Below are 144,179 nucleotides of genomic sequence, written 5' to 3'. Positions count from 1 at the left end.
TTCTCCAGGCCAGAATACCGGGGTGGGTAGCCTTTCCCTTCTCCAGGGGATCTTCCCAACCCAAGGATCAAACCCAGGTCTCCTGCCTTGTAGGTGTGTTCTTTACCAGCTGAGCCACAAGGGAAGCCCAAAATTGTAGTAAAGATTTGATCAATTAAATATTCACTTACTCCTCTCTGTGCCAGGGACTGTACTAGGAATATGACACAATGCCTTCAAAAGACAGATATGTAAGCAAGTAACAGTACAATGCAGGATGCCACAAACTAGTATAGACTGCTACAAGCACAGAATGGGGAAAGATCCCTCACTCAGAGAGCTGGGGTGGAGGGAGGAATACAGAGGCAAAGTAGAGGAAGGCTTTGCAGAAGTGGTGAAAATATTAAAGAGAACAGAACACTGAAGAGAAGTTATTTACCAGTAAAACAACCAGGGAAGTAAAGGGCATTTACCCAGAGAGGATTCAATAATTATGAGAGCTTGGAACCTTCCCTATCAAGGGAAGTATGAGGAGGAACAAGTGATTAGTGTGGCTGGGGGACAGAACATCCTTATTCACAGCTACACATATCAAGACCCTTTGTTTCTACCTCAAAAATAACTCTGGAATGTGACTGATACCTCTAATTCCCTCTCCATTGCAAAATTCAAGTCAAGCCACTGTCATCTTTAATCTGAACGATGGCAATAGCTTCCTTAATGAGTGCTTCCTCTGCAATTTTTACTCTCACTAAGAATAATCTTTAAAAAAATAATCAGGGGACTTGCCTGGGGGTCCAGTGGTTAAGACTCCATGCTCTCAATGCAGACAGCATGGGTTTGATTACTGGTCAGGAAAATAAAATCCTGCATGCCTCACAGCCAAAAAAAAAAAAATAATAATAATAATAATCAGATGGAGTTATTCCCTAATATGACTCTGTTAAATGTGGCTTCTGTCTCCTGTTCACATTCTTCTTTGCATTTATCTTGACTCTATTAATTAATTGATTTGTTCACTTTTCATTTTCAGTTAGCCTCACTGGACTTTCTAAGGAGAAGCCATGTTTGTTTATATGCCTACTGTTTGGCACAGAGAAGAAAAAACAAACAAGGAAAGATGGAAAGGAAAGGCAAAAAAAAGGAAAGAGAGAAAAAGAAAGATATAGGATGACTAAATGTAATGTGAATGAGTTTCTGGGACAAAAAACAGGTTAACTAAGGAGATCTGAATAAAGAACGGACTTTAGTTAATAATGTACTAATATTGCTTTATTAACTGTGACAAATGTACCATACTCATGTCAACTAAAAAATGATGTGCAACTTGAGAGTTGTGAGTTAAGTTTTATTTGGGGCAAAATGAGGACTGCAGCCTTGGAGGCAGCAATTCAGATAACTCTGAGAGACTGCTCCAAAGTGGCAGTGGGGGAAAGTCAATATATAAAGTTTTGGTGAAGGGGGAGTTCAATACCATGAAGCACTCAATTTACAATTTTTTTTTGCTAGTCATGAGGGTCTGATGTTACCATGAAGGCATACTCTTGCCTGGAAAATCCCATGGACGGAGGAGCCTGGAGGGCTGCAGTCCATGGGGTCCCTGAGGGTCAGACACGACTGAGCAACTTCACTTTCACTTTTCACTTTCATGCCTTGGAGAAGGAAATGGCAACCCACTCCAGTGTTCTTGCCTGGAGAATCCCAGGGACGGCAGAGCCTGGTGGGCTGCCGTTTATGGGGTTGCACAGAGTCAGACACAACTGAAGTGACTTAGCAGTAGATATGAGGAGATACAAGAACTGAGATCTTAAAATCTTTTCTAAAAACATCCAACTATCTAAAGACCTGTCCCACCAGATTCCCTGGAGCACAGAGGGCCTCACTCCACCCTGAACTCCCTCAGGGGGTGTTGAAGGTCAACAGCTATAGCTGTTCAATCTCCATAGAGGCAGATGGCAAATGCCTATGTTGTTCAGTCATTGGCAATGCTCTTGGTAAGTGCCAATTTGTAGTTGACACTCACGTAAAATGTTAATAAGGGAAAACTGGGTTCAGAGTATATGAGAATCCTCTATATTATCTTGGCAATTGTTCTATAAACCTATATGTATTCTGTATGTTTTTGATGTGGACCATTTTTAAAGTCTTTATTGAATTTGTTACAGTATTTCTTCTGCTTCATGTTTTGTTTTTTTTGGCCGTGAGGCATGTGCGATCTTAGCTCCCTGACCAGGGATTGAGCCCACACCCCCTGCATTGAAAGGCGTAGTCTCAACCTCTGGATCACCAGGAAAGTCCCTAAATCTACATATATTCTAAATTAAAGGTTTATTAAAAAAAAGAAAGGAGGAGAAAATAAAGAGAAAAAGTGGGCAATATGAAGCTGGGAAAGTAGGTAGGGTTTAGTTAACAAGCTTCTCATAAACTGTGTATTTTAGAAAAGATAACTCTAAATGCAAGAATTGACAAAACTTATCTTAAAGTACTGGATAGTCAGTGTTAGAATTGTGAGGTGGGTTAATTTCCTAGGACTATTGTAAAAAAAAATCACCACAACCTGGTGGCTTAAAATATCAATAAATCTTTCTTTTTTTTTTTCACAGTTCTGGAGACCTGAAGTCCAAAATAAAGGAGTCAGCAGGACTGCACTCTTTCCAGTGACTCCTGGGGGCGGGGAGATTCTGTTCCTTGTGTCTACTGGTTCCTGGTGACTCTAGACATTCCTTGCCTTCCTTGGCCACATCATTCAATCTCATCCTCACATCACCTACTACTTTGTGTGTGCCTTCGAGGTGTGTCTCTAACAAGGATGCTTATCAGTGACTTTACTGCCCACTTGGATAATCTATGATGTTGTGATCCTTTCTTTAATTACATCTACAAAGATGCTTTCTCCCAAAAAGGTAATATTCACAGGTTCCAGAGATGTGGAAGTGAACACATCAGGTTCAATCCCTGGATTGGGAAGATCTCCTATAAATGAGTGCTCACTCCAGTATTCTTGCCAGGATAAGCCCATGGGCAGAGGACCCTGGAGGGCTACAGTCCACGGGGCCACAAAGAGTCGGATATGACCGAAGCAACTGAACATGCTCACATGCACATCTTTTGGAGGGCCATCATTCAACCCACTGCATGGCTACCTTGAAACTGTTCAGTTCTGCAGCTGTGACACCAAAGCAGCCATAGATAATATGTACATAAATGAAAGTGGCTGTGTCCTAATAAAATATTATGGACTGTCATTGTTTGGTCCATAAGCCATAGTTTGCTGACCCCTGATGGCAGTGCAAAAGAACTGAAAGGCAACACACAAAGGCAGTTAATTAAGTCAGGAGGGAATTCTAATGGTTGGCATTAAGGATGCTGCTGCTGCTGCTGCTGCTAAGTCGCTTCAGTCATGTCCGACTCTGTGAGACCCCATAGACGGCTTCCCCACCAGGCTTCCCCGTCCCTGGGATTCTCCAGGCAAGAACACTGGAGGGGGTTGCCATTTCCTTCTCCAGTGCATGAAAGTGAAAAGTGAAAGTGAAGTCGCTCAGTCGTGTCCGACTCTGCGACCCCATGGACTGCAGCCTATCAGACTCCTCCGTCCATGGGATTTTCTAGGCAAAAGTACTGGAGTGGGGTGCCATTGCCTTCTCCTCATTAAGGATGAGAAAAGTTTAAATAAGACAATGTCAGTAGAGGTTAAGGGGAGAGGAAATTAACTAGTAATTAGAATCAATAGGATTGGGTGATAAGACTACAGGGGAGGGATCATTAAAGTTCATTACTGGTTAATACTTTGGCTTTCTTTTTTTGTTAGTTTTTGGCCACTGCCATGAATAACGTGGCATCCTTAGTTCCCTGACCAGGGATTGATACCATGCCTTCTGCAGTGGAAGCACAGAGCCTTAACCAATGGACCACCAGGGACGTCCCCTTCTGGCTTTTCAAAAGAACAACTTGAGACTTTTCTACTTTTATTACTTGAAAATATTGCTTTTACCCTAGATTGACTGAATCCAAAGACTCTTAAAGGCAATTTTGTGTAACCCATACAGATAAGTAGTGAAAAATAGAAAGGATCAAAAGTATTAACAGTTTTACTCTGTAGCCAGAACCACAGTATATGGGAGGTTTTGAAGTCAGAGAAGACAACAGTTAGCCAGTTGGTTTATTTCTTACAAGGAACAAAGCAATGCTAAGAAGGATATCCTTTCCCATTAAACACACAGCGTGTAAACAGTCCGTCTCATCATGTAAAGAGTTGGATGGTTGAGATTATTAATTATAATTAATATTTATATATCTGTTCATAGTTTACAAAATTCTGACATGATGCATCATATCATTTGATCCTCATATTTCTAAGGTAGGGAAAGCAGGTATTATTATTACACCTGGAGTGAAGAGCAGTTAACTGACATTTTCAAGATCACACAGACAGCAAATTCTGGTTTCCTGGCTCAAAATTCCCTAACTCTTAGGCGAGTTCCTTTTCAGTGTCTCTGAAGCTGGATCAGAGAGCTGTGACAGTGTGTGACCCCTCTAGCCGGGTGGTCAGCCTGACCAGAAGGATAAAGATGAGATTAATGAGGTTCTTAACTAGGCAGTCAGGGTGGTCTTCCAGCTGTCCTTGGAGGGCAGATGGCTGAAGAAAAAAATGCAGCCTTGAGAGCAAAAGCAGAATATGACATGAGCAGGGATGATGAGAGAAACTGGACCCGGAGCTGTGTTATAAAAATTATGGCATGCAAGAGATAAAGCAGGAGTGTCATGAATGTAATCCAAGGAAGTGAGTGCCAAACTCACCACTGCAACAGTTACTGCAGAGTTTGTTAGCAACATACCATTCCATGTTCCAGTTCAGGAGTCTCCTGATTCAACCACTCTGGGTAGGGGTCCTGAAGGGTCCCCTTCCCACCCCAGGAATTCTGGTAGAGAATGTCCACCAAATAATCCAGGAGATAAAAGCAGCAGAATTATCTAGAGAGATTTGTGATGTTAGGATAGAAAAATGTTGGCAATAACTTCTGTTTTTAAGAAACAGTAGAAGGAGTCTAGGCTTCTTTTAGAGAAAATTTAATAATTTTTTTTATATCTGCCTTGTGCATGGTACCAGGCCAAATGCCAGGAGTATAACAGTGAGTAAGAAATGAATACAGACTTGGTTCTTATACTCACAGAGCTTACTTTCTGCATGGGAGACTAATGTTGACTATTATTACGTAATTGTATGTAGGTAAGTGCTAAAAAAAAAAAAAGTACAAGATGTCATAACAAGTGATAGGTAACAAAGGAGCCTTTCTCACTCTGGAGATCAGGCAAAGTTTCCCTGAGGAACTGGCAGATGATTTCAGATCTGAAGGATGAGGTGGGTTGACCAAGAAAAGGCAGAGAGGAGAACAAAAAAGGTATCTTAGTTAGACTGTTAATTAACTACTTCAAAACTATTTATTGAGAACATACAATGTGCCAGGTATTATTCTAGGCTCTGGAAGGGGCAATTAAAAAAAAAAAGAATAACGTTTCTGCTCTCATGGAACTTATATCCCAATTTATGAGACAAAAAAATGAAAAATAAACAGGAAACAATCTGATAATAGTAATAGTGCAAGATTTTCAGTTCTCTCGGATAAACCTATTGACAATGCAATGCTAACCAAAATGCCAGCATGATTTTTATTTTTTTAGAACTTGACAAACTAATTATAAAATTTATATGGAAACACATATAAAGAGAAAGTTTTAAAATATAAAGTTATAAAAACTTTTATTACCAAATACCAAGACTTAAAGCAACAATTAAGACAGTGTGGTATTGTCACAAGGGTAGACAAATAGACCAATGGAACAGGATAGAGTTCAGAGATAAATTCACACTTAATATATATAGCCAAAATGCCACTGCATCTTTGCTGATGTCGTGGGGAAAAGGATATTCTTGTAGTGCCAGGTCAATTGAATATCCATGTAGAAAATCAACACTCAAAAATTAGTTCTTGTGTAAAGCAGAGGAATAATACTCCTAGAAGATAACACAGGAGAATATCTTTATGAACTTGGAGTTGTCCAAGAGTTCTTAAACCAGTCACTAACCAAAAAAGGAAATATTGATAAATTGAACATCACTAAAATTAAGAACTTTTGTTATCAAGAGACACTGTTAAGAGGGTGAAAAGACAAGTTATGGAGTAGGAGAATATTTGTAAGATAAAAGAAAGATGCCCTGAAAGTGAAGTTGCTCAGTCGTGTCTGACTTTTTGCAACCCCATGGACACCAGGCTTCTCCGTCCATGGGATTTTCTAGGCAAGAGTACTGGAGTGGGTTGCCATTTCCTTCTCCAGGGAATCTTCTTGACCCAGGGATTGAACCCAGGTCTCCCACATTGTAGACAGATGCTTTACCATCTGAGCCACCAGGGAAGTCCATTTGCAACACATGTAGCTGACAAAAGACACGCCTGGATTATGTAAAGGATGCCTACAAATCAGTTTAAAAAAAGGGAGGGAGGACTGGCACAGGCATTTCACACACACCAAAAAATAAAAAATAAGATTATATAAAAGGACAATAAGCATAAGAAAAAATGCTCAGACTTCTTAGTAAGAAGAGAAATACAAATTAAAACCATAATAGGATTGTATTGCATACCTACCAGAATGGTTGAGATGTAAAATTTTTAACAATATCAAGAACTAGCTAGAATGTGGAACAATTAGAGGGGGATGTATACTGATACAATTATACTGGTTCAGTTTAGTTCAGTTCAGTTCAGTCGCTCAGTCATGTCTGACTCTTTGCGACCCCATGAATCGCAGCACACCAGGCTTCCCTGTCCATCACCAACTCCCGGAGTTCACTCAAACTCACGTCCATCGAGTCAGTGATGCCATCCAGCCATCTCATCCTCTGTCGTCCCCTTTTCCTCCTGCCCCCAATCCCTCCCAGCATCACAGTCTTTTCCAATGAGTCAACTCTTCACATGAGGTGGCCAAAGTACTGGAGTTTCAGCTTTAGCACCATTTCTTCCAAAGAACACCCAGGGCTGATCTCCTTCAGAATGGACTGGTTGGATCTCCTTGCGGTCCAAGGGACTCTCAAGAGTCTTCTCCAACACCACAGTTCAAAAGCACCAATTCTTAGGCGCTCATGCTGATACAATTATACTGGTAGTGTCTGTTAAAACTTAATGTGTGCATATTGTATATCCCAGAGAGTCTACTTCTTGTTATATCAATATACCAAACAGAAATACATTCTTAAGTGCACAGAGAGACATGTGTATAAATGTTATAGCAACACTACTTGTAACAGACCCCAAATGGAAACAGCCCAAATGTCTGTCTTAGTCTATCTGGGCTGCTATAACAAAATACCATTGACAGGTTGGCTTATAAACAACAAACGTTCACTTCTCACAATTCTGGAGACTAGGAAGTCCAAAGTCAAGGTCCTGGCACATTCAGTGTCCAGGGGTAAGGGTTGCTTCCTGGTTCAAGGTCCATCAACAGAAGAAAGCGTAAACGAATTTGTCATAGTCTTAGAATAAAACAGTAGACGGCAGTAAAAATCAACAAATCTACTGCATGGATGAATCTCATAAATATAATATTGAGCAAAAGAAGTCAGTCACATTAAAGTACATATTATATGATTCAGTTTATATGATGTTTGCATGCATGCATGCTCAGTCATTTCAGTCATGTATGAGTCTTTGCAACCTATGGACCAGAGACCACCAGGGTCCTCTGTCCATAGGATTCTCCAGGCAAGCATAATGCAGTGGATTGACATGCTCTCCTCCAGAGGATTTTCCCCACCCAGAGATCAAATCCGAGTCCCCTGCATTGCGGGCTGGTTCTTTGCCACTGATCCAGTGGGGAAGCCCATATGAAGTTTAAGTACAGGCAATACCAATCTATGGAATTTATATTTGGAGGAAGATTATTTTTTTCTTCATCAGAATGTTGATAAAACAGAGTATTCACTTTGTAAAACAAACAAACAAGCAAACATGAAGCTGTATATTTAGAATTTTTCTACTTTTCATATGTATGTATGTATGTTGTTCAGTCGCTCCGTCATGTCCAACTCTTTGCAACCCCATGGACTGCAGCACACCAGCCTCCCTGTACTTCACCATCTCCCAGAGCTTGCTCAAACTCCTGTCCATTGAGTAAGTGATGCCATCCAACCATCTCATCCTCTGTCATCCCCTTCTCCTCCTGCCTTCAATCTTCCCCAGCATCAGCATCTATAATGAGTCAGCTCTTCCCATCAAGTGGCCTCTTCATCAGGTGAAGTATTGGAGCTTCAGCTTCAGCATCAGTCCTTCCAATGAACATTCAGGATTGATTTCCTTTAGGATTGACTGGTTGGATCTCCTTGCAGTCCAAGGGACTCTCAAGAGTCTTCTCCAACACCACACTTCAAAAGCATCAGTTCTTCAGCACTCAGCCTTCTTAATGGTCCAACTCTCACATCCATACATGACTACTGGAAAAACCATAACTTTGACTATATGAACCTTTGTTGGCGAAGTACTGTCTCTGCTTTTTAATACACTGTCTAGGTTTGTCATAGATTTTCTTCCAAGGAGCAAGCATCTTTTATGTTTCAGTTCAATTAAAACATTTAGTATAAAAAAAGAACTGAAACCATCCTAAGTAGTTTCTCCTTAGTTAGAAGACTGGTGATTATAATCTGAATAGCAACCTACTAAAAAGAATTAGTAGTAGAAATTGGTAAAGTTAATTGTTTCATTGAAAGTGCTTAAAAGTTGTCTTTTATGTGATTGTTTTCACATAATTACTTTCATTTTAAAGTCTCAATTAGAGTATGTTTAGGTATAACTAAGGAAAAATTACTTGCATGTTAAGGTAGGCTAGGCTATGATGTAATAACATTTTTCTCTCTTCCTCCATTCCTCAAATCTCAGTGGCTTAAAATAACAAAAGTTTATTATTTCTTGTTCTCATCAGTCTAATTAGATGTTTGGCAAATGACCTTCCACACAAGGCTTCAGAGACCCAGGCTCCTCCTGTCTTCTGGCTCAGCTTTCCTGTGGATATTGAGTTCTTCCTGAACCCTCTGCATCTGGCCAGCCAAGAAGCAAAAGCAGAATATGGAGAAGGCATACTTTAAGCTGCCTTGATCCCAAGAGGACACATCTCTTCTAACTGTGTAATGAGATTTAGTCACTTGGTTCTAAAAGATACACTGGGGCTGGGAAAAGTAGTCAACTCTGTGCTGAGGAAGGGGAAACAAGTTTAGTCAGCCTGTAGTCAGCCCTGACATACCTGAAGTCCAAGACAGACTGTGTGGTCACTATGGTGCGCACAGAAAGGAGCTGCTGGGCAATAGAAATTCTAACAGGAAGAGTTACAAAATGGTATTTTAATCAAGAAATCTGTCACATTCAAGGGTATAAAAAAGAAATTGGAAAAAGGATAGTCCTTTCATAATTTGAGAGAAAGAGGTTGTTCTGAGGGAGAGAATGAGTAGAAGAAAAATTAAAATGGACACACTACAGCATTGGAGGAAGAAATGTATCAGGGTTAAATATTTGAAACAGACCACGAAAAGTTAGTCAATTCATGATATATTGTGCAGGTCAGTGAGACTTTAAGGAGAGATAAAACAGGGACAAAGCAGGTAGGCCTATGGACTATTTTGCATTTTTTCCTTTGGTTGTTTTCAAGAGCAAGTTAAGCTAAGAACTTGGTACCATTGTAATCAAGAAGAGGTAAATTCTCACAGGAAAAGCTGAAACTTACAGCTACTTCCTAACGTCCTTAACATTGGAATCCGTACTTAAATGGTAATAATATGTATTGAATGGTATTTTATTTTAAATTTTGCCTGCACTAGGTCTTTGTCGAAGCGTGCAGGTTTACTTGCCCTGGCATGTGGGATTTTAGTTCCCCAATCCGGGATTGAATTTGGCAATAATGAGTTCATGGTCTGTGCCACAGTCAGCTCCCAGTCTTGTTTTTGCTGACTGTATAGAACTTCTCCATCTTTGGCTGCAAAGAATACAATCAATCTGATTTCAGTATTGACCATCTGGTGATGTCCATGTGTATAGTTTCTCTTGTGTTTTTGGAAGAGGGTGTTTGCCAAGACCAGTGGGTTCTCTTGGCAAAACTCTATTAGCCTTTGCTCTGCTTTGTTCTGCACTCCAAGGCCAAATTTGCCTGTTACTCCAGGTATTTCTTGACTTTCTACTTTTGCGTTGCCAAATTCAGCCTTAAATTGAAGAAAGTAGGGAAAACCACTAGACCATTCAGGGATGATCTAAATCAAATCCCTTATGATTATACAGTGGAAGTGACAAATAGATTTAAGGGACTAGATCTGTTAGACAGAGTACCTGAAGAACTATGGACAGAGGTTCGTGACATTGTACAGGAGGCAGGGATCAAGACCATCCCCAAGGAAAAGAAATGCAAAAAGGCAAAATGGTTGTCTGAGGAGGCCTTACAAGTAGCTGTGAATAGATGAGAAGTGAAGGCAAAGGAGAAAAGGAAAGATAAACCTGAATAAAGATAAGATAAATAAAGATAAAGATAAATCTGAATGCAGAGTCCAAAGAATAGCAAGGAGAGACAAGAAAGCCTTCCTCAGTGATCAATGCAAAGAAATAGAGGAAAACAGCAGAATGGGAAAGACTAGAGATCTCTTCAAGAAAATTAGAGATTCCAAGGGAACATTTCTTGCAAAGATGGGCACAATAAAGAACATAAATGGTATGGGCCTAACAGAAGCAGAAGATATTAAGAAGAGGTGGCAAGAATACACAGAAGAACAATACAAAAAAGATCTTCATGACCCAGATAATCACAATGGTGTGATCACTCACCTAGAGGCAGACATTGTGGCATGTGAAGTCAAATGGGCCTTAGGAAGCATCACTACGAACAAAGCTAGTGGAGGTGATAGAACTCCAGTTGAGCTATTTCAAATCCTGAAAGATGATGCTGTGACAGTGCTGCACTCAATATCCCAGCAAATGTGGAAAACTGAACAGTGGCCACAGAACTGGAAAAGGTTAGTTTTCATTCCAATCCCAAAGAAATGCTCTGACAAAAAATGTTCAAACTCCTGCACAATTGCACTCATCTCACACACTAGCAAAGTAATGCTCAAAATTCTCCAAGCCAGGTTTCAATAGTACCTGAACCTTGGACTTCCAGATTTTCAAGCTGGATTTAGAAAAGGCAGAGCAACCAGCGATCAAATTGCCAACATCCATTGGATCATCGAAAAAACAAGAGAGTTCCAGAAAAATATCTACTTTTGCTTTATTGACTATGCCAAAGCCTTTGACTGTGTGGACCACAACAAACTCTGGAAAATTCTTAAAGAGATGGGAATATCAAACCACCTGACTTGTCTCTTGAGAAATCTGTGTGCAGGTCAGGAAGCAACAGTTAGAACTGGACATGGAACAACAGACTGGTTCCAAATCGGGAAAGGAGTACGTCAAAGCTGTATATTGTCACCCTGTTATTTAACTTCTATGCAGAGTACATCATGCAAAATGCTGGGCTGGGTGAAGCACAAGCTGGAATCAAGATTGCCAGGAAAAATATCAATAACCTCAGATAGGCAGATAACACCACCCTTATGGCAGAAAGTGAAGAAAAACTAAAGAGCCTCTTGATGAAAGTGAAAGAAGAGAGTGAAATAGCTGGCTTAAAACTCAACATTCAGAAAACGAAGATCATGGCATTTCGTCCCATCACTTCATGGCAAATAGATGGGGAAACAGTGGAAACAGTGACAGACTTTATTTTCTTGGGCTCAGAAATCAATACAGATGGTGACTATAGCCATGAAATTAAAAGATGCTTACTCTTTGGAGCCAAAGATGGAGAAGCTCTATACAGTCAGCAGAAAAAACACCAGGAGCTGACTGTGGCTCAGACCATGAACTCCTTATTGCCAAATTCAGACTTAAATTGAAGAAAGTAGGGAAAACCATTAGACCATTCAGGTATGACCTAAATCAAATCCCTTATGATTATACAGTGGAAGTGAGAAATAGATTTAAGGGACTAGATCTGATAGATAGAGTGCCTGATGAACCATGGAATGAGGTTCATGACATTGTATAGGAGACAGGGATCAAGACCATTCCCATGGAAAAGAAATGCAAAAAAGCAAAATGGCTGTCTGGGGAGGCCTTACAAACAGCTGTGAAAGAAGAGAAGTGAAAAGCAAAGGAGAAAAGGAAAGATATAAACATCTGAATGCAGAGTTCCAAAGAATAGCAAGAAGAGATAAGAAAGCCCTTTTCAGTGATCAATGCAAAGAAATAGAGGAAAACAACAGAATGGGAAAGACTAGAGATCTCTTCAAGAAAATCAGAGATACCAAAGGAACATTTCATGCAAAGATGGGCTCGATAAAGGACAGAAATGGTATGGACCTAACAGAAGCAGAAGATATTAAGAAGAGATGGCAAGAATACACAGAAGAACTGTACAAAAAAGATCTTCACGACCCAGATAATCACGATGGTGTGATCACTGACCTAGAGCCAGACATCCTGGAATGTGAAGTCAGGTGGGTCTTAGAAAGCATCACTACGAACAAAGCTAGTGGAGGTGATGGAAATCCAGTTGAGCTATTCCAAATCCTGAAAGATGATGCTGTGAAAGTGCTGCACTCAATATGCCAGCAAATTTGGAAAACTCAGCAGTGGCCACAGGACTGGAAAAGGTCAGTTTTCATTCCAATCACTATGAAAGGCAACGCCAAAAAATGCTCAAACTACTGCACAATTGCACTCATCTCACACGCTAGTAAAGTAATGCTCAAAATTCTCCAAGCCAGGCTTCAGCAACATGTGAACTGTGAATTTCCTGATGTTCAAGCTGGTTTTAGAAAAGACAGAGGAACCAGAGATCAAATTGCCAACATCTGCTGGATCATGGAAAAAGCAAGAGAGTTCCAGAAAAACATCTATTTCTGCTTTATTGACTATGCCAAAGCTTTTGACCATGTGGATCACAAAAAACTGTGGAAAATTCTGAAAGAGATGGGAATACCAGACCACCTGACCTGCCTCTTGAGAAACCTATATGCAGGTCAGGAAGCAACAGTTAGAACTGAACATGGAACAACAGACTGGTTCCAAATAGGAAAAGGAGTGTGTCAAGGCTGTATATTGTCACCCTGTTTATTTAACTTATATGCAGAGTACATCATGAGAAACGCTGGGCTGAAAGAAACACAAGCTGGAATCAAGATTGCCGGGAGAAATATCGATCACCTCAGATATGCAGATGACACCACTCTTATGGCAGAAAGTGAAGAGGAACTCAAAAGCCTCTTGATGAAAGTGAAAGTGGAGAGTTAAAAAGTTGGCTTAAAGCTCAACATTCAGAAAATGAAGATCATGGCATCTGGTCCCATCACTTCATGGGAAATAGATGGGGAAACAGTGGAAACAGTGTCAGACTTTATTTTTCTGGGTTCCAAAATCACTGCAGATGGTGACTGCAGCCATGAAATTAAAAGATGCTTACTCCTTGGAAGAAAAGTTATGACCAACCTAGATAGCATATTCAAAAGCAGAGACATTACTTTGCCAACAAACATTCGTCTAGTCAAGGCTATGGTTTTTCCTGTGGTCATGTATGGATGTGAGAGTTGGACTGTGAAGAAAGCTGAGCGCCAAAGCATTGATGCTTTTGAACTGTGGTGTTGGAGAAGACTTTTGAGAGTCCCTTGGACTGCAAGGAGATCCAACCAGTCCATTCTGAAGGAGATCAGCCCTGGGTGTTCTTTGGAAGGAATGATGCTAAAGCTGAAACTCCAGTACTTTGGCCACCTCTTGTGAAGAGTTGACTCATTGGAAAAGACTCTGATGCTGGGAGGGATTGGGGGAAAGAGGAGAAGGGGACGACAGAGGATGAGATGGCTGGATGGCATCACTGACTCGATGGATGTGTGTCTCAGTGAACTCCGGGAGTTGGTGATGGACAGGGAGGCCTGGCATGCTGCGATTCATGAGGTCGCAAAGAGTTGGACACGACTGAGTGACTGATCTGATCTGATCTGCTCTTTGGAAGAAAAGGTATGACCAACCTAGACAGCATATTAAAAAGCAGAGACATTACTTTGCCAACAAAGGTCCATCTAGTCAAAGCTATGGTTTTTCCAGGGATCCTGATGCAGGGATTGAACCCATGTCTTCTGCGTCTCCTACACTGCAGGTGGATTCTTTACTGCTGAGCCACCAGGAAAGTCTGCATGGGGCAGAACAATTGTAGAATCTGCTGCTTACTCTATTCTCCCTATTTGTACCATCACCTTGAAGAACTCAGACCAGAGGCAGGGTGTGTTAATCAGGGTAAGGCTATTCTGCTGAAAGAAACCCAATATTAATTCAGTTTCTTAAAGAAGGTAAAGTTTATTCATCTCTCATGTAATAGTCTACTGTGAGTGTTTCAGGTTGTTAGACAGCCTTTCTGGTTCTGATGGTTTAGGGACTTATGTTCCATCTATCATGCTGTGCTGTTTTCTGGGGCACTACTGCTATTTGCATGATCAAAGCTCATCACTGTTGATTCCAGCTGGGCCTCCTAGGTGGTGCTCGCGGTAAAGAACCCACCTGTGAATGCAAGAGACACGGATTCCATCCCTGGGTCAGCAAGATCCACTGGAGAAGGAAATGGCACCCCACTCTAGTATTTTTGCCTGGAGAGTCCCATGGACAGAGGAGCCTGCCAGGCTATAGTCCATGGGGGTCGCAAAGAGTCAGATATGACTAAAGCGACTTACCATCATGCACGTGAGTTCTAGCTAGTGGAAAAGAGTTTATCTTATGGTCTGTGTCAGAAGTGACACACTTCACATGAATCACATTTTATTGGCAGAAATAGAGTCATGTGGCTACACTAACCTGCTAGTGGGAGTCACAAATCTTGTCTCTTGCTGGAGAAGCTCAGTTATAACTTTGTTTGGAAGATAGAAAAAATGAATTTTGGTAATCATCTAGCAGTATCAATTTAGAAAGAATGAAGAGAGTAAAACAGAACAATTGAAATTCTTTTACATATACTATCAAAACAGCATACAGGTGAACTATGTTCCTATCAGAGTTATATATGTATACCTTTTGTCATGAAATTTTCTCAAATTCAGAAAATTATAATTTTTTAAACTACCAAATGTGTGCTAAAATTCCAGTGAACTTTTAGTCTCAATTCTGACTTTTTAAATTACTAAGATTTCTAAATCTATGTCTTTAAGATTTTCTGTTTCCTCCTTTCAAAGTCAAATCATTGAAGATAAAGAAGCAAACCCTTTAAATGTTAGGAGATATCCCTCGGTGCATAGCAGATTCAAGTTTCACTTTTTGGAAATTTCTGGAATTAAAACAAATATTTTTGATCTACTATTGGTTGAGTTGGTTAAATCTGAGGACATTGAACCATGGATAGGGAGGGCCAAATAACTATTTAAAACATGAAGGTAGAAATTTCTTTTTAAAGTAACTAATGCAGTCATCCTAAAAATTTTGCTTTGAAAGTTTATATTATCATATTGAAAGTGTAGGAGTGTTAGTGTAGAATGTGAGATTTTTGTGATTTAGAGCACACAGAGTAATTACTGAAAAATAATCTTGCTTTCTGGTTTGAGGTTGTTACTAACTATATCCTAATAAAATTTTATACAAATCTTAGTGTGTGCAAGGAAATCACATATTTTGGCCCAATATTTAGTAATATGCAGGGTTTAAAATGATAAGTCTTGTTTTTGGTATGGAGAAAAGAAGTTGAATATCTTATAAACCAATCCTCCCACAAACAGCAGTGTTATAACTCTAGACAGAATGCAGAAAAACACAACTACCTGAGGGTTCTGGAGACTGAACAGAGAGAGAGAGAGAGGTTTTTTTTGTTTTTTTTTTTTTAAGACAAATTTGGAAGGCAAAATGTGGACTATGTGATTAGAAAAAAACCATTTATTCCCAGCCTTAATTGACATACAGCATTGTATAATTTAAGGTTACATACATTCATATATTGCAAATGTTTACCACCATAGCATTAGCTAACAGCTCCATCCTGTCATATAATCGCCTTTCTTTTTTTGTGGTGAGGACATTTAAGATCTATTCTCTTTGCAACAAGTATATAATACACTATTATTAGCTATAATCACCACGCCGTACATTAGATCTCCAGAACTTGTTAATTTTATAACTGGACTAAACATCCCCATTTTTTAAATGTTTTGTTCAGAGGCCCATGTTACAATTCACCCTGTAGTCTCCACCAACAGTGTTTAGGGTATGTGCTCTCATTATTGTTGGCAGTGGTGAAAGTCCTGATTCTCCATTAAGCATATTCTGATATCTTTACAGAAGGGAGGAGGGGTCTTGGGGATGCTGGAAATGTTCACTATTTTTTATTAAGATGATGATTTCACAGATGTATACAACTGTCATAACTCATTCAATTGTATGTTTTAAATGGATGCAGTTTTGTACATAAATTATTTATCAATATATTTGATAAGAAAAAAATGAGAAAGCCTTTTTCATATCGTTCTCCACAGCTGAAATCTATTTCTCAGTCAGTAACAGCCCTTAACTAATTCTGTCCTGGTTCTGCCCTTTGAAACCATACCTATAAAAGCATAATCAAATTATTTATTCCACTGTAAGAATCTCTCAAATATTTGAAAAGAGGCACCTTACTTAGTCTTTTCTTCTCTATGTTAGATACCACCTCTCCCCAATTCCCCACTCTCTGACTCTAAAAAATTAAATTATTTAAGTCCTAAGCTATTTAGCCTTCCTGTTTCCCACCTTTGAATATACTTTAGTTTGTCAACATTAGCTGATAAAAAAGAATCATCCAAAACTAAACGCAATGTGCCATACATTATCTATTTAGATTTGTTCAAGGGAGATAGCATACTTTTAGAAAGATCAGGGAACAGGTATAGGGAAATTTGAGTTCTCTGGTTCTGCCAGTGTGTGACTGGCTTTTTGATCTTAAGCAAATCAATCCCTCAGTATAAAAAAGGAGCTAGAATTATTTATTTGATCCAAGATTCATTTTTAGCATCTGAAAATGAAAGCACAGGTAAGAAACCTCTGAGAAACTTTCTCAATTAGGAAATATAAATCAACAGATGCATTCTGCTTAAAAATGATGTAAGCAAAAAGAAACACCAACATTTTGTGACTTGAAAATAATTTTTTAGTTTTGTATCAGATGTGTGTTTGAAGGGATGTTCATTTTTCCATTTGTGTGGAGATTAATGATCCCTAACTTTGGTTGTTAGGAGATTTTCCAGTCATGTGGTTTGTGACTTGCTATGTAATCTCTATGGATTGGAAAAATTCAAAACATATGGCAGCTCAGACGTTAAGTTGGGTGAAATTAAAAATTAAAAAATTTCAGAGTCGTTTAGAAGATGCTTTGCTGTATATATTTTTTATGTCATTTTTATATATGAATATGTTGAGAAAATGCCACTTGGGAATGAAGTCTAAGGAAAAATATATCTTCTTTATACTTTAAGTCCACTCTAGGTAACAGTGTATGTTTCAAATGAAATAGGACTTTGTTCAAAGTCAGAGATTTTAAAAATAAACTTTTTCTAATTGAATATTTAAACAACAACTGCAACCAAATCAGTGACAACTGCTGTTCAAAGGAAATAGTATGGTATGTAGAAAGAGCCAGGCATAGAGAAATTCAGCCAAAATTACTATATTAAAAATCAAATTCTAATTTGTGGAATATTTCTTCATTTGAATACATTTTCAGGTAAGTTGTGTGAATGGTACTTTTTTCAATCCAGGAAAAAAATTCTAATTATCCAGTATTATAGATAATAGCCTACCAAATCATTTATTTCTCTAAAACTTCCCCAAATACCTGAAGCGGGAAATGGCAACCCACTCCAGTATTCTTGCTTGGAGAATTCCATGGGCAGAGGAGCCTGGCAGGCTACAGTCCATGGGGTCACCAAGAATCTGACAGGACTGACACTTGCACATACTTAAAAAAGATGCTGGATTCTTTCTCTTTTTTCTTGAATTAAGGAGATACTTTGTTACAGAAGACAAACACAGACTCCCAATTTTATCTGAACTTTTAGGTCTAATAATCTTAGTGGCCTTTTTTTTTTTTTTACTTCTAAATATGATTTAGCATATTGCTTAAGCTCTTTATAAGGACAAGTTAAAATCTTAGGGTTTTTTGTTTGTTTAAAACAGGAACATATTTTCAGCAAAATGAATGACTTCAAAACTCAAATTGTTATATTTCAACATTGTTAAGTAGAACATTTTTGTTATTTTTCAAAGATAAGTTTTTTAAGGGAAACTGTTTTGAACAGTTGTGGAAATATTTGTTCATTATGTGACATCACAGGTCCACTTACTGTTTTAACATAAAATTACAGAAATATAAAATACAATGAAATCATCTAGAAAAAACAAAACAAAACAAAGCTTCCCCAAATGATTTCTGATACAAAACATTCTACGAAGAATATTCCTACTGGTTGGTTACTTGCCCATTTCTACAAGTGAGGATGGGATATAAAGTGTGAACACAGCTGTGGGATTTGGTAGGAGTTCTTTTTTGGAGTTAATGGTGTGATTGTTTTCCTAAGATAGAATTGTTCAAGTGTTCTGTTAATTAAGGAACACATAAAATAGGCAAGTACAATTCCTAATGTTCAATAACACCTGAAAGTCTGACAGCTCTTTTTATTCCACAGTTATCTGAAAAAATTCTAACAATACACATTAACTTGCTTCACTTTCACATTAATCATTGTTTTATCTTGTTGTTTCCTGGGCATATAGGGTTTTTATTTCCCTCCCAATCTCCATGTATTTTCTTAAGTCAACACTTTTCACCTTTTGGAATGTGTTCTTGGCCAGAATGGTCTCACCTGGACTTGCTTTAACCCACCCCCCTCTAATTTCTAGTGGAAGGACAACATTCCTTCTACTTAAATACATATATTCTCCATCCATGCTGAATCCACTCTATCCACGCACACAGACAATGCATCTGCTGTCTCAGCCCCTCACTCACTATTTGTGTGAATTCTTAGACATTTTCCCCATGCACTGAATGAACAAATGCTTTAAGCTGTAGAGTGTTTTTTTTTTTTTTTTTTGTGACACTAGTGTTTCATACGTCACTAATTTGAGTTAGATAAAGCAAGGTAACATTGCAAGTGACTTTTTCCCCACCAAAGACAACAAAGCAAGTTATTGCTTTGAAACCATACCTCCTAATTGTCAGAATCCCAGCTCCACTGACACTCCCCACCCAAATGTCCCTCCTGTTTCCCAGCTGGCAACTGGAGGAAGGGCTTCATAAACTCTCCTGGCTTTAGCAATCAGTCCTATCAACTATCACAAATAGCATATACTTTTCATAAGATAGGCACACTTTCCTGGCTGATTCACAGCTCCTACTTACAGCTGCCATTGCAGCCATGGTAACAGTTCTGTTGCTTCATACTGTTGCCTGTGCTCAGGCTATGCACTGTTCCGAGGCCAGCAGAGCTCTATCAAGGCGGGACCTTCCACTCTGGAAGGCTTAGCAGGGCCAGGCCCTGGGAGTGGTCTGTGAGCATAATTTAGTAGCCTCTCCTCCACAGCCTGGTCCCTACACCTTCTTTTGCTGCTTCTTGATGAATCTGCTGCTCCCTGAATGCAAATGTCTTTCTCCTGGTGCCTAGAACCGGGGGGTAAGGCGGGACCTTAACCTCAGCATCCGTTGAGCTACTTTTATGCCTTATGCACTTCATTATACCCACTCTTCCTCCAGAAAGTTATCTCACGTTCCCAGGCCTGAGGGCAGGGCAACAGGGTTGGGGGCGTCAGGGCAGGGGGACGAACAGCTAGAATTTCCAGAGAACGTTTTCAGATTTAGCCCCTTCCTGTCTCTGGTGATTATTCATAGTGACAACCGTTGTGAGAAACAACAGTGGCTCAGACGGTAAAGCATCTGCCTACAATGCGGTAGACCAGGGTTTGATCCCTGGGTCGGGAAGATCCTCTGGAGAAGGAAAAGGTAACCCACTCCAATACTCTTGCCTGGAAAATCTCATGGATGGAGGAGCCTGGTAGGCTACAGCCCATTGAGGTCACAAAGAGTCGGACATGACTGAGCAACTTCACTTTCACTTCTCTGGTGATTATTCATAGTGACAACTGTTGTGAGAAAACAGACGTGTCTATTTTTCTTTGTGGTGGCTTCAGACTCCAGGCAGACATGGATACAGCACTCCCAGCTTTGTTCCCTGGAACAAAGTGCATGCTATTACATGCACTGTGCTTTCTCAGTGCTTTGGCATATTTAAACATGAGATAACCCATGCTTAAATACATCTTAACTCAATATATATCACACATGAATAATTACCTGCTAGTTTTAGTAGTATCTCTCACCACTCCCTCTTGCTTCCTGGAAAGGATTCTAGGCAGATGCATTATTCTTTATTCTTCATGGTGTTTCTTATTTCTGTTATTCTGTCCGAACTCCAATCTGTCCAGTATCTTAACCAGTTACTTGCGTACATGCTAAGTTACTTCAGTCACATCCAACTCTGTGCAACTCTAGGGACTGCAGCCTACCAGGCTCCTCTGTCCATGGGATTTCCAGACAAGAGTACTGGAGTGGTTTGCCATGACTTCCTCCAGGGGATCATCCCCACCCAGGGATCGAATCTGAATCTCTGATGTCTCCTGCATTGGCAGGTGGGTTCTTTACCACTACCACCACCCGGGAAGCCCAACAGATTACTTGCAAACATTGTAAATCTCTTTATTTGAAATAATGATATAATGTGCATGCATGCTTAGTCGTGTCTGACTCTTTTGCAACCCCATGGACTGTAGCCCTCCAGGTTCCTCCGTTCATGGGATTTCCCCGGCAAGAATGCTGTAGTGGATTGCCATTTCCTCCTCCAGGGGATCTTCCAGACCGAGGGATTGAACTGGCCTCTCTTGGATCTCCTGCATTGACAAGTCGATTATTTACCACTGCACCACCTGGGAAGCCCAATGATATAATGGTGATACAATCACCTCTAGAAAGGATCTTAATTCTAAACAGCATATAAACAATTTAAATTAATCATTAACATATTAATCATAACAATTTGATCATATTACTGTAAGACCTTGCCAATTACTGTTATCTTTAGATAAAAACAAAAAAAAGAATGCCTGTTCTTAAAATCTGTTTTATATTCTGATCCCTGATATTTAGAAATCTTTTAAAAATGTCTGTCAGTGGCTTTTTAAAGTCCCCTCAAAGAATCTTTGTAGATACATCCCATGTTTTATGAAGACAGTCTTATATAAAATTCTGGATGCCATTCAGGTAAAGCCTACCTCCTTCAGATACTAATCACCTGAAGGAATGCGTTTATTCCTATCTACCCAAGGACTTTATAATAATGGCAGAAGAATTTACTAAGAATGACTGAACACAGTATACTCTGTAAGGAGAAGTGTGTACAACTTGTTACACAAATCTAAATACAACTACCCATAGAGAATGTGCACTGGTTATCCCTCTCCATTTACTCATTCTGGAGAAATGGGTATAAAATTTTAATCAGGAAATAATTCTATTCCAATGTGGAATACTGTCCCAAAGCCTCTGTTCTGGCATGTTTGCTTATATTTTAGACTCTACTTATGTAATTACAAGGAAAAAAAAAAAACAGCCATTGAATACTGAGTATTTATCAACCGATTTCTATGGAAGGCTTACATTCTTTGTATTAATACACTCTGGCTAGCTGTGGCTGGGAGATGCTTTAGCTCTGGGTCTAATTGGAGCACCCTATCCAGAGGTCTCATTAAAATCAACATTCTTGGCTTTGGAGAACTGAAAACCAGAAAACAGACATTTTAAATTCATTTTGGCTGAAGACTCAATTTCTGCCTAAAAGCAAGCAAATGGAGCAAATGGATCTCCTAAAATATGAGTACTAGTTTCTTCTGCATCATTAAACATACTTCTTAGAAGCTGGAACTCAAGGAATTACTTCTAATTAACATTTTTCATTTATTTTCCTGGTTACATAGAGACTACTAAATCTTTCCCTAAACAACAATTAACTTTTGACTATCAACCCTTCATATTTTTTCTATTTAAGCATCTATTAAATGTATAGATAGCATCAGACTCTTCTACACGATTGTGCATAACCTCTGAATTTCTCTTTCCTCCCATGAATCTCATCATACCAGACTTGATTTCTTTCTTTTTCTTTTTATTTCCTTAGATATTAACTGTCCACTTTTCAGAGTCTCCCAAATGGGCTTACCTTTTCTTTTCCAAGTCTGACAATAGTACAACATATTTCTGGCTGTCATACAGAGAAAAATAGTCTTGAAGTTACAACATTTCTTGGTGCTTCCTTATCTACTGCCATCAGCATTAATTTTTCAATTATCAGCTCCTCTTGATCAGAGTTTTAAAAGAATGAACGCCATAAAGTAGAGAAAATTTTTATTATGTTGACTTTATGAGCCAGAACCTAAGGCATCAATTGTATTAGCAGAAATCTATTTGTTTCCTGTGTCATAAACATTTATTTTTTGTTTTTCAAGTTCTTCCAGTCTTTCAAAACACCCCCTCCTTTATTTGAAATAAATAAAACTTGTTGGTCTATGGTATGCCCAAAATGGATCAAAGACCTAAACTTAAGAGCTAAAATTGAAACTCTCAGAAGAACACATTGGAGTAAATCTTCAAGTAATGGAATTTGGGAGTGAATTCACAGTAATGACACCAAAACACAGGTTACAAAAGAAGGAAAAAAAAAGATAAATTGGACTTCACCCAATTAAAAACTTTTGTGTATCAAAGGATACTATCATGAAAGCAAAAATAAAACCTACTGAATAGGAGAAAATATTTATAAATCATGTTAATATCCAGAATATTTTAAAAATACATAATAAAAGATAATAATAATAAAATAATGATAAACAAATAGCACAAATATTAGCAATGGATGGTTATAGCAAACACCCTCTTCCAACAACACAAGAGAAGACTCTACACATGGATCATCACCAGATGGTCAACACTGAAATCAGTGATTATATTGTTGTTACATTATATTATTGTGTTATATTGTGTTATATTATATTATTGACTATATTCTTTGTAGCCAAAGATGGAGAAGCTCTATACAGTCAGCAAAACAAGACCGGGAACTGACTGTGGCTCAGATCATGAACTCCTTATTGCCAAATTCAGACTTCAATTGAAGAAAGTAGGGGAAACCACTAGACCATTCAGGTATGACCTAAATCAAATTCCTTAGGATTATACAGTGGAAGTGAGAAATAGATTTAAGGGACTAGATCTGATAGACAGAGTGCCTGATGAACTATGGACGGAGGTTCGTGACATTGTACAGGAGACAGGGATCAAGACCATTCCCATATAAAAGAAATGCAAAAAAGCAAAATGGCTGTCTGGGGAGGCCTTACAAATAGCTGTGAAAAGAAGAGAAGTGAAGGCAAAGCAGAAAAGGAAAGATAAACCCATCTGAATGCAGAGTCCAAAGAATAGCAAGGAGAGACAAGAAAGCCTTCCTCAGTGATCAATGCAAAGAAATAGAGGAAAACAACAGAATGGGAAAGACTAGAGATCTTTTCAAGAAAATTAGAGATTCCAAGGGAACATTTCTTGCAAAGATGGGCTCGATAAAGGACAGAAATGGTATGGACAAGCAGAAGATATTAAGAAGAGGTGGCAAGAATACACAGAAGAACTGTAGGGAAAAGATCTTCATGACAAGATAATCACAATGGTGTGATCACTCACCTAGAGGCAGACATCCTGGAATATGAAGTCAGGTGGGCCTTAGGAAGCATCACTACGAACAAAGATAGTGGAGGTCATGGAATTCCAGTTGAGCTCTTTCAAATCCCAAAGGATGATGCTGTGACAGTGCTGCACTCAATATGCCAGCAAATTTGGAAAACTCAGCAGCGGCCACAGGACTGGAAAAGGTCAGTTTTCATTCCAATCCCAAAGAAAGGCAATTCTGAAGAATGCTCAAACTACTGCACAATTGCACTCATCTCACATGCTAGTAAAGTAATGCTCAAAATTCTCCAAGCCATGCCTCAGCAATATGTGAACCGTGAACTTCCAGATGTTCAAGCTGGTTTTAGGAAAGGCAGAGGAACCAGAGATCAAATTGCCAACATCTGCTGGATCATGGAAAAAGGAAGAGAGCTCCAGAAAAACATCTATTTCTGCTTTATTGACTATGCCAAAGCCTTTGACTGTGTGGATCACAATAAACTGTGGAAAATTCTGAAAGAGATGGGAATACCAGACCACCTGAACTGCCTCTTGAGAAACCTATATGCAGGTCAGGAGGCAACAGTTAGAACTGGACATGGAACAACAGACTGGTTCCAAATAGGAAAAGGAGTGTGTCAAGGCTGTATATTGGCACCCTGCTTATTTAACTTATATGCAGAGTACATCATGAGAAACGCTGGGCTGGAAGAAGCACAGGCTGGGATCAAGATTGCCTGGAGAAATATCAATAACCTCAGATATGCAGATGACACCACCCTTATGGCAGAAAGTGAAGAGGAACTAAAAAGCCTCTTGATGAAAGTGAAAGTGGAGAGTGAAAAAGTTGGCTTAAAGCTCACATTCAGAAAACGAAGATCATGGCATCTGGTCCCATCACTTCATGGGAAATAGATGGGGAAACAGTGGAAATAGTGTCAGACTTTTTTTTGGGCTCCAAAATCACTGCAGATGGTGAATGAAATTAAAAGACGCTTACTCCTTGGAAGGAAAGTTATGACCAACCTAGATAGCATATTCAAAAGCAGAGACATTACTTTGTCAACAAAGGTCCGTCTAGTCAAGGCTATGGTTTTTCCTGTGGTCATGTATGGATGTGAGAGTTGGACTGTGAAGAAAGCTGAGTGCCGAAGAATTGATGCTTTTGAACTGTGGTGTTGGAGAAGACTTTTGAGAGTCCCTTGGACTGCAAGGAGATCCAACCAGTCCATTCTAAAGGAGATCAGTACTGGATGTTCTTTGGAAGGACTGATGCTAAAGCTGAAACTCCAATACTTTGGCCACCTCATGCGAAGAGTTGACTCATTGGAAAAGACCCTGATGCTGGGAGGGATTGGGAGCAAGAGGAGAAGGGGACAACAGAGGATGAGATGGCTGGATGGCGTCACTGACTCGATGGACGTGAGTTTGAGTGAAGTCCGGGAGTTGGTGATGGACAGGGAGGCCTGGTGTGCTGCAATTCTTGGGGTCACAAAGAGTCGGACATGACTGAGCGACTGAACTGAACTGAATGAATAGACACTTCCCCAAAGAAAATATTTAAAAAGCCATAAGGCACATTAAAAGACACTCAACATCATTAGTCCTTCAGTTCATTACAGTTCAGCTGCTCAGTTGTGTCCGACTCTTTGTGACCCCATGGACTGCAGCACGCCAGGCTTCCCTGTCCATCACCAACTCCTGGAGCTTACTGAAACTCACATCCATCAAGTCGATGATGCCATCCAACCATCTCGTCCTCTGTCGTCCCCTTCTCCCACCTTCAATCTTTCCTAGCATCAAGGTCTTTTCCAATGAGTCAATTCTTCTCATCGGGTGGCCAACGTATTGGAGTTTCAGCTTCAGCACCAGTCCTTCCAATGAATATTCAGGACTAATTTCCTTTAGGATGGACTGGTTGGATCTCCTTGAAGTCTAAGGGACTCTCAAGAGTCTTCTCCAACACCACAGTTCAAAAGCATCAATTCTTCAGCTCTCAGCTTTCTTTATAGTCAAACTCTCACATCCATACATGACCACTGGAAAAACCATAGCCTTGACTAGATGTCCCTTTGTTGGCAAAGTAATGTCTCTGCTTTTTAATATGCTGTCTAGGTTGGTCATAGCTTTTCTTCCAAGGAGAAAGCGTCTTTTAATTTCATGGCTGCAGTCACCATCTGCAGTGTTTTGGGAGCCCAAGAAAATAAAGTCTGTCACTGTTTCCACTGTTTCTCCATCTATTTGCCATGAAGTAATGGGACTGGATGCCATGATCTTTGTTTTCTGAATGTTGAGCTTTAAGCCAGCTTTTTCACTCTCCTCTTTCACTTTCATCAAGAGATTTTTTGGTTCTTCTTCACTTTCTGCCATAAAAGTGATGTCATTTGCATATCTGAGGTTATTGATATTTATCCTGGCAATCTTGATTCCAGCTTGTGCTTCATCCAACTTATGTGATGTACTCTGCATATAAGTTAAATAAGCAGGGTGACAATATACAGCCTTGATGTACTCCTTTCCCAATTTGGAACCAGTCTGTTGTTCCATGTCCAGTTCTAACTGTTGCTTCTTGACCTGCATACAGATTTCTCAGGAGGCAATTCATGTGGTCTGGTATTCCCATCTCTTTAAGAGTTTTCCACAGTTTGTTGTGATCCACACAGTCAGAGACTTTGGCGTAGTCAGTAAAACAAAAGTAGATTTTCCACTCCTAGGTATATATATAAATAATTGAAAACAGGGACTGAGAACAAGATTATTTTTTTCTGCCTCATGTGCTTTTTATTTATTTAAAAATTTGTTTATTTTATATTGGAGTATAGTATTGTTGATTAACAATGTTGCACTGGTTTTAGGGGTACAGCAAAGTGATTCAGTTATACATGTTTTTCAAATTCTTTTCCCATTTAGTTTGTTATATAATATTGAGCAGAGTTCCCTGCTGCACAGTAGGTGCTTGTTGGTTATCCATTTTAAACATAGCAGCATGTACATGTCAATCCCCAACTATCCCCCCGCCCAACCATAAGTTCCAGAATGGAGTTTTATATACCATTTTTTCATAGCTGCATTATTCACAACAGCCAAAAGGTTGGAAGCAACACAAATGACCATCCATGAATGAATGGGTAAACAAAATGTGGTATATATGTACAAATGGAATTCAGTTTCATAGACTCAGTCTTGTCTGACTCTTTGTGATCCCATGGACACTGCCTGCAGCACGCCAAGCTTCCCTGTCCATCACCAACTCCCGGAGCTTGCTCAAACTCATATCCATCGAGTAGGTAATGCCATTCAACCATCTTATAATCTGTCCTCCCCTTCTCCTCCTGCCTACAATCTTTCCCAGCATCAGGGTCTTTTCCAGTGAGTCAGTTCTTCACATCGGGTGGCCAAAGTATTGGAGCTTCAGCTTCAGCCCTTCCAGTTAATATTTAGGGCTGATTTTCTTTAGGGTTGACTGGTTTGATCTCCTTGAAGTCCAAGGGACTCTCTAGAGTCTTCTCCAATACCACAAATGGAATGCAAGTGAAAGTCGCTCAGTCGTGTCTGACTCTTTGCAACCCCATGACTACACAGTCCATGGAATTCTCTAGGCCAGAATACTGGAGTGGGAAACTTTTCCCTTTTCAAGGGCATCTTCTCAACCCAGGGATCAAACCCAGGTCTCCCACATCACAGGCGAATTCTTTACCAGTTGAGCCACAAGGGAAGCCCAAGAGACTTGAGTGGGTAGCCTATCCCTCCTCCAGCAGATCTTCCCCATCTAGGAATTGATGGGGATTGAACCAGGGTCTCTAAGAGTCGGACACGACTGAGCGACTTCACTTTCACTTTTCACTTTCATACATTGGAGAAGGAAATGGCAAACCACTCCAGTGTTCTTGCCTGGAGAATCCCAGGGACCGGGGAGCCTAATGGGCTGCCATCTATGGGGTCGCACAGAGTCGGACACGACTGAAGCGACTTAGCAGCAGTAGCAGCAGCCCCTGCATGCAGGCGGATTTTTAACCAACCGAGCTATCAGGGAAGCTCACCTTAAAAGAAATAAAACTCTGATACTTGCTACCTCATGGATAAACTCTGAAAACATCATGGTAAATGATATAGGCCAGACATAAGATAAACACCATCTAAATCCATAAATCCACTTATATGAGGTACCTCAGATAGACCAATTCTTAAGGAGGGAAACTAAAATTACCAAGAGCTGAGGGAAGGATTAAGCATTTTATTCAATGAAAATAGGCAACAATATCCGGAAAGCCATAATTTAAAAGGGATTATAAACTTCTGGAGAAAACAGGGAGAGGCGGGAAGGGAGAGGTTGGGGGCTCCGGCGATCCATTGCTTAGAGCTCGGCTTAGCCAGGCTGGGGGTCCTCCGGGCCGGTGAATAGGCGCTCGGCTCCCAGGGCCGGCGAAGAGGTGAGTTCGGCGGAACCTGGACGCCCGCTGGGGAAGGTGGGGACTGGGACCCGGGGCTCTCACAGGAAGGAAAAGATGGGAGAACAGGGACCCAGCGGGGAGGGAGGCCAGGTTGGCTGCTGGGAAGTGGTCGATTTTCCAAAGCAAGAGTCGAGCGGCAGGAGACGGGCGCGGGGAGGTGTATGTAGTACGGCCGGCAGGACCCCGTCCCCGCCCCAGCCCGCGCGGTTCCTCAGCCGCCTTCCAGTCAGAAGGTGCGAGGCGAGGCCTGAGGCGGCTCCGGCTTGTGAGGGACGGGTTGGAAGGCCGCCGGCCCACAACGCTAGCGGAATCGTGCGTTGCTTTGGCGGTTCCCGGAGTCCCGCGTGTTTATTCCAAAGTGTGTTTCACGCCCGGGGCGGAGCGGGAGGGCGGCGCGCATGTAGCGGTGAGTCCGCAGCGACGCGACCCTAGATTCCCCGGCCCAGTGGCGGCGCTCGCGCCCGCGTCGTGGTCACTCGCCCGGCTTGAAGACTTCCGCCGCGCGCCCGGGAGTCTGGGGTGGGCTTGCTCGGATTTAGGGTACATCAGGGGGGTGTTTTTACCTCAGACCCCAATTCGGTTCCTGCTGTAGCTTTTCGGCCCCCTGCGTCTCACCGGGCAGGTGGTGGAGATCAGGCCTCCGACTGTACAGACCTCTCCCTGGCTGAGACTCAGGGTGGTAATTTGTTCCCACGTTCATTCTCTTTGCCAACTTACTTCCCTGCAGTCATTTGTGACGGTTGGTTTTTCCAGTGAATGTTGGTCTGTCTTCACTGACTACCGATTTCTGGCAAATCCGTATTTATTATCTAGGTTTCTGCACTTTTGAAATGTGTATTTCTGAGGGTAAAAGTTTTAAGAGATAACTAATGGATCTGAACATTTTATACAATAAGGATTGTAGAAGGTAAAATCGGAGAAGGCAATGGCACCCCACTCCAGTACTCTTGCCTGGAAAATCCCATGGACGGAGGACCCTGGTGGGCCGCAGTCCATGGGGTTGCTAAGAGTCAGACATGACTGAGCGACTTCACTTTCACTTCTCACTTTCATGCATTGGAGAAAGAAATGGCAACCCACTCCAGTGTTCTTGCCTGGAGAATCCCGGGGACTGGAGAGCCTGGCGGACTGCCGTCTATGGGGTTGCACAGAGTTGGACACTGCTGAAGCGACTTAGCAGCAAATGATTAATAAATTGAGAAAAATGAAGAGGGCAACTATGCTAAACAGATGGAAAGGAGAAAAGCCCAATAACTAAACAAATGAAAACCCCCACAATATTCTGATAAAGTAAGAACAGTTCTAATGTAATCAGATTTAGCCCTTTGTTAGTACATTTTGTAAAGGGGTACATATGGAAACATTTTTCTCTACATACTTCCTGATGTAATAATGATTCTCTTCATCACATCACGGAGGGCTCAAAATTGAAGGGACTTGCTCTGACTTGGTCGGAGAAGGCAATGCACCCCACTGCAGTACTCTTGCCTGGAAAATCCCATGGACAGCGGAGCCTGGTGCGCTGCGGTCCATGGGGTCGCCAAGAGTCGGACACGACTGAGCGACTTCACTTTCACTTTTCACTTTCATGCATTGGAGAAGGAAATGACAACCCACTCCAGTGTTCTTGCCTGGAGAATCCCAGGGACGGGGGAGCCTGATGGGCTGCCGACTATGGGGTCGCACAGACTTGGACACGACTGAAGCGACTTAACAGCCATAGCAGCAGTAGCTCTGACTTGGTAATGTGGATTTCTCCACGAGATGGCGCTCATATAGTGTCTTTGATTTTAGTTTCCTTCCTAAGGAACGATTTTCAGTATATTAACTATCACAGAATAAATAGAAACGTGGCTTATATTTTATGATATGTGCATCTGATTTCGTGTTTTATCGTGTAGAGTTTTATGTTTCAGAAATTAGAAAAAAAATTGAGATGTAGTGTTGATGTGCAGGGGGAAGAATTGTATGTATCCATAGACATGGTTCTATTTGTGTGTGCGAGTGTGTCCAACTTTTTGCAACTCCATGGACTGGAGCTCACCAGGCTCCTCTGTCCATGAGATTTTCCAGACAAGAACACTGGAGTGGTTTGCCATTTCCTCCTCCAGGGAATCTTCTCTACCCTCGGATCGAACCTGAGTCTCTTGTGTCTCCTGCATTGGCAGGTGGATTCTTTATCATTGCACCACCTGGGAAGCCCAGATTTTTGTTATTTTTTCAGGTAGCCAATACTGAATGTTTTTATACTTTACATTTAGATAACACCACTGAATGTAAAAATTATCTTTTTAAGCATATATATGTGTGTGTTATATAATATGAATATAAATATATATGTGTTAAACTTGTTAATTTTTTTATTTTGAAAAATTCAAACACATATAAAAATAGACAGCATTCTAAGGAACTCCACGTACCTATTATGTAGCATTAGCAATTACTAACTCATTGCCAATTTTTTTCATCAGTATTCCTTAACATTTTCCTATTTATTTAGAAGTAAGTCTACTCTGTTCCTTGATTTTGAAGGAAATCCCTGCATATGTACACAGTATATTTTTAGAAACACACACATTCACAATAAAATGTACTGTCTTATACAATATCACAGTAAAATGCACTATACTCAAAAATAATGGTATGAACAAAGTATTTTAAGAGCCCAAAAGGAGTCACTAATTTTGTTTTCCATAAGAGGACAAATTCAGAGAAGCCTTTGAAGAAGAAATGACATTGACCTTTTCCACGAAGTATGGGTAGGAATATGTCAGGTGGAGAGTGGAAGAAAACACATTTTAAGCATTTGTGCAGCATGAAGAGAGGCATACTTGTGTGACTATGTATGAATGAGTGGATAACAGTGTAATGTATTTGAATATTTAAGCACTTAGGAGGAAATTGCAGAAGAAAACCTGTGATTATTTTAGGAAATTAATAATTATAGTTTATGGATCTAGAAAAAATTTTTTCTACATCTTTGTAAATGGGCTATAAATGGATTTTGGTATTTTTTAGATTTATGACAAAGTCCAGCTTTTAACAATGTTGGAATCAAATGACTCCGTGTTTTCCTTGGATAATTTGTTTTTTGAAAAAACAGATGAAGCTGAAAAGTAAGTCTGCTTTAAAAAATAGCAGTCTGTTTTTGGTTTGTTATTTTTACAGCATTTTAGTTTTATCTTTGGTAAATTTATAAATAAAAAATAAGGGATCAACAGAATGACATTTCAGGTATATACTTGGTAAACATGGAATTCAGGTATAAGGGAATAACTGAAGTTTGACATATTTTAATTTAAAAAATAGAATAGATTCTTGCCTATTTGGCTTTCATTTATTTGCATTTCTGGTTTGTTCAAGTTACTTTTGGCTAAAGTAAAGACTGAAAGTAATGGTCAAAGAGTAGCTCAGGACAAGGAGTGATGATGGCAGCTTTTGGAAACAGAAAGGGCAGTGTTCCAAAGGCCAAGTGTGATAGGCAGGTTCAATAGGCAAGCAGTAATCAGGGGTGGAAATAAAAATGTGACACTAAAGGAAATATGAATTGGGGAATAGGGAGTCTGTTAAATACTGGCTTTTAAGGATTTTCACAAGTGAATCATTTTAATTCTAAGTTTTCTATGTATTCTTTTTTAGTGAATCATTGAGTAAATTATTTATTGCTCACTTATTCTTTTATTTATTCAAATATTGACTGAATAAGACTTTTAAAGACTTTAAAGACTTTTACTTTAAAAAACTTAAAGTCAGCTTGAGGTTCAACACATATATGGAAGAATCATTCATAAATAATGTGACCATGTAATTCAGACTGGAACACTTTTGAGAGTGAAAGAATGCATCCAAATAGAATGACAGTTGTTAATCAGGACTGGCATCAGCAAATATGGAACATATGGTTGCTCTTCTAACAATACAAAGTATTGTTAGTTCCTTCAGACTTCACCTAACAGTCATGAGTAGGACTGTATTGCTGAGTCCTATGGGACCCTATGGGAAGTCCCTTCCCACCAGGGAATTATTAACCCTGGAGATGATCTTACAACTCTGTGACATAGTCCTGAATTTCAGTTGTTTTGGTGTATTGTCAGACAATCTGTTAGATATTGTCAGGTAATGTGTTCAGATTTTTTATTTGGAAAATAGAGCTGCAATAGCTATGTTTGAGGTGCTATGAGATGTAGAAAAGTGAAAGACTGGGCCTCTTCTGGGAGATAAAACCCTAAACAAAGCAATAAGGAAAAAGATCATCAAATCCTCAGGACTTGGCTTAGACAGTTTATGTGGTGTTCTTCAACTTTATTTTCTGTTTCCCAATGCTTGCTGCTGCTGCTGCTAAGTCACTTCAGTCGTGTCCGACTCTGTGTGACCCCATAGACGACAGCCCACCAGGCTCCCCCGTCCCTGGGATTCTCCAGGCAAGAACACTGGAGTGGGTTGCCATTTCCTTCTCCAAAGCAGGAAAGTGAAAAGTGAAAGTGAAGTCACTCAGTCGTGTCCGACTCTCAGCGACCCCATGGACTGCAGCCTACCAGGCTCCTCCGTCCATGGGATTTTTTCAGGCAAGAGTATTGGAGTGGGGTGCCATTGCCTATCTTTGTTCTAATGAAGGACAAGCCAACTTAGGTTGGAAAGGAAATATTAAAACATTACATGTTAATAGGATCACAGCTGAACAATAGGGCAATAGGCAGATGCCAACAGGGTGACAAAATCTCATCAGTTACTACAGGTTTTCAAACTGATTGTCAATTTCAACTGATTTCTTGGCTTTTCTGTTGTCATAGATGATTTTGGACCAGGAATATTTGGGTTAAGACATTAATTAGTAATAATGTTTTGGTGTCATTTATAGACTTATGACCCATGATTAGTTGTCCAGTGTATCATCAGTAATTTGTTAACTTGTATTGGTTAAGATGCTAAAGTTTTGGAATGATTTATTACTTTTTTTTAATATTGGAGCAGATTAAGATCCCTGTTACAGCATTTGAATTGGAGAAAATAAAATGGAATTATAGCCATTATTTAGATAGCATACCTCAGAGCAGTGTCATTAATCCCATGATACACAAGGAAAAAAGATTGAGAATGTATAGGGATATGCTATATGCTGCTCTATAAGGATAAATTGAAGTCATCACAGAAAGGTAGTATATTAAGTTTAAGAGTTTGTAACTGAGTGTTGTTCAGTTGCTCAGTCTTGTCCAACTCTTTGTGACCCTATGGACTGCAGCACACCAGGCTTCCCTGTCCTGGAGTTTGTTCAAACTCATGTTCATTGAGTCGATGAAGCCATCCAACAGTCTCGTCCTCTGTCGTCCCCTTCTCTTCCTGCCTTCAGTCTTTCCCAGAATCAGGATATTTTCCAATGAGTTGGCTCTTTGCATCAGCTGGCCAAAGTATTGAAGCTTCAGCATCTGTCCTTCCAATGAATATTCAGGACTGGATTCCTTTAGGATTGACTGGCTTGATCTCCTGGCTGTCCCAGGGACTCTCAATGAGTCTTCTCTAGCTCCACAATTTGAAAGGATCAATTCTTTGGCACTCAGCCTTCTTAATGGTCCAACTCTCACATCCGTACACAACTACTGCAAAAACCATAGCTTTGACCATATAGACCTTTGTCAGCAAAGTAATGTGTCTGCTTTTTAACACACCATCTAGGTTTGTCATAGCTTTTCTTCCAAGGAGCAAGTGTCTTAATTTCATGGCTGCAGTCACTGCAGGAATTTTGGAGCCAAAGAAAGTAAAGTGTCACTGTTTCCATTTTTTCTCCATTTATTTGCCTTGAAGTGATGGGACCTGCCTCTTGAGAAATCTGTATGCAAATAAGGAAGCAACAGTTAAAACTGGACATGGAACAACAGACTGGTTCCAAATAGGAAAAGGAATACGTCAAGGCTGTATATTGCCACCCTGCTTATTTAACTTATATGCAGAGTACATCCGGAGAAGGCAATGGCACCCCACTCCAGTATTCTTGCCTGGAAAATCCCAATAACAGCAAAGCCTGGTAGTCTGCAGCCCATGGGGTCGCTAAGAGTCATACACAACTGAACGACTTCACTTTCACTTTTCACTTTCATACATTGGAGAAGGAAATGACAACCCACTCCAGTATTCTTGCCTGGAGAATCCCAGAGACAGGGGAGCCTGATGGGCTGCCATCTATGGGGTCACACAGAGTCAGACACGACTGAAGTGACTTAGCAGCAGCAGCAGCAGCATACATCATGAGAAACACTGAGTTGGATGAAGCACAAGCTGGAATCAAGATTGCTGGGAGAAATATCAATAACCTCAGATATGCAAATGACATCACTTTTATGGCAGAAAGTGAAGAAGAACCAAAGAGCCTCCTGATGAAAGTGAAAGAGAAGAGTGAAAAGCCTGGCTTAAAGCTCAACATTCAGAAAACTAAGATCATAGTATCTGGTCCCATCACTTCATGGCAAATAGATGTGGCAGACTTTATTTTTTGGGGGCTCCAGAATCACTGCAGATGGTGGCTGCAGCCATGAAATTAAAAGATGCTTAATCCTTGGAAGGAAAGTTATGACCAATCTAGACAGCATATTAAAAAGCAGAGACATTACTTTGCCAACAAAGGTCCGTCTAGTCAAGGCTATGGTTTTTCCAGTAGTCATGTATGGATGTGAGAGTTGGACTATAAAGAAAGCTGAGAGCTGAAGAATTGATGCTTTTGAACTGTGGTGTTGGAGAAGACTCTTGAGAGTCCCTTGGACTGCAAGGAGTTCCAACCAGTCCATCCTAAAGGAGATCAGTTCTGAGTGTTCATTGGAAGGACTGATTTTGAAGCTGAAACTCCAATACTTTGGCCACTTGATGCGAAAAGCTAACTCATTTGAAAAGACCCTGGTGCTGGGAAAGATTGAGAGCAGAAGGAGAAGGGGACAGAGGGTGAGATGGTTGGATGGCATCACCGACTCAATGGAGATGAGTCTGAGTAAACTCCGGGAGTTGGTGATGGACAGGGAGGCCTGGTGTGCTGCAATTCATGGGGTCGCAAAGAGTCGGACACAACTGAGTGACTGAACTGAACTAAACTGAACTGATGGGACGGGATGCCATGATCTTAGATTTTTGAATGCTGTTTTTTGTTTTTTGTTTTTAATTTATTTTAATTGGAGGCTAATTACTTTACAATACTGTGGTGGTTTTTGCCGTACAGTGACATGAATCAGCCATGGGTGTACGTGTTTCCCCCATCCCAAACTCCCCTCCCACTTCCCTCTCCATCCCATCCCTCTGGTTTGTCCCAGTGCACCGGCTTTGAGTGCCCTGTTTCATGCATCATACTTGGACTGGAGATCTATTTCACATATGGTAATATACACGTTTCAGTGCTATTCTCTCAAATCATCCCACCCTCACCTTGTCCCACGGAGTCCAAAAGTCTGTTCTTTATATCTGTGTCTCTTCCTGTCTCACATATAGGGTCATTGTTACCATCTTTCTAAATTCCATATATATGCTTTAATATACTGTATTGGTGTTTTTCTTTCTGACTTATTTCACTCTGTATAATAGGCTTCAGTTTCATCCACCTCATTAGAACTGATTCAAATGTGTTCTTTTTAATTGCTGGGTAATATTCCATTGTGTATATATACCACAGCTTTCTTATCCATTCATCTGCCAGTGGACATCTAGGTTGCTTCCATGTCCTAGCTATTGTAAACAGTTCTGTGATAAACATTGGGTACACGTATCTGTTTCAGTTCTGGTTTCCTCAGAGTGTATGCACAGCAGTGGGATTGCTGGGTCATATGGCAGTTCTATTTCCAGTTTTTTAAGGAATCTCCACACTGTTCTCCATAGTGGCTGTACTAGTTCACATTCCCACCAACAGTATAAGAGGGTTCCCTTTTCTCCACATCCTCTCCAGCATTTATCGTTCGTAGAGTTTTTGATAGCAGCCCTTCTGATAGACATGAGATGGTACCTCATTGTAGCTTTGATTTGCATTTCTCTGATAATGAGTGATGTTGAGCATCTTTTCATGTGTTTGTTAGCTATCTGTATGTCTTCTTTGGAGAAATGTCTGTTTAGTTCTTTGGCCCATTTTTTGATTAGGTCGTTTATTTTTCTGGTATTGAGCTGCTGCTAAGTTGCTTCAATCGTGTCCAACTCTGTGTGACCCCATAGATGGCAGCCCACCAGGCTCCCCTGTCCCTGGGATTCTCCAGGCAAGAACGCTGGAGTGGGTTGCCATTTCCTTCTCCAATGCATGAAAGTAAAAAGTGAAAGTGAAGTTCCTCAGTCATGTCCAACTCTTTGCGACCCTATAGACTGCAGCCTACCAGACTCCTCCGTCCATGGGACTTTCCAGGCCAAGAGTACTGGAGTGGGGTGCCATCACCTTCTCTGGTATTGAGCTACATGAGCTGTTTTTATGTTTTTGAGATTAATTCTTTGTCAGTTGCTTCATATGCTATTATTTATCCCACTTTGAAGGCTGTCTTTTCACCTTGCTTGTAGTTTCCTTCATTGTGCAAAAGCTTTTAAGTTTAATTAGATTCCATTTGTTTATTTTTGCTTTTATTTCCATTGCTCTGGGAGGTGGATCATAGAGGATCTTGCTGTGATTTATGTCAGAGTGTTTTGCCTATGTTTTGCTCTAGGAGTTTTATAGTTTCTGGTCTTACATTTAGATCTTTAATCCATTTTATTTTTGTGTATGGTGTTAGAAAGTGTTTTAGTTTCATTCTTTTACAGGTGGTTGACCAGTTTTCCCAGCACCACTTGTTAAAGAGATTGTCTTTTCTCCATTGTATATTCTTGCCTCCTTTGTCAAACATAAGGTGTCCATAGGTGCATGGATGTATCTCTGGGCTTTCTACTTCGTTCTATTGATCTATATTTCTGTCTTTGTGCCAGTACCATACTGTCTTGATGACTGTAGCTTTGTAGTATAGTCTGAAGTCAGGCAGGTTGATTCTTCCAGTTCCAATCTTCTTAAGATTGCTTTGGCTTGAATGTTGAGTTTTAAGCTAGCATTTTCCGTCTCCTCTTTCACCTTCACCAAGGGGGTCTTTAATTTCTCTTTGCTTTCTGCCATAAGGGTGGTGTCATCTGCACATTGAGGTTACTGATATTTCTCCTGGCAATCTTGATTCTACCCTGTAATTCATCCAGCCTGGCATTTCTCATGATGTACTCTGTATATAAGGTAAATAAGCAGAGTGACAGTATACAGCCTTGATGTGCTCCTTTCCCAATTTTGAACCAGTCTGTTGTTCCATGTCCATTTCTAATGATTGCTTCTTGACCTGCATCCAGGTTTCTCAGGAGGCAGGTAAGGTGGTACGGTATTCCCATCTTTTTAAGAATTTTCCAAAGTTTATTGGGATCCACAGTCAAAGGCTTTAGCATAATCAATAAAGCAGAAGTCAGTGTTTTTCTAGGATTTCCTTACTTTTTCTATGATCAAACAGATACTGGCAATTTGATCTCTGGTTCCTCTGCCCTTTCCAAATCCAGCTTATACATCTGGAAGTTCTCAGTTCACATACTGTTGAAGCCTAGCTTGAAGGATTTTAAGTATGACCTTGCTGGCATGTCAAATGACTGCAGTTGTGCAGCAGTTTTTGGCATTGCCCTTCTTTGGGATTGAAATGAAAACTGACCTTTTCCAGTCTGTAACTGAGTTATGTTTAGTTAATAAATATGTAGTTTCTGATGTTATATCTTTGTTAACATAAATTCATATTTTTGTATTTTATATAGCCACCTAGACAGTGAAATATCTATGGATTGGTTTCTTCCACCTGCTCCACTGATTTCAGAAATTCCAGATACTCAGGCATTAGAGGAAGAAATAGAAAATCATCAACTGTTAGGTAAACTATCACATATAAGTTGTAAAGTCAAACCCATTCAGCTCATGTCAATGTAAAAAAATCTAATATTGAAATATTCATTTCTTTTATATTAATGGAATAAAATGAAAGTTAGAGACTAATTCAAAATAGTGGTCACCAAACCTTAAAATCTGAAACATTTTCCTTCTCCATGCATACATATGCACACATATGTATATTACAGGCACAAAATATACTATCACACACACACCTGTTATATTGTTCTGTGAATTTGTTTTCCTCATCCCATTAAAACTATCACTGCTATTTAGTTTTTGTCTTAGACTTTACTAAAGGTAGGATCCTCTGGTTTAGGAAACCAGATTCATGAAATACACTGAATGAAAAAAACAAGATGCAAAAACTATATAGTGTGTTATCATCTTTACAAAGTTAGAAAACAAACACACTCAAATAGTATATGTGACCTAATGTGATATTGTTGGTAAAACTGATTTTTAAATTAAGTATTAGGTTCATGCATGTACATTTTATTATTAAGTTTCAAAATTTTTATATATTTTATACTCATATATAGAAAATTATATATAGAATGTAGTAATTCCATTGTGTGTTATAATAGAACACACACCCATATATATAATATGTATGTATACTAGTATAGTATAAATGATAAGGCAAATTTAAGGCCTAAAAAGGCCTCCAAATGCCTTCTAGACTTTCAAAGATACTTATAAAGTCTCTGTAAAGACACCTTTAAAGTTCCATCACCTTGATGAAAACATTCTATTATCTTAATTTTTGGGCTTCCCAGATGGTGCAGTGGTAAAGAATCTGCCTGTTAGTGCAGGAGACACAAGAGACATGGGTTCAATATCTGGGTCTGGAAGAGGAAATGGCAGCCCACTCCAGTATTCTTGCAACCCACTTCCAGCTATGGTTATTTCTGTGGGTCAGAAATTAAACCTATTTTATAATATAGGCTTAATTTAAATTTCAAACTTAATTTCAATAATTCTTAACTAATTTCAAGTTATCCTTCAGTTATGATGTACCATAAGAGTAACAACTATTGTATTTCAAAATCACATGTGGTATTACAGATCATTTTGTTATTTTCATATTCACCTAGTAAGCTCTTTTGAAAATTTTTATTTAATTTTTCTATCATCATTTTTAAATTTTGTTTTCAAGGAGAATGTGTAATAATTCAAGTGTTTCTTCTTTGTAGGTCAGAATAAAAAATCAAAAATGTTACCATCAAATTTAAAGATAACTAATGAAGACATAAATTATGTTTTACAAACTCAAAAATTCCAGTTTGACTTCCCTTCTAATGAATATGAAGAAGATGATCTAAATTTAGGAGGGGCAGGTAACAATGACTTACATGTTGCTGGCAAGCTGACATGTGGTTCTTCTCAGAAATGCAAAAATCACATTGGCACTGAGATAGAACTTGAGAAAAATGTTCCAGATGATACAAAGTTAGTTAATTCTGCACAAGATAAAGGAGTGAGCACGTCAGCCTTCCGCAAAAGGTAATTAATTAAATGAAATAAATGATATTCAGTGATACAGTTGAATATTTATGTGTATGTCCAGAAGTTTGAAGTATGATAGAATCTGAATGAGAAAAAAAATCAACAACAAATAGAGGTCTACTGTGTACTCAACACTCTTTTAACTGAGTTCTAGCCATAGGTTCTTGCCTTCAGAGAGCTTACAGTTTATCGAGGGAAAGGCAAGTAATAACTAAAAATAATTAAATACTTTTTGTATGACAATTATTTTGATGAGATATATGGCTAGAGCAGAGGTTCTCAAACTTTTTGTTTTTAGGACCCCTTTCCACTTAAAAATTATTGAGGATTCCCATAGAGCTTTTACTTTTTTGGGTTATATCTATTGATATTTAACCATATTATAAATTAAAGTGATGGGGAAAAAGTGTTATGGAAATTGTTTTGATCCTATGAACTCTCTGAATCTTGACCATCATTTGAGAATGGCTGTTAATATGGGATCCTAATCTGCTGCACAATCAGGGAAGATGTTCCTGAAGAAATGATTTTGTAAGTTTAAGGAAGAATAAAGTCAAGCTGAGTGCAAATAAAGTAGAATGTTCCAGGCAGAAGGAATAGTCTGTGCAAATGGACTAGAGCTTGGCTTATTCTTAGAAATTTTTATAGTTTAAAGTGAGAGAGAATGAGAGCATGCTAAGAGACAAAGTATGAAGGGGCCAAGTCATTCAGAATCTTGTAGGGAGTGAAACATTTTGTACTTTTAAGGTAGTGCTTATTAAATTGTGGCCTGTGAACTCACTGCATCAGAATCACATGGAGTGCTTGTTAAAAAATTTGGATTCCTGGTTCCTTTCTTAGATCTGTTGAATCACACTCTGGATCAAGGTGGGGATGGGACCGAGGAATCTTCATTTTTAACACATTTTTTGAATGATAGTTAGGCACACAAAAGTTTGAGAACTGTTGCCCTAAGGTCCTGGGTTTTGAGCAGAGAGGTAAAATTAGATATTCTTTTTTTATTTAAAGTCCATTTTTGCCCCAGTAGGATAAATTAGAAGAGAACTAGAATACATTGTGAAGGGTCATTTAGATTATTTTATTAGTCTAGCTGAGAGAAAATGGTAGCCTGACCTAGGACCTGAATCCTAGATGTCTGGCTTGAACCAGATTGATGAAGGATGATAGTATTCTTTCATGATGTAGAAACTGTGAAGGAAGAATAGAGGAAGGTGATGAGTACAAATTTGTACATGTTGTTTTAAGTACTTACAAAATGTCCAAATAGACAATTGGATATATGGGTTTAGGATTCAGAAGAGATATCATTGATAGTTTTTGTTTTTTCTGTAACATAAGAGATGAAGTCATCTGTGGAATTTGAGGGGGAAAGTAGAGGTATTGAGCAAGTATGAGAAGGGTGGAAGAAATTATGGAAAATGGGAAAGCAATCTAATTAGAATAATGGTAGAATTGTTGGACATTGTGAAGGTCCCAGTTGAGGTTGATATCTGTGAATTTTTAAATAAATTTTATTGTGATGTAATTCACATATCGTAAAATTCATTGTTTTGAAGTGTACAATTTATAGGTTTTAGAATAGTCACAGAGTTGTGCAACCATCACTACTATACAATTTTTGCTGCCCCAGACTAACTCTGTACTCATTAAGTTACTCCCCATTTCTCCATCCCTCACCCAGCCCTGGCATTTACTAATTGTTTTCTGTTTCTGTGGGGTTTCCTATTCTAAATATTTAATATTATAAGTGGAGCCTTTTCTGTCTGGCTTCTTTCTCTTAGCACAACATTTTCAAGGTTCAACCATGTTCTGTCATACATCAGTACTTTATTCTTTTTATGGCCAGTAACATTTCATTGAATGGGTATATCACATTTTGTTTATTGATCTGTCAATTGGTGAACTTTTGATTTGTTTCCACTTTTTGGCTATTATGAATAATGTTGCCATGAAAATTCAGATGTAAGTTTTTGTGTGAATAGGGTGTTGACCTCCTGGGAAGTCAGAAATTGAAATACAACTTTATAGTTGGTTTTCCTTATCTGTAAATCTGCATCAGTGGAGTCAACCAACTCAGATTATATAGTATTGTAGTATTTATTGAAGAAGAAAAAAATCCGAGTATAAGTAGACCAATGCAGTTTAAACTTATGTTGTTCAAGGGTCAAATGTATTTTAATTCTTTTGGATTTATACTTAGAAGTGGAATTGCTGGGTCATATATTAACTCTATATTTATCTTTTTTTGAGAAACTGCCAAATTGTTTTACAAAGTAACTATGCTGCTGCTGCTAAGTCGCTTCAGTCGTATCCGACTCTGTGCGACCCTGTAGACAGCAGCCCACTAGGCTTCTCTGTTCCTGGGATTCTCCAGGCAAGAATACTGGAGTGGGTTGCCATTTCCTTTTCCCAAAGTAACTATACCGCTGAACAATTTCACTAGCAGTATATGGAGTTTCTGAATTCTCCACCTCCTTGCTAGTACTTGTTGTCTGTCTTTTCTATTATAGCCATACAAAATGGGTGTGATGTATGTCTCATTGTGGTTTTGATTCGTGTGTTTCTGCTGACTAAAGGTTTTGGGCAGCTTTCCATGTGATTATAGGCTATTTATATATCTTATTTGGAGTAGTGTCTATTCAAATCCTTGATCTGTTTTTAAAATTGTGTTGTCTTTTTATTGTTGAGTTGTAAGGGTCCTTTACTTATTCGGGTTGAAAATCCCTTATCAGTTATATGAGTAGCAAATATTTTCTTACATTCTGTGTGCTGTGTTTCACTTTTCTGTTCATATCCTTAGCTGGCCAAAAGTTTTTAATTTCGATGAATTCCAATTTTTCTAATTTTTGATTGGATTTTTGGTGTCCTATCTAAAAAACCATTGCCTAATCCAAGGTTGTAAAGACTTACTCCTACATCTTCTTCTAAGATTTCGCTCTTACATTTGGGTCTATCATCCATTTTGAGTTAATTTTTTCAGTATAGTACAAAGTAGAAGCCCAGCTTCATTCTTTTGCACATAGATATCCAGTTGTTCCAGCACCATTTGTTAAAAGCAAAACAAAACTGTTCTTTCCCCATTGAATGACATGACACTTGCACTTATAATCCATTGACCATGAATGGAAAGTCTGGAGTGTTTTCTTACCATCCATTTATCTGACTCTTCAATATCAATTGGTGTCCAACAATACAATTCAATTTTCTTACTAACTCCTAGAGTTAGCATCAGACTGCAAGAGTTAAGTAAGGATTCAGTCCCACAAGACTACCCTACTTCAAATGCCAGCCACAAATAGGGTGACAGGCTACCCAAATTTCTGCCTTGCAGTCTACAAATTTGGGAGTTCCCACTACTGTGCATTTGGTATAACACTTTGCTAGAATTACTCACAGATTTAAAAAAGCATTTTACTAAGGATTACCAATCTGTAAACATGGGATATTTCCACTTATTTAGATTTTCTTTAATTTCTTTCAAATATATTTTGTAGCTTTCAGTGGACAAGTCTTATACTTATTTTGTTACATTTACTCATAAGTACTTATTCTTTTTGATGTTATTTTAAGTGGAATTTCTTATTGTCCATTGAAAATGTATAGAAATACAGTTGATTTTTGTATATTGATTTTGTTTCTTCAGTCTTGGCTGATGTGAATTTGAATTTGAATATTATTCATCTACCTAACAGTTGTGCTTTTTTCAATAGTGTTCTACCACTTGACTGCAATTATGAAAATATAGTAGATAGATTTACATAGAATTTCAGATTTGCAAGATAAGTATGATAAAAGTATAAAAGGGGAGAGGGGTTTAGAATATTGATAAGAGAGTGATTGAAAAGATATGTCATGGTATTAAATGCATTCAAGGTACCTGAGAAAAGTGAAGGGGAAGATGGTTTGGGAGAAAATAAAGAGGTTAATTATAGTAATTTTTTTCTTTGACCTCATTAGTACCTTGAGCAAACAAGCTAAAAGGATAGGAGGTTGTGGTCAGAAAATGATTTTTTAGAATTGTTGTTTTGAGAAGAGGATAATGGTAACATCTAAGGCGGGAGAGTAGGTGACTGAAATCAGATGAGGGAGAAAGCTACTAGAGATAAAAGGCTAAGAAACTTAGAGGGTAGAATTTTGAATGGGTTGTCTATGTAGATGGTAAAGTAACTCATTTACTCTGGGAGATGGTGAAGGACAGGGAAGCCTGGCGTGCTGCAGTCCATGTGGTCACAAAGAGTCCGGCTAGACTGAGCAACTGAACAACAACCACCCAGTTTATGGAAGAGCTTGTAATTAAGAGGAAAAGATTCTAAAGTGAACAGAGGTTGATATAGGATATATGCAATGAGGAGGAATACAATTTTGCATAGCTAGACAGCACAGATACTTTTGTGAGAGAGTAGAAACATAATGGTGTAAATTTGGTGTGAAGAAGAAATGTGAGAGAATTAGCAGTTTGTCCACTTAAGAGTTTTTTTAAGAGCGAGAGTTTTCCAGGGCAAGTAAATATTTTTGTTAAGACCAGGAAGTAAATATAAAATTCAGTAAAGAAGCACAGGACATAAGAGAGTGTGGCATGGAAGAGCCAAAGGACCTAGGGAGAATACGAAGTTCAGGGAATTTAAATAGTTGTGTGGATAATATTTTTACAGTTGGAAAAATCTATTTCAAACTCTAACTTTAAAGTCATACAGATAGAAAGTGGAGGAGCTTTTGATTTATACCCAGGTTTGTCTGATTCCAAAATCTGTGCTTTTAAGTGATATCACAGCATATAGCACTGTTGGTATCAGTGTTTTCCTTATTTTCAATACCATTTTAAAATGGGATTCTGTTGTATTATGAAAGATTAACCATCTGCTTTTGAATTTTCTGTCTTCAAAAACAGAACTGCTACCATTGGACGATGCAGCTCTATAGTTTGTTTTAGAATACACGTCTCTAATTTTTTGAAAGATTTGATTCAGTTCAGTTCAGTCACTCAGTCGTGTCTGACTCTTTGCGACCCCATGGACTGCAGCACGCCAGGCCTCCCTGTCCATCACCAACTCCTGGAGTTTACTCAAACTCATGTTCATTGAGTCAGTGATGCCATCCAACCATCTCATCCTTGTCACCTTCTTCTCCTACCTTCAATCTTTCCCAGCATCAGGGTCTTTTCAGATGAGTCAATTCTTCACATCAGGTGATCAAAGTATTGGAGTTTCAGCTTTGGCATCAGTCCTCCAATGAATATTCAGGACTGATTTCCTTTAGGATGGACTGGTTGGATCTCTTTGCAGTCCAAGGGACTCTCAAGAGTCTTCTCCAACACCACAGTTCAAAAGCATCAATTCTTTGGGGCTCAGCTTTCTTTATAGTCCGACTCTCACATCCATACATGACTGTCTCATACAAAAACTTGGGCTTCCCTGGTGGCTCAGATGGTAAAGAATCTCCCTGCAATGCAGGAGATGTAGGTTCAATTTCTAGGTCAGGAAGATCCCCTGGAGAAGGAAATGGCAACCCACTCCAGTATCCTTGCATGGGAAATCCCATGAACAGAGGAGCCTTGCGGGCTGTAGTCCATGGGGTCGAAAAGAGTTGGATGCAACTGAAGTGACTAACACAAAAAAACCTGTCATTAAGAGTAATAGTGAAAATAACAGAAAATATTTTGTATTCGTATCGTAATTATTTGGGTGTCATTCCTTACAGAATTCTGTAAGACTGATAACCTGCTGTCAGCTCTATTACTTATTCTATAACTTGCTGCTGCTGCTGCTGCTAGTGTTGTATTATTAGGAATCTTATTGATTACTTCTTCCCTTAGGGCTATTAAGGGAATCCATCCATTACTTTGATGGATTGTCTTTGAATCAGTCAACTATAGTAAATTACAATCATAAAGATGGCCTTTCTTTGTTTTACAGAACTTTGCAGAGAGCCATTTCTTACACTCAAATGATTATTGAACAGTGCTTGGGAAGTTGGTGCTAGTTACTGACAAGAATCTGTCCACATGGGCTGCTCTGTAAGATTGCTTCAGTGTTCTCATGTTATAATGGCTAGGTCCCCTCAGAATGAATGATTTAAGAGACTATGTGGAAGTGACAGTCTTTTATGACCTAGCCTTAGATGTCACATGCTTGTCCTTCCACAGCACTCTGCTAGTCTTATAGGCAAGTCCTGATTCAAAGAAGGTAACTCCAAAAAAGTGAGCACCAGGATACAAGGAGCATCAGAGCTGTCTCAGAGGCTGGCCACCACAGATGGATTTATCTGAGTTTTAAGAAAGTGAAAAGACATAATTAGGTGATAAATTTAGCAAATCATACTTTAGAAGAATGATTAGCTTTTGTGTTCTAATAAGCCATAATTGGTAAATTTAGCAAATCATACTTTCATAGAAGGAGAAGGCAATGGTAACCCACTCCAGTACTCTTGACTGGAAAATCCCATGGACGGAGGAGCCTGGTAGGTTACAGTCCATGGGGTCGCAAAGAGTCAGACACGACTGAGAGACTTCAGTTTCACGCATTGGAGAAGGAAATGGCAACCTACTCTAGTGTTCTTGCCTGGAGAATCCCAGGGATCGGGGAGCCTGGTAGGCTGCCATCTATGGGGTCACACTGAGTCAGACATGACTGAAGTGACTTAGCAGCAGCAGCAGCACTTTAGGAGAATGATTAGCTTTTATGTTCTAATAAGCCATGACCTATAGGTATTTTTAAAGAAACCAATTTTATCCTAGTTTTTTATGTTCTAAGTAATGATTACATATGCAAAATTTTTTGCAGGTTATTTAAAATATCTGATAATATACATGAAGATGGTTATTCCAATGACAATGCAAACTTGGACTCTAATACTGGCTCAGTGAAAATTGTCCAAACAGAAGTGAACAAAGGGAAATCATGGAAAGATAGCAATAGTAAGCAGAAACCTCAATATTCAGACTGTAACATTTTGACAGCCACTGATACACTTTTTGTTTCTGAAATCAGAGAAGGCATAATCAAAGCACCACTTTTTCCAGTTGCATCCCAGCCTCATACAGTTCAAGGTAATTTCTTGGTTTTTTTTTTACTTTATTTTATGAGTACAGTCTAGTTTGTATTTCTTAGTATAGGTAAGAATACAAAAATAAATTTGAGTAGGTTGTTACTCTATGTGCAATTTATTATATTGCATTTTTTTAACCTGTGATATAATATTGTTTTATCTATTCTTTTAGTAAAAAGTTTATACAAATTCTATTGAAGTAGCTTTTATGGAAAAGTTTAAAAATATCCGTAAGAATGTAGGATTTTTTTTTTTCCCTAGGGGTAACAGAAAAAAGTTTAGATTCCTTGAAGGCTGTCACAGAAATTCGTATCCTTTAAAGTTTTTTACTACATTAGCATTATATTTGATGTCATAATTTTAAAGCATTTTATTTTCATTGCATTTCTGTTTGTTTTGGCTGACAGAGCAAAAGAGGGAAATGTGGATCTTTTGGGTCATGTAGGAGTCCCAATATGTGTGATAGTGCTACTGAAAGTGTCATCTGCAGACTGGTGCCAGTTGTGAACTGTTGGTTACCAGTCAGTGGCAAGTACAGATATGAGATTTATATTATGGAATGAACTTTTAGCATATTTACTTACAGATTGATACAGATAATTTCTTATTTTTTAGGTATTGATATAAACGTGGGTAGGGGAAATGACTGAGAATGGGATATTCTATAGATTGGGGACATTTTTACAAACTGAGTAATTTTTGAAAGAACCTAGTTTGTAGTTTATACTATTTTATATTTCTGGGCATTTCCAATGTAAATATTTTGAGTATGTATGTTTTGAGTACGTATCTGAAGGTAACATTTTTTCTTTGATAGTTTGTGTATGTCTGTCACATTATATTTATTCTATTTTATAATTCATCAGCTGTTTCTGTGACTATTTCCCTTTGACCTATGGACTCCTTGAAGGCAAGGACCAAACCTTGTGTATCTTCTTATGTTTAAATACATTGAAAGCCATATAAAGTAGGGAAGTTGTTCTGGCAAAAAAGTAGCCCTGAGGAAGGGGGAGGATAAGAAAGTATGGAATATGTTTGAAAAGAACAAGAATTCCAGCTTGGGTGAAAAAAGTTATGATTAAAGGGTAGTATTCATGTTGATGTATGGCAAAACCAATACAATATTGTAAAGTAATTAGCCTCCAATTAAAATAAATATATTTTAAAAAAGGGTAGTATTAATAGAAAATAATGATGGTTAGGTATATTAGGATTAGATCATTTAATGCCATGAATACCAAGTCAGAAGTTTTTGCTTTTACTTTTTATATATTTATTAAGCCATGAAGAGAAACCATGAAGTATTTTTGAGCAAGTCAAGTTACATTACCAAAACCATGCTTTAGGATTATGGAATTAGTGACTCAAAGCTGGAGAATGTTCTAGAATCCACAAAAATAATGATCTAGTTGGCAAAACAGAAACTGAATTTCAGATATTAGGTAGTTGAGCTGGAGAAATCTAGGGATGAGTGATTCTTATCCTGGGTATCCTGAGGACTGAGATAATTCTGAAGTATAGTTAGAAAACGTTTGCTTGGCCACTTGTGAAAAGTTGCCTTCAATGCAGATAAATGAGTGGATGGAATGGGAGGAGCAGATTATAGAAGGGTTATAATTGATGATATAATAATGTCACACATGGCTAGCCATTAGTGCTCCTATTTACCATGGCATCTCAATCTCACTGCATTTCCTTCTGTCTGGTGACCTAAATAAATTCTGGTGTGGGAATGTAGGAAACACGTGAGCAGTAAACAGTTAGTTTCATTATCTGTATGATGGGAAATTCTTATCCCATACCTGAACTGGCCATATTATGACACTTATTTTTGAAGCGTTTTAAAGATTTTCTTGCTATCTTAGCACAGCTGAAGTGGTTCTACTACTTAGGTCTCTTTGTTAGTTAAGACTGCTGCCTACTCTTGTGTCCCTTGTATCATTTTCTGTCAAACTCACTGAACTTACTATACTTTATTGTTTCCAAGTGTGTATTTAAAGTGGAAGACTGTATCCTACTCATGATAATGTGAGACTTTGGGGACTTCTTGGACTTATTTTCTGATTATTTTACAGAATTTTGCTATATTTGAATCCTGAGGACTATAGAAGTTTGATCACATTGATCCTGCCACAGTACTTTGTCATTTTCAGGTCTGCAGACATCCCTTCCCCCCCATACACTATTATAACATATAATTACTGGGAGACTGCTGAGAATTTGTTGGACAAAAGGAAAAATTCGATATCAAATGTTGATAGAGATAGTAAATGATGTACTTAGTAGTTGAGTTTTCTCATAAGCTAGAAAACTGATTTTACATCTACTCTGAATCATAGATTCATTTTTGCGAGTGTAAATTGACGTGGAACTACCTAATGAGAGAAAAACCAGCATGATGACCAACTTGTGGGCTTGTTAAAAATAAATATTTTAAAGGAAGAGATATATTTTGAAGGAAAAAATGAGATTCATTCAAAAGCTGATGGATTGACAAACTTAGTGTTACGTTTTTGTTTTGGAATGAGTATTCTGACATAGTATACAACTGAAAGTAAACTAAAGATTTGTGAGTTATCTGCTTGATTTAATATATACAAACCTGCATAAATTGAGTTCTTACTATGTGCCAGGTTGTGATATGCCAGTTAAGAAAACAGACAGTGAATTCTTACCCTTGAGAAGTTAACATTTTTGAGATGGAGGTGGGGAACAATTGTAACAGTATATAAATAAGTCCTATGGTATTTTAGGAGGTGATAAATAATATGAGAAAAGAAAAATATGGGGCAGAGTAAAGGAGATTAAGTTGGGAATGCTGGAATAGACGTTTAGGATTAGAATTAAATAGAAGAATTAGGATAAAGAAAGAAAAGTGAAAGTGAAGTCGTGTCCGACTCTTTGTGACCCAATGGACTACAGTCCATGGAATTCTCTAGGCCAGAATACTGGAGTGGGTAGACTTTCCCTTCTCCAGGGGATCTTCCCAACCCAGGTCTCCCGCATTGCAGGCGGATTCCTTACCAGCTGAGCCACAAGGGAAGCCCAATAATACTAGAGTGGGTAGTCTATCCCTTCTCCAGTGGATCTTCCCGACCTAGGGATTGAACCAGGGTCTCCTGCATTGCAGGCAGATTCTTTACCAACTGAGCTATCAGGGAAGCCCAGGAATCAGGGTGGGTCTTTAGAAAAAGAAGCTGGAGGAAATGAATCAGAAGCAAGAGTAGTAGACACATGAGGTCAGAAACAAAGGTGAAGTGGGGAGGCAAGATTATGTAGGGCCTTGTGGCCATATACTTTGAGAGAAATGGGGGAATTTGAGCAGAGCTGTAATGTGCTTTGGTATAACTTTTAACAGGATCACTTACCACAATCTGTCAAATTTTTTATATCTTTATAAAAATGTAATTGCTTAAATAGCTACATACTTGTATTCTGAAATGTATTATCTGTTTTATATCTCCTAATAGATTGTAACAGCCTCAGTTTCTGGAACTCACCTTCTTCTTTATTTACAACTTCCTCAGCTTTCTAAATCTAGTAATGTATTCTGCATAGTGTTTACTAAGTGTAGTTGACAAATGTGACTCAAAACTAATAAGAAAACCATGTAAGTATTAATATCTCCCCAACTGGCAATAGACTCTTAACTTGGAAAGGAGACAGTTTATTCTTTATATCTACTACTATTTTTGAGCTTTCTTAGAGGAAGGCTGATTTAAGTTCCTGTTGAGCCAATATGCTGATAATTGCAATTAAATCCACCACTTAGCACAACTAAATTACCAAAAACAAAGGAATTAAGGGATTAAGTGACCAGCAACAAAATATATCAGCTAATGAAACATTATCAACAGTTAAAAAAAATGAAATTTGGGATTTTAAAAAAGAGATAAAAATCAAGTGGCCTAATCAAGATGAATAAGAAAAAAATATCACTCTGGAAAAGATAAACTTCCTGCTTAGTTCTGATATATTTTCACATATATGTTTGCATGTCTTCTGTCAGATCTTATTGTCAAAGTATAAAGGCAATGCCAAAGAATGCTCAAACTACCACACAACTGCACTCATCTCACACGCTAGTAAAGTATGCTCAAAATTCTCCAAGCCAGGCTTTAGCAATATGTGAACTGTGAACTTCCAGACGTTCAAGCTGGTTTTAGAAAAGGCAGAGGAACCAGAGATCAAATTGCCAACATCCACTGTATCATGGAAAAAGCAAGAGAGTTCCAGAAAAACATCTATTTGTGCTTTATTGATGATGCCAAAGCCTTTGACTGTGTGGATCACAATAGACTGTGGAAAATTCTGAAAGAGATGGGAATACCAGACCACCTGAACTGCCTCTTGAGAAACCTATATGCAGGTCAGGAGGCAACAGTTAGAACTGGACATGGAACAACAGACTGGTTCCAAATAGGAAAAGGAGTACGTCAAGGCTGTATATTGTCACCCTGCTTATTTAACTTATACACAGAGTACATCATGAGAAATCCTGGGCTGGAGGAAGCACAGGCTGGGATCAAGATTGCCTGGAGAAATATCAATAACCTCAGATATGCAGATGATACCACCCTTATGGCAGAAAGTGAAGAGGAACTAAAAAGCCTCTTGATGAAAGTGAAAGAGGAGAGTGAAAAAGCTGGCTTAAAGCTCAACATTCATAAAACAAAGGTCATGGCATCTGGTCCCATTACTTCATGGGAAATAGATGGGGAAACAGTGGAAACAGTATCAGACTTTATTTTTGGGGGCTCCAGAATCACTGCAGATGGTGACTGCAGCCATGGAATTAAAAGACGCTTACTCCTTGGAAGGAAAGTTATGACCAACCTAGATAACGTATTGAAAAGCAGAGACATTACTTTGCCAACAAAGGTCCGTCTAGTCAAGGCTATGGTTTTTCCAGTGGTCATGTATGGATGTGAGAGTTGGACTGTGAAGAAAGCTGAGTGCCGAAGAATTGATGCTTTTGAACTGTGGTGTTGGAGAAGACTCTTGAGAGTCCCTTGGACTGCAAGGAGATCCAACCAGTCCGTTCTAAAGGAGATCAGCCTTGGGTGTTCTTTGGAAGGAATGATGCTAAAGCTGAAACTCCAGTACTTTGGCCACCTCATGCGAAGAGTTGACTCATTGGAAAAGACTCTGATGCTGGGAGGGATTGGGGGCAGGATGAGAAGGGGACGATGGAGGATGAGATGGCTGGATGGCATCACCGACTCGATGGATGTGAGTCTGAGTGAACTCTGGGAGTTGGTGATGGACAGGGAGACCTGGTGTGCTGTGGTTCATGGGGTCGCAAAGAGTCGGACACAACTGAGTGACTGAACTGAACTGAACTGAACCCTTGGATAGTCTTGTTTCTCTACAAGGACCTTATAAGTTCTTTTCAGAATATGGAATGTGCCTGGGGACTGGAATAATTTAATTCCTCCTCCACCCCAGCTTTATTAAGGTATAATTGACAAATAAAATTATATTTAAAGTGTTCAGTATGGTAGTTTGATAAACATATACATTACAAAAGTTTCCCACCATCAAGTTAGTTAACACATCTGTCACTTCACATATTTACCTTTAAAAAAATTTTTTGGGTGAGAACACAAGTTCAACTCTCTCAGCAAATAATACAGTTATTTTCAACTCTACTCACCATTTTATACATTAGGTCCTCATATCTTAATCTTCTTATAGCTAAAAATTTGTATTCTTTTACCAGCCTCTGTTTCTGCTGTATCCCCAGCCCCTGGCAACTCATTTTTATGAGTTTGACCTTTTTTTTTTTAGGATTCCACTTGTAAGTGATACCATGCAGGATTTGTCTTTCTCTGTCTGACTTAGTTCACTTTGTATGATGTTTCATCCATGTTGTCACAAAAGGCAGAATTTCCTTCTTTTTAAAAGCTGAATAATAGTCTGTTGTATATATTTTTTCTTTATCCATTTATTTCTTAATGGTTAGGTTGTTTCCATGGTTTAGCTACCGTAAATAATAACTGCAGTGAAATCAGGTGTACAGACATTTCTTTTTTTTTTTTAATTTTATTTTATTTTTAAACTTTACATAATTGTATTAGTTTTGCCAATTATCAAAATGAATCCATCACAGGTATACATGTGCTCCCCATCCTGAACCCTTTGAGATACTGATTTTGTTTCCTTTGGATATAACCCAGGGATTGCTGGATGATATGGTACTCCTGTTTTGAATTTTTTGAGGAAACTCCATACTCTTTTCCATAATGACTGTTTTGATTTATATCCCTACCAGTAGTATACAAGGATTCCCTTTCATCCATGTCCTTGCCAGTATTTATCTCTTATCTTTTTGATTTGTAAGTGTTAGGTGCTATCTCATGATTTTGACTGGCATTTCCCTAGTGAACAGGGATGATGTGGTGACCTTTTCATGGGATGATAACCTTTTCATGTGCTGTTAGCCATTTGTATGCCTTCTTCGGGAAAATGTCTGTTCAGATCCTTTGCCTAAACTGGATTATTTGTTTTTTGAGTTTTGTAAGTTCCTTGTATATTTTGGATATTAACCCTTGGTGGATGTGTGGTGTGCAAATATTTTCTCCCATTCCATTGGTTTCCTTTTCATTTTGTTGATGGTTTCTTCTTTCTACAGTGCAAAAGCTTTTTAGTTTGATATATATTTAAACTCGTTTATTTTTGCATCTGTTGCTTTCACTTTTGGTATCAAATCCAAAAAATCATTGCCAAAACCAGTGTTAAGAAGCATTTCCCCTTTGTTTTTGTTTAGGAGTTTTATGATTTCAAGTCTTCTTTTAAAGTCTTTAATCCATTTTGAGCTTATATTTGCATATGATGTAAGATAGGGGTCCAGTTTCATTCTTTTGCATGTGGATATCCAATTTTCCTGTCACCATTTATTGAAGAGATTATCTGTTCCTAGTTCATGGCTCCTTTGATGAAAGTTAATTGACCATATTGGCGTAGGTTTATTTATGGGCTGGATATTTTGTTCCATTGATCTATATGTCTGTTTTTAATGTCAATATCATACTGTTTTGATTACCATAGCTTTGTAATATAGTTTGAAATCAGGGCATATTATGGAAACAAGGCTGGAGAGCTTTGTTCTTTTTTAGTATTTATTGCTTTAGATGTGTTTGTTTTTTTTTTCTTTAGTGGTTTTCTATGAGTTTTTATTTGTTTTTCTATTTCTGTGAAGAATGCAGTTGGAATTTGGATAGAGATTGCATTGAATCTGTAGATCACTTAGAGTAGTGTGGACTTACAGCAATATTAACTTTTTGAATCCATGAACATGAAATATCTTTCCATTTATTTTTATCTTCAATTTCTTTCATCAATGTCTTATAATTTTCAACATACAGATCTTTTTACTTAAGTTTATTCTTCAGAATAAATGTATTCTTTATTGACCTTTTCTGTTGTTTTTCTGGTGTTTCTTTTTATTTATTTCTCCTCTAATCTTTGATATTTCCTTTTTCTGCTAACTGTGGACTTATTTCGTTCCTCATTTTTCAATTTCTTGAGGTGTGAAGTTAGATTGTTTGTGACTTTTTTTTTAATTTTGGTACTTATCACTATAAACTTCCCTCTTAGAACAGCTTTTATTGGATCCTATAAATTTTGGTATATTATGTTTTCATTTCATTTGTCTCAAGGTATGTTCCCTATTGATTTCTTCTTTAACCCTAATGGTTGTTCAGGAGCTTGTGGTTTAATCTCCATATATTTGTGAATTTTCCAATTTTCTTCTTTTAGTTGGTTTTTAGTTTTGTGTTATTGTGATTGGACAAGGGGCATGATATGATTTCAGTCTTCTTTTAAAACGTTATTAAAACTTGTTTTGTGCCCTAACTTATGATCTATCTTGGAGAATGTTCTATGGGCACATGAGAAGAATGTATATTCTGTTTCTGCTAGAAGGAATGCTCTGTGTATAGTTGTTTGATCCATCTGGTGTAAGGCATAGTTTAAGTCCAGTGTTTCCTTGCTGATTTTCTTTTTGGATGATCTATCCATTGTTGAAAGTGGCATCTTGAAGGTCCCTACTATTATTGTATTGCTGTCTATTTCTCTCTTCAAATCTGTTAATATTTGTTTTATATATTTAGGTGTTCCAATGTCTGGTTTGCATAAGTATTTACAATTGCTCTATCTTCCTGATGAATTAACTGCTTTATCATTGTATAATGACCTCTTTGTCTCTTATGACAGTTTTTGTCTTTAAGTTTATTTTGCTGATATAAGTAGAGCTACTTTACTATGTGCTGATTTCCATTTGTATAGAATATCTTTTTCCATCCCTTTGCTTTCAAACTATGTGTATCCTTAAAGCTGAAATGAATCTCTTGTAGGTAGCAAATAAGTTAGTCCTGTTTTTTTTTTAAGTCCATTCAGCCACTTTTATGTCTTTTAATTAGAAAATTTATTCCATTTACCTTTAAAGTATTTATTGATAGAGATGGACTTACTATTGCCACTTTAATGTATTTTGACATTTTGTGTTCTGTTGCTTCTTTCTTCTCTTGTTCTTTTCCTTTGTGATTTGATGATTTTCTGTAATGGTGTGTTCTTGCTCTTTTCTATTTATCTTTTGTATCAACTGTAGAGTTTTGTTTTGTAGTTACCTTGAGACTTCCATTAAAAAGTCTTATAGTTTTAACAGTCTCTTTTAAACTGATAAAAAATTTGAACACATACAAAAGCTCTACAATTTTATACTCCCTCACATTTTGTTTCTGATGCCACAATTTATATCTTTTAATATTGTGTATCCAATAATAAATTATTATAGATACAGTACTTTTATCTTCTAACCATTATACTGGAGTTGTAAGTGATTAACTACCTTTACTAATTAGCATCCTTTCATTTCAGCTTGAAGAATTTCCTTTAGCATTTCTTGTAAAACTGGTCTAGTGGTAACCAACACCTTCAGTTTTTTTTGTTTTTTGTTTTCTTTTAAGCTTTTATTATTTAAATACACCATACTAGAGCAAATGTCTCTGAAAATATCACAAATAAAAGATTTTTTTTTTCATTTAGCAAATTAGAAGTGGGAAATTTCTACATAGTAGCTGCTATGAGCCTGATTTTTTTTTCCCTTTTTTTTTTTTTTTTGTCTTTGCCATGGGAGTAGCAACATTAGGATAAAAACACTTATATGTATACATACAATGTATTTTACAGAGATACAATAAAAGTGTTTGTGATAGAATATCACAAAAGCCACATCTCTTTCCTTTATCTCATGTTCAGTTTTGATTGAAACACATTTCCTTACCACACTTAAATATACAAAGAGCAAACAGAATGTTGTTAAGGTAAAACACAGGGTACAAACTCTGGCCAGTGCCCTGCTAATTGTTAATGAGGGTAGAAAGCAGATTTGAATGCTTCTTTTAATTAGCTTCATTAGTCATTTCCCTCTTCCCAAGCTCCCTCCCCTCCTCTCCCCCCCACCAAAGATATCCTCCAGTGGATCTTTTTTCATTTTCTCTACAGTCTCCCATTAGCTCAAGTTCACGGAGTCCTGAATATGTTCATATTCAGTCATTTTAATACACCCATAAATGCGGGAAGAGCAATCAAGACTAAAGAAGGTGCAATGGCATGGAGCTGGCACTGGTGCTAGCTACAAAGGTGACTTGTCTACTGAAGACACAGGGGATCCACCTGTGATAAACAAGATCTAAGATGAAGGCACGCATTCTGCATTACTCTGACCTTTTAGCAGACCTTCTGGTCTGGCAGTAGTGGATTGCTCTGAAGTGAATTCAAACGGCCATTGATGAGAGCTGTAGGTCTGTCATGTTCACAAAATAAACTGCCATTGATGTAGTGAAACTGATCTCCCGGGACCAGGCGATTCCGGCAGGTAGAGCATGTAAAACACTTTAGATGATACACATTGCCTTGGGTCCTCATGACGAGTTTACTCGCAGGGAATAGACAGTCCACAAGCACTGCAAGCACCACTATTCCCAAATAACCTAATGTAGTCATTTCTGCAAAGGATCATGCTGCTCTTGGTGTAACAGGACGTGCCGATGTCGCCCAGCTGCGCCTGGCAGCAGGAGCACTTGAGGCACCGGCTATGCCAGTAGCTGTCCATGGCACAGAGCAGAAAGCGGTCTGCAATCTTGCCCCCGCAGCTTGCGCACAGCTTCCAGGAAAGGGAGCTGGCCGTCAGCAGGGGCGGCTGGGAGGTGCTGTCCGGATTCACCATGGTCTGCTTTTCCCCTATCTTGCAATATTGCAAAAGGGGACGGCGGCTGCTTTTTTTTTTTTTTTTTTTTAACGCACAGCTCTGAGGCTGAGTTGGGCAAGGGTCCCACGTAAGTGTCCGGCGGCGGGGAGCAGAAGTGTCAATCTCGTTCTCGCCGTTCTTCTCTGGCTCCGCGCGAGCAGCTGCAGGAGCCCTCGGCACGTGCAGCACGGCGCAGCGGCAGCAAGTGCTGCCACACCTTCAGTTTTTTTTTCTAGCAAAACCTCTTCAGAATTGAAGAAAAACTTTGCTACGTAAAACATTATTGGTTGGCAGTTTTTTTCTTTCCACACCCAAAAATTATCATTCCACAATCTGCTCCACCAGGGTTTTGCTGAAATATTCACTCATAGTCTTATGGGAATTTCTTTGTAATGAGTTGCTTTTCCCTTGCTGCTTTTAAGGTTCTCTCTTTCTCTTTTGTTCAGCAAGTGAAAGTGAAAGTTGCTCAGTTGTGTTCAACTCTTTGTGACCCCATGGACTGAACAGTCCATGGAATTCTCCAGGCCAGAATACTGGAGTGGGTAGCGTTTCCCTTCTCCAGGGGATCTTAACCAACTCAGGGATCAAACCTAGGGCTCCTGCATTGCAGGTGGATTGTTTACAAGCTGAGCCACAAGGGAAGCCCGAGAGTACTGGAGCGGGTAGCCTATCCCTTCTCCAGTGGATTTTCCCAACCCAGGAATTGAACCAGAATCTCTTGCATTGTAGACGGATTCTTTACCAACTGAGCTATCAGGGAAGCCCTTTGTCTTTAACTTTTGGCAATTTAATTACTGTGTGTTTCAATATGGGTCTCTTGAGATTCACCTTCTCTGGTAATTTATGGGATTTTTTTGGATCTGGATGTCTGTTTCCCCATGCTAGGATAGTTTTCATACATTATTTCTTTAAATAAGTTTTATGTCTTTTTCTTCTGGGACCCTTATAATGTGTATATTGGTCCACATGATGTTGTTCCATAAGTCCCTTAAGCTAATTTCACTCTTTGTCAATCTTTTTGGTTTTGCTCCCCTGATTGCATTAACCCCAATGTCCTGTCTTTTAAGTTCACTGATCCTTTCTTTAAGTTGAGCCTATTTGGGTGCCATCTCCATCCTTCCCTCTGTAGCTGTCTGTTCCTTTCTTATGATGCCAAAATACAAGTATTAAAGCCTCGAAATTAAATATTGTCAGTCAATATTGATTTAATTTTTCAGTTGAGTAACCTCTTTTTAAAATTTTGAAATATTTGACTCCTTAATGTCATTCTCAGCTGCTAAATTTAGAAGTATTTTCAAAGAATTCCCATATTTCAATTATATACAGTCCAAAGCCTTTGATGATGTAAGTATTTTGTTTAATTATTTACCTGTCTACCTTTTCTTACTGGATTGTGTGCTCTCTAAGGACAAGGACCAGATCACATTCACTTTTATGTCCTTAGTGCTATCAGTGATTGGTACATTATAGGGGCTCAAAAAATGTTTGTTAAATGAACACATGCAGGCTTCAGTAGCGAGAGGGGCTGAGAAAGTGGTGACACCGCTGGGGTGCGGAGGGAGTCCCTGAAACTTCTCCCAACAGCCCCAGGGCCAATCTCCCCTCAAGAAAAGAAAAAAAAAAAAAAATGAACACATGCAATTTTCATAGGTGGGTTGTTTAGATTTATAAAAATGTCTCTGAATGCTAAATAAATTATTTACTTCTAGGTCTAGCATATTACTTTGACAAAACTTGATGATAAATTATTAATAGTATTAATTTTTGAGAGTGGCAGATGTAAAGCAAGCTTATTTTAGTAAGTTTAGAAGTTAATATGTTTGAACTATTATTCCATAGACTCTTCCTAAGGCATATTTTCTAACAAACTGAGAATTCAAAAATTCTATCCTATGATTGATTAAATTTTATTTTTTTAGCTTCTTTATACAGATAGGAATTTTGTGATTTGTGCTCCAACTGGTTCTGGGAAAACTGTAGTGTTTGAACTAGCTATAACAAGACTGTTAATGGAAGTACCATTGCCATGGTCAAACATTAAAATTGTTTACAGTAAGTATCTGTATATTGAAAAAGTAATAATTAATCATAATAATGAAAACCCATTGAGGTAAAAGTAAGAAATAAGTTCAAATTCAAGACATAAGAATTATTATTTAGTTTCTCATACTTTTTTTTTTTTTTGGGGGGTGGGGGGCTCGTCCGGGATTCTCATACTTTTTAAATAAAGACATATCACATTTGGATCTTCCCAACCCAGGGATTGAACCCAGGTCTCCTGCATTGTAGACAGACACTTTACTGTCTGAGCCACCAGGGAAGTCCTATTATTTAGTTTCTCATACTTTTTAAATAAAGCCATATCACATTTGGTCCTGTTACCATTGAATTCAAAACACATTTTCCCAGATTTCAAAACATATTTTCCCAGATTTCCCTCTACTCTCCTTTTTAACATATATATTAAAATTTTTTTCATCAAAAAATATATGTGCTTAGTCATTCTGTCATGTCATGACTCTTTGCAACCCTGTTGACTGTAGTCTGCCAGGCTCCTCTGTCCATGGGGATTCTTCAGGCAAGAAAACTGGAGTGGATTGCCATACCCTCCTCCAAGGGATCTTCCCAACCCAGGGATTGAGCCCAGGTCTCCCATATTGCAGGTGGATTCTTTACTATCTGAGCCATGAGGGAAGCCCCCCCAAATTTATACACATGGTTAAAAAAAGACGATGATCATAAATGGTGATAATTTCCTGTCTTACCTTTCTTCACTATTAGTTACAATTTTCTCTTGTTAGTTCTGCTCAGTGATTAACTTTATATATCTGAATATGTTTATGTTATTAACTTTTAATGTATAAATATTAGGTGGCATCTAGATGTGTGCTAACTTTATTAACATTTGTGAAAATAATTTTTAAATTGCACTGACATTCAAAATGGATATCTTATATTGCAGTGGCACCAATAAAAGCCCTGTGTAGTCAGCGTTTTGATGATTGGAAAAAAAAATTTGGACCAATAGGATTAAATTGTAAAGAACTCACTGGAGATACAGTAATGGATGACCTATTTGAGATTCAGCATGCCCATATTATTATGACAACTCCAGTAGGTGTTATTTATATATTTTTTTTTGTTTTTTAGAAAATATCTCTTTCTCTTTACCATGAATAAAAACTAAAAGAAAACACAAAGTAGAAGAATGTATTTGCAATGTGAAGCAAACAAACAAAAAGTACTACTGTTCAGGGTATATAAGGAACACTAACAAGTCAATTAAGTAAAAGATAAACAATTAAAGGGAGTAAATTGGCAAAAGATATGGATAGGCAGTTTGTTATTGTGGACAATTTATAATCATACTTGTTGCTGTATTCTTTTATCCCAATGTTATGTATTATAGAGGGAGGACCTTGGCAGAGCTTAAAAAGGGTAATTAGACTATAATTTTGAGTAAAAGTTAAAAATAAATGGGGGTTCAGTTTTTTAAACACAGTATTATCAAAATTCCATAAGTCTCTTTGGATACTTTTAAGACATCAATATTAACTAAAATATTGCCCATCATCTGTAATATCTTAAAATTTTATCAATATCTTAATAATACTTATTACAATTCCTTATCATATTAAACCACTTGCATTTTTTTCCTAGGAAAAATGGGATAGCATGACTAGAAAATGGAGAGACAACTCTTTGGTCCATCTGGTTCGATTGTTTCTCATTGATGAGGTAGTGAACACATTATTCACTTTCAGATATAAACATGAAGAGATGATTTGAATGGACAAACTCTATATGTGCTTTATCCCTTCAAGGGGAAAATGCTTATTTTCTTAGGGAAGTGTGTTTAATATTGTTTTACATTTTAGTTGACTAGATAGATTTTTGTTTTTAGCTAATGAGTCTTAATTTTTTTCTCAGGTACATGTTGTAAAAGATGAAAATCGTGGACCAACTCTTGAAGTTGTAGTCAGCAGAATGAAAACTGTGCAGATTTTATCTCCTGCTGTAGAAAATACCAACAGTATTATTCCAATGAGATTTGTGGCTGTATCTGCAACGATTCCAAATGCTGAGGATGTAAGCTAGAATTTTAATCTATCAGTTTTTCTTTTTATGGCTTAGTGAAATATTTGATCTTAGAGAAAAGTGAGGAGTTTTTTTCTGTAAATCACCTAACCAATTTAATTGGAAGGTATGTTGTGGAAGGTTATCTCATAGCTATGACAGTATTAAGGCCATGAAATTTGGTTGAGTGGATTTAATAAAGTATGTTTGGTGCAAGTCCATTGTTTATTAGTATCTAAAAGTCATAATTTCATGGATTTTAAACATTTCATAAAAAGTTGGCTAATATGATTGTTGTAACCAGCTGACTCTAGTTGTCTAGCAAATATGATAGAGAATAAAAATAATTAGTATTAGTTGAATGATTGCCACCCACCTCCCCCATTTCTATTTGCCTGGAATTGTCGTAGGCACTCTTAATAGATGCAAAAGTGAAAACATATAGACCCTGCTCTTCAGGAGGATCTCAAAGTTAATAGGGTACACGAACAGGTAAAGAAATAATTGTGCAATATTATACTCTCTATGACAAATACATGTCCTACTTTTTTCTTCAGTTTTTTGGCAAGCTTGAAAAATAGGACAGTCTCCCTCTGCTTTCTCACTCCTATTTACTTAACAGCCTACTTGTAAGGTGACTTGTTCCCTCACCTAATTCTTAGAAATTGTTTTCATAAAACCTGCTATACAGTATTCTCTAATCCAGTGTAAAATTTTGCCTTTACTCTAACACAATTAATCATTTTTATTTTTAAAATGACAACTTGTTTTGCTTATATTCAAAACTAATGGAGAAAATTTTAAAGTATGTATAAACAACAAAAACCAGCATTTGTCCTTCTAGATGTATTGATGAATTCATAATATGCATACTCATTTATGACTTACATGCTACTTTTAAGTGTTTCCATGTCAATAAATGTTATATTCATTTATACTTCTACCATTAGCTATTTATCTGTAGTCTAACACTGGATAATATAATGCAATTATTGTTATTATTACTTATAAATAGTTCTCATTTGTTATTGAAAATGGTACCTTATTTTAAAATTTTGTACTGCTTTGATTACTACTGAAGTAAATATTTTTAATATTTTAGTCAATCACTTTAAGTTCTTTTTGTTTTGCAACTTGTCAGGTCATAGACTTTGTCCTTTTTCACATTGGGATACTAAACTTTTATATTGATTTGTAAGCAATTACTAAATATCAGTACTCTAATTCTTGAAACTGTCTTCCCCTTCGTGATAATCATTACTTCTGTGAACACCATCTGTCTCTTTCTATAAGTCCTGTTCCTCAGTTTTGCCTTTATCCTTGGCCTTCTCAAATTGTAAATTCTTGTTCTCATCCGTACCTATGAGAGCCTTGAAGATGTTTTAATAATTCTTTCCTATGCAGTTAGAAACTCATTAATCTTCCTGTCAAAGAAACTGTTTCAGAGCAGAACATGAAGCCTAACCAGTCTATGTGAAGTTAAGGATTGCTCTCCACAGTTTCAGAAATTAACTAAGGACTCTAGAATTGAGTCTGAAATATGCTTTTGGCATTTCCATCTCACAAGTGTTTATTTGTTCTGTGTTTAGAAAAGTTGTCAACCTTTGCCAGCCTTTGCCAATCATTACTTTGCTACTATTCAGCTAGTATTCAGTATAACACAAAAGAAGTGTCAGGTATATCTGAGCAATATCTGAAATATATATCTGAAATATATCTGAAAAATAGCAAAGAAGTTACAGTGCTACTGAGAAATTAAATTTCTTTGTTGAAATTAGTTTTAATTTAGACTCTATAGAAGGAAACTAAAACAAAATAATAATAATTGAAAGTTTATCATGTTAAAAAGTGGGTGTAATCTTGAAACACTGCTAATTGAAAATATTTACCAATATATCAATTGAATAGTATCTTTAAAATATGTAATGTTGAAAAAGACTACTTGACTAAATATTTTTATACCTTGACTTTAAGGTGATCTGTAATTGGGCATGTTAGCCATAAAACTTTACTAGAAAAAAATTCATTGTGTGTGTTTCTGTCATTTAAAGATTGCAGAATGGCTTTCAGATGGTGAAAGATCTGCTGTATGTCTGAAAATGGATGAGAGACATAGACCAGTGAAACTTCGGAAAGTGGTTCTTGGGTTTCCCAGCAGTGATAACCAAACTGAATTCAAGTTTGATTTAACCCTCAACTACAAAATTGCCAGTATTATACAAACGTACTCTGATCAGAAACCCACACTTGTGGTATGGATTGTTGGTTGATTATTTTTTAATGTAATGTTTAATTTTTAATATGATTAATATAAAAATTATTCATTCGTTTTTAGTTTTGTGCAACAAGGAAAGGTGTGCAACAGGCTGCTTCGGTTCTTGTGAAAGATGCAAAATTTATTATGACTGTGGAACAGAAACAGAGGTATATTTTAAAATATTTTCTTGTATGTAGAAAGACTTTCAGGGATAACGTAAATGAGATGAGAAAACTGGGTTGACCTTTTCAAGTTACTTGACTTTCCCAAGCTTGCTTCCTTATCTGTAAAATAAAGATAATAGTAATTTGGAGGATTAATAAGACAATGAATCTTAGTACAACTGTTGATCCTGTCTTCTTTATTTCATAGCCCTATTTGAAAGATTATTCATATTTCTTCATTTTTTTACTCACTTCCAATCCATGTTGTATCGTTTACTAAAGCCAATCTTGTCAAGTCATCTCTCAGGAGCCTCTAACACATTTGACCACTCCTACCTTATTTAAAAACACCAGTCTGTGTGTTTTCATGATCACTGTCTACTATGTTTCTTCCTATTTTGCTTTCTACTCCATCTCAGTCCATTTTCACTTCTTCTACCTAATTATTAAATGTTAACATTCTAGGGGTTCTTTCTATCCAAGATTCTGTTACTAAGGTTTCTAAACTTGTCTAACATACCCAACATTTTGTTTACTTTGGTCTCCATAGATTTTTTAAAAATAGTTTTTCTGTGTATCATGTATTTAAATTTAAGAATTTTTTACATTTTGAAAAAATTTAGTTAACTTCAGGAAGTTAATTGGTAGTATTCTCGTAGTGAAAGTGTTTCCTGAGATTTTGGGGGTTTTCCCTCTTTTTTTGGATGGTTTTATTTATACTTATTCATTTCCTTATTTTTCCCAGTTTTATTGAGATATAATTGACATCTAGCACTGTATAAGTTTAAGGTATAGAAAATAATGATTTGACTTACATATAGCATGAAATGGTTACCACATTAAGTTTAGTGAATATTTGTCATCCATACCTATAGATGCAAAATTAAAGAAATAGAAATGTTTTTCATTTGTGATGAGACTCTTAGGGTTTACTCTCTTAACAACTTCTATATATAACATGAAGCAGTGTTAATTATATTTATCATATTGAACATTACTTTCACTTTTCACTTTCATGTATTGGAGAAGGAAATGGCAACCCACTCCAGTGTTCTTGCCTGGAGAATCCCAGGGACGGGAAGCTTGGTGGGCTGACGTCTGTGGGGTCGCACAGAGTCGGATGTGACTGAAGCGACTTAGCAGCAGCAGCAGTAACTATTTATCTTCCCCTTCATAGATTACAGCCTTGTCACAGTGAAGGGGGTTGTGTAATTTAATGAAACTACATTTAATGAGCCATGTCATGCAGGGCCACTCAAGATGGATGGATCATAGGGAAGAGTTGTGACAAAAATTGGTCCACTGGAGGAGGAAATGGCAGCCCACTCCAGTATTTTTGCCTGGAGAACCCCATGGACAGTATGAAAAGTCAAAAAGATATGATACAGAAAGATGAGCCCCCTCCAGGTCATAAAGTATCTAGTATGCTACTGGGGAAGAAAGGAGGGCAATTACTAATAAATAGCTTTAGAAAGAATAAAACGACTGGCCCAAAGTAGAAACAACACTCAGTTGTGGGTGTGTCTGGTGGTGAAAGTAAAGTCCAATGCTGTAAAGAACAAGGTTGCCTAGGAACCTGGAATACAGGTCCTTGAATCAAAGTAAATTGGACATGGTCAAGCAGAAGATGGCAAGATTAAACATCTTAGGAGTAAGTGAACTAAAATGGATGGGAATTAGCAAATTTAATTTAGATGAGCATTACATGTACTACTGTGGGCAGAAATCACTTAGAAGAAATGGACTAGCCCTCAGAGTCAGCAGAAGAATCCAAAATGCAGTCTTGGGTGCAATCTCAAAACAGACAGAATGATCTCAGTTCATTTCCAAAGCAAACCATTCAACATCACAGTACTCCAAGTCTATGCCCCAACCACTGATACCAAAGAAGCTGAAGTTTAACAGTTCTATGAAGACTTACAACACCTTCTAGACTAACCCCAAGAAAAGACATAGTTTTATCTTAAAGGATTGGAATTCAAAAGAAGTCAAGGGATACCCAGAAGAACAGGCAAGCTTGACCTTAGAGTACAAAATGAAGCAGGACAAAGGCTAATAGAGTTTAGTCAAGAGAACACACTGGTCATAGCAAACACCCTTTCCCAACAACCCAAGAGACAAGTCTGTACATGGATATCACCAAATGATCAATACCAAAATCAGACTGATTATGTTCTTTGTAGCCAAAGATGGAAAAACTCTATAGAGTCAGTAAAAACAAGACCTGGAGCTGACTGTGGCTTAGATCATGAGCTCCTTTATTGTAAAATTTAGGCTTAAATTGAAGAAAGTAGGGAAAACCACTAGGCAATTCAGGTATGAACTAAATCAAATCCCTTATGATTATACAGTGGAGGTGACAAATAAATTCAAGGGATTAAATCTAGTAGACAGAGTGCCTGAAGAACTATGGATGGAGATTCATAACATTGTACAGGAGGCAGTGACCAAAACCATCCCAAAGAAAAAGAAATGCAAGAAGGCAAAATGGTTGTCTGAGGAGGCTTTATGAATAGCTGAGGAAAGAAGAGAAGCAAAAGGCAAGGGAGAAAGGAAAAGATATACCCCCCCCCCCAAAAAAAAAGAAAAGAAAAGATATACCCATCTGAATGCAGAGATGCAGATAATAACAAGGAGAGATCAGAAAGCCTTCTTAAATAATGTGAAGAAATAGAGGAAAACAATAGAATGAGAAAGACAGATCTCAAGAAAATTAGAGATATCAAGGGAACATTTCATGTAAGGATTGGCATGATTAAGGACAGAACTGGTAAGAACCTACCAGAAGCAGAAGAGATTAAGAAGAGATATCAACTACCTCATATATACAGATGATACCACTCTAATGGCAGAAAGTGAAGAGGAACTAAAGAGCCTCTTGATAAGGGTGAAAGAGGAGAGTGAAAAAGCTGGCTTGAAAGTCAACATTAAAAAAACCTAAAATTAAGGCATCTGGTTCCATCACTTCATGGCAAATAGACAGGAAAAAGTGAAAGCAGTGACAGATTTTATTTTCTTGAGCTCCCAAATCACTGCTGGTGGTGACTGCAGTCTTGAAATTAAAAGATGCTTGCTCCTTGGAAGGAAAGCTATAACACACCTAGACAGCATATTAAAAAGCAGAGACATTGTTTTGCTGACAAAGGTCCGTATAGTCAAAGCTATCATTTTTCCAGTACTTATGCATGGAAATGAGAGTTGATCCACAAAGGAGGCTGAGCACTAAAGAACTGATGCTTTTGAATTGTGGGGCTGGAGAAGATGCTTGAGAGTCCTCTGTACTGCAAGGAGATCAAACCAGTCAGTCCTGAAGGAAATCAGTCCTGAATATTCATTGGAAGGACTGTTACTGAAGCACAGCTCTGGTACTTTGGCTAACAGATTCAAAGAGCCAGCTCATTGGAAAAGACCCTGATGCTGGGAAAGATTGAAGGCAAAAGGAGAAGGGGATGGCAGAGGATGAGATGGTTAGATAGTGTCACCAACTCAGTGGACATGAATTTGAGCAATCCAGGAGATAGTGAAGGACAGAGGAAGATGATGTGCTATAGTCCACGAGTCTCAAAGAGTTGGACATGACTTAATGACTGAAAACAACAACAACCTGTTTATCTTATAACTGGAAGTTTGTGCCTTTTGACTACCTTCATCTAGTTCCCCTTCCCCACCATCTTTTTCCATGAATTTGTTTGTTCCTTTTTGAAGTATAATTGACCTTCAACACTGTGGGGTCAGTGTCCCTGTTCTACAACAGAGTGATTTGGTGTTTTCTATACATTTCAAGATTATCGTCATAATAAGTCTAGTGACGATTGTCATGATCGTCATAATGATCTGTCACTATATAAGGTAATATTGATACATAATTATTGACTGTATTCCCACACTTTACATTTTGTACCCATGACTCATGTTTTGTAACTGTATGTTTGTTCTTTTTAATCTCCCTTACACATTTCTTTGCTTCCCTCTCCCCCGGCAACCACCTGTTTGTTTTGTTTCTATTACTCTATTTTTATTCTGTGTTTGTTCATTTGTTTTGCTTTTTAGGTTCCACATAAGAGGAAAATCATATAATTTTTGCTTTTCTCTATCTGACTTACTTCACTTAGCATAATACCCTCTAAGTTTATCCGTGTGGTTACAAATAAATGGCAAGATTTCATTTCTTTTTTATTACTGAGTAATATTCCACGTGTGTGTGTGTGTGTGTGTGTGTGTGTGTATACCACATCTTATATATCCATTCATCTATTGTTGGACACATTGACTCCATATCTTTGCTATTGTAAATAATGCTGCAATGACCATAGGGATGCGTATATCTTTCTGAATTAAGTGTTTTTATTTTTGTTGAATAAATACCTAGGAATGAAATTGCTGGATCGTATGGTAGTTCTATTTTAAAACTTTTGTGAAATCTCCATATTGTTTTCCATAGTGGCTGCATTTGCTATATTCCCACCAACAGTGCACAAGGATTCCCTTCCCTCCACATCCTCACAAGCACTTGTTATTTGTTGTCTTTTTGATAATAGCCATTCTGACAGGTGTGAGGTGATGTCTCATTGTCGATTTGATTTGCACTTCCCTAATGATTAGTGATGTTGAGTACCTTTCTTATCCTGTTGTCCATTTGTATGTCATCTTTGAAAAAAAAAGTCTATTCAGGTCCTCTGCCCTTTTAAAAATTGGATTATCTAGGGGTTTCTGTTTTTGTTTTGCCTAGTTGTAAAATTAGGGACTTCTCAGTGTGAAAGTTAGGTAGTCTCTACTTGTTGAAGATGGTTTTTGAAAAATGATGTTATAAACATATTTTGATATCTGTAATCTTCAAAATAATTAAGTAATACAGTATCCAAGTTTTTGATGCTAATAGGAAAAACTCAATAATTTTTTGTTTTTTAAATAGGTTACACAAGTGTGCATATTCCATAAAAGATTCAAAACTGAGAGGTAAGTTTAGAGATAATTTCTAAATCATATTTTCACCTATAGATAAAAGGAGCCAATTACTAATTAACTTTAAAAGTACATGACAGATGACATTTTTCTTTTGTAGATATCTTAATACATGGTGTTGCTTATCATCATGCTGGTATGGAACTGTCAGATAGAAAAGTAGTTGAAGGAGCTTTTACTGTTGGAGATATACCAGTTCTTTGTAAGTAAAACATATTCTTGTGGATATTGTAAGATCTTTTGGAAACTATTTTAAGGGAAAAAAAGAAAAAACTCAGGTATTCTTACTTATTTCTATTTTCTTCCAAGAATCTAAATTATAACTACCCATACAAATATGTGCTACAGTAAACTCTCTTGCAGTTTTAGTTCTTTATTATTTTAGCAAATACTGCAGTTTGAAAAGTAAGAATTAGTTTTTCAGCTTTAAGATATATTATTTTACATAGTGATGTTCTTTTCTTTCTTTTTATTCTGAATTTCCTATATTTAAGTTTTTATTGTTATACATTTATAAAAATGTTCTTTTATAAGAAAACTTTTACCTGAAACAATAAAGTTATATGACTTAAAAGTAGTATTCTTTAATTTGATACAGTTACTACCAGTACCTTAGCCATGGGAGTCAATTTGCCTGCTCACCTAGTGGTTATAAAATCTACAATGCATTATGCTGGAGGAATGTTTGAAGAATACAGTGAAACAGATATTCTACAGATGATTGGTAGAGCTGGTCGACCTCAAGTAAGTGACAGTATTTCACTTTTTTGTAATTCATTTTAAAGACAATGTAAAATGAAAAAAAATAAAATAATAAAGACAGTGTAAAAAGCAAAAAGAAATGTGTATTCTTTGTTAAACAAAAGATTAATATTTCACATTTAAAGTAGGTTTGAAAATAAATGTAACTAAGAAAATCTACTACTTTCATGGAGGAGTAGAAGTAAACAAGTCTCATCAAAGTCCCACATAACTCCCTTCACAAGTCTCAAGTACTCCCTTCACTCCCTCTAACTCCTACTTGTTGATAAGTGATTGAGTCTGTGAATGTATATGCTGTTACAGGGTTTTGGGGTTGGTTTTTTTTTTTTTTTGGCTTTGGGGATTTTTTTGTTTTGTTTTGTTTGCTTTTTATACTGAATGGCATTTTGGATGGGACTGTTTTTCATTCCATAGGACTCGTACATTGCAGAACATGTAGCATCCCTGGATACTATCACAAATGCCAGTAGTGGTCCCCAGATATTGTGACAATTAAAAATCAGCCCATATACATTATAAAACATGGCCTAATCTGACAAATTCTTGAATAAAAAAGTCATTCATATATGGACTAAGGTAAAATTTAGGAGGAATATCTTTTCAGAGAATACCAAAATATTATGTTACACAAATTTATAATTTTTATAGGATAATTTAGATTATATGTGAATTACACTAAATCTTGCAGCTTTTAACCAGTTACCTAAGTTTGTTTTGGTTTTACTATTGCCAAAATTGTTATATTGCAACCAAAGTGGTATTTTTATATGTCTATACTGTTGGGAGGATTTTAAGGTAAATTTTCAGTTAACATTCAATTCAGAAGCATTTTTAAGGTCTTTTTGACCTGTTGTTTAAGACAGGGAATTGTTTAATATAAAATGAAAATCTTGAGTTATTGAAGAAAACTGGTATGAACATATACTTTTCTTTATTAAATTTCTCTCTCTTTTTCTTTTCTTCCAGTTTGACACTACAGCCACTGCAGTTATTATGACTCGGTTAAGCACAAAAGAGAAGTATATTCAAATGCTTGCTTGCAGTGACACTATAGAAAGCAGGTAATATGTAAAATATTCCAAAAAATAATGTTAATGTATCCTGTATTTTTCCTTTTAATAGATTAGGGATTTTCTAAGGCCATTTTCTTGGAATTTTTCAATAACCTAGTTAGAAAGTTTATTCTTTTAAGAAATTAATAGTTAGAAAAAGACAGTGTAATAGTTGTTTAGCATTGTTTATCAGCATGCAGTTGCATGTATTCTTGTTATAAAGGCCAAATTAGTAATGAGAGGAATATAATTTTCACATCTTTAAATTTGCATAATAATAGAAGACAGGAACCCTGAGACCTTGTAGTAAAGTGTTTGATTATAATACTCCTGGGGAAAATAGGATGTAATCTATTCCCCAGCCTTTTTTTTTTTTAAGCAATATTGTTTTCTAGAGTCATGGAGTAGAAAGAAATCTGTAACTTTTGAAAAGTTAAACTGACATTAAGGTTTACTCATATTTTTGAAAATTAAGTTAACTTTCCTGAATTATTAAAGTAGCAATAGTATTCAGTTATAGTCAACTATATCATTAAATTATCAAATATTATTCTAAACAATGAGTTTTATGACATTGAAATGCATAATACTAATGAAAAGTTTTTTTTCCCCCATTAGTTTGCACAGACATCTTATTGAGCATTTAAATGCAGAGATAGTATTGCATACCATCACAAACGTGAATATTGCTTTGGAATGGATACGATCAACCTTGCTTTATATCAGAGCCTTGAAAAATCCATCTCATTATGGTTTGTTACTTTGATTTTGAAGAGTAATAATTTTATCAAGCCATTTGGGCCTATTTTTTACTAATAGGTCACAGAATAGATTATAGAAGTTAAAAGGTAGCAGAAATAAAAGTAACAACTATAACAAATACATTTAGAGGCAAGATTAGACAAACATGAGAAATCTTTATCTGTTTTACTTCTAGTCTTTTAATAAGGCTTGAAATCAACACCGTAAAATATAGACCTTTTAGAAAAAAATTGTCTCCAGTAAAAATTTTTAAAATGCTTAGAATTATTTAAAATAAGTTAAAGGGCTTCCCTGGTGGCTAAAATCAAAAACAATTTTTGAATTTTGTCCAAACTAGTGTTCAAACCAAAATATATGATAATATTGTTGCTGTTGGAATTTTCATCTTCCTTCTAAAGCTAACATTTATGGTTATGTTGCTTCTAGAGGGTTCTTTCATGTGGTAAAGATTATAAAGTAAAAATACTTGGAATTGCAGAATATAAAATTAAAACCTGACTTGCTATAATACCATTCTAATTCCACAGGTTCAAAAGTTTCAGATCTGTAAGAGGAAAAAATACATATAGTATTCCTGGTCACTGTTATACAGTAAAATTAACAAAAGAAAGCCATTTGATATTGAAAGGATTTCACAACAATAGTTATTTTCTATAGATGTTTAAGCCTTTTTTTAACTTTAAGGTACTTTTTTCTTCTATTTAAGATTTAGTTAGACTACTCTTTTCTAGTTAACTGGGGTATCAAAGTAAGCCTCTAAGGATGAATAAATCTCATTCTATTTTATTTTTAATAAATTTTCATAACTTAAATAGGTTTTGCATCTGGATTGAACAAAGATGGAATTGAATCAAAATTACAAGGTTAGATGCATTTCCTTCTAAAAAATTATATTCTATAAATTTTAATGAAAAGGTCTAGTTGTTGTAAAACTAGGAATAGTCCAGTAAAATATTTTTTAAAATTACTTTATTTGCAGAAAAAATATATGGATTTCTTTTTTCACAGGTAAATAAAGCTTTACACATATACTTTTTTTTCTGAATTAATCTATTAATTTTATCAGAATATCTTCCTTTGTATGACATTAATTAATTTGTTTTTAAAAATGATCCTGGCCTTTGGCAATGTTGACTATAGATATACAATTTTATTATTTATTTTCCTTTTCTAGTTTAATTTTAATTGAAAATATAAGCTTAGCTTGATTGTGGGCTTCTTATCCCAGTCTGTGCTAATAAAGTATTCCTGTCAAACCTCAGTTTTAGTTTTCAGTTAATTTCATTATCTTATTTTTGAAATGAGTATTTTCATTCCTTCGTTTTTGAACTCAGTATTTCATTACATATCTTTGAAAATAACAGATTGTTGAGCATTTATTAGGAGTAGAAATTGCTGCCTCTACATTGTGCTGAGACTGTCTTCCAGTAAAAGAAAAAATGTTAGACCCCTAAAAATATTTAGCCAATTTTAATTTATTCTCTACTTGGATATATACATATGGCAAATAAAAATTCAGAGATAAGGATGAAGAAGTAAAATTATCATTCTTAAAGAATAAATATTTCGTTAAAAATGCTGATAAGTGATAGCTTAAATTAATAATGCTGCTGTTGAGAAACAGATCTGTAAAATAGTTGTATTATCCTTTCTGTATTGACCAAATTTGAAATGGAGTTTTAAAAGCGTACTTTTCCTCACACACACACAAAAATAAAGGCGTACTTTCTTTAAATCAAAATGAGCAAATACACATGAAATGAGAAATAATTCATGAAATATTACCAAGAAATATCTTGCTATATTCTGGTAGCTGTAATGATTTAACTTTTCTAAACTGTTCTTAACAGTTCGTATTTGTCTTATTTTCAGTTATTATAGAGTGACTAATTTTCCCCTATAACGAATAGCTGAATTTATTATGTAACTGGATAGAATGTTTTGGTTTCCTTAGAGTTCTGCCTTAAATTTCTTAGGAAGGATCCTTAGCATAGATTATGCTGTTTCCTAAATTTGGTTATATTTTCTTGCTCTGTATCCTCCAGTAGCTTTACCAATGTGTGTGTTTGCTAAACACTTTAGTCGTGTCTGACTCTTTGTGACCCTATGGACTGTAGCCAGCTGGGATCCTCTGTCTTTGGGATTCTCCAGGCAAGAATACTGGACTGGGTTGCCGTGGCCTCCTCCAGGGGATCTTCCTGACCCAGGATCGAACCCATATCTCTTAGGTCCCCCGCATTGGCAGGAGGGTTCGTTACCACTAGCGCCACCTGGGAAGCAGCCTTACCATCACACTTAGAATAAAATGCAAATCTTCACCACAAAGTCCTGTTTGATATCCCTGTGCCTGTTTGTTTCTCTGACTTCATTTCTTGTCACTTTCCCCTCCTTTTTTCCACTCTGTCCAAATTGGCTATCTTGCTGTTCCTTAACCACATCAAGCTGTTCCCACTTCAGGTCCTTGCAGTCTCTTTATTCTTGGAACATATCTCACATGTTTTACATAGCCTTTTAAAAAGCAAGAGAGTTCCAGAAAAACATCTATTTCTGCTTTATTGACGATGCCAAAGCCTTTGACTGTGTGGACCACAATAAACTGTGGAAAATTCTTCAAGTGATGGGAATACCAGACCACCTGACCTGCCTCCTGAGAAACCTATATGCAGGTCAGGAAGCAACAGTTAGAACTGGACCTGGAACAACAGACTGGTTCCAAATAGGAAAAGGAGTACGTCAAGGCTGTATATTGTCACCCTGCTTATTTAACTTATATGCAGAGTACATCATGAGAAATGCTGGGCTGGAAGAAGCACAAGCTGGAATCAAGATTGCCTGGAGAAATATCAATAACCTCAGATATGCAGATGACACCACCCTTATGGCAGAAAGTGAAGAGGAACTCAAAAGCCTCTTGATGAAAGTGAAAGTGGAGAGTGAAAAAGTTGGCTTAAAGCTCAACATTCAGAAAACAATGGCATCTGGTCCCATCACTTCATGGGAAATAGATGGGGAAACAGTGGCAGACTTTTATTTTTGGGGGCTCCAAAATCACTGCAGATGGTGATTGCAGCCATGGAATTAAAAGACGCTTACTCCTTGGAAGGAAAGTTATGACCAACCTAGATAGCATATTGAAAAGCAGAGACATTACTTTGCCAACAAAGGTCCGTCTAGTCAAGGCTATGGTTTTTCCAGTGGTCATGTATGGATGTGAGAGTTGGACTGTGAAGAAAGCTGAGTGCCGAAGAATTGATGTTTTTGAACTGTGGTGTTGGAGAATTCTTGAGAGTCCCTTGGACTGCAAAGAGATCCAACCAGTCCATCCTAAAGGAGATCAGTCCTGGGTGTTCTTTGGAAGGACTGATGCTGAAGCTGAAACTCCAATACTTTGGCTACCTCATGTGAAAAGTTGACTCATCGGAAAAGACCCTGATGCTGGGAGGGATTGGGGGCAAGAGGAGAAGGGGACGACAGAGGATAAGATGGCTGGATGGCATCACCAATGCGATGCACATGAGTCTGAGTGAACTCCTGGAGTTGGTGATGGACAGGGAGGCCTGGCGTGCTATGATTCATGGGGTTGCAAAGAGTCGGACACAACTGAGCAACTGAACTGAACTGAAAGCTTCAATTTCATTCAGGTCTTTTTGAGGATTAAATGAGATAATACAGATGTATCATTTTAAGTTGTAAATGTTATCACTTGAGTGTTATTTTTATTATTTTTACTGTTATAAAAAATTTTTCAGCATATTAGGTGGCTCTTTTGTTTAAATGAGATTTTTTTCATTTGTTTTGTTTTTACCACTTAAATAGGAATTACAGTTCTTCCCAGAAAAATTACACAGAAACACGACTTCAGAATATTTAATAATATATTCTGTTTTTTTATTGCCTTTTTATTTTATTAAAGTTAAAATATGTTTTTTATATTTGAACAGAATTATGTTTGAAGAATCTGAATGATTTGTCATCTCTGAACCTGATAAAAATGGATGAAGATATTAATTTCAAACCAACTGGTAATTTTTTCATTGTTAGTAAATTTAACAATTAAGACTAAATTTAAACATTTGTTCCACTAAAATTTAGATGATGGTAAAATTAAATTGGGGTTTCAATTCTCAACAGGGTATCATCATTATTAGCATGATAAATTTATATGATTCCTATTTATAAGATTATAGAGCTGCCTTTTTGACAGGCATTAAATTTCTGTTCACTAACTTTGGTGACTTATGTGGCAACATGATGGAAAACTTGAAAATGAGGGGGAAAACATAATCTCAGTATCCTAAAAGAACCATTCAGTTAATAATTTTGGATTTGCTTCCAATGTTTTCCCTATTTTTTTTACAATTGCAATCCTAATATGTATACGATTTTGTATCCTGTGTATTTCTCTTAGTGTATGTCATAAACACTTTTTCACATTGCTTGTTTTTGAAATCATTTTAACATCCATTTCAGTATTTCATGGAGGAAGTGTACCTATCATTTATTTAGTCATGTACATGTTTGAATTTTTTTTTAAGTTACATATAACGGAGAAGGCTATGGCAACCCACTCCAGTACTCTTGCCTGGAAAATCCCATGGGCAGAGGAGCCTGGTAGGCTGCAGTCCATGGGGTCGCAGAGTCGGACACAACTGAGCAACTTCACTTTCACTTTTCACTTTCCTGCATTGGAGAAGGAAATGGCAACCCACTCCAGTGTTCTTGACTGGAGGATCCCAGGGACAGGGGAGCCTGGTGGGCTGCTGTCTATGGGGTCGCACAGAGTTGGACATGACTGAGGCGACTTAGCAGCAGCAGCAGAGGATTGAAAAGTTCAAATCTTTGGGTTGCTTCAGTGACATTGTAACTCTTGTAGCTAACATTTTACCAATTCTTACTTCTTCAAACAAGGCTTATGAAGATGGTTAGTTAGGTGCCTTCTCTTTCTCTCTCTGTCTCTGCCTCTCTCTTTTTGATTCTATATAGGGTATAATAGAAGCAAGAAAGAGTGTTTTGTAGTTTTTAGCACACACGATTAGAAGTTTCTTGGGGAAAAATATCGACTTCATTGTACTTTACTTAATAAAATTGGGAAGCATAGAAAAGTTTGAAAAAATCAATATATGACTATCTAACTTTGCATGTATCCTTCTATTTTTAAACGCATTTTTATGTACTTGCAACCATACCATAGCAATGTATGATTTTGTGTCATGCTCCCTAACTCTCAGCCACAGATTTATAACATTTTTTTCCTTCTCCCGTGGTCTTCATTCTGGTAAATCTGTTTGTGAGAATTACCTTCTTTGTATTCTAGGATGTCTCACTGAGGAGGCATGAGAATCACTAATATAACTTCTTCCTTTTTTATTTTTAACCCTGTCATTTTATTTAAAAAAAATTTTATTGGCATATAGTTGCTTTACAATGTTATATTTCAGTTTCTACTGTACAGCAAAGTGAATCAGCTATACATGTACATATTAATATATTCCCTCTTTTTTGGATTTCTTTCCCATTTAGGTCACCACAGAGTATTGAGTAGAGTTCCCTGTGCTATACAATAGGAGGGAAAACTAATATAACTTCATCATCTATTCTTTATATACTTTAATTCTCAAGAATCTTATTCCCACTGTCATTCTTTCCCTGTGGAACTTCTCGAATCCACTGATACCATTTCTTCTGCCTTTAAACATACCTAATAAATGATATATATATACTATTTGCTGTCTTTCTCCATCATCAGTGAATACTACTTGATTAATTTTATTCTTTTTAACTTGCTTTTGATTCTATTTTTTCTGCTTCTTTAATGAATTTCTGTTTGCTGACTTTTTTTGCCTTACTATGGGCTTCTTAAACATGCAGATGTTGGACCTTTATTCTCAGTTTATGATAATTTCTTTGAAAACATAATTTACCTTCACAGGTTAAGCTATAGTCATTATGTAATTGTGGTTTTGATCTAGGTCTTTTACCTTTACTATAACATTTGACCATTAATTTTCTATTGGAAATCTTTTCTTACATATGTGACATGAAATTTGACACTTGGAAGCATATAACCGTTAATTTGACCTGGAATATTGTACAATGATATGAACATAAAATCTTTGTTTCAAATACCTGGATTTCAGTTCCATTTCTGCCACTATGCTAGCTGGGACCTTAAACTCACTGAGCCTTAGTACCAATATATATCTGCAAAATAAGAATATATATTACAAGAATATATAATATATATATTTACCTTATTAGGTTGTTATGATGATCAAATGGGATAATGAACATTTATAGGAAAAAAAATTCTGAAAACGTGAGTTGTTGCTCTCTTTTGTCCAAGGTTAGGAAAATATCTCTACTTGCCCCTCCTTCTCAATAGCCTAACCAGTTTGTTAAGCCTGAAATTATAAAATGTTTGATGTCTTTGGTTTGTCTTTCATTCCTCACTCATTGCATGACTAGGCAGGATGTGTCCAAAAGGACAATCCAGTCTTGGAGCTGAAAATATTCCCTATCACATAGCAGGGTAATGTTTCCTAAGTCTGGTTGGGTTAACTACTTACTCTCAAAATCATCTAAGAGTGCTGTTATGTTAAAAATGAAACTAATGAGCCCTACTCCAGACTTAAAATCCTCAACTTCTAGGAGTAACACCTGGGAATTTAGATTTTAAGCTTGAACCCTGGAAGCATTTTTTGCACATAAAATTGAGAACTACTGCCCTGGGAGTGATATTTCAATAAATAGTATAGTGAAAATCTATTCAGATCTTTGTGTCATACTCACAGTTTATCTCAATGTGTATTCTGAAGGTGTGGGGAAGAGATTCCAAACTGAAATAGAGAATGCAGTTTTACTCTAAACTATCTTCTTTAGGAAAATCATGGGGTTCAATGACATATTAAATGTGCTAAGAAGAAAGGCAGTAAGAAAGAGCCAAAATTAGTTAGCCTAGGGTTTTTACATTTTTATTTGCCCAGAGAAATCTTTTAAATGGAATATCCATTAATATTGCAAAGAACACTAATGTTCTATCAGTGTATAGTGTATCAATTCAATGTTAATGTTATCCAGAAACATCCTTACAAACACACCCAGCATAATATTTGACCAAGTATCTGGGCAGCTTATGGCCCAGTTAAGTTGACACATAAAATTTAGCATCACAGCAGCTTAACATAAAATATACTTTCTAGCTGAATGCAGCTGAATTCTCAGAAGAATTATTGTGCATTATGCCCTTTTACATACTCCTCTGTGCTGAGGTTGGTCATATATTCTGCTTTGAAAACATATATTATGCAATTCCCAATCATTGGATATTTTGTCCTTTGTGTTTATTAACTCAGCATCCTCAACTCTTGTTACACCCTAAACCATTAAGTTAGTTTAAACACACACACAGTGTTATATATACATTATGTACGTATTTCTTTATGAGGAATTTAACATGTATTTTTAACTGTGCTAGTATTTTTATTAGGATTATTTAGGTTAGTTCTTTGATACAATGTTGTATGAATTTGTTGTTTGCCTCAATACTTTTTTTCCATAAGCATTGTTATTTTTCATATGCAGTTTTATATGAGAATTTATAGGAATGCATATACTATGTATTTATAGGAAATAAAGGTTTACATAAAAATATAGGAATACTATGTATTTAAGGACAAGAATTTTTATTAACTGGTTTGTAATAGTTTTGTTATCAATCAGTTTGTTTATTTTCTAATTTCCACTATTTCTTCTTTGACTTATGGATTATTTGGAAATCTGGTTTGTAACTTCTGTACATCTGATGGTTTTCTAATTATTTTTCTTTTCTAGTTTCATTGTTACTCCAGTACTTTTGCCTAAAAAATCCCATGGACGGAGGAGCCTGGTAGGCTGCAGTCCATGGGGTCGCTAGAGTCGGACACAACTGAGCAACTTCACTTTCACTTTTCACTTTCACGCATTGGAGAAGGAAATGGCAACCCACTCCAGTGTTCTTGCCTGGAGGATCCCAGGGACAGGGAAGCCTGGTGGGCTGCTGTCTATGGGGTCGCACAGAGTCGGACACGACTGGAGCGACTTAGCAGCAGCAGTTTCATTGTTACTGTTCTTGACATGTGATGCAGTTGCTTTGTATCAGATAATGTTCTCTGTATGATTTCAGTCTTTTGAGATTTGTTGAGACTTGTTTTATGGACCCGTATGTGGTCAGTTTTTATGTTTTGAGTGTGCTTATTCTTTTGGTTTTAAGTTCCCTCCCAGATAAATATCATGTTAGTTCTTTGATGATTAGTAAAAGATATTTCATGTATTTCATTTTTCTGATTTGGTTGCCTTCAGCAGAGGGATTGGTTCATAATTACTTTGTTGTTGTTGTTCAGTTCCTCAGTCATGTCTGACTCTTCATGCCTCCATGAACTGCAGCATGCCAGGCTTCCTGGCACCTAACGAACTGGGGAGTTAATCTTTCAATGTCATATCATTTTGCCTTTTCATACTGTTCGTGGAGTTCTCAAGGCAAGAATGCTGAAGTGGTTTTGCCATCATGATTACTAAGCCTACTATTAATGTGGGTGGATGCTCTTTACATATTATTTCTAATTAATTCTTTTTTATGACTTCATGATCCTTTGCTATTATTTTCTTTTATCTCTTTGAGTATTTTTTAAATTAAATTTTAGTCTATATGTTCCAGTAATTCTACTTCTTGCTTTTGCCTTTTTAATTTGTAATCATAATACTCAAGTATCTAGGTATTTTTATCTGTATGCTTGTGTTCTTGTCTGGGTTTTTAGCTCTTCTGCCTGCTAATGTATATGGAAGAAGGGCTCAAAAGACCAAGTCTTATTTTGTGCAAATTTAAGGATTAACAACCTAATGAAAATGGACAGTAACTGCAAAAAGCACAGAAAGTCATTCAACTGGGATGCAAATCTTACCTCTATGAAGGAGAGAGAAGGAAGGAAGGGGGAAAGGAAGGAAAGATAAAAGGAAGGAGAATTTTGTCCTGCAATGCAGTCCTAAGACCATTCGGCAAAGTTGATGGGGAATCTTCAATTCAAAGTTGCCCATCCAAGGAGTCCCATTAAGGTCTACCTTAATATTCCTGCCATGCCCGGTCATTTGTTTAGAGCATCTCATGAGAAGTGTAATCTTGGTGTGTACATAGTGATAGATTCAGAACACAGCAGCTGGGACCATCCATCAGAGCACTTCTTGCAGTAGGAGATATGAGAGGTGTATTCTCATCACCTCTAGTTCCCTTCCCTCACTCCAACTCTATGACTTTTATTTTGAAATACCCTATATTTGCTACTATGAAAATATTTATCATTCAAAACCTATATTGATAGCGAGTTGTCTCTTTATTTTCTCTCTTCACTTGCAATTCTTTTAAAATTCTTTCCATTCTGTCTCCCTTGACTCATTTTCTTCATAGTTTCATTTCTAGGTTATTTATATACCTTAGCTAGGTAACTTTCATTCTTACTAATCAGCCAGCAAATATAAGCCTTTTCTCAAAAACTTTCATTTTCTCCAGAAGGGAGATCAGATCAGATCAGATCAGATCAGTCACCCAGTCGTGTCTGACTCTTTGCGACCCCATGAATCACAGCACGCCAGGCCTCCCTGTCCATCACCAACTCCCGGAGTTCACTCAGATTCATGTCCATCGAGTCAGTGATGCCATCCAGCCATCTCATCCTCTGTCGTCCCCTTCTCCTCTTGCCCCCAATCACTCCCAGCATCAGAGTCTTTTCCAATGAGTCAACTCTTCGCGTGAGGTGGCCAAAGTACTGGAGTTTCAGCTTCAGCATCATTTCTTCCAAAGAAATCCCAGGGCTGATCTCCTTCAGAATGGACTGGTTGGATCTCTTTGCAGTCCAAGGGACTCTCAAGAGTCTTCTCCAACACCACAGTTCAAAAGCATCAATTCTTCGGCACTCAGCCTTCTTCACAGTCCAACTCTCACATCCATGCATGACCACAGGAAAAATCATAGCCTTGACTAGACATTACTTTGTTGGCAAAGTAATGTCTCTGCTTTTTAATATGCTATCTAGGTTGGTCATAACTTTCCTTCCAAGGAGTAAGCGTCTTTTAATTTCATGGCTGCAGTCACCATCTGCAGTGATTTTGGAGCCCAAAAAAATAAAGTCTGACACTGTTTCCCCATCTATTTCCCATGAAGTGATGGGACCAGATGCCATGATCTTCGTTTTCTGAATGTTGAGCTTTAAGCCAACTTTTTCACTCTCCACTTTCACTTTCATCAAGAGGCTTTTGAGTTCCTCTTCACTTTCTGCCATAAGGGTGGTGTCATCTGCATATCTGAGGTTATTGATATTTCTCTCGGCAATCTTGATTCCAGCTTGTGTTTCTTCCAGTCCAGCAGTTCTCATGATGTACTATGCATATAAGTTAAATAAACAGGGTGACAATATACAGCCTTGACGAACTCCTTTTCCTATTTGGAACCAGTCTGTTGTTCCATGTCCAGTTCTAACTGTTGCTTCCTGACCTGCATACAAATTTCTCAAGAGGCAGATCAGGTGGGGAGATACCCTATAGTAATTTATAAACATCTAGGCTAAGAAGGGGCTTCCCAGGTGACTCGTGGTGAACCCGCCTGCCAATGCAGGAGACATAAGAGACACGGGTTCGATCCCTAGGTCAGGAAGATCCCCTGGAGGAGGGCATGGCAACCCACGCCAGTACTCTTTGCCTGGAGAATCCCATGGACAGAGAAGCCTGGTGGGTTGCAGTTCGTAGGGTCACACAGAGTCAGACATGACTGAAGCAACTTAGCACAATACAGCACAGGATAAGAGGAGCATGGCTCAGGTGGTAAAGAATCCGCCTGCAATGCAGGAGACCTGGGTTGAGAAGATCCCCTGGAGAAGGGAATGGCTACTCACTCCAGTATTCTGGCCTGGAGAATGCCATGGACTGTATGGTCCATGGGATCACAAAGAGTCGGACAAGACTGAGCAACTTTCACTTTCAAATATAAAGTATACTAGTTCCCTTGGTAGTCATATTCTCACTGTCTCACATACAGCTCTTAGAATCTCACTTTTATGAACCACTACATTACTCATGTTTTGGCTGAACATGTTCACTAGACTCCTAACTGAGAAAGTGGCTATTCCTGAGTCTAAGTTCTGTCCACTGTACCTTGTTCTTGATGGCTCTAAGTGATGGAATGTCACATTCTTTATTCTTCAGCAAAACCTGTAGCACATAGGTAAATAATAGACCTTACCTTGAGAAGCAGAATACCATTTTCCTCTTCTCAGCTGTTTTCTGTGTGTTCACAAGACTTGAAATTCTTTGTGCTGTTTTTGACAACTTATAATTGAAGCCAGTAACCTTTTAAATGAATTCCATTTCATCAATTACTTATCCTCACTCTGCCCATCCTCCTACCCTCAGCCAACCTAATGTTTTATTTCTAAAACAATTTAGTTTCAAATTCCAATTTCATTAAAATAATGCTGAAGAATTTTAAGTGGTGTCTTTTGTACCTGATGCTATTAAAGGCACAGTTCAGTTCAGTCGCTCAGTCGTGTCCGACTCTTTGTGACCCCATGAATTGCAGCATGCCAGGCCTCCCTGTCCATCACCAACTCCCAGAGTTCACCCAGACTCACGTCCATCGAGTCAGTGATGCCATCCAGCCATCTCATCCTCTGTCGTCCCCTTCTTCTCCTGCCCCCAATCCCTCCCAGCATCAGAGTCTTTTCCAATGAGTCAACTCTTCACAGGAGGTGGCCAAAGTACTGGAGTTTCAGCTTCAGCATCATTCCTTCCAAAGAAATCCCAGAGCTGATCTCCTTCAGAATGGACTAGTTGGATCTCTTTGCAGTCCAAGGGACTCTCAAGAGTCTTCTCCAACACCAAAGTTCAAAAGCATCAATTCTTTGGCGCTCAGCCTTCTTCACAGTCCAACTCTCACATCCATACATGACTACTGGAAAAACCATAGCCTTGACTAGACGAACCTTTGTTGGCAAAGTAATGTCTCTGCTTTTGAATATGCTATCTAGGTTGGTCATAAGCTAAAGAAATATGTGTTAAACTGATGAAAATGCAAGTTGTATCAGCTGATTCGGAATGTTTATTTTTTCCATCTCTCTCTACAGAGGCAGGAAGATTGATGGCTTGGTATTATATTACATTTGAGACAGTGAAGAAATTTTGTACAATGAGTGGAAAAGAAACTTTATCAGATCTGGTAAATTAATTTTCACAAGAAAATAAGTATACTGTGATATAGTATAAAATAGTATTGGGGGAAACAACTTATTTGTATATCTCCTGAAATTTAAGAATAAATGAGCAGAAAAGAAAGCATTTCTAGTAGTGCATATATTTTCCTCTTTATTTGCCTTTAATTGTAAAATATGGAATATTACTCCTTAGAATATATTTCCAACAGCATCTTTGTATTAGGGCTAAGAAAATTTATATACATACCCGAAGAAAGGATAGCAGCTACCTTTCAACTTATGTGATAATTCTGATTACCTTGGTAATGGCTACCAAATATAGTATGTTGAGAAAGATTCCAAGATGGTGTGGCATGATATATTAGGAAAGTCTGCCATGAATGAAAGACACATGCCTCTTACTTGCAACTCTTCCCTAAATCCTTTGCATCAGGATAACAATAACTGTAGAAAGAGAATAGTATTGGTGATAGGCCAGAAAAAATAACTAATTTTGGAGAAAATGGGAATTAAAAACAGGCTATCCTAAAATATTGCCAGTTGGGTACCTTTGTAGCTACAGCAGTGAATAAAAGCACAGTCATATTTTTGGCACCTGTAACTATATTGCTCCTTCCTTCCTTAACTGGAAATATGAACATGAAACATGACTTTTATATTTATTCTCAAATTTAAACTATTTAAAATATCTAAGTTGATTATTGCAATAAGATCATTATATTGATACTAAAAATTGTACAAAAATTGATGAGTAGAAGGCTTGTATTTTCATGTAAATACTCTTCTAATTTACTTTTTATTGAAGTATAGTTGATTTACAGTGTTGTGTTGAATATTATTCTTAACTGAGAAGAAATCAAGAGTTAACATTAACCCATCTGATTTTGAGTTCTGTAAGTGTAAAAGAGAATTAGAATTAGAAAAGGTGCTAGTTTCATTTTACAGGTGTGAGAACTCAAAGCAGAGTGCTTTGCTCAAAATCATCTGGGAGAATTAGGTAGGTTCTTGAATACAAATTTCTTTATACCAACATCATTCTTTTTCATTAAAAAATTATCCTCAGTAAGTATAACCATTTGCAAACTATAGAAGCCTGAACAATAATATAACAGTAGTAATAGTGGTAGTAATGAAATCTTCATTTATTAAGTGCTTATCATATGGTACATGCTAGGCTGAATATTTTAAATTTCATCTTGTTAATCTTTACAATCTTATTGGTATAGAGCCAGTGTGTAGCAGAGTGTCTGGCATATATAACAGGTGTTTGTAAATATTTGTCAGTGAATGAATGAATCCTTAAAGAGGCAAAATGTGCTAAATGTGATGTCCCAAAGCAGCATTAAAAATAAATAAGTACAGAAAAATAAATGAGAGAAAAGAAGTAAAGAATGGACATAACCAAATGAACAAATGCTGAAATTTTATAGGTCACAATGATAGCCAGCTGCAAGGAATTTCTAGATGTACAATTAAGAATAAATGAAAAGAAAGCATTGAATACTTTGAACAAAGATCCAAATCGGACAACTATCAGGTACAGAAATTAAATGTTTTAAATAATTTTTAAAAAGGTTTCATTCAGCTACAATAAGTAATAATAATAAAAGTTTGCCTTGTTTATTTCCAGATTTCCAATGGAAGGAAGGATTAAAACAAGAGAAATGAAAGTAAATTGGTAAAGAAAATTAATTGTTAAATGTCTTAAAATATTGATTACTTGTCCATGATTCATATTTATGAAGGTATTTTATAAGTTTAAAACATTTTGAATTTGTTTCCTTAATACAAAGAAAGAACATTTACATAAGAATGAGGAGTCAGCATGCAGATGTAAAATTAATTTCTCCAAACTCCCAAGTCTTTAATTTAAAAAGATAACTTGTGAATTTTTAAATCAACAAACACTGAGAGTGTGATCTGTTGAGGCATGGTAGACAATAGAAAGAAGATGTGCTTCTCATCTACAAGAACTTTCAAGTTGGCTTGAATGAGAACCATGTGTATAAAAATAATTGACGGTATGAAAACACATATAGTAAGTGTCTGTAGAACATTAATGATGTTCTGCTGCTGCTGCTGCTAAGTTGCTTCAGTCGTGTCCAACTCTGTGCGACCCCAGAGACGGCAGCCCACCAGGCTCCCCCGTCCCTGGGATTCTCCAGGCAAGAACACTGGAGTGGGTTGCCATTTCCTTCTCCAATGTATGAAAGTGAAAAGTGAAAGTGAAGTCGCTCAGTCGTGTCCGACTCTTAGTGACCCCATGGACTGCAGCCCACCAGGCTCCCCCGTCCATGGGATTTTCCAGGCAAGAGTACTGGAGTGGGGTGCCATTGCCTTGGAAAGACATATTAAAAGAAATAACCTGAGTGAAGGAATGCATATGTGATAATGGGGTGACTGTTATGCCAGCAATGGGAAGTCTGTATAGAGGAGAGTAATTGGAAGAGTAAACTAAAATTACATTGTAGCTTGTAATGACTTTACTGGGTTTGCAGTCACACAGGCAATGATACTTTTTCTAGATGCCAAGTGCTTGGTTTTCTAAGTAGTTATATCTTAGTGTTAATCAACTTGATTTAGACCACGTGAGTTCAAGTAAAAATGATTTTTTTTCATGGGGCTCAATAAAACCAGTTGGCCAAAGAATTTCCTTTTGTCTCCTTAGCTAAAGGAAGTCACTCTTTCTCTAGGATACTTCCTAAAGTCTTATTGAACTTTATCTCCCAAATACCTTGACATCTCAGAAACAAACTTCTCACTGTTGTATACTTATTCCTCAGGCAGATCTATAGCTTGGAGGGCAGAAGTTAGTGTTCTGTTTCTTAGCCATATTTCTCTAGAAATTTAAATATCCCTAGAGATCATACAGAACTTAGAGATCATGTACCCAAATCCTCTCATTTTACAAATGAAGTAAGTGATGCCTAGGTAAGTTCTGACTTGCTTGAGGTTATGGTGCTATACTGAGGACAGCTGTAGAATTAGAATCTAGGTCTCTTGAGTGTCACAATGGGTTTCTCAATATACCCTGTTGCATTAACTACTGAGTCAAATTAAATCAAGGTATTTTTGCACAAGCATCTTGTTGGGAACACTATATTTGCAATTTTAATGCTTTCACTTACACCTTGCCTTAGATTGGATCATGCATTCTTTTGATTAGGACTGTCAGATTCTTAAAATTCATGACTTTCTAATTATTTCTATATGTATCATAGGGCTTCCCAGGTGGCGCACGTGGTAAAGAACCCACCTGCCAGTGCAGGAGATGTAAGAGATCGGGTTCAATTCCTGAGGGTCAAGAAGATCTCCTGAAGGAGGGCATGACAGCCCACTCCAGTATTCTTGGCTGGAGAGTCCCATGGACAAAGGAGCCTGGAGGGCTACAGTCCATAGGGTTGCAAAGAGTCGACACAACTGAAGCAACTTGGCACACATGCTCACATATGTATCATAAATTAGCTTCCTTTTGTAATTTTCCACCTTATGTCACTACTTGACTAGGAAGAGTGACTGTCTGGGAGGCATTTTCTTAATCTAAAATGTACAGTCTTTTGGTGGGTAATGAAGGCTAATATTTACCACTTTCATGTCTCTCTCATATTCTTATTACTTTGCTGAATATCAGATCAGTTCTTTTACAGCCAGGTGTTAATCCTCTTAATTTTAAAATTTTATTTTATTTTATTTTATTTTTTTTCCAGAGATAGTGGAAGCTTCTATTAATAGTCTGCAGTGACTCAAAGAACTGATAGCATTTTTTTTTTTTTATTTATTTCTCATGTGTTCCCCATCCTGAACCCTCCTCCCTCCTCCCTCCCCATACCATCCCTCTGGGTCGTCCCAGTGCACCAGCCCCAAGCATCCAGCATCGTGCATTGAACCTGGACTGGCATCTCGTTTCATACATGACATTTCACATGTTTCAATGCCATTCTCCCAAATCTTCCCACCCTCTCCCTCTCCCACAGAGTCCATAAGCCTGTTCTATACATCAGTGTCTCTTTTGCTGTCTTGTATGCAGGGTTATCGTTACCATCTTTCTAAATTCCATATATATGCGTTAGTATACTGTATTGGTGTATAAAATTTTAAAATTTTATCCTTCAACTTTCTGCCCTTTATCACTGTTTTTTAATTTTTCATAATTCTGAGGTCTATCTTCTTCAGGATTAGCTCTGTTTTCTTTGATTGGTATTTGTCAATGAACTTATAGGATGTGTTTCCAAATCAGTGATTTCTTTTCATATTTGTTTCTTCTTATATAATTCTTATATAAATCACCTTTATAATAAATAATGCATAGATTCATTTTTAAAGATTCAAAATTAAAATTTATAAAGCAAAAAATCAGGTCTCCTTTGACCCCCAGAAGTAACTATTATCAGTAGTTTTCTGTGGGTCATTCCAATTTCCTTTCTATTTATTTAGTACATATATATTTAATATGTGCTAATAGACATGTTATGTCTGTATATAAAAAGATCTTACTGTAATTATTGCTCTTGTGATATGAAGATTCTATATCAGTACCTACACATGTTAATCTCATTTATTTTAATACCAATGTATATTTTAACAGCAATGTATTCTATAGTATGAACATACTGTAATTTTTAACCATTCCTTTATTGATGAAGAGTTAGATGGCTTATAAATTTTTTCTATTACAAATAAGGCTGAAATGAACTTCTTTATATTTATGCCATATTTTTCAAGAATTTCCAGGTGAAAGGATATACATGAGAAGATTTAATATTTAATGCAAATTGCATTCAAAAAGCTTCTATTTACAGTTGTCATCCACAGTGTAAAAAGAATGATTCCATACATCCTCCCAATACTTGTTTTGTATCTTTGAAGTTTTGTTAATCTAATGAGTGAAAAATTATATTAAAAAATTTTCAGATCTGTATTCCTGTCTTTCTGCCTTGCTTTCCCACACTTTCACACTGAGTACATGGCTAGAGCCAAGTGCAAAGGAGACAGAGAAATGTCTTGTTGTTACTGTGCCTTTATTAAAATTAGGATTCTGCTATTAAGATGGAAATAGAAAATGAGTGTTACGTAGATAAAGCAGTCTGCCACATATCCTAAGATCATAGGACTTTTCCTATCATCTCTTCTAATACTTTAAAATCATTTGATTTTTATCTGAAGGCTTCTCATAGGTTTGGAGTTAATTTTTATGTGTGATATGAATTAAGAATTTAATTATATTTCATCCCTGAAAGACAGTCAGGAGTGTTTAATAAATGTGTTGTCTTTCTCTCTTTGCTGATTGATTTGGAATGCCATCTTCACATAAACTAAATTCCTAAGGGTGTGATTCTGGACACTTGCTGTTAGTCTGTTTATTTTGTTGCTATGACAATACCACATTGCTTTACTTACTACCATTTTATTGCATGTTTTGTTATCTGGTAAGGCAAGTCCATTCTTACTGTTCTTTAAAAAACATTTTGAATATTCCTGCATTTTTCCTCCCTATGAATTTTAGAATCAGTTTGTCAAGATCTAGGAAAAGGCCTTTTGAAATTGGTTTTATAGATTAGTTTGTGGAAGAATTCTTCTTTCTCGGTACTGAAATCTAAAAGTATGATATCTCTAGCCATCTACTCAGATCTTTCTGTGATATTTTATAACTCATCATTTAGGTTTTATATTTCTTCTTTAATTTTTTTTAATTGGAGGCTCATTACTTTACAATATTGTAGTGATTTTTGCCATACATTGATATGAATCGGACATGGGTGTACATGTGTTCCCCATCCTGAGCCTCCCTCCCACCTCCCTCCCATCTCATCCCTCAGGGTCATCCCAGTGCACCAGCCCTGAGCACCCTGTCTCATGCATCAAACCTGGACTGGCAATCTCTTTCACATATGATAATATACATGTTTCAGTGCCATTCTCTCAAATTATCTCACCCCTGCCTTCTCCCACAGAGTCCAAAAGTCTGTTCCTTACATCTGTGTCTCTTTTGCCATCTTGCATATAGAGTCATCGTTACCATCTTTCTAAATTCCATATATATGCATTAATATACTCTCTTTGTGCTTTTCTTTCTTACTTCACTCTGTATAATAGGCTCCAGTTTCATCCATCTCATTAGAACTGATTCAAATGTGTTCTTTTTAATCACTGAGTAACATTCCATTGTGTATATGTACCACAACTTTCTTATCCATTCATCTGCCAATGGACATCTAGGTTGCTTCCATGTCCATAGCTTTGACTATATGGATCTTTGTCGGCAAAGTGATATCTTTGCTTTTTAACACACTGTCTAGGTTTGTCATAGCTTTCCTGCCAGTGCTTTACAATTTTCAGAAGTTTCACACACATGATTTCGTATAATGCCATAATAATTCTATATTCCTCCTACCCTTATATTGCCCTGCCCCCATCTCTCTCCCCACTGGTAATCACCAGTTTGTTCTTTGGATCCATGAATCTGTTTCTTTTTTTTTTTTTTTGCTTTATTCACTAATTTGTTGTATTTTTTAGATACCACATAAAAGTGATATTATATAATAATTGTCTTTCTCTGTCTGAATTATTTGACTTAGCATGCTGTGCTGTTCTTAGTCGCTCAGTCATGTCCAGCTCTTTGCAACTCCATGGACTGTATCCATCCGTCTATTGATGACTCTTAGGTTGCTTCTGTTTGGGGATTGTAAATAATGCTGCTGTGAACACTGGGGTGTATAACCATTTCTAAATAGATGTAACAAAATAATTTTCAGAAGCATATATTGTAGCCAAAAAATAATTAACCTGTTATGTTGTTGTTTAGTCCTGTCGGACTCTTTTGCAACTCCATGGACTGTAGCCTGCTAGGCTTCTCTGTCCATGAGATTTCTGAGGCAGGAATACTGGAGTGGGTTACCATTTCCTTCTCCAGAAGATCTTCCTGACCCAGTGATCAAATCCATGTCTCCTGCATTGGCAGACAAGTCCTTTTTTACTACTGAACCACCAGGGAAGCCCCAATTAGTCTATAGTTTCAGCTATATACATCCATTCTGAGATGTGAGTTAGTTGCTTCTTTCTATTTTCATATATTGTTTACTAAAAGCAAGCCATGAAATATAACTATTCTACCCTTTGTCTTTGTATACCAGTTTTTGATCTTATAAGAGATCCCCCCCCAGAACATACGAGTCTAATGATTTTAGTTAGAATCTTAGGGGGATTTGCATATCAAGGCCTGGTTAGATAAGTAAACAGATAAAAGAGGTAGCAAAGACCTGAGATACAGTAGTTACAATAGATAATAACTCCTTTTCTCCCCTCTTACCACCACTCAAATTTTTATAGCCAAGCAACTGCTTGTTTCTAATAATCAACTAATAAGCTGCTGCTGCATCGCTTCAGTTGTGTCCGACTCTGTGCAACCCCATAGACTGCAGCCCACCAGGCTCCCCCATCCCTGGGATTCTCCAGGCAAGAACACTGGAGTGGGTCGCCATTTCCTTCTCCAATGCAGGAAAGTGAAAAGTGAAAGTGAAGTCGCTCAGTCGTGTCTGACTCTTAGCGACCCCATGGACTGCAGCCTAGCAGGCTCCTCTGTCCATGGGATTTTCCAGGCAAGAGTACTGGAGTGGGGTGCCATTGCCTTCTCCAACTAATAAGCTACCAACCTTCAAATGTTGAACAGAATCTTCAGCACCTAACAGGATGCTTTATAAATCAGCAGGCACTTAATAAATATTTGTTGATTATATAAATTGTGTTGTTTTCTATAATACTTATATATAGTAAAGTTCAAAGACAGAGCTGCATTGGAGAAGAATATGAAAACAATTTTAGATGTATTGAGGTGGAAAGAAAAAACAGTCTAAGTGCAAGTGCCCTGTGATCACTTGAAATTTATCAGTCTAGAGATTATAATGAAAGTCTTGAGAAGAAATGAGATTTTTTTTTGAGAAAAAGAGAGGTTGAGTGAATAAAGAAGAGTAGAGAAATAAGAACTGACTGAGAGGTTGGGAAGAGGAAGTCAACAATGACTTGCAACAATAATGATAAAAGATACAGAGCTGTATAATGTCACAGAAATCAAGGCAGAGAGGAATTTTAAGAAGACAGACTTCAGCCACTGTGTCAAATATTGTGAGATAGTAACTTTTAAAAAGAAATAATGAAATTTCTTCTTTCCCCAGTCTTATTCAGGCTCAGCTAGGATGCATTCCCGTACAAGACTTTGCTTTGACGCAAGATACCGCAAAGATTTTCAGAAATGGCTCACGAATTACAAGATGTATGTTATAGGCTTATTAGATTTTCAGTATTTCCCCAGTAAAATAGTATACTAGATTTAATACTGGAAACTTTTTTTTTTTTTTAGGGTTATCAGATTTTGTGGCTACTCAAGAAAAGTTTGCGGTATTATTGAACAGTTTGATTTTAGCTAAATGTTTTAGATGTAAACTTTGGGAAAACTCTCCACATGTATCCAAACAGCTGGAAAAAATTGGTAGGTAATGGTACAGGTAGGCAGTGTATCAATGTCTGCAATTTATTTTTGTTTTTCACTGTTAGGAAAATTGTTCTATGATGGTAGACCTTTAAGGAAAAGTGTGCCTATGGGCCTAAGTAAGTTACTGTACTTTCCTTCTCTTGAAAATCTGATTTTCATTTTCTTCTGCTTAAAGAATTCATTTGAAATCAATTTGGAAATCTAACAAAAATGAATACTCTTATTTTAAAATTTGTTCTGAAACCAAGAGTGAAATTTTGTTTTAGTAATTAGGTAACTATATTGTGTTCTTTCTTCTACTTTTATGACTATTTGGTTTTGATCTCAATGACAAGGTACAGAGCTAGCAGTCCTGGTCATTCCTAATTCATTACAAAAAATTATGCCACTTATTTGTACCTTTTCCTCTTTTTTCAGTAACATTTCAATGTTAGTACTGATTTTCATAGAGATACTATAAAATTCTGTAGACAAATTTATTTCCTGTTGGGATCTAGCTCAGAACACGAACTGAAAAACTCTAGAGGGTGCTATTTACAAAGACTGGGATATGCCTCAAACACTTTGGAATTTTCCAGTTTGGTGTCTGGCTTTGTGACCCTACTCCTTCTTAGATAGCTAGGACTCCAAAAAGACAGTTGTTTTTTCATGACTGATAGTCTTATTGACTGTATAACTTTATATGCATCTTGGGGACATTAAAATTTTAGATAATGGGTTGCTAAGGGTTCTCTGATTATTCCTTAGAACAAAGATCTCTAACTATTTTGTGAGGAAGTACTACTTTGTATTTCCTTGAAGTTTGAGATCAGTGAGGGAAATCAGTCAGGAGCTGACCAGTCCTGGGAGCTGGGGTGAAGGTGGAGATTGGATCATGAAAGTAAGATCAAAGTAGAAAGTTTCTTGATTAATGGCTCACCTTCCTGTCAGTATATAAGTGGTGGCAAAGCAAATGCCACACCCACTCCACAAATACAAGATTTCTGAATTAGGGAGGAGGTTACATACAACATTTAGGAAATCACAACTTTCAGAAAAATTTGAACTTAGGTAAATGGTTAATAATATTATAGCACTAAAACACTTATCTTAGAAAAGTAGAAAGGTCTCAAAACAGTGATTTCAGTTTCCATGTTATGAGAAAAAGAGCAAATTAAGCCCAAAGTGGGCAGAAAATAAGAAATAATTTTGAAAGAACATAAATAAATTAAAAACAAAAATATAAATGAAACAGAAACATGATTATTTTAAAATCATTAATACTGTAGTCAGACTGATCAAGAAATAAAGAGAAAAGATACAAATTTCCAATAGCAAAAATGTGAGATACAACTATAGATCTTATAGATAACAAAATGATAGAAAGAAAATGTTATAAAACACCTTATATCATTAAATTCCTCAACTTTGATGAAATGGGAAAATTCTTTGAAAACACAAATTGACAGAGTCCACTCAAGAAGAAACAGCATGAGTAGGATATATTTATTAAATAAATTTCTGGTTTAAAACTTACAAAGAAAACCCCATGCATAGAAGGCTACACTGGTGAATTCTACTGAACATTTAAATAAGAAGCGGTATTAATTCTAAACACTTTTTCAGAAAATTTAAAGGGTTGGGAGTGATAGTTCCCAACTCATTCTATGAGGCCAGCATTGCCTTGTTATCAAAACCTAATGAAGACATTCAAGAAAAGGACAGACCAGTAGCTCTTAGTAATATAAATGCATTAATTCTTTATAAAATTTTAACAACTTGGACCAGTGATAAATAAAAGGGGGAACATATCATGGCCAAATGTGGTTTATTCCAGCAATACAAGATGAGTTTACCACTTGATGTCAATCAGTGTAATTTATCATATTAACAAACTAAAAAATACCAGATGGTCATCTCAGTAGTGTTAAAAAATTTGACAAGATGCAAAATCCATTTCTAATAAAACTCTCAACAAATTTAAAAAGGAAGGAAATTTCTCAAACTGATGAAGAACATCTATGAAAAACCTATAGCTAACATTATATTTAATAGTGAAAGACTGAATGCTTTACCTCTAAGATCAGGAATGAAATAAGGATGCCCACTGTTACTAATTCCAGTAAACATTATACTAGAGGTTCTAACCAGTACAATCAGCCAAGAAAAAGAAATAAAAAGGGTACAGTTTAGAAAAGAAAGAAGTATACATGTTTTTATTAATACATGATCAGATGGTCATCTGTGTAGAAAATTCCATGGAAGGTAGGAGAGGTTCAGCATGGTTGAAGGATACAAGGTCAATGTGTAAAAATTAATTTTATTTCTACATACTAGTAAGAAAAAATCAGAAGCTAAAATTAGAAAAACTATGCTTTATTAGTTTTCTACTGCCATTATAACAAATTACCACAAACTTTGTGGCTTAAAGCACCAGAAATTTATTATCTTTAAAGTTCTATAGATTTCTGATGTGGGTCTCACTAGGATAAAATCAAGGTTTGGCAAGGCTGTTTTCCTTAGGGGTGAATCCATTTTCCTGCCTTCAACTTCTAGAGAATACTTGATTCCTTGATCATAGCCCTTTTCCTCTATCTTCAGAGGCAACAAGTGATCTTAGATTTGGCAGAGATATCTTAGATACAGTGCAAAAGCACAAACTATAAAAGAAAAAAAGTGGACTTAATCAAAACTTAAAACTTTGCTTTTCATAAAATACTGTTAAAGAAGGAGGAGGAAGAAGAGAAAATAAGCCACCAGACTGTAAGAAAATATCTGCAGAACATATATGTTATGGAGGACTTGTACTTAGAATATATAATAAGACAAACCACTGAATAAAACAGTGGGCAAAAGATTGAAACAAACATAATCAAAGAAGATGTGTGTATGGCAAATAAGTACCTGAGAAGATGTTCAACATCATTAGTCATAAGAGAAATGCAAATTAAAATGACAATGTGATACCAGTACACATCCACACAATTCAAATTAAATTTGTTAATTTAATTATATTTATCAAAATTTTATTAAATTTATTAATTTAATTTAGCACACTTAAAATTATACAGTACACACAGTACACAATTAAAAATTGACAGAGTGCTGGAGAAAATATGGTTCAACTGGAACTCTCACTGTGGAAATGTAAAATGTTAAAACCACTTTGAAAAACCATTTGATTATTTCTTTAAAAGTTCAGCATAAACCTACCATGCCACGTGGTCCTGTCATGGTTAGGTACCCAAGAGAAATAAAACCAGGTAGACACACAATTCTAGTAACAAAGACATTTGAAAACAGCCTAAATATCCATGAACAGGCAAATGGAAATTAGTGTTATATCCCATGGTATGAATATATATACTCAGCAATAAAAAGGCATGAAGTGTTGACACAAATAACAACATGGATGAATCTTACAATATAATCATACAGAGTAGAAGAAGCCAGACTAATTACATTTAAATGAAAGACTAGAAAATAGAATAGTAATAGAAAGCAGATCAGTGGTTGCTTAGGGACAGTGTGGGAAGGGCAGGACAAATTACAAAGGGGCACAAGAAAACTTTTAGAGGCAATAGTGTTGTTTATTAGCTTGGTTATAGTGATAGTTTTTCATACACAAACACATGAAATCACATGTCAAGTTTATTGTAAATCAGTTATATTCAGTCAATAAAATTGTAAAAGTGAAAAAATATTCACTCACCAAATGAGCAAAAACTAAAGTCTTGTGGGGAGATAAAATAAGGTTATGAACATGCTCATGCAGTGTTGGTTGGAGCTTAAGTCTAACGGTGTCAATTAAATTGCACAATCTTTTTAAAACAGCTGTTTCACTAACAGTTAAATTTATAGAAATATTTCCACAAAGGTACAAATATAAATTTGTACAAAGGTACAAATTATTTACCATTGCATAATCTTAAATGATCATGGGATCTGGTACCATCACTTCATGGGAAATAGATGGGGCAACAGTGGAAACAGTGGCAGACTTTATTTTTTTGGGCTCCAAAATCAATGCAGATGGTGACTGCAGCCATGAAATTAAAAGACACTTACTCCTTGGAAGGAAAGTTATGACCAACCTAGATAGCATATTCAAAAGCAGAGACATTACTTTGCCAACAAAGATCCGTCTAGTCAAGGCTATGGTTTTTCCTGTGGTCATGTATGGATATGAGAATTGGACTGTGAAGAAGGCTGAGCGCCGAAGAATTGATGCTTTTGAACTGTGGTGTTGGAGAAGACTCTTGAGAGTCCCTTGGACTGCAAGGAGTCCAACCAGTCCATTCTGAAGGAGATCAGCCCTGGGATTTCTTTGGAAGGAATGATGCTAAAGCTGAAACTCCAGTACTTTGGCCACCTCATGCGAAGAGTTGACTCATTGGAAAGGACTCTGATGCTGGGAGGGATTGGGGGCAGGAGGAGAAGGGGACGACAGAGGATGAGATGGCTGGATGGCATCACTGACTCGATGGACGTGAGTCTGAGTGAACTCCGGGAGTTGGTGATGGACAGGGAGGCCTGGTGTGCTGCCATTCATGGGGTCGAAAAGAGTCGGACACAACTGAGCGACTGAACTGAACTGAATCTTAAATGCTCACCAGTAGCAAAATGATTAAAGTATGAATTATCCATAAAAATGATTATTAATAAAATTTCACTATATTTGAAGAAGTCAGTCTTTCTGACTTTCTAGAATATTGTCAGTCTGGGCATCAGTTGCATTCTATCCCTTCCAAATTGTTGAACACAAACATGTTTTTCACACTTCCTCAGTACAGCTGAACAGAAAGAAACAAATATTGCCCAGCAAAATTCATGCAATAGAAAAGTGAGAGAATCCAAACAAAAAAGTAAATTGAGCATCAGGAAAAAATAATGAGTACAAGTTGATTTTCAACAGTGTTTATCAGCTAAAAATTAAAACTCAGGAAAGGTTTTAAGGGAAAATTGAGATTAAAATTAAGGAATTAAGAATACTAGGAGTTGTGTCTTAGGAATGAGTAAGAGAAATTCTCAAAAATAGTCAGCTTTGAGTAAAGAAAGGAGTATCATACCCTGCCCAGTAATATATATTCCTTAAACAAGCTTGTACTACTTTGGAAATTTATACTTCTGACAATATTTTCTATTTGAGGATTTGGCTAAATTCATTCATGTGAGTATAAGAATTAAAAATTACAGTTTCTTAAATGCATGAAGAAAGAGAAAATGTACAAAGGCAGAAGAGCTCTTTGTGTTTAAGAGCTCTTTGTGTTTAAGGAGCAAAATTAAAGTTGATGTGGCTGCAGTATAGTCAGCAAGAGGGGAATGGCAAGAAATTAAATTGGAGAGGTAGGCTGTGGTCAAGTCACTAGGTAAGAGAGTTTTAAATTGCCACTTTATTCTAAATGCAATGGAAAGACATTGGAAATTTTAGGCAGAAGAGTAAAATTATCTAAATTAGTACAGCAACAGAGAGAGAACTCAATTTCTAAGACAAATGCTCAGAGAGCCATGGCTTCATAAAGTAATATTCCATCCCTGAACCATGTTGCCTTTAAAAAAAAAAAAACACGAGTATAACCATAAATGTTTCTTGGTACTTGCTCTGTGGATGACATAAGGTAAAACTAAGGGGTTGAGACATCACGTGAATCAAAGAATTCCTCTTTATTTTATAAAGCATATGCGTGTTCTATTTGAGTTTGAAAAAATAAATATGAACAACCAAATAATGTCACAGACCAATCAATCCAATTGAGACTATCTTTTTAAAACTTTAAAAATCATTAGTCTGCTCTCAGATTTTATAGTAATGTAGATGTTAAATATTTAAGTGTAGATTTAGTTTAAAATGTATTGTTTAAAAACTACTGTTTGATTAATTTTCCACAGGTATAACATTATCAAATGCTATGGTAAATGCAGGTTTGACTTCCTTTAAAAAAATAGAAGAAACAGATGCAAGGGAACTTGAGCTGGTATTTAATATTTAATTATTCCTAATGTTACTTGAATTCTGTATACATTTCAAAGCCTGACATTTATATCTTTATTTCTACTAAAAAAATGATTTTCCCCATCATAGTCATTATATATTTTTAATTTAAAATTTTGGGTAATAAGTGTATTAAAACTATTAACTCTAAAAGATATTTTACTAAAAGAGTTTTTAGTGTTATAGTAAGAATATAATGATATAAGTATGTTGTTTTAGATTTTAAATAGACATCCCCCTTTTGGAACTCAGATAAAAGAAACAGTGATGTATCTACCAAAATATGAACTTGAAGTGGAACAGGTAAATATTTTCTATTTTTCATATGTTTTGATTTTCAGGAATAAAGCTACCCATAGCTGATTTGGAACTGAGTATAAGTAGTAAGGTTATTTTTAACACATTTTATGCCTATCCTTTTTTAAAGATTACAAGATATAGTGATACCATGGCAGAAATATTAGTGACTGTTATATTAAGAAACTTTGAACAGCTACAAACTAAAAGAACAGCATCAAATTCTCACTATGTCACCTTGATCATAGGTGATGCAGATAATCAACTGGTTTTTAAGCACAAAATTATGTAAGTATGAAATTTCTGTTTATTTTATTTTAAAGCATGTATTATAAAAGAAAAATTCTGCTGAAGAAAAGAGTAGTAAAATAATGGTGGGGTCAATTAAATTACATTTTCCTGATTCTATAATGGGACATAGGAAATTGTCTATTAAAGAAGGTATTAATATTAGGTCTGTTTTAGATTATTTAGTACTCAAATTAACAAAGTATAAAGTCATTGGTTTGAAACAAGTAATAGATGACCTTTAGGAGTAGCTCTAATTCAGTATTGCTGAACTTTCTTATTTTGTTGCTTTTCTCCTATAATTCATGACCTTATTACTCTTTGAGTGCAATCTTAAAAATATGTTTTCTATTTCTGTATTAAAATTTAACTGCTAGAGCCACTGTAGGATCCAGGCAACCAGATCCAATAGATGAAGGAGATACCTTGCCTTATATTTTGTTCTGTAGCATATCATTCTATAATTTTCACTTCAGCCTTTTTTCTGATACTCTTATATATTTTCTCCCAGGGGTGTCATAAGCAAATTCTGAGGATAATAGTTGTAGCTGCAACTAATACTTTTTGAGCACTTAGTAAGTTCCAGGTATTGAACTGTTTAATCATTATATAGGTAGTCTATAGCAAAAACTAGATTCGAAGCCCAGCATTCTGACTCCAGAGTCTATGCTCCTAAGCATATAATATACCTATGAGTTCAGGATGGTACTAACTGAAATGGGAATCTACTAACTGTTGCCAGTGTACTGGAAGATACTTTCCTAAAACACCCCATGCAAGGATCCTAAAGAGATATGCTTTTCACTGATAATTACTCTCCTGCAACTAGCCTTAATACACTTACAGAGAATATATAATTATATAAATCTTTATTCTCTGTGACAAGTAAATCTAATGACTTTGACTATAGAAGGCTAAAATAAGTTCAATCACAGAATTGACTGCTGGTGATATGATGTTATTAGGTACAAACTATTTCATATCATTTAAAAAATACTCAAAGTTCTCACAAATCCATGTAACTTATGTATAGCCATTTAAAAGTGGTAGTGATTTAAGGGCAAGATCATAGGTTATCAAGAACAACTATATGTACAGGTGGGCTTGAAGTGATTGTGTGCAACTTAGAACCAGCTGTTGGGTGAACATATAGTTAAGTAAATTATGGAAATGGTAGCTCCATTGAAATTCCATTTTCCCTATCCAAAGAACTTGGGGAAAGTAGTTTTCAGAAACTGACTTAAGTTTACTACCAGATGCGATATACCTTAGTATCAATTAGCCCTTGACAATTAATTTATTATTTCATTTAACATTCAAGATCACAATTTAAGTGACACATTGCTTTTTTCAGGGATTCTGTTTTGCTAAAAGCTGGAAATTGGGCTAAAAAGTTTGATGTGAGGAGAGCTCTTAAATCTGAAAATCTTAGCATAAATCTAATTAGTTCAGAATATGGTAAGTTCATTGAAATAATGAATACATGAATGTAAAAAATATGATAGCACTTAAAAATTTCCTTTATGTAAACAGAAAACATAAGTGATATTGTATAAAAATAATTTAAGTAAAATGAATAATTTTAAAGGAAGTTTCATGTATTTGGGTATGTAAAGATAATGTAGACTAGGATAATAAAATTAAATTTTCGTCTGTTCATTTATAGACATTTTCTTTTTTAAGGTAAATTTCAATTATTGTAGGAGCATTGATTTTTATTTTTATGACAGATGTGTACTTTTTCACTTGTTATACTTTTCTAAAGTTTCTTTAAAACATTTTTATTTCCTGAACTTGTTAGACTTTTTAGTTCAACAAAGTATAAAATATAAGAGGTATAAAAATAAATAAATGGTCTCATGCATGAATATATATGACTTAAGCATTTGTATGCTTTTTTTTCTTTTTCCAGTTGGACTTGATATACAGCGCAAATTTACAGTCTTTTACTCAGGACCCAAGAGATTTGGAAATCAAATAATTATACAAAAAAAATCAGAAACAGAGATTTCCCATTCTGAACATTCAGATAGGTCTACTGTAGCAGGCCCCAAAAAAGGTAAATAGCTGTGTTTATTCCTGTTTTGCATTAAAGCAAATATAAGGCTGGGGATGGTATCATCAGTATAGTATTGCTTCATTTAGATTGTGGATACTCTGGAATTAGATGTTTCAGTTCAGTTCAGTTCAGTTGCTCAGTCGTGTCCGACTCTTTGCGACCCCATGAATTGCAGCACGCCAGGCCTCCCTGTCCATCACCAACTCCCGGAGTTCACTCAGACTCACGTCTATCGAGTCAGTGATGCCATCCAGCCATCTCATCCTCTGTCGTCCCCTTCTCCTCCTGCCCCCAATCCCTCTCAGCATTAGATGTTTAGGCTTTCTAATAATTGCATTGATAATATATAGTAGGAATTCTTATAGTTAGTATTTGTCAAATTGGGGTGATTTTTTATTTCTCCATCAGTTTTGAATGAGATCCTTGCCGGGTACAGTAATCTTGGTTGTAGGTTTTTCCCTTTCAGTTCTTTAAATATATCCTGCCATTCCCTCTGGCCTGCAGAGTTTCTGTTGAAAGATCAGCTGTTAAATGTACGGGGTTTCCCTTGTATGTTACTTGTTGCTTTTCCCTTGCTGCTTTTACTATTCTATCTTTGTTAGATTGATTGGTATGTGTCTTGGCATGTTTGTCCTTGGTTTTATCCTATATGGGACTCTTTGCCCCTCTTGGACTTGACTGATTATTTTCTTTTCCACGTTGGGGAAATTTTTAACTATAATCTCTTCAAAATTTTCTCATACCCTTTCTTTTTCTCTTCTTCTTCTGGGACCCCTATAATTCGAATAGTGGTGCATTTGATATTGTCCCAGAAGTCTCTGAGACTATCCTCAGTTCTTTTCATTCTTTTTGCTTTATTCTGCTCTTCAGAAGTTATTTCCATCATTTTATCTTCCAGCTCACTGATTCATTCTTCTGCTTCAGGTATTCTGCTATTGATTCCATCTAGAGTATTTAATTTCAGTAATTGCAGTATTTGTCTCTGTATGTTTATTCTTTAATTCTTCTATGTCTTTGTTAATTGATTCTTGCATTTTCTCCATTCTGTTTTCAAGATTTTTGATCACCTTTACTGTCATTATTCTGAATTCTTTTTCAGGTAATTTTTGTATTTCCTCTTTATTTGGACTTCTGTGTTTCTAGTTTGTTCCTTCATTTGTGTAGTATTTCTCTGCCTTTTCAATATTTTTTTTAAATTTATTGTGTTTGAGGTCTCCTTTTCCCAGGCCTCAAGGTTGAATTTTTTCTTCCTTTTGGTTCTGCCCTCCTAAGGTTGATCCAGTGGTTTGTGTAAGCTTTGTATAGGGTGAGATTTGTGCTGAGTTTTTTGTTGTTGTTGTTTTTCCTCTGATGGGCAAGGCTGAGTAAGGTGGTAATCCTGTCTGCTGATGATTGGGTTTGTATTTTTGTTTTGTTTGTTGTTTAAATGAGATGTCCTTCACAGGGTGCTACTGGTGGTTGGGTGATGCCAGGTCTTGTATTCAGGTGGTGTCCTTTGTGTGAGTTCTAACTATTTGATACTCCCTAGGGTTAGTTCTCTGGTAGTCTAGGTCTTGGAGACAGTGCTCCCACTCCAAAGGCTCAGGGCTTGATCTTGAGCTGTAGAGATAACCTTCACCATTCATGGCCACATAGAGGCTGGCCTTCACCCACTGGATGGCCACCACATGCAGGCCCACAGGGATTAGATTGAAGAGGGTGTAGTCGCTGTTTTCATCCTTGGTCCCATCGACAGTACCATCTGGGTACATCCTCAGGAAATATCCCTGCTGGCTGAATACCATCGTCACAATTCCTTTCAGCTGAGGTTCACTTAGCCTGCTGCTGGACCTCAGGCTCCTTCCAAAGAGACACTGCAGCATTTGTACTCCTTTCTTCGAAGAAAGCTCAAAAATCTTCTGCGGTGATTTTTGGCGAAAAAAATTGACTAGTTTTTATATATGTTTCCCCTTTTCATACCCACTCCATTCTTATGGCCATGGTAGGGAGAGAGTAAGTGATATACAAGAATTAACAGATTTGATAAGACAAAGCAGGTGACAACTTTTTTTTCTTTATTATGGGACATTCAAATAGAGATTCAAATAAACATTCAAATAGAGAGTAGAAAGAAGTGTATATGTACCCATCATCCACCTTAAACAGTTCTCAGCTCAGGGTTCATATTTCCCCTTGTATTTTTTTGAAGAAAATCAGATATTATATTATTTCCTCCGTAAATGTTTTAGTATATATTTGTAAGGATTTAAGAAAAAATAACTGTATTACATAAAAAACTGCTGCTGCTGCTAAGTAACTTCAGTCGTGTCCAACTCTGTGCAACCCCATAGATGGCAGCCCACCAGGCTCCGCCATCCCTGGGATTCTCCAAGAGCACTTCAGTTCAGTTCAGTTCAGTTCAGTCGCTCAGTCGTGTCCAACTCTTTGCACTAATGGTAACTAATTATTTTCCAATACTGAGTTAATGTTCAAATTGTTTATTACTCATAAATATCATAGACATATCATCTTGATACCATCTAGATATACCAGATTGGCTCCTGAATCCTTTTGCTATGTCCTTAGTAGTTTTGATCGCTTTCATGCTGTATGGGATGATATGATGTTCTAGGCTTACCTTTTATAATTCCAGCCTCAGACCTGTAATAAGCCTTTTCTCCAAAGATCCCTGGTTTCTTTTCATGATAAATAATTTGTGTGCTTGAGGAGCTCATTGCCATTGAGAGATTATCTCTTACCTTTTTCCATGCACAGAATTATGAAATATGTGATTTTTTGTTTTTAAAGACAAAATACATAATTTATTTATAGTTAAATGTCCAAATAAAATTCAGAGCTATAGTATTTATCCTTAAAGTCAATGGTCTATACTCAGTGATCTGTATCTCCTTTCTGCCATGCTGAGAAATTTGATTCTCAATGATTACAAAAATGATAGAATGCTACTAATCTTCTTTATTCTATATTATACACACAATTAGTTGTTGTTTATCAAGTTAACAGCACCAAACTGCACTTTTTTTGGCTGCATCACACAGTTTGTGGAATCAGCCATTCACTATGTTTTCCTGACAAAGCGAAAAGCAAACCCTTGCTGGTGGAATATAATGTAGTCCAAAATCTGTAGATATAATGTCTGCCATACAATAAGAACTTACGAAACCTGCAAAGAGGCAGGACCATATGACTCATAATTAACTATATAAGAAAATGAAACAGGCCTGTAGGTGATTCAAATGGTAGAGTTGGCATTTAAAGATTATAAAACAACTGTGATTAATATTTTCAAGAAAATAGGGGGAGGAAATATACAAAATTAATGAAATGATGGAAATTTTCACCAGAAAATTGGAATTCCTAGAGATTTAAATGAACTTTCTAGAACTGAGAAATGTAGTATCTTAAGTGAAGAACTCATTAGGTAGGTTTAATATTAGTTTGGATATGTTCAAACACAGGATTTATGAACTGTTAGACATATCAATAGAAAATATTCAAATGGAAGCCCAGAGATAAGAGACCAGAAAGAACACAAAACAGTATAATACTCAAAATGCTAACATATGCATAAAGTCTGAGTAGAGAAAGAATGGGACAAATGCAGTATTCAAAGAGACAGGCTGAGAACATTCCAAAACAGTGAAAGACATCAATCTACAGATTCAGAATTTCAGCAAGCCCAAGAAGAGATAAATACACAGAAGACCACATAAGACTGAAAATGAAGAGATAAAACATGAATTAACAATATCAAGAATGAAAAAGGTGATATCATTACAGATCGTATAGGCATAAAAAATCTGCTAAGATATTATAAATAACTTTACCAATAAATTTGACATGATTTAGGTAAAAAGGAACAAATACCTTAAGAAGAAATCTTACCAAAACTGACAGAAGAAAGAAAATCTGAGTAGTCTTGACACTAGTAATAAAACTGAAGAAATTTAAAAAGATCTTTACATAAAGAAATCCTGAGGTTCAGATGACTGCATTTTCTTATATAGTTAATTATGAGTCATATGGTCCCGCCTCTTTGCAGGTTTCATAAGTTCTTATTGTATGGCAGACATTATATCTACAGATTCTGGATTATGTTATATTCCACCATACAAGAGATGTGGCTATGCCCCCTGGATCAGGAAGATCCCTTGGAATAAGAAATAGCAACTCACTACTATTCTTGCCTGGAAAATTCCATGGACAGAGGAGCCTAGTGGGGTACAGTCCATGGGGTCACAAAGAGTCAGACATGACTGAGCACACAGAACAGCACAGCAATGTAAAACTTACCCAAACTTTTTTATAAAAAATGAATATTTTCTAATGTTTTAATTTTCAAAAGCCAGCATGACTTTGACTTCAAAACTTGGCAAGGACATTAAAAGAAAAAGAAATTGTTCAAACTATTAGCAAGTGGAATCTAGCTACATATTTAAAAAGCATAATACAGTACAGTTAAGTATAGCTTATTCTACCTGTGCAAGAAAGCCTTAGCATTTAAAAATGGATCAATATAATTCTTTCATTAACAGGGAAAAAAAAAACATGTGATCCTTTTTATGGATGTCAAAAAAAGGTTGACAAAAATCCAATGTTTTTATTAAAAATATATAGTAAATGTTATACACAATATTGAAATATTTTTTAAACTTTCTTATTTAAATGGAGAATGATGAAATGGTCTTCTCTATTACTACTTCTTTTTAATATTGTGATAAAAGCCCTAGTCAGTACAACTATTTAGAAAAAGAAATATAAGGGATAAGGATTGGGAAGGAAGAAGTAAACTATCATTACTTGAAAGCAACATGATTATGTACCTAGAAAATATAAAAGACTCTGTGGACACACTATTAAAATTAGTATATAAATTTAGAAACATCACTGGATACAGAGTCAATGTTAAAAACTTCCCATCAAAAAAGAATAAAATGCTTAATAAATTTGACAAAATGTTAAATTTTGTTGACAGTGCAAGATGTGAGCACTGCAAACTATAACACAGCATTGGAAGAAATTAAAGAAGATGTAAATAGATGGAAAAATATACCATGTTTGTGGATTAGAAGTCTTAATATCACTAAGATGGCAATATTTCCTAAATTATTTCAAAAAATCAATGCAATCCCTATTCAAAATTCCAGCTTCTTTTGACAGAAATTTACAAGTTGATTCTAAAATTCAAACGGAAATGTAATGGACCCAAAATATCCAAATCAATCTTTAAAAAAAGAACATACATGGAGACTCACAATTCCTGATTTCAAAGCTTACTATAAAACTTAATCAAGGTAGTGTATTTGTGTTATGTTGTTAGTCACTCAGTTGTGTCTGACTCTTTACGACCCCATGGACTATAACCCTCTATGCTCCTCTGTTCTTGGGATTCTCTAGGCAACAATACTGGAGTGGGTTGCCATTTCCTTCTCAAGGGGATCTTCCCAACCCAGGGATCGAGCCTGGGTCTCCCATATTGCAGGCAGATTCTTTACCATTTGAGCCATCAGTGATTCCCAAGATAATGTAGTACTGGTATAATAATAGACCAATAGAATATAATTGAAAGTACAGAAATAAATGTACTAAATGTAAATGTAATAAATACATCTATGGTCAATTGATTCTGATCAAAGATGCCAAAACAATTCAGATGGGAAAGAACAGTGTTTCACCAAAAATGGCTAGGCATCTGGATAACCACTTGCATTAGTTTGAACCTCTACTTCATCCTACATATAAAAATTTACTCTGAATGGATCAGTGACCTAAAGATAAGAGTTAAAATGTAAAACCCTTAGAAGAACACATGAGTGTATATTTTCATGACCTTGGATTAGGCAGTAGTTTATTAGATATGACACCCAAAGCTCAGGCAACCAAAGGGGGAAAAAAAAAGCAGATGAATTGAACTTTATCAAGATTGAAAACTTTTGTGCTTCAAATGAAACCATCGAGAAAGTGAAGAAAAAGTATGTGGAAAACAATCCATAGAATGAGAAAATATTTGCAGGTCATATATCTGATAAAAGAGTAGTATCTAGTATATATAAAGAAATCTTACAGCTCAACAAATAAAAAGACAAACAACCCAATTAAAACTGGTCAAAGAATTTAAGTAGATATTTTTCAAAGAAGAACTACAAATGGCCAATATACAACATGAAAAGATGTCCAACATCATTAATCAATACAGAAATTCAAATCAAAACCAGGGTGTTACCACCTAGTAGGATGGCTTTAATAAAAAAGATGGACAATGACAAATGTTGGCAAGGATGCAGAGAAATTGAAACTCTCACACTTTTGGTAGTGGGGATGTGAAATTGTGCAGCTGCTTTGGAAAACATTTTGTCAGTTCCTCAAACAGTTAAACATAGAATTACCATGTGATCTAGGAATTCCTCCTTTAGGTATATGTCCAAATGGATTAAAAAATACTCATAAAAATGTATTTGTGAATGTTTATAGTAGCGTTATTCCTAACAGCCAAAAAATAGAAACAACCCAAATATCTATCAACTAGCAGATAAGGAAAATGTGGCATATTCATTTAGTGGAATGTTACTCGGCCATAAAGAAGAATAAACTACTAATATATGCTACAACATAGATGAACCTTGAAAACATTCTAATTAGAGAAGCCAGTCACAAAAGATCAGATACTGTATGATTCCATTTATATGAATCTCTATAATAGACATATACATAATGACAGAAAGTAGATTAGTGATTCCAAGAGAAAGGGGCAAGTAGGTTGTTTGTCTTGTTTATACTACATTCTCTTTGGACCTTTGTTCTGGCCACTATTTTTACGACAGCAAAATTATCAGTAGCTAGCGTAACCTTCTTTTATTCAGGCCAAAGTCCAAATTCCTAGAAGGAAAGAGATACGTCCATTTAAGAAAGACAATTTAGAATTAGGATTGCACTGAGAGTATATAAAATCAAGGCTATCGGTAGTGATCCTTTACCATGTACAGAAATTATCAAAGATAGCTGGACTGTGTAAGAGAAGACTAAAGCAAAGGTACAGAAAGAAGCAAAGGTGAGAACGCTAGAGCTGAAGTTCTACTGACTTTCCATTTCTTGGTTTCAGTCCCTCCTGATCCCTAGCTGCCACACTGCTTTTGGATTCTGTGAGATAACAACAACAACAAAAAAAAGATGTCCTTTTCATTATAAGACTGGAAGGCAAAAGTAGGAAGTCAAGAGATACCAGGAGTCACAGCAAAGTTTAGCCTTGGAGTATAAAATGAAGCAAGCTAACAGAGTTTTGCCAAGAGAATGCACTGGTCATAGCAAACTCCCTCTTCCAGCAACACAAGAGATGACTCTACACATGGACATCAACAGACGGTCGATACTGAAATCAGACTGATTGTATTCTTTGCAGTCAAAGATAGAAAAGCTCTATATAGTCAGCAAAAACAATACCTGGAGCTGACTATAGCTCAGCTCATGAGCTGCTTATTGCAAAAGTAAGACTTAAATTGAAGAAAGTAGGGAAAACCACTAGGCCATTCAGCTATGATCTAAACAAATCCCTTATGATTATATAATGGAAGTGACAAATAGATTTAAAGGAGTAAATCTTGTAGACAGAGTGCCTGAAGAACCAGATAAGAGCAGAGGTTCATAACATTGTACGGGAAGTGGTGACCAGAGCCATCCCCAAGAAAAAGAAATGCAAGAAGGCAAAGTGGTCTGAGGCACAAAGGCAAGAAGGTCTGAGGAGGCCTTACAAATAGCTGAGAAAAGAAGAGAAGTGAAAGGGAAAGATATATCCTACTGAAGCCAAAGTTCCAGAGAATAGCAAGGAGAGATAAGAAAGCCTTCTTAAGTGAACAATCCAAAATGATAGAGGAAAGCAATAGAATGGGGAAGACTAGAGATCTCTTCAAGAAAATGAAGATACCAAGGGGAAATCTCATGCCAACGTGAGCACAATAAAGGACAGAAATGGAAAGGACCTAACAGAAGCAGAAGAGATTAAGAATAGGTGGCAAGAATACAGAGAAGAACTATACCAAAAAAAGGCCTTCATGATCCAGATAACCATGATGATGTGGTCCCTCACCTAGAGCCAGACATCCTGGAGTGTAAAGTCAAGTGGGCCTTAGGAAGCATTACTACAAACAAAGATAGTGGAGATGATGGAAAGCCAGCTGAGCTGTTTCAAATCCTATGATGCTGTTAAAGTGCTACACTCAATATGCCAGCAAATTTGGAAAACTCAGTAGTGACTCTGGACTGGAAAAGGTCAGTTTTCATTCCAATCCCCAAATTAGGCAGTGCTAGAGAATGTTCAGACTACTATACGGTTGTGCTCATTTCACATGCTATCGAGGTAATGCTCAAAATCCTTGAAGCTAGGCTTCAGCAGTACCGGAACCGAGACCTTCCAGATATACAAGCTGGATTTAGAAAAAGCAAAGGAACCAGAGATCAGACTGCCAACATCTGCTGGATCATAAAAAAAATCAAAGGAATTCCAAAAATGACATCTGCTTCATTGACTACACTAAAGCCTTTGATTGTGTGGACCACAACAAACTGTGGAAAATTCTTAAAGATATGGGAATATCAGACCACCTAACCTGTCTCCTGAGAAACCTGTATGCAGGACAAGAAGCAAGTTAGAACTGGACATGGAACAACGGATGGTTCCAAATTGGGAAAGGAGTACATCAAGGCTGTGTATTGTCACCCTGATTATTTAACTTATATGAAGAGTACATCATGCAAAATGCCAGGCTGGAAGACTCAAGCTGGAATCAAAATTGCTGGGAGAAATATTGACAACTTCAGGTATGCAGATAGTACCACTCTAATGGCAGAAAAATGAGATGAACTAAAGAGCCTTTTGATGATGGTGAAAGAGAAGAGTGAAAAAACTGACTTAAAACTCAATATTCAAAAAACGAAGATCATGGCCTCCAGGCTAATCACTTCATGGCAAATAGATAGAAGAAAAGTGGAAACAGTGACATATTTTATTTTCTTGGGCTCCAAAGATACTGTGGATGGTGAATGCAGCCTCAAAATTAAAAGAGGATTGCCCCTTGGTAGAAAAGCTATGACAAATCTAGACAGCATATTAAAAAGCCAGAGACATCACTTTGCCAGCAAAGGTCCATATAGTCAAAGCTAAGGTTTTTCCACTAATCATGTACAGATGTGAGAGTTGGACCATAAAGAAGGCTGAGCACTGGAGAAGACTCTTGAGAGTCCCTCGGACAGCAAGGAGATCAAACCAGTCAATCCTGAAGGAAATCAACCCTGAATACTCATTGGAAGGACTGATGCTGAAGCTGAAGCTCCAGTACTACTGGAAAAGACTCTGCTGGGAAAGATTGAAGGCAGGAGAAGTAGAGTGAGGCAGAGGATGAGATGGTTGGATGGCATCATGGAGTCAATGGACATGAGTTTGCACAAATTCCAGGAGATAGTAAAGGACAAGGAAGACTGGCAGTGCTGCAGTTCATGGGATCACAAGGAGTGGGACTCGACTTGTTGGCTGATCAACAATGTAATATATTTCCACCAACCCCACAAGGGGTTTTTTGTTGTAACTTTTTGTTTAAAATAGCTTGAATTGTTTCTGTTGTTTGCAACTGTAGTGGAAATTAGGATGTTTATTATACTTAGTATTAGCATGAGGCTTTTTAAGAGCAAAAGTCCCACAGATTTTCAGTATGACCCTGTAGAAAACAGATCAAAGATGCCTCCTATCAGGCAAGTGTTTTATTACACACATACTCCATTCACATACACATATTATATATACAACCATCTCATTATACATTCTGATTTATACAGTCAGATTATATTTGAAATTTACATTATATCTGAATTACATCTGAGTTATACATTCTGGATATAGAATTCAGTTCTTATATACAAAATCAAATATCCCCAAATAAAGATGTGTAATTATCTCTTCATGTATGACATACATACACTACCTGCATTTCCTTTCTCAGTAAAGTTACACAATGACGGAATCATAGATTTACCCTACTGCTACTGCTAAGTAACTTCAGTCATGTCCGACTCTGTGCAACCCCATAGACTGCAGCCCACCAGGCTCCCCCATCCCTGGGATTCTCCAGGCAAGAACCCTGGAGTGGGTTGCCATTTCCTTCTCCAATGCATGAAAGTGAAAAGTGAAAGTGAAGTCGCTCAGTCGTGTCCGACTCTTCTCGACCCCATGGACTGCAGCCTACCAGGCTCCTCCGCCCATGGGATTTTCCAGGAAAGAGTACTGGAGTGGGGTGCCATTGCCTTCTCTGATTTACCCTACTAAGGTTGTGAAAATAGCCTTTCAAAACAATACAAATTTCTGTTTTTCTGACCTCTTGTCTGACCATATTATTAAATGTTAAAATATTTAGTTCATAAAATCTAGTTGCTTAAATGATTGTTTCCAAATATGCTTTCGGGTTCAACAAATATTTTAATATTTTATTTTGTCAAATTGTAGGACCATATTTAGACAAAAGTGTATACCTTAGAGTACATAATAGAATTTAAAATTCTTATTATGCTTCCTATAACAGTTTGAACAAAGGTTCATCTAGTCAAGGCTATGGTTTTTCCTGTGGTCATGTATGGATGTGAGAGTTGGACTGTGAAGAAGGCTGAGCGCCGAAGAATTGATGCTTTTGAACTGTGGTGTTGGAGAAGACTCTTGAGAGTCCCTTGGACTGCAAGGAGATCCAACCAGTCCATTCTGAAGGAGATCAGTCCTGAGTGTTCTTTGGAAGGAATGATGCTAAAGCTGAAACTCCAGTACTTTGGCCACCTCATGAGAAGAGTTGATTCATTGGAAAAGACCCTGATGCTGGGAGGGATTGGGGGCAGGAGGAGAAGGGGACGACAGAGGATGAGATGGCTGGATGGCATCACTGACTCAATGGACGTGAGTCTGAGTGAACTCCGGGAGTTGGTGATGGACAGGGAGGCCTGGCGTGCTGCGATTCAAGAGGTCGCAAAGACTCGGACACGACTGAGCGACTGATCTGATCTGATCTGATAACAGTTTGAAAACATTTTCTAGCTGTAGTTTCTCACAGTTACAGTCCAATAGATAAAAAATTTTGTAAATTTTAAGGAAAAATATTTTTGCTATTTTTTAAAGATCAGGCAGTGTGAAAATACACATTTTCAGTTGTAAAAATTGTTTTAACTTTTATTTTTAGCATTTAAACTTCTTATCCTTTAAGAAGCACAAGCTGGTTGGATGGCATCACCGACTCAATGGACATGAGTTTGAGTAATCTCTGGGAGTTGGTGATGGATAGGGAGGCCTGGCGTGCTGCAGTCCGTGGGGTTGAAGTATGGGCTTTGTTTCATTTGAAGAAAATTAATTTGCCATTAATAAGTTCATTTGCATTGGCTATGCCTTTTGAGTATGAAAATTTAATGTATTTGAAGAATGCAAGGATAATATCAGTGCCCAAGCACTTTGGAAGTATGTACATTTAAATACTAGTCAAAAGGCAGTCTGCTTTTCTTTATACTTTTCAGTGTATATATTCATTAAATTGCAAATCAAGGACTCCAATTCATCAGTGTTACCCTTTTTTTTGATAAATAACAAAATGATAGTATAATATTTGACAAAAATTAAAATGAGGTTTGCCTTCTCATTTAAAAAGTAAAATTATAAAGTACATCAATGCGATTACCATGTATCAGGAACTACAAAATGAAAGTAATATTCTTTTAAACATATTAACTCCAGAAGCTATGAACATCCAAATTATTTGAATTTATAGTTAAGAGGGGGGCTTCTCAGGTGGCGCTAGTGCTAAAGAACTCAACTGCTAATACAGGAGACAGAAGAGCTGTGGGTTCTGTCCCTGGGTTGGGAAGATCCCCTGGAAGAGGGCATGGCAGCTCACTCCAGTATTCTTGCCTGGAGAATCCCATGGACAGAGGAGCCTGGCGAGCTATAGTACATGGGATCACAAAGAGTTCGACATGACTGATGCACACGTGCACACATAGTTAGGATGTGAACCTAAGTATGGCAAGGATGCCTCCTATTTTAATTTGTTTTTTTCTAGATTTTTAAAAAATCTTACCTGACCTTACCCTATTGGTCATTATTGACCGTGTTAAAGTAATTTTATGTATTCACTTCAAATGCATTTCTATTTCACGTTAATGATTTATTTTGCTTTCAGTACTTGGAACTGGAGCTTTAAAAACATATAAATTAATATATTATGTGGCAGAACTAAGAAAATGTATACATTTCAGATTTTGATAATGATGGAGTATGGGATCTGTTAATTTGATCCCTAAATGTATATTTTATGTCAATTTTCTCTCAAAACCTTATTTTTCTAGTTATAAATCTCTGTAAGCTTGTGTTTGTTAATAAGACAAATTCAGACAATTCTCAGAACTTAGGGAGTGGAGTGGGGGATGGAGGAGCACTTATGTTTCTGAAGTATCATTTCTAACAGAAATATAGTAGAAGTTTCTGTCGCTTAGGTAATATCCATATGCTGCTGCTGCTGCTGCTGCTAAGTTGATTCAGTCGTGTCCAACTCTGTGCGACCCCAGAGATGGCAGCCCACCAGGCTCCCCCGTCCCTGGGATTCTCCAGGCAAGAACCCTGGAGTGGGTTGCCATTGCCTTCTCCATTGTGTGAAAGTGAAAAGTGAAAGTGAAATCGCTCAGTCGTGTCCGACTCATAGCGACCCCATGGACTGCAGCCTACCAGGCTCCTCCATCCATGGGATTTTCCAGGCAAGAGTACTGGAGTGGGGTGCCATTGCCTTCTCCATCCATATGCTAGTATTCTGTAAACAAGCTGAAATAAAGCTCTCATTCCTAGCAAGACTTGTCAACTCTTTCAACTCTGCCTTGAAATTTTGGGGTGTCCCCAGAATCTATATAATTAGACTTTCAGATCCTAGTTATAATTTCTACCACTGGTAACAAATGTGCATAGTCATTGTGCACCATCGTGTGGTAATGTTTTTAAGTTCATCTATTAGATGTTGTTGGATAAGGGACAAAGTGACTCCATATCCGTTACTGCAAAACAACAACCTGCAAGGCATTTCCTCCTATTCTTCCCACCCTATAAACCATGGATTCCTTCCCTAAGTAAATTCAGTTCTGTTCAGTTGCTCAGTCGTGTCCGACTCTTTGCGACCTCATGGACTGCAGCAGGCTAGGTTTCCCTGTCGTTCACCAACTCCTGGAGCTTGCTCAAACTCATGTCTGAGTCGGTGATGCTATCCAACCATCTCATCCTCTGTTCTCCCCTTCTCCTGCCTTCAATCTTTCCCAGCATCAGGGTCTTTTCCAATGAGTCAGTTCTTCGCATCAGGTGGCCAAAGTATTGGAGTTTCAGCTTCAGCATCAGTCCTTCCAATGAATATTCAGGACTGATTTTCTCTAGGATGGACTGGTTGGATTTCCTTGCAGTCCAAGGGACTCTTAAGAGTCTTCTCCAACACCACAGTTCAAAAGCATCAATTCTTCAGCACTCAGCTTTCTTTACAGTCCAGCTCTCATATCCATACACGACTACTGGAAAAACCATAGCTTTGACTAGATGGACCTTTGCTGGCAAAGTAATGTCTCTGCTTTTTAATATGCTATCTAGGTTGGTCATAGATTTTCTTCCAAGGAGTAAGCATCTTTTAATTTCATGGCTGCAGTCACCATCTGCAGTGATTTTGGAGCCCAAGAAAATAACGTCTCTCACTGTTTCCACTGTTTCCCCATCTATTTGCCATAAAGTGACGGGACCTGATGTCATAATGCCATGATCTTAGTTTTCCGAATGTTGAGTTTTAAGCCAGCTTTTCCGCTTTTCTCTTTCACTTTCATCATGTAAGTAATTAATTACTTGATAAAATTTCATCACTAAGTAAATTAAATGCATTATGTGGGGGAGAAGTAAGGCAGCTGCTATAACCAGTAAAGCAGGGTGGTTGAGAGGTCAGCCTCTGAAATTTGATTACCTGAATTAAAATCTGAAATGTGCTACTTATTATTGCACAGTCTTGAACATGTTACTTCACCTCTTTATGAATTAATTTCCTCATCTGTGAAGGTATAATAGAACTGCCGCATAGGCAGACAACCATGGATAAAGAGGCATTCAAAGAAAATTTGGAACATGTGAAAGAAAGCCCCAAATAAGTAAACAGAAAGTGGATAAAAGAAAAACAGGATAATTCACCGGTGTAATATAAACAGATTAGTAATCTCAGACAAATTAAAGATTAAATTGCAACTATAAAACAATAAGATACCATGAAAAAAATCAATTAGAAAAGAAGAGTAAGCACAGGGAAGTAAAAACTATGATTCCAAAAAAAAAAAAAATAGCCTAGTTGGAGGGCCAGAAGATAAAGTCAGTATAATCTGAATGAAAGCAAAACGATAAGAGACAGGAAACATGGGACAGGAGGGCAATCTGTAGCCTGATACCCGACTAATAAGAGTTCCAGAAAGACAGAAAAAACAAATCAGAAGAAATAATTTGAGAAGATTTGCTAGACTTAAAGCGAGGCATAAGTCTGCATATCAAAAGGGTTTACTTAGGGCTTCCTAGATGGCACTACTGGTGAAGAACCCCCCTGTCAATGCAGGAGACATAAGAGACATGCTGGTTCCATCCCCAGATCAGGAGGACCCCGGGGAGGAGGGCATGGCAACCCACTCCAGTATTCTTGCCCGGAGAATCCCATGAACAGAAGAGCCTGGTCCATAGCGTCGCACAGAGTCGGACATAACTAAAGCAACTTAGCACAGTGCTAGTTAGGATGAATGAAAGAAGATCTACAAAGAAGAGAACATTTCAGAACATCATGGATAGAGAGAAAATCATAAATGCTTCTAAGGAACAAAAATCGAAATAGTTTAGTGTTTTCATCAGCAATACTGGATGCTAGAAGACAGTGGACTTAAAAGTCCAGGGGAAAAAAATTATTTCCAACCCTGTGTTCTATACCTAGCCAAACTATTAATTAAGTGTGAAAGTAAAGACATCTTAATATATTCAATTATTCAGAAAATTTAACTGTCATGCATCCTTTCTCAGGCAGTTGTTCAAGGATAAGCACAACCAAACCGTTAAACAATAAAGAAAAAGTAAAAAAATCCAGCAATAGTAGATTCAATCCAGGAGCTTAATGAAAGGAAGTTCCAGGATGACAACTATAGTACAGGCCTAGATTGCATTGGGAGGAGGCTGGAGGGCTCTAGAAAAGAGATAACTATTGAGGGGGAGTCGGGCAAGGTGTTTTCATGTGGTTGTCCTTATCTTTGGAATATTGAATGAACTAATAAGGAAACTTAAGATAGACATTGCTAGACTAAAGGCAGTAAAGCTTCAGAGAAAATAAAATATTGCTCAAGGAAAAAAAAAAACACTAACTTGATTCTGCTTGAAAAATACATTTACCTTCTGTATATCTCTTAAATTAGTCCATTCTCTTTGAATCTGCTAATACTACCACTCTGGACTGTTACCATAATTTTCTTTTATCTACTCTGTCTGCTCTCAAATCTATTCTCTTACAGTAACCTCTTAACTAGTTTTCTTGCATCTACTCTGTCCTCTCTCAAATCCATTCTCCATACTATACTCCACAGATTGCTTTTTCAAAATGCAGATTCAGTTATGTTCCCTCTTTGATTAAAACTCTTCAGTGGCTCCCATAGCTCTTAGAATAAAAATACAAATCATTAACATTCTCAACAAGTTTCCATATTATCACATAATCAGTGAGTTCCTAAGTAGCAGTGGGGTGCCAGCTGCTATGTAAGTCTTGCTTCACCTCCAATAGGGTTTAGTAAGGACCCAAGAGACCCAAATGTGTTTAGACAGTTTATTACTTACACAGATGGCAAAACAAGATCAGCATGATATCAGCTGCATGTATCCATCATCTCATAGGATGACACTGAACTGGAGGGACCAGATATCATCAAAGATGAGTTGCTTTGTTTTTGAGGAGTCAACTCTAGGTGATAGCTAAGCAGTTTTATAGCCTATAGGTGTGCTTGAAAGAGGCAAAGTGGACAGTCGTATGCCTGACTAGAACCAGGAGACAGATGAGAAACTGCCTCTTGGCAGCCTTATGCAAAATAGGGAGCCTCCTACAAGCCAAGGAGGCAGATGAGAAATGGCCTACAAACAGTTCCTCGCAAGACCACATATCTTGACATGTTCCAGGGAAGATCAGAGGGCATTCTGTAACCAGCAGAGCCTTGCCTAGGTGGTGACATGCAATCACCAGAGTGCCATGATAGAGCCATTTCCCTAGGAACATAGACTGATCTTTCTACCAATGTAGTCTCATCTCATGCACTCTGTCTTATTTACTGAGCATCAGCCACATTGACCTTCTTTTTTTTTGACCTTCTTTTAATTTGTATGCCATGCTTTCCCTTGTCTTAGAGCTTTTTCATATGCTATCCCCTCTGCCTGAAACATTCTTTCTCCTACCCCTTGTAAATGCTGCTCTTTTTTCAGTCCTCAGTCCAATTATTACTTCCTTAGGGAAGCTTTCCAAAACATTCCTAACCAGACCATTCCCCTGTTATATAGCATTGTGCTCCTCTCCTTCATAGCAGTCAAAATAATTCTATACTTACTTGTATAACCTTTAGTTAATGTAATAGTAGAGTTAATACATATACTAATATATTAGTTTATTACTTAATTTTAAAATGCAGTCACATACATAATTTCATTTTATCTTTTTACTTCATGAGATAACAAAACAGTTTATTTTTAATCCCTGTTTTCTACAGAGAACATCCCATATTGGGACTCACGTTATCTTACTCTAGTTTAGGGTGCCCTATATTTCTTTACTGTGTTTTTCATGTAAATACACTAAGTATAAGGCAGCATACAGTTAGTGAGAGGGACAAACAAATGCCATAAGGGCTCAAAGGAGAGAGAAATCACTTCCAATTTAGGTGATCAGAGTGATTTCCTATGATTAGATCTCCATGATAGAGGTGCTATTTGAGTCGGTCTTGAAAGTTGATAGGCTTCTGATAGACAAAGTCTCTAAGACAAGAGGTAATATCAGAGGTACAGTCATAGAAAGGCTTGGGACTGTTTTAATACTAATGGCAAATAGATATATTTTGATGGTAAGGGTTAATGTGGGTCCTAAAAGGCATGATAAGAATTACATCATAGAGGACCTTAAATATGGAATTAATTTTGTTGGCAACAGGAAGTAACTAATGTTTCTAAGTGAGCAGATGATCTGATCAGAGCTGAATTTTGGGAGGATTAACTAAGCAACAGCATATAAAATAAATTGTAACATGGTAGGACTGGATTCAAGGAAACCAGAGATCGTGAACTGGGACAAAACTTCTCAACCTGTGGCAAAACTTCTCAAGCTGTGGCACACCTTGTAAAATATAATGTTAAAAACTTTCAGACAAGGGCCACTAGGAGCATACCTGTATTTGAGATGATGATGATGATCAGTCGCTCAGTCATATCCCATCTTTTCAACCCCATGGACTGCAGCCCATCAGGCTCCTCTGTCCATGGTATTTTCCAGGCAAGAATACTAGAGGGGTTTGCCATTTCCTACTCCAGGAGATTTTCCTGACCCAGGGATTGAACCTGCATCTCTTGTGTCTCCTGCATTGGCAGGCAGATTCTTTACCCCTGTGCCACCTGGGAAACCCATATTTGAAGAAAGTTAGGTAGTTTCTAACTGCTGCCTCAAAGGAGAGTATAGCATCTGCAGAACTGTGGGTCATCTCAGGGAATCAGAAGGAGCCTACTATAGGAGTTCAGCTTGTGACAGGCAATTCTTAGAAGGACTTAGGGAAAGCAGAGGTCAATTCTAGATTGGGTGCTGTTGGCAAGTAGGGTATTGGATATTTTGGTATGTCTTGTCTTGGAGATGAATGGATTAAAGAAATGGTAGTCATTTGCATTAGCCAGAAGAGGGAGATGTTTAGTTATTTTTGTGGTTCTTCAGTGTCCTTGTCTCTACTTTCAGAAATAATTATACAGTAGTCTCACATCTGTCTTCCATTATAATCATAGAGTGACCTTATCTGAGTATTGTTTATATTTTACCAAAATTGTTTATGTTCAATTGGGAACACTGTGGTTTAGCTATCAGCTTCCAGCTGCCCATAATATTTTATTACTTATTCAGTACCCAATACATTGATTTTCTCAGTCTCATGGCATCTAACTAGTTCCCTCATATGGTGAGCAGCCTTATTCATTTACCCCAGGGTGCTATATAGATATTATCTTTGTTTAGCTATGCCATGCTTTGAAAAAGGTTGATTGAGTAACACACTGAAAATGAAGAGTAAAGGTCCAAGAAAGATTACAGAAGTATTCAAAGCTCTTCACTATCTCCAGCATTTCTAATTCATTTAAAAATCTGTGCTCCAGTGAAAATATACCAATTCTTTTCTCTAGTCTGTGGTTTGCTGCCTTTGGATATTATGCTCTGGCTTGGGACATCTTCCTGTGGTCCCCTTCTCATGTCCAGATCATGTCTGTCCTTCCAGGATCAGTTCAAATGTCTCTCCCTTCCTACATGTTGTTTGGACAGTTGGAATCAAGAAAAAGCCTACTTAAATATAATAAATGAAGAATAAATTATGTATTTAGGTGTATTAATTCTAGCTTACAGGGGTCAAGCTGGCAGCAATCTCTCCTTTCTGTGAATTCATATAGAAAATTATTTATATCCCTAAAGCACTTATTTCTAACATTTATTAAATATGCATGGTGTCCTATCTATTAGCTGCTGTCTGTGGTGCCAACAAAATGCCATGAGGTTTGCTTCTTTCCAGATTTTTCAGGCTTAAGTATAAAGTAGAAAAAAAGTTTCAAAACTCCACCCACATTCTTACCTCATTCAGCAGGAGTTAACTGATATTCTGTGATATTTAATTCTGTTTATATTAGGAGGGATGGTATTGGGAGGGAGGTGGGAGGGGGGTTCAGGATGGGGAACACGTGTACACCCGTGGCAGATGCATGTTGATGTATGGCAAAACCAATACAATATTGTAAAGTAAAATAAATAAATAAATATATTAGGGAGGTTAAGAGAAGCTTATAGGTGACTCAGTGCTTCTTGTGAAAAGCTGGGATAGAGCTGATGGTAGGCAGGGACTGATTGTTATCAGAATATCTTTTGAAAATACATATGAAATGGGTTAATTTTTGAGGAAGTGTGAAAATAATGATCTTTTTGTACCATCAGAAAGGAAAGAGGTGGATAAAAATTAATTATAATTAACAGTTGTGTTAATAGATACAGTGAAAAAGATTTTTTTCCCCTTATATTGATTTAGGAATGACTGCTTGCAAAAAACCTGGGAACCGAGAATGTAATCATCACTGTAAAAATAAACACACATGTGGACATGACTGCTGTGAGTTCCATAAAACAGTTTATTTCAGATTTTAAAAATTAAAAGTTCTTTGAGGAATAGTAATCATACCCTGATTATCTATACATGATATTTATATTATGCAGCTTATAACTCAAATAATTTTTATTCTTTTGTGGACAACATTTTTAAAAAGTAAATATTAGATTAGAAATGTTGCAGAAATTTGGTCTTATTTGAATAATACCTAAAATTGAAGTTAAAGAATCTAGAATTTCCTTTCATAGGTAAAACTGGAGTTGCACAGAAGTCAGAAGTGAAAGAATCAACAATTTCTTCATATTTATCTGATTTAAGAAATAGAAATGCTGTTTCATCTCTTCCTCCAGTTAAACGTCTGAAGGTTAGTTTTAATAACATTTATCCCTTGTTCTATAGTTAAATATATATGCTGCTGCTGCTGCTGCTAAGTCGCTTCAGTCGTGTCTGACTCTGTGCGACCCCATAGATGGCAGCCCACCAGGCTCCCCTGTCCCTGGGATTCTCCAGGCAAGAACACAGGAGTAGGTTGCCATTTCCTTCTCCAATGCATGAAAGTGAAAAGTGAAAGGAAAGTCGCTCAGTCGTGTCCGACTCTTAGCGACCCTATGGACTGTAGCCTACCAGGCTGTGTATCAATTAGATAGGTATCCACAGAAGTACTTTAGAGTTACATAAAGGCTTGACTAGGAATATGACTTTTATTCATAATATGGTTTCTATAGGAAAAGTGTGAAGGAAATGTCTGACTCAGTCATGAATAGGTAGCCTATCCCTTTTCCAGCAGATCTTCCCGACCCAGGAATTGAACCGGGGTCTCCTGCATAGCAGGCAGATTCATTACCAATTGAGCTATCAGGGAAGCCCATAGGGAAAGATACTATAATTTTTAATAATTAATCTATAAATCCATGTTTGTAGCATAGTTATACAAACCTTTCCTTCATTAGCCTTTTTTTTTTTTATTTTTTAAACTGGAGAGAGGGAAATGGAGAGGGGTATGTAGCTTGCTTTGGTTCAGCAATTGAAACTAGATCCTCTTGCCTTTTCCTGGCTCCATCTGTGGTGGACTGGGCTGGAAAATCTAAATGAAGTGAAGTGAAGTGAAGTGAAGTGAAGTCGCTCAGTCGTGTCCGACTCTTTGTGACCCCGTGGACTGTAGCCCACCAGACTCCTCTGTCCATGGGATTCACCAGGCAATAATATTGGAGTGGGTTGCCATTTCCTTCTCCAGGGGATCTTCCCAGCCCAGGGATCAAACCCAGGTCTCCCACATTGCAGGCAGATGCTTTAACCTCTGAGCCACCAGAAAATCTAAAGCTGATTTTAATTGTGACTTACGAGAGTGACTCATCATCACTCTCCTAGATGAGTACTGAGTCTCCCTTTCAAGTGATGAAGGAATGGGAATTCCTTCTGGTTGATAAGTCACTAGCAGACTAACTATAAGCCTTGGTCATCCAGGGCAAAATAATTGATCAAGCTGGTGGCTCAGAGGTTAAAGCGTCTGCCTCCAATGCGGGAGACCTGGGTTCGATCCCTGGGTTGGGAAGGTCCCCTGGAGAAGGAAATGGTAAACCACTCCAGTATTCTTGCCTGGAGAATCCCGTGGATGGAGAATCCCATGGATACAGTCCACGGGGTCGCAGAGAGTCAGACACAACTGAGCAACTTCACCTTCACAGAACAGAACAGAACAGAGCCAAGAAAATGACAGAGCGCCTGTTTCTTTTCTGTTGTTGTTCAGCTCTAAGTTGTGTCTTAACTCTTTGAGACCCCATAGACTGCAGCACACCAGGCTTCCCTGTCCTTCACTGTCTCCCAGAGTTTGCTCAAACTCTTGTCTGTTGAGTTGGTGATGCCATCCAACCATCTCATCCTCTGTCTCTCCCTTCTCCGTCTGCCCTCACTCTTTCCAACATCAGGGTCTTTTCCAGTGAGTCAGCTCTTCACATCAGGTGGCCAAAGTATTGGAGCTTCAGCTTCAGCGTCAGTTTTGCCAATGAATATTCAGGGTTGATGTCCTACAGGATTGGCTGGTTTCTTTTCTAGGGTTTTTTTTATAAAAAGAAGATTCTGAGTCATCAGGCTAAAATATGGAGACTATTGGAAAACATGGAGCGGTTTGCAGTTTGAAATGGCAACCACCTTTTCTGAGACAATTATTTTTTAGTATCCCAAGTTTTTCCTTCTTTTTTTTTCATATTTATTCCACATCATTCCTTCCTTCCTTTTCATATTCATTGAACACCAAGAATGTGCCAAGCACTATAGTAGATGTGGAGGATACAATGATAAGAGAGTTTTAGTCTCAGTCCTCATAGAGCTTACAGTTGAGTGAAGGATACAAATAAGTAAGTAGGTTTTTTCAACACACTGTGATGAGTGATTCTGTGACCGAAGTGTGAAATAACTTGAACTTATATAGAAAGTACACTCACTCCATTTTCAATAGGCCAGGAAAGGATTCCTGATAAACATGACTAAGACCTGAAGGATATATAGGCATAAGCCAAGTATGGCGAGAGGTGAATACCAGAGTAGTGGTGAAGAGGGTTAGAAAATTATTTCAGATGTAGAGAATATGCAGTGGCCCAGGGCAGAGAAAGAGATACAGATCTTTTTAAAAACTGAAGTAATGCAGTATATCTGGAGTTCATGTACAAGTAGGAGGGTGGAGACAGATAAGGGTGAAGAAATAAGTAGGATCTCGGTCATGAAAACAATTTTGCTATTTTAAAGATTTGGACTTTATCCTGAAAGGGAAATCACTAAAGGACTTTAATCAGTGGCTGTTTTGTAAAGTTCACTCTGGATGCAATGTAGAGAATGGATTAGAGATAATAGAAAAAGAGCATAAGGATTCATTTGGGAGGTTTTACAGTAATCCAGGCAAGACAATGGCCTAGTCTCATGTAGTGGCAGTAGCAATGGAGAGAAGTGGCTGGGTTTAAAATATTTTTCAGAGGTAGAATCAGCTACCTTGGTACTTAATTGCTTATGAGAGGTGAAGTAGAAAGAATTGTTAAAGATGATGCCCAGCCTTCTGGGATTCCCTGGTGACTCAGACGGTAAAGAGTCTGCCTGCAATGTGGGAGACCTGAGTTTGATCCCTGGGTCAGGAAGATGCCCTGGAGAAGGAAATGGCAACCCACTCCAGTATTCTTGCATGGAGAATCCCATGGATGGAGGAGCCAGGTGGGCTACAAAGAGTTGGATACGACTGAGTGACTTCACTTTCACTTTCTGGCTTGAGCAATTGAGGAAAAAGTGGGGCCTCACTAGGGTAAAAACTCTAAAGGGAAAGCAAGTTTGGAGGAATAGAGACATGATAAGTTCATTTGAGAAATACTGAATTTTGAGGCCTACAAGATGTCTAGGTAAAGATGTTCTATCAACAGTTGGATATAGCTGTTTGAAAGTCAAGAGAGAGCTGAACTAGAAAATTAAGAAAGAGAACTGAGCTCAAATCTACAGAGAGCTACAGATTTGAGAGTCATTTATGTGTAGATGGTAACTGAAGCCAGGGGAAGAAATGAGATCTTTGAGAATGTGTAGAGTGAAAAGAGAAGATGGCCTAGTGAAGAAGAAGCATGAAGAATATCAGCATTTAAGAAGGACCTGAGAAGGAGATTTGAATTGAGAATTAGCCTGTGTTTCTTATAATTTGTTGGTTTGGGGACTATATGTGTCAGCAGAAATTTTGCTGTTTGTCTCATTTGTTAAAAGGTATTGATGTGAAATTGATAGTTGAACTTATTATTTTTCATTAATAGATGCAGATGAATAAATCTCCAAGTGTAGACCTTAAGGACTTTGGTTTTGCTCCAAAACCTTCTCTTCCCAGTATAGCAAGGTACAAATATAATGTTAATGTCTGAGGTAAACTATTCATCATAAACTGTTTCTCCAAATAATCATTTACTCAGAGAAAGATTGTTACTGGCTACCTTTAAATCATAGTAATTAGTTAGTTCTATAATGCAGTAATGACATCATAAGAGTTTTATCTTTTGTACCCCCAGGTTTTTTTAGAACTCTGTAGTTATAGTATACTTTTAACATAGATCAAATCATCTCTTTCTTGGAAAAACTAGTCATCCTATGTGTCATGCTCTCAGGTTATAAACTTAACAGGTGACAAGAGTATACTTTAAAAGGGGAAATCATGTTAGTGTATAAAGTCCAGTCTTTTCTGTTTAGGGCCCACTCTATATTAATAATATCTCAGATTTATAAAATATTTTATAACTTAAAAATTGAGCTTTTATGCATTATTTCTTTTGACCTTAGCAACAACCTGGCTTATAAATCAAGGTATTTTTATCTCATTATATGGATGAAATAACCAAAACTCATATTCCTAGTAAGCAGAGGGCTCTAGATGAGAACTCAGCATTCTTTTCCTATATTATGATGCCTGAAAAATAACAGTATATGTAATTTCCCTTCCAGATAAGGGCATTCCATATGCTGGGATGACATTTAATATACTTAACAGTCAGTACAGAACAGCCACTGACCAATCAGAATAGATGCCAACAGTACTTCAAGAGATCCTAGCTTTTGTTATCTAACTGAAAGAAGCATTAGCAATAAATTTTTAAGGCTACACACAGATATCAGAAATCTATGGGGACATGTAAAGATGACTACATGACCTAAGTAGTTGTCACTTCCATTAAACAGAAATTTTTTTTAACCCTTTACTACTCAAGCTAGCACAGTTAATCATAGAAGTACTGAGTAGATGAACCAATTTTTTTCTCACTTATATGAATAAGTAGTTTTCAAAGTCAGATTAATTGTAATATTTTCTTTAACATTTTCATGGTTTTATTTATCTTTATAAAGGTCAGAATATTTAAACACACCTGAATTGCCTATAATGGAGCAGAGGGATCAGCATGAGATCTATACAAAAAGTCAACAACAACCATCTGCATATCAAGACAAAGGTAAATTACTGTTGATATTGACTTGAGAGAGAATATGATTTATCACTACTTTGGACTGACAAGCAATGTTATTGAAAAACCAGCATCTAAAATTATTATCATTACTAACGTCAACATTTTTCTCTTTAGTTATTGAACCAGTTTCAAATTCTTGGGTCTGTTATTTCAGATGGTCTTTCTGTGTCTGTCACAGATTTTCACAATCTTTTCCTACATAGCATTGACTATTTGATTCATGTCAATGTATGGCAAAAACCATCACAATATTGTAAAGTAATTAGCCTCCAATTAAAATAAATTAATTAATTTAAAAAGATAATATGAGGAAAAGCTGAAATATAAGGGCTCTTTGAACATTTAAAGTATTAAAATACCAAACTGTTACTTTTATGTGTCTTTAGAATTATTTGAAATAATTTTTTTGTTTATAAAATTAGTTTCATTTTACAAAATAGCTGTGTGACCTTGGTAAAATTATTTAACCTCTTTTGAGCTTAATCTTATCTTTAAAATTAAAGAATAGAAAATTTAGTGACTTTAATATCTCTGTAGATCTTAAAACTATAATTTTTACAGTCTCTATGATAATGTGAGACTATAACCCAGTTTATGGGATATAACTCATTTGTAATATAGATTTGCTTTATATCTGTGTCTGTCATTAAATTAATGAAATAATACATATAAATTCTTCAGTGTTGGGCCTGGTTCCTCCTTAGTCCTTATCCTGCCGTTAATAGTACCATTTCTTTGGGTCATGGTACCAATAGTCAGTCTGTTAAAACATGTAAGAAATAATTCTGGCCATAAAGTTGTTTATTCAAGTACCTATACATAGAAATGGTAAGCTTGGGGTTTTCTGAAAACAATTTCTTATGTGTATTGTTTTTTACTTCTATTGCCACCCTTTCTTTTATTCTTTCACTCTATTGCTGTCATTAGCCATAGTTTAAGATCTGAAGTAGGCAAGGACTTGAGTACCCACCACCCCTTATGACACTGTGGCACTCATTAGACCCAATATCAAAAAAAAAAAAAAATCCCCTAACCTCACCTAGAATATCAGAGCATTTATCCAATTTGTTGAAAGCCTGAAAAATATCATTACAACATGGATAGAAAGTGTAAGATTGTTAGCCCTCTTATCTTTATCTCTCTTCAACCTATAGCCCTCTAACTTACTCCTTGTATTCCCCTGCCCTTCTCCATGCCAGAGTTTATCCTTCCCTCTGATTACTTTCATGTTGTCTTTAAATAGTTTTTCTACTTTTATTTCTTTCCCACCTGCCATTCCAAATGTTATTTTTATTATGATATAAAAGTTTCATCTAAATACTTTAAACCCCAATAATAACTATACCCATCTTTTACTGAACGCCTCCCCCATTTTTTTAAAGAAGTTGTATAATATAGTAATTAAACTTGCAGGATATAGAAATAATCTGTCTGGGTTCAAATCCTAGCTCATTTAGTAGTTGAGTGACTTTTCAAAACTTCCCAGTTTGTCTCAATTCCATCATCTGGTTATATATTAGGAATTTTAGGATTAAATGAGATAATGTATGTAAAGCCCTTAATATAGTATCTGGTACTATTATTAATAGTAAATGAGTATATTCATTATACTTTTTACACATTAGTCTTTGGTGGCAAAACATATTTTAAATGTATTCAACTATTGCTCTTAAGACTATTTTAAGAAAAACATGGCATTTTTTTATCATCTGTATTCCATGTTCAAGAAGAGAAGAAAAAAAGATTTTAGAAATTTTATGATAAAGCATGTTGAATTGTACAATTTAAATTGTAAGGGACCTTTGTGCAACTCTCATTTTACAGTGAAAGAAGCCAAGACTCAAAGAGATTAAATGACTTGTCCAAAATCACATATCTAATTAATGGCAAGGCTAGAAATAGATTCCATATCTTTTGATTCCCAAGCAATACCATTTCTATAAAATGAAATTGACTTTTAATTATCAGTGGAGAATTGAAAATCAAACCTATAATATATGAACTCTTTCAACTTTCCACCCCACAACTATATATTTTTCTGTTTCTGTACTCATCCTTAACTGTTTTAAAAAAAAGAATTATCTTTTCTTCTATTTAAGGTTTATCCTTTCATCTGTAATCTTAATTTTTCCAGTTCTGCCTCCCCTGGAACTTTGGAGACTAACTGTCTCCCTTCTTTTGCCCTTATTTTCAATATCTTCTCGCTATGGTCTCTTGCTTTCCAGCATACAAATATGCTCAAGTCTCTTCCTTCTTTAGCTGCCAGTCCCCATCAAGCCAGGGCTTCTCAGGTAGTAAAGAATCTGCCTGCCAAGCAGGAAAATTGGGTTCGGTCCCTGGGTCAGGAAGATCCCCTGGAAAAGGAAATAGCAGGCAACCCACTCCAGTATTCTTGCCTAGGAAATGCCATGGACAAAGGAGCCTGGTGGGTGACAGTCCATGGAGTCGCAAAAGAATTGGACATGACTTAGCAACTAAACAGCAGCAGCCCATCTAGCCAGATGGTCCTCTTCTCTATATTTCCATTGCACTTTGTACCTACTTCTCTTTGTACAACATAGATATGTATGTGTTCAGTTCAGTTCAGTTGCTTAGTCATGTCCGACACTTTGCAACCCCATGAATCGCAGCACGCCAGGCCTCCCTGTCCATCACCATCTCCCGAAGTTCACTCAAACTCACATCCATCGAGTCGGTGATGCCATCCAGCCATCTCATCCTCTGTCGTCCCCTTTTCCTCCTGCCTCCAATCTCTCCCAGCATCAGAGTCTTTTCTAATGAGTCAACTCTTCGCATGAGGTAGCCAAAGTATTGGAGTTTCAGCTTTAGCATCATTCCCTCCAAAGAAATCCCAGGGCTGATCTCCTTCAGAATGGACTGGTTGGATCTCTTTGCAGTCCAAGGGACTCTCAAGAGTCTTCTCCAACACCACAGTTCAAAAGCATCAATTCTTTGGCGCTCAGCTTTCTTCACAGTCCAACTCTCACATCCATACATGACCACTGGAAAAACCATAGCCTTGACTAGACGAAACTTTGTTGGCAAAGTAATGTCTCTGCTTTTGAATATGCTATCTAGGTTGGTCATAACTTTTCTTCCAAGGAGTAAGTGTCTTTTAATTTCATGGCTGCAGTCACCATCTGCAGTGATTTTGGAGCCCAAAAATATAAAGTCTGACACTGTTTCCACTGTTTCCCCATCTATTTCCCATGAAGTGATGGGACCAGATGCCATGATCTTCATTTTCTGAATGTTGAGCTTTAAGCCAGCTTTTTCACTCTCCTCTTTCACTTTCATCAAGAGGCTTTTTAGTTCCTCTTCATTTTCTGCCATAAGGGTGGTATCATCTGCATATCTGAGGTTATTGATATTTCTCTCATGTTATCAAGGTGCAAAAGTAGAATAATGTGAACTGGAGTTGGAGGTAGAGTGAAAGCATAGAGAAAGTTTTGGATAGTGTAGAGGTTATTTAAAGTGAAGAAAAATTTTACTGGAGTGAGCTTATACCTACTTGTGAGAGTATAAGGGGATTCTTTCAGGCATTATTAAAGTTTAATTATATAAAGTTTCAATTAAATAAATTATATTAAAAACTAAGACTATAAATATTAAAAACTAACCATTTCCTCATTATTCTATTTTACTATTTTTTTACATTTTACTATTATCCGTATTCCTGGTGGCTCAGTGGGTAAAATCTGCCTGCAGTGCAGGAGGACCATGTTCGATCCCTGGCTTGGGAAGATCCCCTGGAGAAGGAAATGGCAACCCACTCCAGTATTCTTGCCTGGAGAATTCCATGGACAGAGGAACATGATGGGCTACAGTCCATGGTGTCACAAAGAGTCAGACACGACTGAGTAACTAACACTAACACATGAAATTTACATCTATATTTGTATTTATACGATGGAAATACTTCATGAAGAGGTGTTATTGTGCATTTCTTCCAACTTTGCATTCAGTTGTGTCACACCGGTAGCTTGAAATCAAGCTACCAGTGTGACACATAGTGGGAATCTTTACATCGTAGAAGTCAGCAAATTATACAAATCATGGCTTGACTTATTGTTTATACTTAAGAAAGTGATGGAGAAGATGTTAGAAGTTAGGTTTGTCAGTGTCATGTCTGTAGCCCTTACATTGTGGATAGCATGGAAAATTGAAAGAATATGCTTCTAACATTGGAAAATTATTATCTAATTCAGCAAAGAAGTTGCTTAAGTCTTTGGTTGAATGAATGAAGTTCCAACATGTCTTTGTTGTTTTACTTTTATTAAAGAAAGAAAGTGAAGTCGCTCAGTCATGTCTGACTCTTTGCAACCCCATGGACTGTAGCCTACCAGGCTTCTCCGTCCATGGGATTTTCCAGGCAAGAATACTGGAGTGGGTTGCCATTTCCTTCTCCAACTTTTATTAAAGTCAACTAAAATATCAACCAACATTTGAATTGACAAATGAATGTGAGAACTACATTTATCAATTGCAACCATATGTTGATACAGAACAAGAGTTTGGCAAAATTCAATAGAAACATTCAGTGATAATCAATTAGATGTGTGGAATTTACAATTGAGCGTGCTATGTATTTTATCATGTGTAAATTGTGTGCTACACATCCTTTCAGTTCGGTTCAGTTCAGTTGCTCAGTTGTGTCTGACTCTTTGCGACTCCGTGAACCACAGCACCCCAGGCCTCCCTGTCCATCACCAACTCTCAGAGTCCACACAAACCCATGTCCATTGTATCGGTGATGCCATCTAACCATCTCACCTACTGTTGTCCCCTTCTCTTCCTGCCCTCAATCTTTCCCAGCATCAGAGTCTTTTCAAATGAGTCAGCTCTCTGCATCAGGTGGCCAAAGTATTGGAGTTTCAGCTTCAACATCAGTCCCTCCAATGAACACCCAGGACTGACCTCCTTTAGGATGGACTGGTTGGATCTCCATGCAGTCCAAGGGACTCTCAAGAGTCTTCTCCAACACCACAGTTCAAAAGCATCAATTCTTTGGTGCTCAGTTTTCTTTATAGTCCAACTCTCACATCCATACATGACTACTGGAAAAACCATAGCCTTAACTAGACAGACCTTTGTTGGCAAAGTAATATCTCTGCTTTTCAATACGCCATCTATTTGGTCATAACTTTCCCTCCAAAGAGCAAGCATTTTTTAATTTCATGGCTGCAATCACATATCCTTTACATATAATAAATACATATAATACATATATATGCACAAGATTTTTTGGAGAAACAAATTATTACTATTTATTAACACACTACTGTGGAAAACTGCACAGGTAAAGACATTTAGTTTCCATATTAATCATATGTGTTAGGTACTATTATCCCTGTTCTGCAGAAGAGAAAACTAGGCTCAGAGTTTAAATTACTTGTCTAATATCATCCAACCAGTAAATCAGAGAGGTGGAATTTTCACCTGGGTAGTCTGACTCTAACTCAGGCTACATACAATGGGTAGTCTGGCTCTAAACCCAGGTTATATACAGTGGATAACACTGAGGATATTTTAACAGGAGAAAAATAAAGATATATTTTCATAACAATATTCAAAATTAACTGCTTGTAAGGAAAGGAGATGGGATAGGAAGCCCATTTTAGAAGCTATTACAATCCAATCTTGGAATAAGATTATTCTTATGCAGGAATTAAGAGGGAAAATTAATTTTATCTAGAAAAATACCTTGAAAATTAAATTTAGTGTAGTAATCAATCACTACATGTAATGTAAATAAAACTGGTTGACTATAGTACTCAATAATGCTTGACCCCAGTGCTTTAGATAACTACTACTCAAGACCTCTGTTTAGTATTAATAGTTGAAAAATGTGTTTCATATGTCAATAGATAATGATGCTTATGGTTTTAAAAGTACCTATACTTACTTACTTCTCTTCTTGAAGAGAGTAAGTACCTATACTTACTCTCTTCAAGAAAATTAGAGATACCAAGGGATTATTTCATGCAAAGATGGGCTCGATAAAGGACAGAAATGGTATGGACCTAACAGAAGCAGAAGATATTAAGAAGAGGTGGCAAGAATACACAGAAGAACTGTACAAAAAAGATCTTCACAACCCAGATAATCATGATGGTGTGATCACTCATCTAGAGCCAGACATTCTGGAATGTGAAGTCAAGTGGGCCTTAGAAAGCATCACTACAAACAAGCTGGTAGAGGTGATAGAATTCCAATGGAGCTATTCCAAATCCTGAAAGATGATGCTGTGAAAGTGCTGCACTCAATATGCCAGCAAATTTGGAAAACTCAGCAGTGGCCACAGGACTGGAAAAGGTCAGTTTTCATTCCAATCGCAAAGAAAGGCAATGCCAAAGAATGCTCAAACTACCGCACAATTGCACTCATCTCACATGCTAGTAAAGTAATGCTCAAAATTCTCCAAGTGAGGCTTCAATAGTATGTGAACCGTGAACTTCCTGATGTTCAAGCTGGTTTTAGAAAAGGCAGAGGAACCAGAGATCAAATTACCAACATCCGCTGGATCATGGAAAAAGCAAGAGAGTTCCAGAAAAACATCTATTTCTGCTGTATTGACTATGCCAAAGCCTTTGACTGTGTGGATCACAATAAACTGTGGAAAATTCTGAAAGAGATGGGAATACCAGACCACCTCACCTGCCTCTTGAGAAATCTGTATGCAGGTCAGGAAGCAACAGTTAGAACTGGACATGGAACAACAGACTGGTTCCAAATAGGAAAAGGAGTACGTCAAGGCTGTATATTGTCACCCTGCTTATTTAACTTCTGTGCAGAGTACATCATGAGAAACGCTGGACTGGAAGAAACACAAGCTGGAATCAAGATTGCCTGGAGAAATATCAATAACCTCAGATATGCAGATGACACCACCCTTATGGCAGAAAGTGAAGAGGAACTAAAATGCCTCTTGATGAAAGTGAAAGAGGAGAGTGAAAAAGTTGGCTTAAAGCTCAACATTCAGAAAACGAAGATCACGGCATCTGGTCCCATCACTTCATGGGAAATAGATGGAGAAACAGTGGAAACAGTGTCAGACTTTATTTTTCTGGGATCCAAAATCACTGCAGATGGTGACTGCAGCCATGAAATTAAAAGACACTTGCTCTTTGGAAGGAAAGTTATGACCAACCTAGATAGCATATTCAAAAGCAGAGACATTACTTTGCCAACAAAGGTCCATCTAGTCAAGGCTATGGTTTTTCCTATGGTCATGTATGAATGTGAGAGTTGGACTGTGAAGAAGGCTGAGCGCCGAAGAATTGATGCTTTTGAACTGTGGTGTTGGAGAAGACTCTTGAGAGTCCCTTGGACTGCAAGGAGATCCAACCTGTCCATTCTAGAGGAGATCAGCCCTGGGATTTCTTTGGAAGGAATGATGCTGAAGCTGAAACTCCAGTACTTTGGCCACCTTATGCGAAGAGTTGACTCATTGGGAAAGACTCTGATACTGGGAGGGATTGGGGGCAGGAGGAGAAGGGGACGACAGAGGATGAGATGGCTGGATGGCATCACTGACTCGATAGACGTGAGTCTGAGTGAACTCCGGGAGTTGGTGATGGACAGGGAGGCCTGGCGTGCTGCGATTCATGGGGTCGCAAAGAGTTGGACATGACTGAGCAACTGAACTGAACTGATACTTACTTATGGGAGAAGGCAATGGCAACCCACTCCAATACTCTTGCCTGGAAAATCCCATGGACGGAGGAGCCTGGTAGGCTGCAGTCCATGGGGTTGCACAGAGTTGGACATGACTGAAATGACTTAGCAGCAGCAGCATACTTACTTACAAACACATGACAGATTTTTCTTGATGGACCTATTCTATAACTTCAAGTGAAAAAGCCCCTCAACAATTCTGTTCAACAGAAATCTTAATGCATATGGAAACTAGAATTTGACAGATGCAATTAAAAGTAATTTCTCATTTTCAGAAGTTTTGAAAGTGAACTTTGAATTGGGAAATGAAATTTGGGATGACTTTGATGATGAAAACTTAGTAGAAATTACTAGCTTTTCAGCTGAAACTGAGAAGACAAAAACATCAGGTAAATAGCATGAAATATATTTCATTTGTATGTATTTTTGTATATATGTATTGTATGTATTTAATTTTAAATGTATGTATTTTAGAATGAAATAATTCATGAGAAATTCCTCGAATGTTTTTCAGTCAAGTTTTTTAAACTAATTTTATTTGCCTTTTTGGTGCGTGTACTTAATTAGCTTTGATTTATTCAGATTATAGTTTTTAGCAAAACTAAAAATGTGGCCCTCTCACACATAACATTTCCTATCCCTAGCACAGAGGTCAAGGTTATTCCATAATGATGATATAGCAAATGAGTTTTTTCTATTCTGTTGTCCCTTCTGTTGCTAAAGGCTGTATTAAAATTAAGATTTATTGAATTTTCCCTCGTAAAAGAGACTATCCTGCTCTACATTTTAAGATTTCACATGGTCTGGTAATGTTTTTGAAAGACAAAAATGTTCCACTTTTTTTAACTTTTTATTTTGCATTGGGGTATAGCTGATTAACAATGTTGTGATAGTTTCAGGTGAACAGTGAAGGGACTTGGCCATACATATACATGTAACCATTCTCCCCCAAACTCCATATATATACATGTAACCATTCTCCACCAAACTCCCGTCCCATCCATGCTGCCACATAACATTGAGCAGCGTTCCATGTGCTATACAGTAGGTCCTTGCTGGTTGCTGGGGTTGGCAGGGGCAGAGAGGAAGATGGGGGGCAGCAATAGTTAGGGAGTTTAGGATGGACATGTAAACAACTGCTATATTTTAAAATATTCTTATATGCTAGTAAACAACGTAAAATATTATTTCTAGCAGAAATAATACATGAATTGACTTTTCAGGTGTAAATAATTAAGAGGAAACAATTAGTTTCTCCTGTATTAGATATTGTGTTTAAATCATATATAATCCAAAAATAATGGAACTAGGCCTTTGAGTTACTGGCAAATTCAGCCTATTTCACTAAAACAGAGAAGTGAAAACCTTGATAAGACAAGATAGCAAGATGGAGAGACTCTGTCCCAGGATGGCTGACAGCAGGAAATCAGCCCTTTGCAGATCACTGAAAATATTGAATAACTTTGACTTGATCATTTACATGGCTTATAAATGAATAAAAGTGGTTTGGGGGCCTTTTAATATAGTGACTAATAAGCTAACCTATGTGTTATGTAGTTTTACTCCATTAACTTCACTCCTTTGTTTTATATATGTACAGTAAATTTAATTGTTGAGAATTTTCATTCTCTCTTTAACCAGATCATGTCTTTTTGGAGAGAGTCCTTGTAGAACTTGTGAAAAGCTTTATTCATCTGTTTCCTGGTATTTTATTTCAAAATGTTATCTCTTTACCTAGGATTTGGAAACACTTTGAGTTCAAGTACTGGGGAAAGTAAGCTACCATTCCAAGAATCAAAAGGCCAGTTCCAAAGAGAATCATCTAAGAGGCAAGTTTTAGAACTTTGGTTTCAAATACTTACGACTTTATATTTTTATGACATGTAAGTAGAGAGGAGGATCATGTCATTAGATGGCAGAGAAGCAGTAGGGTATCAGCCAAGCTAAGCCCTCTTAATCTTAGAGCAGTGTTTCTCAAAGTCCTCTTGTCAGACCACACAAATCAAAATTGCCGTGTGTGTGTGTGTGTGTGTGTGTGTGCTTAGTCACTCAGTTATGTCCAACTCCTAGGGGAACACATTAAAAATGCACATTCCTGGGCCCCCATGCTAGACTTACTACTGAATCATGGTCTTTGGGGCTGAGGTAAGGAATCCTCACTTTTCACAAGACGTGAAAACTGAATAAGAGTTTGACAGGGAGATGGACTTCCCTGGTGGTTCAGTGGTTAAGAATCTGCCTTCCAGTGTAAGGAACACAGGTTCGATCCCTAGTTAGGGAACTAAGATCCCATTTGCCGTGGGGCAACTAAGCTCACACACTGCAACTTCTGAGCCCACATGCTGTAATGGAAGGATCTCGCCTGCTGCAACATAGATCCCAAAGATCCTGTGTGTTGCATCTAAGATCAGACACAGCCAAAAATAAATAAACATTACAAAAACAAAACCGAATTTAACAGGTATAAAAGAAAAGACTAATAGCTGAAAAAAGAAGAGACGTGAAAGGCAAAGGAGAAGAGGAAAACTATACCTCTTTGAATGCAGAGTTCCAAAGAGTAGCAAGGAGAGATAAGAAAGCCTTCCTCAGTGATCAAGGCAGAGAATTAGAGAAAAACAACAAAATGGGAAAGACTAGAGATCTCTTCAAGAAAATTTGAGATACCAAGGGAACAATTCATGCAAAGATGAGCACAATAAAGGACAGAAATGGTAGGGACCTAACAGAAGCAGAAGATATTAAGAAAAGGTGGCAAGAATACAAAGAAGAACTACACAAAAAAAGATCTTCATGACCCAGATAACCACGATGGTGTGATCACTCACCTAGAGCCAGATATCCTGAAATGCAAAGTCAAGTGGGCCTTAGGAAGCATCACTACGAACAAAGCTAGTGGAGGTGATGGAATTCCAGTTGAGCTATTTCAAATCCTACAAGATGATGCTGTTAGAGTGCTGCAGTCAGTATGCCAGCAAATTTGGAAAACTCAGCAGTGGCCACAGGACTGGAAAATGTCAGTTTTCATTCCAATCCCAAAGAAGGGCAATGCCAAAGAATGCTCAAACTACTGCACAATTGCACTCATCTCACACACTTGCAAAGTAATGCTCAAAATTCTCCAAGCGAGGCTTCAATAGTACGTGAACCATGAACTTCCAGAGGTTCAAGCTGAATTTAGAAAAGGCAGAGGAACCAGAGATCAAATTGCCAACATCCGGTGGATCAACAAGAAAGCAAGAGAGTTCCAGAAAAACATCTATTTCTGCTGTATTGACTACGCCAACACCTTTGACTGTCGGGGACACAACAAACTGGAAAATTCTGGGAAAGATGGGAATACCAGACCACCTGACCTGCCTCCTGAGAAATCTGTATGCAGGTCAAGAATCAGCAGTTAGAACTGGACATGGAACAACAGACTGGTTCCAAATCAGGAAAAGAGTACGTCAAGGCTGTATATTGTCACCCTGCTTATTTAACTTATATGCAGAGTACATCATGAGAAATGCTGGACTGGGTGAAGCACAAACTGGAATGAAGATTTCTGGGAGAAATATCAATAACCTCAGATATGCAGATGACACCACCCTTATGGCAGAAAGTGAAGAAGAACTAAAGAGCCTCTTGATGAAGGTGAAAGAGGAGAGTGAAAAAGTTGGCTTAAAGCTCAACATTCAGAAAACTAAGATCATGGCATCCAGTCCCATCACTTCATGGCAAATAGATCAGGAAACAATGGAAACAGTGTCAGACTTTATTTCTGGGGGCTCCAAAATCACTGCAGATGGTGACTGCAGCCATGAAATTTAAAGATGGTTGCTTCTTGGAAGAAAAGCTATGACCAACCTAGATAGCACATTAAAAAGCAGAGACATTACTTTGCCAACAAATGTATATCTAGTCAAGGCTATGGTTTTTCCAGTGGTCATGTATGGATGTGAGAGTTGGACCGTAAAGAAGGCTGAGTGCCAAAGAATTGATGATTTGAACTGTGGTGTTAGAGAAGGCTTTTGAGAGTCCCTTGGACTACAAGGAGATCCAAACAGTCCATCCTAAAGGAAATCAGTCCAAATATTCATTGGAAGGACTGATGCTGAAGCTGAAACTGCAATACTTTGGCCACCTGATACAAAGAACTGACTCATTGGAAAGACCCTGATGCTGGGAAAAATTGAAGGCTGGAGGAGAAGGGGATGACAGAGGATGAGATGGTTGGATGGCATCACCGACTCAATGAACATGAGTTTGAATAAACTCCTGGAGTTGGTGATGGACAGGGAGGCCTGGCATGCTACAGTCCATGGGGTCACAAGGAGTCAGACATGACTGAGCAACTGAACTGTATGCATTCCAGGTAGAAGAGTGTATGTAAAGGGATAAGGTTTGAAAAGGCATCTGGTGCTCAAGGGTCAGTAAAGTGGGTCAATGTTGGCACAGAATTAAGGCTGAGATTGCTGAGGTCTGTAAGGGGCCATATTTAGATACCTGTGCTGTATCCAGTAGGTCAGAGTTCACAAACTCAAACTGCTTCCAGATCTGATGGGCCAAGGGTAACTGCAGAGTGCCCCCTCTAAAGGAAATAACCACTGCTCAGAGTTAACCAGATGTTGCAGTGCAGGAACTGTAAGTCTAGTGTTGTCAGATTTTCTGATTTTTCAAAAAAGCTAAGAATCTAAAATTTATGTGACATCTCCTGACATTTAAATTTTGACAACTAATTTTTTTAAGTATCTGCAGCACCCCTTATCAAAAAATAATAATAATGCTTATAGACCCATTGTAGCCTAGCCAGCTCTGGGTTCTGATCTCCATAGTAGGCAGTGAAGAACCATCCAAGATATTTAAGCTATATTTGTATGCAGGTCAGGAAGCAACAGTTAGAACTGGACATGGAACAACAGACTGGTTCCAAATAGGAAAAGGAGTACGTCAAGGCTGTATATTGTCACCCTGCTTATTTAACTTCTGTTTAGAGTACATCATGAGAAATGCTGGGCTGGAAGAAGCACAAGCTGGAATCAAGATTGCCTGGAGAAATATCAATAACCTCAGATATGCAGATGACGCCACCCTTATGGCAGAAAGTGAAGAGGAACTAAAAAGCCTCTTGATGAAAGTGAAAGAGGAGAGTGAAAAAGTTGGCTTAAAGCTCAACATTCAGAAAACTAAGATCACGGCATCTGGTCCCATCACTTCATGGGAAATAGATGGGGAAACAGTGGAAACAGTGTCAGACTTTATATTTTTGGGCTCCAAAATCACTGCAGATGGTGACTGCAGCCATGAAATTAAAAGATGCTTGCTCCTTGGAAGAAAAGTTATGACCAACCTGGACAGCATATTGAAAAGCAGAGACATTACTTTGCCAACAAAGGTCCATCTAGTCAAGGCTATGGGTTTTCCAGTGGTCATGTATGGATGTGAGAGTTGGACTGTGAAGAAGGCTGAGCGCCGAAGAATTGATGCTTTTGAACTGTGGTGTTGGAGAAGACTCTTGAGAGTCCCTTGGACTGCAAGGAGATCCAACCAGTCCATTCTAGAGGAGATCAGCCCTGGGATTGCTTTGGAAGGAATGATGCTAAAGCTGAAACTCTAGTACTTTGGCCACCTCTTGCGAAGAGTTGGCTCATTGGAAAAGACTCTGATGCTGGGAGGGATTGGGGGCAGGAGAAGAAGGGGATGACAGAGGATGAGATGGCTGGATGGCATCACCAACTCGATGGACGTGAGTTTGAGTGAACTCCGGGAGTTGGTGATGGGCAGGGAGGCCTGGCGTGCTGCAGTTCATGGGGTTGCAAAGAGTTGGACATGACTGAGCGACTGAACTGAACTGAACTGAAGGCTATTTAAGCTTATAACTATTAAAGTTATATAATTCAATCAGAAAAATACCATTCCAGCAGTGATATGTAGAATGAATTGTAGAGGGTAGGACCACCAGGAGCATAGTGGCCAGTGAGAAAGGCAGGCTATGATAAGTCCTCAACTGGGGCAGAGGTGATAGAAACTGAGAGAGAGAATTGGATTTTTGAGTCATTTCAAGAATAGATTTAGAAATTGATAGAATATTGCAATAAAGGAACAGGGAAGAATAAATGACAAGTGGGTAAACATAAATATTATTTAAGGATATACAGCATATGAGACATTTGAAAAAAAATATATTAGAAGTGTTCAACGTAAAGTATCTTTGTAGAAATGTAAAATACATTTGTATGTTGTACTTGATTAGAACGTAAGGGAGAGAAGTTATAGCCAGAACCAAAACTTTCCCACAGAGAAGAAATATTGGTAACTTTTTATTCAGGGTTCAGTTTTCTACTAAAGAGTTATTTCTCCTACTTTAAAAAATTTTTTTAAGTTTGTAAGTGTCATATGATATTTTTGCTATTATTTAGTCATTTTACTGAACATCAGTATCTACATCACAGAATCATAGATTTCATAGAATTCCAGAGTTGAAAGGAACCATCCAACATTACCGGCAAGTAATCGTGCTGTTTCCACCAAGACAATTCCAGTGACCAGGGGCTTATTCATTCTATAGTGCTTGTTTCATGTTTGGATTTCTCAGGTCATTCACTAGCTTTTAAAATTTGTCTTTTTATCATTTCCATTCATTGGTTCTAACTCTAAGTCATACACAGTAAACAGATTAGAAGCATCACAGTGGAACAAAGCCATGGGTATAAAGAAAGTAGGCAAATCAAAGTAGGAAAGTAACAAGGCATATGAACAGTGTTGTGCACCACAACTTTAGAAAAGTACAAATAATTTTGGAAGAGTTTAAAAGTGACCAACAGAAAATAGGTGGGTTTAAAACGGAGTTCTATCAAGAAACCTCTGAGAAACTGGTGCCAAAAGTTGCTGCTGGGAAGGCCTGTGAGCGCTGAGGGTCTATGATGAAAAGGAGACACATGCTCTTCCTTTCATACTCTTTTTACTGTTTTAATTCCTTGCCATTCCTTGCTATAAGAGATAAAAAGATTCTGTCCTAGCAATATGTGTGATTCTTCCCTACATCATCTACTATTTGTGGCTCCTTGCATGACTGTCACATTTTAGCCTGTGTCAGCTTAAATTGTCACCTCCTCAGAGTGGCATCCATGACCGTCTTTTTAAAGGGGGTTTGTGCTCCACACTGTTATCTACTATATTATTACTCAGTTCATTTCCTTCATATCACTTCAGGATCTGTAATTATGTTTACTGTTTGTTTATTGTCTGCACCTCTATAGATGATCACCTCCTAAAGATTTGTTTACTGCTTATACTTAGCTCCTAGTGCAATATCTGGCTTATGGTAGTGAATCATGAAATGTTTTTTAATGAATGAATTTAATATAAAAGATTAAAGATGAACACTAATATACAGTTACACATGAGAAGATAACTAGAGATGTCTGTCTACAGTGAGACCAAAATAGGGAAAGGATACTAAAAGTTAAGCAAGTGGGATTTAGAGAAGATTTATGGACTGCTTGATTACAGATGACTAAGACTCAATTCTAATGAAAACTGCTGAATGATTGTTTCTGTAGGCCTTTAAAAGTAGTATTCATATTTAATTTGGAATATACAAATTGCTTTTTTGTCAAAAAGAAAGAAGAGACACCAATTTCACCATGAGTCTAAGAAATAGAGCATCAATTTTATGGGTGATGAATATGATAAGCTAATCATATTTTCCAAAGAATTACTATTGATCTAAATTAGAATGGTTTGTTTCTCTTATATGCCACAATTGACCAAGTAATTCATTTTGATTTTTAGTTTTGTTTCATCACATGAGAAGCAAGATATTTATTTATCAAATTCTGCTGTGTCCAAGTTTGGTGCATCCTCCATGACACAATTACCTCAACAATCTGGAAATGCAAGTATTATAAGAAGAAACACTTCTCTCTTTTTTCTTTTAAATACTGCCTGAATAGTTAAACCTTCAATGGTTGCTGAGTTTTTTAACCTTAAAATATAGGTCCATTTACAAGAAAGAAAACAACAAAGTCTGTCACCAGAGATTGAAAAGCTATGCTTTACTCGCTCTGAAAAAATATCAAACTCTTCAAATTTTAATGAGAAAGTGGATTGCTTTGTTAGAAATGAATGTAAAAAGGAGATTGATTTCAGGTAAGAACTCTTTAAACATATTTTAAGACTATACAAGTGAAAGCTTTCTACAAAGAATTTCAGCATTCCTTTTCCCTTGGTTCATTTTAAGGATCAGAACCTAAATGTTTTTATTTACTTAAAGATGTAAAAATTTTAGACCTCTGGTTAGCTAAGCTCCCTAAGATAATTCAAAATATCAAATATCTCAATTTTTGAGAACCTATGTATTTGATGCTAGTACTTAAAACACTGTATTACATTGATAAACTTTTTTACTAATTTGAATACAATATGTTGATAATATGAAATATGAGGTCACTTGAGAAATGAGATCAGCTAATTTTTCTAATGTTCTAGTTGTATTTCAGCCACCAGGTTCTGTTATAATTCTACAGGTTCAAAGAAGAAGTCAGGTTAAGTCTAATCAGTGCCCCTACTGCTGATCGTTTTTATGGTTACCTTTAGCAGTTTCCGTTTCCCTCTTGAATAGTCAAGGTTTTGAGACCTGTTGACAGTGATTAAATGGCACTACTTTCCAATATGTCTAAAGAAATATCTATCTAATATACTTGTCTCTACCTTTCATAGTTCATGAATTCTAATTTCCTCCAGACTTCCTATAAGATTATGCCTATTGAAGTTCGTTTGATAAATTACCTCTCAGCAATCTTCAAGTTTATCCATTTTATATATTTAGTACATTATTTATTATAAATCTGTGTTATAAAAATAGTTAACTTTTACATTTGCTTTTTCCCCCAGTAGGTATCATCCTGATGATGAAGCTGATGAAATAAAGTCTTTTCTGGGAATATTTGATGGTATTTTCTAAAACAGACAAAAATGCTTTTTATATTAATAGGACAAATTATAAGGACACCTTACAAAGCATGATTTTTATTTTTAAAAAGCAGTTCATACTTGTTCAGATTTTCTATTCTTGGATTTGACCAACTTTGTTGACTTTTTTTGCAACAAAATATTTGGACTGATTTTTTCCCCCATAATATTGTAACTTCATGAAAAGCACTTTTACAGAGGCTTTGTTTCATAAGCTGATAATTAAGCTTCATTTAGAAATAACTATTTGGTTATTAATTGGATTTAGACCAGAACCAATTTAATATTATCTTAAGAAGAAATTCTGGGAAGGCAAAATGTTTGTAGGTCAGTAAATCTATTTATTGTATCAATTTTTCACCATTAATTTTTTTTACTAAAGATTTTTAAGAATCCAGTGGCTGTCTGAACCTATTCTTATATCATTTCAAGCAACAATAAAGGAAACATTAATCAGTGTAGACTGTCTTCCTTTAACTTGTTTTTTAATGTGGTGATTTCTAACTTTGTTATGTTGATTTTTAATACAGCAAAAGTTATTTGATATTATTTTCCAGTGAGTTATCTCTCAGATTTCTTTATTAATAAGTAGTATCATAGGCACGCTAAGCAGTGTTTATTATCTAATTTATTTATAGATACAGTGTGAAGTTGAAGCTACTTCAGAAGCTTTAGGAATTTTTCTTCAGATGTAAAAGCCTTAGAGACAAGAGAAGTAGAGAAGAAGATGAGGTTGTTGGCTGTTATTAGTAAACATTTATGAGGCATCATATGTATTAAACTTAGAACAAGTTTAAGACTTTGTCTCTGTTGAAAAGTAAGAGCAACCAGCCCTTATTTTAGTCGTCTTTACAATTGGTGTTTCTGCATCTGAATCAATCATGCTACAACCTTTAAAGGTTATTAAACACCATTAAAATGAAAAATTGGTTCACTGCAGTCTGCTCATCTAGCATACATAGACTTTGACACTAAAGAAATAGCAGTTTAATTTAAGAAGACTTATTGTGATCTGCTAAGTGAAAAGTACTATGCCTGGTAGTGCAAAGGATACAAATGATGAAGACACTACTTTTGCTCTCATGGAGCTTTACATTCTGGCAGAGAAGTTAAGACCTATAATATAACAATAATAAATATAGACTACATTAGAGAAGTGGGCCTCAAGTTTCAGGATGTGTTGGAATATTCTAGAGAGCTTATTTGAAAACAAATTGCTGAGCACCATACCCAGTTTCTGACTCAATAGATCTGACATGGGGCCTAGAATGTGCACTTCTAACACATTCCCAAGTGATGCTGATACTGCTATTCCAGGGACTACACTTTGAGAATCACTGCAATAGAGATTTAAAGAACTATAGGAGTTCTGAAATTCCCTGATGGTACAGTGGAAGGGGTCCACCTGCCAACATAGAGGACACGGGTTCAATATCTGGTCCGGGAAGATTCCACATGCCATGGAGCAGCTAAGCCTGTGTACCACAACTACTGAGTCTGCACTCTAGAGACAGGTCACCCCAATTGCTGAGCCCATGTGCTGCAACTGAAGCCTGTACACCTAGAGCCTGTGCTCCACACCAAGAGAAGCCACCACAGTGAGATGCCCGCACCACAATGAAGAGTAGCCCCTGCTAGCCGCAACTAGAGAAAGCTTGCGTACGCAACGAAGACCCAGCTCAACCAAAGTAAATAAAGAATATTTTTTAAAAATAAAGAACTATAGGAATCTGTAAGAGAGAGAGTATTATCCTGACTATGGGGTCAAGGAAGCCTTTATAGGGGTAAAAATTTGAACTGAGCTTTGAAAGATGAATACGATTTTGATGGGCAAATACATGAGAGAAGGACATTGTAGGCAGAGGGGAGAGTTTGAGCAAAGCTCCGAGGGAGGAATAATGAATAGATAATTATAAACATAGGTAAATGTTGTAGATGTTTGATCTGTACCTTGAGGTCACTTTGTGGAAGACTTTAGATGTTAAAATAAGAAGCTTGAACTTTACTCACAAACTGATGTTTCCCAAACTTTGCTCATCATAAGAAATGTATGGATAATATAGTAAGTACACAAACTTGGCAGACTTCATCTCAGAGCAACTAATTCAGAATCACCAGTGAACAGAACTAAGAGTTCTGTGGTTTTAAGAAGCACTCCAGGTCACTTTCTATCATCAGGGCAATTTTAGAAACACTTGGGTAGATAATTTGCCATTTGAGCAAGTGCTTACCTGGAAAATTATGTGTATGTTAAATATATGTGATTCAAAACCTTGTTATATATACTGACCGCTTAAAGGAGTACAGTCACTGGGTATTCTTTCCATGAAGTGAATAATAACCCTAAGTTTTCCTATTTATTAGCTATGCTATAAATACATTGGGTTAACTTATTCCTATAGAATGAACCATACAACAGAGCTTTCACAAAAATCTTTGTTGGGTTAAATATCCAGAAGTTTTTTTCAATTAAAAATGTCCTTAATTGGCTGTTTGGCAGCTACCTCATAGGTATGGAGTGAGAATTTAGTAAGCCACTACATAGAAAGTTCTTAGTTTAAGTACTGATACATAGTATGTGTTCAATGAATGGTAACTATTTGTACTGAAAAGAAATATTCCTTAACAGCACTTCAAATAACCCATTGGGAAGGGGTGAGATAATACAATATTTAGTTGTCATGTCTGAGTTGTGTTAAATCATATAGGACTTGAATAATGAACTCTTGATTTCCACAGATTATCATCCATAGAAAAGATTTTAATCTTAGACCTCCCTCCTATATATACTTCCTCATGCTTTCAAATAGGTCCCCTCCATTCCCATTCCCTCCTT

The 144,179-nt window shown here is 37.1% G+C and overlaps 1 protein-coding gene and 1 pseudogene across 1 annotated transcript; one reads left to right on the top strand and one right to left on the bottom strand.

Annotated features, from left to right (window-relative positions):
* Positions 1 to 31,281: 31,281 nt before the first annotated feature.
* On the top strand, positions 31,282 to 141,804 carry HFM1 (helicase for meiosis 1). Its single transcript, XM_086394430.1, has 38 exons — positions 31,282 to 31,375; positions 38,016 to 38,128; positions 39,342 to 39,651; positions 46,434 to 46,699; positions 46,960 to 47,007; positions 58,224 to 58,294; positions 58,870 to 59,002; positions 59,913 to 60,064; positions 60,611 to 60,688; positions 60,881 to 61,039; positions 63,079 to 63,279; positions 63,363 to 63,451; positions 68,361 to 68,404; positions 68,511 to 68,612; positions 69,009 to 69,154; positions 70,139 to 70,233; positions 70,843 to 70,976; positions 71,802 to 71,849; positions 74,928 to 75,008; positions 83,130 to 83,221; positions 84,647 to 84,753; positions 84,847 to 84,894; positions 91,385 to 91,482; positions 91,570 to 91,698; positions 97,570 to 97,655; positions 97,892 to 97,975; positions 98,100 to 98,257; positions 99,612 to 99,715; positions 100,170 to 100,316; positions 119,664 to 119,744; positions 119,990 to 120,105; positions 123,518 to 123,597; positions 124,596 to 124,699; positions 132,667 to 132,780; positions 134,130 to 134,220; positions 140,165 to 140,267; positions 140,370 to 140,521; positions 141,266 to 141,804. Exons 1-38 carry the CDS (start codon positions 31,305 to 31,307, stop codon positions 141,333 to 141,335), a joined length of 4,305 nt encoding a protein of 1,434 aa, XP_086250556.1. The 5' UTR covers positions 31,282 to 31,304; the 3' UTR covers positions 141,336 to 141,804.
* On the bottom strand, positions 56,293 to 56,946 carry LOC147375788 (LIM domain transcription factor LMO4 pseudogene; annotated as a pseudogene).
* Positions 141,805 to 144,179: the final 2,375 nt, after the last annotated feature.

This window comes from Bos grunniens, chromosome 3, assembly GCF_055505025.1.
Source record: "Bos grunniens cultivar Pamir isolate PY7600 chromosome 3, Bosgru_T2T1.0, whole genome shotgun sequence".
Classification (NCBI taxonomy): Eukaryota; Metazoa; Chordata; class Mammalia; order Artiodactyla; family Bovidae; genus Bos; species Bos grunniens.
The sequence above is the reverse complement of the archived record's forward strand: the minus strand, read 5'-3'. Positions and strand labels throughout refer to the sequence as shown.

Bases quoted from the DNA above. Each gene is read 5' to 3' on its own strand.
- HFM1 (XM_086394430.1), top strand. From the start codon at position 31,305: ATGTTGGAATCAAATGACTCCGTGTTTTCCTTGGATAATTTGTTTTTT. The intron at 60,689-60,880 runs GTAGTGAACACA...TTTTTTTCTCAG, and splicing joins GATTGTTTCTCATTGATGAG to GTACATGTTGTAAAAGATGA. The intron at 84,754-84,846 runs GTACAGAAATTA...GTTTATTTCCAG, and splicing joins CCAAATCGGACAACTATCAG to ATTTCCAATGGAAGGAAGGA.